This window comes from Tubulanus polymorphus, chromosome 6, assembly GCF_964204645.1.
Source record: "Tubulanus polymorphus chromosome 6, tnTubPoly1.2, whole genome shotgun sequence".
NCBI classification, from domain to species: Eukaryota; Metazoa; Nemertea; class Palaeonemertea; order Tubulaniformes; family Tubulanidae; genus Tubulanus; species Tubulanus polymorphus.
Genome location: NC_134030.1, coordinates 15,139,631 through 15,263,422, shown reverse-complemented (window position 1 = coordinate 15,263,422; position 123,792 = coordinate 15,139,631). Strand labels below are relative to the sequence as shown.

The following is a 123,792-nucleotide window of genomic DNA, read 5'->3' as shown; positions in this document are numbered from 1 at the left end:
TTTATTAATTGATGAGACCTGTTTTTCTGGGATATTTTGCTTACTTTTTGGGGTACATACCTCATTTATGTCTTAACAGAATGCCAAAAATCGCGGACAACAACTGAATATCCGATATATTTCCAGTTCTGTACCAATTAGATGGATTGGCAAAAAGACTCCTTAAGTCCAGTTGAATGAGAGAGAAAATCCTCCATTTTGTCAAATTTCTTGGATTTGAACATTGTTACCATGCCTACGCCACCCTGATTTAGTTGTTGAGACCCCACAAGAAAAATAACTTCATTTCGTAGGCATGGTGACAATGTAAAAATTCAAGAAATTTCACAAAATGGAGGATTTTCTCTCTCATTCAATTGGACTTAAGGAGTCTTTTTGCCAATCCTTTTAATTGGTACAGAATTGGAAATATATCGGATATTCAGTTGTTGTCCGCGATTTTTGGCATTCTGTTAAGACATAAATGAGGTATGTACCCCAAAAAGTAAGCAAAATATCCAAGAAAAACAGGTCTCATCCATTAATAAATAGACATTAGGCCTCGGACCTCCGAGCGATCTCGGGTCGAGAGGCGGCAAGGGCGATTATCCGACTTCGAGAGAAACCCGCGTTGTCAAGACAACGCAGATTACCCGAGTCATGATTCGAGAGAATTCGAGAGAAGCTCAGGCGATGAAAGTCTTCGAGCGAGAAAAGGTAGAGACTAATAATCGAGGCGAGTCAACTCGAAGTCGAATAAACGTAATTCATACGGGATAAAAGGCTATGATGTTCTTCCATTGCAGTGATCCTTGGTCGGATTCTCCTTTGATTTCGGGTTCAGACGAAGTATTCGAGCGGGGCCGGAGCCCTGTCCGAGGGACGTGGTTTGAAATGACTTATCGCATCATTCCGGGGTCAATACAGACCTGAATAAGGCAATGCGTCTGGCGATTTTTAAGAGATCGATTATTCAGCGAGCGATTACAACCTCTACAACCTTCTACATTGATTGGCTAATAGCCAAATTACTGCGCGATAAAAAATCCCGGCGCACGCGGCTTTGGGTAGGCGTACATGACTGGAATTTTCGATGAACTATCTCGAAATCAATCCTCGTTTGGATATTTGCTATTAAAAGAGCAGAAACCCTTCACGGAAAAGACTTGGCAATATCCCAGGTAAAAGGAACTATTCCGTAAAACGGCCGTCTACGATGAGGTGATACGGCACTTCCGGATTTCAGCGATTTTGAATAGTGCGGCTCTGAATTGGCGAGTTTTCCTCAAAAGACGGATATAATGCTATCGCGGACTGGTCATCAAGTCTGAAGGTTGGTTCCATGGTCGATCTCGCCACAACAGGCCTACTTATTTTTGAATAATAACATAAACCCTTTCCGGGGATGCCTGGATCAATAAATGTAGATGTAAATGTGAGAACATTATCGGTAAAAATTAAGAAGCAGTCCATGAAATGAGTTTCATTCACCGATGCAAGACAACCTATAAATAGGCATATAATGCTTGCCGGTTGTAACCGATACGAAACGATACGATGCGAGATATTTCTTTTGTACCTGGTATTCAAACATTGTACCGGTATGGTGGCTGATTCGGGCCATGTAAAAAAATCACAAATGGTGCAATTTTTTTTTCAAAGACGCTAAAAGTCGTTTTATCGCGCAATAAAACGAAATTTACCATGTTAAAAACGAGAAATCACTGCGTTAAAACAAGAAAAAATCGCTTTATGGCGCGACAAAACTAGAAAAAGTCGTTCTATAAAACGACTTCTAAATAGGCGACTGTTAAAAAAAATTCACACCATTTGGGATTTTTGGCTTACCTTTGTCAGCGATGTGATGTTGGCATTGAGCCAATTCTTGTAAAATCGCGGTACGTTTTTTTATGCGAGCATTTGTTTCATTGGTTCTCGGCTAAAACTACGTATAATCGATGCGATTGAAGACATGGCGAACCTCCGTCGATGACATGGTCAACTGAGTTAAAATTCTACGAAAAACTGTTTTTGGCGGGAAAATTCTTAGCTCTTCTTGCGTATAAAATTGCAATGACCTCGATTGGGGGCGTCGTCTATACGAGCGAATGGGATTGGCTGTTTTGGAATATACGGGGAATTCCGGCGCTACTAAAATAATTGTGGGAAAGCCATAGTATGGCCATCCTCGCTTGCCAAGGGTCCAGTATCACTCCCGAACTCGCTTCCACCAGCCCCCTGGCCTCACGAAGCGTGATTTCATTACTGGCGCTGTTGCGCATGACCTCATATATCGATTTGCGAAATACTTCCTTGTTCGGTAAAACGTTCGCTGATTGGTCCATTTAACGGGAAAACCAACAGTGTCGGTTTGTTACAAGTGCTGTGATTGGTACGACCGGATTCTGGTCGGCTAGTAACGACTCCAACGACTCGTGAGGTCAAGGGGTTCGGGGAACAGCTTTAGCGTAGTGGGTTCGAATCCCTTGACGGGTGAAGATGTAGTATGGCGTACGTTTCATTGGACTAGGTGCCGTATACGTGTGAATTTCAAATGCTCATTGCTGGTGAGGATGTAATTATTTCACATCCGCCATAGGTATTGTTTCATTTTAATACACGGTGATTGTATTGATTGAGATTGAAATGTAAGCGAACATTTACTTACACGAGGCCTCCACGTGCGCGCGGAGTGCTACAGCTCGTACAGTACACTACTAAAGGTGATGCTGTAACGCGTGCACGTTTGACATGAAAATAGGCTGAATAATCGTAGCAGAAGATGAGCGCTGTGTTTTCTGTTTGATAGAATTTGTAATAAATTGTAACTGTCACCTGAAAATATTAATTAGCAAACTACAAGTATAGGTCGAGGTCTGAATATTGTAGTCGTAAATTCCAGGATTTAAAACGATCTAATAGCCGATTTCTTCTGTACCGGTATTTTAACTTCCGCGGCCAACATTGGAAGAGGTTTCCAAGACCCAATATTCAGCCACCCTCTGATATGTGACATCATATGAATTTTAGGCCATCCCATATTAATGGTCTGTTTGCCGTAACCCGACTGACCCGATTTTCAAAGGTACCGAGTGATAACTTTGTTTCTGGGATTCAATGAAATGAATTTTATTTTTGATAAAAACGGCTGACCGACCCACTGCCGACGTATGAGCTACGTATGTTTGAATTCAAGTGTGCATCGTGTGAAAACATGCCTTGACATGTGGCCTAATTTATGTTTTCCAGGAAACTGACAGTGTTCCAATAAGCTGCCATGCATTCTCGTAGTGTATTAAAGCTGGTAACATAAAAGCGCGCACATATACAATTAGTCTGGGAGCTGGATGAAAGTTAATCAAACTGTTGAGTCCAAAATGTTTGGAGTGTGGGAATGCTAGGGGGTGCATTGCTGATCTCAAAACTATGGTTCTTAAGTTATACAGGTGGTGCATAAAACAGGGGGGGCTAGGCTAAAAGTCCCTCAAAAACAGGTTCAGTCTAGACTGTTGAGTCCATGCATAATTTTAATTGTAAATTAAAGATTTTAATGCTGTTATTATGAAATAATCACTTAAGAAATGTAAATTTGGAATAAGGCTAGGCCTAATTAAGAAGCTGATCAGTTTTGCTAATTAATAAGTATAATTAGACTTTAGAGTCCATGCCCAAATTAGGTCTTCCAATTTAGCTCAAAGCATCCTGAAATGGAATATGTTGCTTGTCAGTAATAAAACCAGCGAAAAACCAATGAAGAAGAGAAAATTAGAATTTGATGAGAACATTTTGGAGCCATACAGAAAGAAACCAAGAATGTCCGTATTCACATATCCAAAAACTGATCTCATACAGTCATCTTCTATTGACACTAAAGGGGACTTAGTAGATATCGTCTGGTTAGGATGTCACACTATCAACCTTGAAAATATTTCTATGTGGGTTGGCTTCAATTCTAAGTTTTATACAGACAAACTTCCTAAGCAAACTGTACATTACAAGTAATAGGGATAATAGGCTTTCATACCAAAGGTCGAAGGGTCGAGCTCGTAAAAAAAATGAAAATAATAATTTACAGTTGAATTAGTCGCGCACACTCCTAATTCAACTGTAAATTATTATTATTTTCATTTTTTTACTCACTCGCCCCTTCAACCTTTGATACGAAAGCCTATTATCCCTATTACTCTTAAAATATTCACATAAATGAATAACATTTAAATCATTGAACTTCTAAAATCAATTTTAATAAAAAATATAGTATTAAAATGGAAGCAAATAAATACTACTGCCCAACATGTAATATCGATATAGATAAATCCCAAAAAGCAAGACACAATAAAACTATAACACATTTAGAGAATAAATTGAAACTAGAGTATGAAGATGATATATTAGAAACTAAATTAGAAGAATTAAAGAATGAAAAAGAAACATATAAATGTGATACATGTAATCAATCATTCAGTGATAAAAGATATTATAAAGAACATTTAAAATCTATAAGTCATATTAGAAATAAGAATAATGATATTATAGGTGAAGATTATTTTGATAATGATAACGATAAGAAACAGAAGACAATTAAAAGAATAAAAAATAAATTAAACAATAAAAGACCATACATGGAAGATGTAAGAAATTATATTAATTCATTAGATAATAAAAAAGATATAGAGATAACCGAAGCATTTAAAAGTGATATTGGTCCAGCAGCTATCGAGTTTAAATTTCATAAAGGTAAAACATTAGAAGAAAATAAAAAACATTTAGAAAATATGAAAGAAATAATAAAAATAATTACAGATGTTGAATATCCTAAAATTAGTATATCAGTTAAAGTAAAGTTTATAAAATCTGAAGATAAACCAATATATAATATAAATTCTCATTCACAACATATTATATCTAAACAACATATAGATGATAAATTAGAAAAATGTTATAATGAAATAAAAACTAAAATAGAAGAAAAATATTTTGAAGGATCTGGTTTAATATTTGATGAGATAATATTTATAACTTTACATGTTTATAACACAAAATATAATAAGTTAACTAAATCAAAACCAATTGATGAAAATAATTTATCATATTATAAAGATGATAGTATAAATGGAACAAGTTATATTAAACTACCATTTAAAACTAATGCTGTAATAAATATACAAAATGAAGATGATAAATGTTTTCTATGGGCTATAATAAGTTGTTTACATCCAACAGAAGATATTACACATAGTTTTAGATTAACTCATTATAAACCATTTGAAAATAATTATAAGATAGATAAGTATCCTGTTAGAATTAAAAACATCCCCAAAATAGAAAGAGATAATAATCTTAAAATAAATGTATTTGATTTAATTAAATTACCAAATACAAAAGGAAATAATATTAAACATTATACATTAGAACCTTTATACCTATCAAAAGATTATGATTCAAACGATGTTATAGATATACTATATTATGAGAATCATTATATGTGGATTAAACAAATAGATTTATTTTTTAGAACAGAAAGTGATCACCATAATAAAATATATCTATGTAGAAAATGTTTACATAGATTTAGTAATGAAAGTACATTATTAAATCATAAACAACTATGTGATAATCATGATTATTGTAAATTAGTTTTACCAAATGAAAAGGATAAAATATTAGAATTCAAAAAATATGATTACAAAAATAAAGTACCATTTGTAATATATGGAGATTTTGAATCATTAAATAAAGAATTAACAGATAAAGATAGAAAAGATATATATTATAAAAGAAAGAAATTAAATTCTAATGAAAGTGATTATTCAGAAGACCCACCAAAAACAAAAACAATTAAAAAGATTCATCAATCAGCTGCAGCTTTCGGGTTATATATTAAATCTAATTATCCAGAACTAATTGAAAGTGAATATTATAATTATAGAAATGAAAATGTTATCAATCATTTTTGTGACTTATTAATTGAATATGAAATAAGATTTAGTAAATTATTGAATACAAATATAGAAATAATTATGACAGAAGAAGATAAAGAAGAATTTGCGTTTGCAGATAAATGTTATTATTGTGAAAAGATATTTAATTATAATGATAAAAAAGTAAGAGACCATGATCATTTGAACGGAAAGTTTAGAGGCGCTGCACATGAGAATTGTAACTTACAAGCTAAGAAAATTAACTTTGTACCAGTTATATTTCATAATCTATCAGGATATGATGCACATTTATTTATCAAACAGTTATGTTATAAAATAGAAGAAATCAATAATGAAATAGAAATATTAAATTCAAATAGATCAAAAGATAAAATACCAACTTATAAATTTAGAATGTTAGCTAAAACATCTGAGAATTATATATCATTCCAATTTGGTTGCCTAAGATTTATAGATTCATATAGATTTTTAAATAGTTCATTAGATAACTTATCAAAATCATTAGTTGATGATGAATTAAAGATATTAAAAGAATATTACCCAAATTATGATGATTTTCAATTAATGAGATATAAAGGAGCGATTCCATATTCTTTCTATAAAAATCATAATGATTTTAACATAACTGAATTATTAAAAGAACAATTTTATGATGAATTAAAAAATGAATATGTTAAAGATGAAGTTTATAATAGAACATTGAATATTTGGAATCATTTCAAAATAGAAAATCATGGTCAATTAGTAGATTTATATTTAAAATCAGATGTATTATTATTAACCGATATATTCGAAAGGTTTAGAGATGTAAACCTAAAATATTTTAATATTGATCCTTGTCATTGTTATTCATCACCAGGATTAACATGGGATTGTGGATTAAAATTTACAGATATAAAAATGGATTTGTTAACAAATATAGATCAATTACTATTATTTGAAAAATCTATAAGAGGAGGTGTTTCAGGTGTATTGGGTGATAGATATTTCAATGTAAATGATAATCTTGGATATAAATTATTATACATAGATGCAAATAATCTTTATGGTTGGGCAATGATGGAACCACAACCTTATGGGATGTTTGAAATAACTGAAGTTTTACAAATTGATAAATTTGATTGGAAGAAAAGAATTCTAGATATTGCAGATGATTCAGATACTGGTTACTTCTTTGTTGTAGATTTAAAATACCCCGAAAACATTAAATTCAAATCTAGAAATCTAGCATATTGTCCCGAACATAAAACTGTTAAACATGAAGAATTATCAAATTATCAAAAAAGAATTAAACCCGATAATCATATTCATACTGAAAAGTTAATGGTAACTCAAGAAGATAAATATAATTACGTTGTGCATTATAGAATGTTGAAGTTTTATTTGAATCAAGGAATCATCCTAAAAAAAGTATATAGATATATTTCATTTAGTCAATCTAAATGGTTAGAAAAATATATAGATTTTAATACTACACAGAGAACTAAATCTAAAACTGATTTTGAAAAAGATTTCTTCAAACTAATGAATAATGCATTCTATGGTAAGACTTGTGAAAATATTAGAAATAGAAATGATATCGAGTTAGTCAGTAATGGTAAAAGAATTAGGCATTTACAATCATATCCTAAGTTTATAGGTAACAGAATATTTGATGAAAATTTAGCAGCAGTTAAGATGAGAAGAACTTCAATGAAGTTCAATAAACCTATTTATGTTGGTGCATCAGTTCTAGAAATTTCAAAGTTATTAATGTATCAATTTTATCATAACATATTACAACCCCATTTTGGAGAAAAACATATAGAAATCTTATATTTTGATACAGATTCTTACATATTAAAGATAAAAACTGATAACATAACAGATGATTTAAAAACATTAAAACATCATTTTGATTTTAGTAATTATCCAAAAAATCATGAATTGTTTAGCAATGATAATAAAAAAGTTCCAGGGAAGTTTAAGGATGAATTAGGTGGTGAAGAAATGATAGAGTTCATTGGTATTACATCTAAAATGTATTCATATAAAACTAAAGAACATGAAGCTAAAAAGTTAAAAGGAATTACCAAAAGCGTTGTTGAAAAGAATATTCATTTCAAAGATTACATCAATTGTATATTTAATGAAGAAGTTAGAAAACATAAAATGAAATGTTTAAGATCTGAAGATCATGAAATGTATATTGAAGAGATAGAGAAGATAAGTCTAAACCCATTTGATGATAAAAGATATATTTTAGATGATGGAATCCACACAGTCGCCTATGGTTGCAATTTAGATGAATATATAAAATTCAAAAGAGAAGAAACAAAAGAAAATGAGATTATGAAAAGGATTCTAGCGTGTTAATCAATTTCAATAAAAATTTGTATAATAAATGGAGAGTAAACAAGTACACAATGAATTCTTAGATAGAATTAAAGATACCACAAATGTAAAATCTGTAGATTATAAATTTAAAAAACTAACTGAGTTAACAATTCACAAGAAATATTCAATTACTAACATTGAAACAATTACTAATAAATATGGAGATAAATTAGTTATACACTTAGAATATGAAGGATTAAAAGGAAATACATATAAATTCAGAACTTATTTACCAGATAGATTTCATAGATTATCAAGTGAAGATTTAGAAGAATTATGTTCTGGTGATTTCTATTTCGTATACAAAGGTAAGAATGAAAAAGGGCACCATGAAATAGATTTCGAATAAGAAAATATGTAAAATAAATGGTAGAATTAAAAGAATACAGAATATTTGTTGATTCTAGAAGACTTACAAATTATAAATCACATAATTTATTAGTACAATTAGATAGAGAATTTAAGAATTGTGTAGATTTAAAATTAGTTAATATAAGTTTATGTAATTCTTTTTACAATGTATCGGATAAAACTTTTGAACATAGAGGGTTTATGATTTATATGAGAAATAAAGATAAATGGTTTCATATATTTTTAAAACCAGGATTATATAATTTAGAATCATTAGCGCAGGAAATTAATAGAAGAGCTCGGTTGAAAATCGGGGGCACTTCTGTATTTGAAATTAAATTTAATAAAATTGATAGTACTAATAAAATTAGAATAAAGATATCTAATGAACAACATAAATTTATGGTAAACAAACCACTGGCTAAAATGTTAGGAATTAAACCACTTACAGTTACTGGAAACGCAGAAGGTAGCTCAAATATAATACCTTTTACACACTTTTATATTTATTGCAATTTAATCGAGCCTACAAAAACTTTCGAAGCAACTAAAGAAACAATTTGTAGTTCTAGTATACTAAATATTTTACCGCTAAAAAATGTTAAACAATTTGGAACTCAAATAAATTATAATTTAACAGAATGTGATTTTAAACCATGCATTCCTAAATTTAATAATTTTAAATTAGAAATAAGAAATCATAATGGATACTTAATTGATTTAAATAACTTTCCTGTAATTTATGAATTAGTTATAAGATGTAAAGAGTAATTTTTTTGATATATAAATGAATATAACTGTTGGACCGAGTATATGTTTTGGATTTGATTTTAAACGTGAGAAAGAAATGAAATTTAACATTAATGATGTAATAACACATATCAAAAATATTACATTTTCTAATGAAACAACATTTGAGTATGAAACAACGATAGATAAAGAAACTTTAAATGTAGAAAAGATTACTAATTTAATTAGAGAATCTTTAAGATTTTATGAATTAGATGAAGATTTTATCATTGAAGATATCAAAAACATATTAACCAAAATATATGATAATCATAAAAGTAGTAATAAAATAAATGTTGAATTGATCATAAATAAGTTAACTAAATATTTTGAAGATAGTAATTTTTTTGATTAATAAATGAGTGATAATAAGTGGATAATAACTGGATTATATAATGGTGCCTTACTATCAGTTGGAACTGTTGGTTATTCAATGGTATTAAAAAAAGTATTCAAAATGGGAAGTGTTAATGTTGATAGATTTGATATAAATGATATTTTAAAGTTAACATTAGCAGTTACTTTATCTAATTTAACTATTGATTATTTGGAAAAACAAAAATATATTCCTCCCATATAAATACATAATTTTTTTGTTAAATAAATGGCTTCTGCAATTATAACTATTATAGGATCAGCAATTGTTAACGCTTTAGCATTTACTGGTGGTGGTTATTTATTTAAACATATTGATAAAAATGGATCATTAACAGAACAAAAAAGACATAACTTAGCATTAGAGAAATACAATAAAGATGCAGAAGAATATAGAGAAAAGAGACAAAACTATATGGATTACATCAATAAAGAATTATATGATCAGAAGATTTCACACAGAGATTTTCAATCAGTTGATGATGCAATGAGTTTATATAACGCAGTAACAAATAAAGAAAAATTACATCTATACAAACCTAAATTATCAGATTATTATACCCCAAGTAAAGAACAACAGAAATATGAAATAATATGGATTTTAGGTGGAACAGTTATTGTTATATTTGTTGCTTATAAGTTTACTAATTAGTAATTTTTATTCTAAATAAATGGAAGATAAAGTTGATAGTATTGATATTATTCCTCATGATATAAATAAAACTAAATTAAAAACATATTTAGAAAAACAAATATTAGAATTTGAAAGTGACTTAAAGATAAAAAAGAAAAAATATCTAAAAAGTAAAATTATATATTATTTGATTATAAGTGGTTCGGTTACAATTAGTTCTGTAATAACATTTCTAGCAATATTCAGTCCATTAACACCTTTAGCTATATCAATTGGTGTGTTAGGATTAAGTTCAAGTGTTTTAACTGGTATAAGTTCAAAATTAAATATAAAAAGTAATAAAGAAAAAATTAAAACTAATATAAAAGAAATTAATAAATTAAAGAACACACTAGATTATATAATAAGTTTAAATGGTCATATAACAGTTGAAGAACAAGATAAATTATTAAAAGAATTAGTTAATTATTAATTTTTTAGTTATATAAATGGGGTTTCCAAAAGCTTTCCAATATAATAAATCAATTAAATATAATATTCCAGCAATAGATTTTAAGAAAAATATTACATATAAAAATATAGTTTTAAATTCATTAACTAATTTAGAAATTTATGTTAATGAATCACAGTTTTTTATTTCTAAAATGGAAAATATATTTAATACATATGAAGTTACTTTTACTCGAGATGAATATCATAAATATAAAGTAAAATCTAATATGAAGTATTGGCAGAACCAATTAGATTTTGCTGTTTATTGTGCAACAACAGGATGTGGAATAAGTTGGAATGATCATTTAAATAACTTAGATAAAAATTTGAAGTATTCTGATTTAAAATTAATTCACACAATATTTAGATTTCACTCATATTTTCAAATCAGAATAATATTAAATGAATTAGAATGTCCTTTACCCGGGTCTAAATATTTTAAAGAATTAGATAATAATATTAATATATCCAAGTTTTATAAAATATGTAATGAATTTAATATAAATATTAATTCCGATTTTAGAGCGCATGGTAAATTGCAAGGTGTTGGTGAACAGTATGAAATAAAAAGAATTGATTATATGCATAGAATTGGAGCTTATCATAATTATAAAATTGATAATAATAATGGTTGGGTTAATTTCATTTTAGAAAATAGTGAAGGTTTTACTAAAGCTGGAATACAAAGAATAAATCAATCTATTAGAACTTATTTGATATGTATTCTAGGTGCGCAAGTTGAAACAAGATCCCCAATAATTGGAAATGATAACACTTCATTCGATGCGCAGAAACAGTTTAAAGTTTTATTTGAAGATTCCATACATGATGATAAAAATAGATCGATTCCAGAAAACATTATAAGATATCAAAATTATTTAGATAAATCTCATGTAAGACTAAATTATTGTATAGGCCCTAATCTATTAATTATTTCTAATGATTTAGTATTAAAGATGGGAAATATAATTGGTTATAATAATCTAATTAAAACTGCAACAATAAATAATTCATTTGGATTAAATGATATAAATAAAAAGATTATTACTGCTCCAAAATTAATGGAAGGTGAAAAAAATAAAAAACATATTCAATCAACAGAAACTAAAACTAAGAATATTAAATTAAATAATGATTCTAAAATAAAAGATTACAATACATCAGAAAATAATAGAACTGATAAAATTCAACATGATATAATTAAACTAAATGATGATAATAAATCCCATGAAAATACTAAATTAGCTATAACTTGTATAGGAATTGTAATCGGAGGAATATTATATTTTTAATTTTAATTTTTTTATTATGTAAATGGCAGAAGGTGTAGAAGATATTGGAATGGATACTTTTGATAAACCCAGCATAACTGAAGAACAAAAACCTAATTTAAATGAAACAAGTTTTAATGATGATGGTAATGAATCAGCTTATAATTCTAATTTAGCAGATAGAGGTTATAAAACCCCATCAACAGATGAATTTGATAGAAGAACTAGATCGAGAATAAATCCTGAAAATTTAGACCCAGATTTAGAAAGAGAAAATTTAGAAAAAATTAGATTTTTAGGTAAGATTAAATATGATTTTAAAAAATCTGAATATAATATAAATGACGAAGGCGCCAGACTTTTAGCAGAAGATTTAAAGTTTTTAGATGGTGAATATTATTATCATTTATCCTATGATTATTATATTGATATCACTAATCAAACAACAATACTAACTAAAATATTAGCGAAATCAACTTTGCTTAAGTTAGAACCATATAGAATTAAGAAAATCAATAATGATGTTATAACTGATGTAACACAAGAAGAAATAAATAATTATATAATAGTATTTAAACAAAGAATTAATGACTTATTTAAAATAATCAAAAAGAAATCGGAAATAGAAACAACTTCTAAACAGAATAAAACTTCCAAAACTAGTAAACTTAAATCAAACACTGAAGTTCAAACTGAAAAACTTTTACCGAATGGATTACTTGATGCAACAGATCAAGAAATAGAAGCTTTAAGTATGTTTTCTAAAAAAACAATTAGAGAAATAATAAGTATACGAAATGATGCCGATAAAATTGCTCGCGAAAAACATATTAGATATAATAAAATTAAACCTTTAGAAAATAAATTATTTGACACCAGAAAAGAATTAGAACAATTAAAATTAGATAGAGAATTTAAAGTTATTGAAGAAATTGAATTTAAAAAAAGAAATGCATATTTAGAAAAAGAAATTAATGATTTAGAATATAACATAGAATTTCAGAAAGAAAAAATGAAATTATTATTAAAATCATATGATTATTGTATTAATAGATTAAAAGTTGTTGTTAAAGAGTTAATACTAAAACCAAATTCTGACATATCATTAAAAGATAGAATAAAATTATTATTTAAGTTTGAAGGAATAACAATTCTTTCAATTCTAACAGCTGTAACTATGGTATTTACAACAATAGGTTTAGCTATATCAAATGCTTTAAAATCTACTCCTACTCCCACTCCTAATAAACCAGATAAACCTCCAAGCAATAATTCTATACAAGATAAAGTTAAAGATGGTTTAAAGAAATTAGCAAAATATTTATGGGAACTATCTAAAAAATCTGCTGCAGCATTGCCAGGAGTTATTGCTTCAATTGTTGGTTTTATATTGAAATCTGCAGGAAACATTATTAACTTTGCTGCTGAACATATTATTTTATTTTTAATTACAGTTGTAAGTGCTATTATTTTTGGTTTAGTAAATATGATAAAAAATAAATAATTAATTTTTTTTGTTAAATAAATGAGTGGGAGTTATATAAGTCCCTCTAAGATTTCTAGAATATCTAATGCTATTAAAGCAGAAAGATCACATCATATAATTACTCATAACCCTTCAAATATTAATCCCGATGAAACTTTATATGTTAGAATTCCTAGATTAACACAAAATACTTTTTATGTTCCAAACAGTATTTATTTATCAGCCGATATAAAAGTAATCGGTAATAATAATAATTATGTTGTCGATAATGTTGGAAGATATTTGATTAAAAAGTTAACAATAAAGATTGGTCCGGAAACAGTTTTCTCATTAGATGATTATAATTTATTTATGCATTATAAAGATTTATGGTTAACTAAAGAAAATAGAAATAATATGATATTTCAGGGTATTCAATCAGAAAACCAAAATAAATTAAGATCAGAAGCTAATAGCGCAATATTAACTAATGATGTAGATAAATTGATAAAAAGTATATATGGAAGCAAATATAAAATTCCATTAGACTTTGAATTGATAAATAATAATGCACCTTTATATAAATACGCAATTCAAGAAGATATTATATTTGAGATAACATTTGCACCTGTAAATGAAATTGTATTATCTAGCGTTAATAAAGATATGAGTTATAAATTATCGAATATATGTTTAGAATATGATACAGTAACTGATGAAAATATTTCAAGTATAATTCAAACTCAATACAATCAAGGATTTTCATTATTATATGATTATATTGATAAATTTAAAACTGTAACTATTAATGCAAATGATGAAATTATTAATGAGAATATTAACTTCCCAAGAAGATCTATTAAAGGTATATTAATATTTTTTACCATTGGAACGTATACTAATGGTGCAATAAATGTTGATAATTATTATAATCCTGAAATAACAAAAGTAGAAATAACTATTGAAGGTATAGCAAATAAAATATTTTGTCAAGGAATGAGAATGATAGATCAATGGGTAGAAATTAAAAAACATTTTATGAATGAAAAAATAAAATCATTTGAAAATTGTAACATTAATCAAATTGATTATTATACCGGTAATAAATATGCATTATGGTTAGATTTTAGAACAACAGAGGATAATTCATTACATGGTTCTGGGAAAAAATTACAAAACACTAAAGATGGAATACAATTATTCATGAAAAAGAATAAAGGAATCAAAAATTTTAAAATGCACATTTATATTATATCTGACGCGCAATTAAATATTGTAAATTCACAATTAGATAGTGTTATGTATTAAAATTTTAACTTTAATAAAAATATATATAATAAATGGAAGGTAAAGTATATAAACATATTCCGTACATCGATACACATGAAAATAATGATGGTTTATATTATGTAATACCTTGTAATATAGCTTTGATATTTGATCCTATTTTTAAAAATTATAAAACTAAACTGATAGAAATCGATAATAATAAAAGTGGTGTTGTTGATAATTTAAGTAATGTAATTGATAATAATGAAATACCTTCTACATCAAATAATATAATACCTTCTACATCTGTAATACCTTCTACATCAAATAATATAATACCTTCTACATCAAATAATATAATACCTTCTACACCTGTAATACCTTCTACATTTAATAACGTAATACCTTCTACATCTAATAACGTAATACCTTCTACATCTAATAACGTAATAATATTAGATGTTAGTGAAAATAGAAATTATTGTGGTTATTGTAATGGTGAATTTTCAAACACTCCATCAAATTGGAATAAACATATGAATACAAATTCACATATTACTAATGTTATAGAACGTGTTGGTAAAAAAGAATTTATAGAACACCCATTTAGATATGTTACAAAATTTGTTTCAAATAAAAAAGTAAATGGTGAAAAAATGTATGAAGATTTATTATTAGCAACACCTAATAAAGATGAATTAGATTTAACCGATGCTAATGAAATATTAGGATCAAACACTGTAAATGAAATATTAGGAGCAAACACTAATAAAGATGATAATGAAAATGATGCCATACACCCACATGATGATATAGTTACAGTTAAACATATTGATATTAAAGATTCTATGAAACATAAAGAAGAAACTTTGGATGATATGATAGAAAGGATAAAAAAGGATAAAAAGGCGAAAAAGGTGAAAAAGGTGAAAAAAAATTATAAAGATGTTGATGTAGATTCGGTAGAGCATTTAAATATGTTGTTAGAGCCGTCTGATAGTGAAAGTGATTCAGAAATTGATTATCTAACACTCAAAAATAATAAAGGTTGAAAATTATATAAAATAATAGTAAATAAAAAAAGGGTTTAAATTATTTAAGGTATCTAATAGGGTAACAGGTATTAGGGTATCAGGTATTAGGGTATCGGGTATTAGGGTATCTAATACATAGGTATACAAATAGTTATTTTATAAATTTGTATTCATATGGAAATTGTAATCTCATTAATAATTTTGAACCTTTATTATTCTTTAATTTATTCATATATTCATCATGTAATTCAGTAGGTATAATTTGATTTTCTTCCAATGATTGTTGCATAGATTTTCTATCTTTGTTATAAAATAAAACTAGAAATCTTATATTCTCTCTAAAATCTTTCACAATTGAATTATATTTCTGATTTAAAACCCAAGTTGTTATCCCAAAATGTCTACCAGAGAAAGCTAAATAACATAACTCACTTTCTCTAATTTTAGAATCATGTAAATTTGCGCAATCATCTACAATGAATAATGTATTTGATCCTTTATAAGTATCAATTGCTATTTTTATACAATTATCTAAATTATCTTTCACTGTTTTAGAATTTAATATAATAAACTTTTTATCTTTAAAAACTATATCTCTATTATACGTTTCATTCATTTCATAAGTAGGACAGAATAATATTATATTATCAAAATGATTTTTATAAATAGTTTCTAATAAATATAATATGAAGTGTGTTTTACCACAATTTGTAACTCCAGTAACTAACATATTATGTGGTTCAAATATAAATAAATCTTTATTCATTTATTCTTTTAATTTTACTAGATAAAATCCATTCATTAAATTTATCATCATACCCTTTATATTTCACCAAAGAATACTTTTTTCCTTTAAGAGTTTTTGTTTTCAATACCTTTTCTATTTTGTATTCTATTTCATCTGGATTTGGTACAAGTGATAATTCTTGTTCATAGAAATAACCTAATATTTCTTCATCTTTTAAATCAAACAATTTATAAACAAATGGTTTAGTTAATATTATCTTTTTAATTTTAAATATTTCTTCTGTAAAATTAGGGGTATAACCTTTATAAAATGTTTTTCGATATTTAGATATTCTAACATGTTGTCCTATTTTAAATTTAGGTTCTCCAAAATCGTGTGTAACAAATGCGCCATATAAATTATTCCAAACTATTTCTGAATTATCTTCTTTTCTAGCTTTTATAGGTTTCATATTTATAGAACTATGTTTAGAATTATTATAACCTTTAACTAAATCATCTAACACATCGATATATTTATATGTTTCATTAGCGGTGAAATATTTCCACATTCTAGTTTTCAATGTTTTATTAAATCTTTCTATAACAGATGCTTTTTTATCTGAATGTGTTGAAAAATATTCTACATCGTTATCAGTTAATAGTTTTTTAAAATGTTTGTTATAAAATTCCTTACCTTCATCAAATTGTATTTTATCTGGAATAACTTCTTTAAATATTAATTTGAAAGAATTTGTAACTTCTATTCCAGTTTTATTTTTAATCGGGATACTCCATGCGTATCTACTGAATATATCTATAACATTTAGTATCCAAAAATATCCTTTGTTATATTCTTCTAAGTTTTTCATATCAATTAAATCAGCTTGCCATTGTTGATCGATATATGAAACCATTACTTTTCTTGTTAAATATTTTTTATCCATCTTTTTATGAATTTGATATGTGGGTTGATTTTGTAACCATGATTTTAATTCACTATATTTTATATTGCTATTATCAGATTTAATTTTATTCCATAATTCTGAAACGTTAGAATATGATACTTCACTTTCTGGGTTATAATATAAATCTCTTAAATATTGTTCTTTTTTCATCATATTTTAATCCATTAATAATATTTTAGATTTATTTTCATTTGATTTATAATTTGACTTATTTTCGGGTATGATAGGTTTATTGTCATTGGAATCATCTTTATCATCAGATTTGAATTTTGATTTATATATTACACCGGATAATATAATAATTGTGATTAACCCAATTGTAATATATAATTTATTATTACTTCCAACATTAGAAGAATTAGATGGATTATTATTTGAATCAATACCATCAGATTCATTTATATCAGTTAATTTCTTTTTCTTAGCTTTTTTTAATTCTGATGATCTTTTACCTAATTCTCTTGCCCATTTAACTTGTTTCTCAGATCTAGCCTTTTTCTTAACACCATCACTCATTTATTTTAGTTAATTTTTGTTCTGATTCATTTTCTGTTTCAACGTTTTGTTGTAGTACATCTGTTTCGTTCTTACCTGATTTATATTCCATAGGCTTGATATTCGAAAATGTTATAACTCCAGTAGAAATCAATGTCATAACCGATCCTAATTGAAATGAAGCATAACCAACCCATTTTTGTAATTCAGTCATAACTAAGTAGTCATTTTTCAAATCATTATATAATTTATTTTCATCATCAATTGGTATTAACTGGTTACATAATTTTGAATAACATTTGACAATACCATTAGAAATAGAATCATTTATTCTAGCTAATCTTGACTCTTCATAAATCTTAAAATATTTTATTACTTGATCGGGTTTCATAGCATCTAGTTCTTGAAAAGTAATGATTCTATTTAAAAACTCCTTAGATTTCCCACCAGCAATTAATAATTCAAGATGATGCTTACAATATAAGTAGTATTCATAATCTATATTGTTATTAACTTGAATAGAATTAGAAACAACTGTATCTTTATTATCACTAATACCTAAATCATCTAATGTCTTTTCAATATCAATATTATTCTTACTCGATTTCTTTGACATTTATATTAGAGAAATTTAATAAGAATAGTATTATAAGTATTCTTCAAATGATACTAGCTAGTTAAAGCTAAAGAATTCTAGTATTGACTACTGATACTAGCTATTTGAATTTAAAGAATTTCTATTCGGATCTATTCAAAATATAAAGTATTATCTTTTGAAAAGAAAATATTAAAAATATAATAGAAATAATAGATAGTTGAAGGTATGTAATTTTTATTATATTTTATTTAAAATCTATTATTCTTTAACCACTCATTAAAGACTCAACGTATTGTTTATTATGTGTTGAATTCCATAATTCAATAAATTTTTTTACTTTTTCCAGTTGATTCAAATATAACTGTAAATCTATTTTATTAGATTTGATTTGATTTTCTTTCTTTTCTAAAGGTCTTAAATTTTTCCAATTCCAAATAAGTTTTTTATTGTATTCATCGTTCATGTTAAATTTAGATATTGGTAACACGTGATCAATATGAAAGTATTCACCGTAATTATCTATATTCATTTTATCATCGAATTGAAATATTATCCATGATTTGAGAAATTCATCTGAACAACCCAATAAATTAGATAGTGTTTCTGAATGTGTCTCTTTGTTGAATAATTGTGTTAATCTAGACCGTAAACATTGTTTCAATCTAAAATTAAGATCTGTTTGATATCTTTCTCTCATATATTCTGTCATATAATCATTATAAGATTCTCTATTATCTTCTCGGTATTGTTTGGTATATAGTTTAAAACAAGTTTTACAACAATATTGAAAACCATCTTTGCTAATCTTACGCTTACTAAATTCTGTTAAAGCTAATTTATCTAATTCACATTTAGAACATTTCTTGTAATATATATTTATAACACCAGTGTTATTTGTAATATTGATAGTTTGTGGTTGTTCTGGTTCCATTTATTATACGTATTTTTTACTAAATTGGTTAATATTTTAGAATCCTCTTCCATTTCTCCGACTAACGTCATCCTTTTTCATTCCTCGCTGCTTTTGATAAGTTGTTTCGATTCCTTGATATCTAAATAATACCACTGGGCAAAACCGCGCATTCATGCGCGCTTTTGCTTAATGCGCATGCGTTAATCATAATTATATATTCATTCTGTAAATTCTGTAAAATAGAAACGACCGAACACAGAAAATATCAAAACGTGTTCACATTAGGTAAAACCGCGCATTCGTGCGCGCTTTTGATCAATGCGCATGCGCTAATCATAATTATATATTCATTCTAGAAATAGAAACGACCGAACATAAAAATTCACCAAACAGATTTACACAATACATTATATAAGTTGTTCAGTCGTTGTACATAATTTGATTTATAATTCCAACCAGAACTTTTCAATTTCTGGATCATTGACAAGCATTTTTTCAATTTCTGGCATATATCTGATTACTTCACTAAATGACAAACTTAATAATTTGAATCTTTTATATGTAATTAATCTCCCTACGCTCCTTAATTTTCTTTCATGCCCAGCACTAATACCTATATATTTTTTAACCCAAGAAGTCCAAGAAATCCCCGCAGTTTGTTTATTAAACATTAAAAATCCCCTATTTAAACAATCCCCGAAAATGATATAATCCCATAAATGCTTTGCTTTTTTGAATAACAAGGTTCTATAATTTTTTTTCAATAAAACAGTTATTTCATTAAATGATGTTATAACTTCTATTTCTTTAAAACTTACATCTTTTTCATTTGATAATTTTGATTTTAAAAACTTATTTAACTCATTTCCGCTCATTTTCTTTTTAGTTTTTGTTCCTTTTAGTCTTAACAATATTTCTACATTGGTTGTTGGTCTTTTCGGTAATGATGTTACGCTTGATTGCTGGTTTTCTATAATTTTTTCTAAAATTAATGTCATTTCTTGATGGTAATATAAATGTTTTTTAACTTCTTCTAACGTTTCATCTTCTATATCGAAAGATTCTTTTACTTCAACACCCATTTCGGTTGGTTCATATTCCATTTCGGTTGGTTCATCTTCTATTTCGGTTGGTTCATCTTCTATTTCGGTTGGTTCATCTTCTATTTCGGTTGTCCTCTGAGAATCAATAGTACTTCTCGATACACACGACATTTTATTCAACTAAAAGATATCAGCGGTAGAACAGGAACCGTGATATTATATGATATAAATATTTTCAAGTCTATCGTTTCTAATTATTATAATTTATTATAGTTCAAGTTATTATCTATCTAACGTAAAATAGAATTAACTGTATGAAGTTGCAGTTGTCAAAAGCACTTAAAGGTTTCATATTTAATAACCCCAATAACTACAAAAAACAGTACTTACATTTAGATTTATAATTGTAAACTATAACTCCTAATTTCGTTTCGAAAGATAGAATATCCTGAGCACAATATTACAGCGTATATCCCGTCATCTAGTTCCGGCACGCCTTTCTAGAATGACACGTCGTTGATTATACCACGCCATCTAGTTCCGGTTCTAGAATATTCTACACGTTTCTAATTATGATGCGTCATCTCTATTCAGAGTTCCAGCACAATTTGTAATATTATGAATCATAATATCTCGTCGTTATAGTAACAACTGTAACAGCTGTGAATTTATCGATTTATTCTATAGCTCTGTACATTGAATGTATATAGGCTAAAATAGAATCATGTTCTAGTATAAACATCGTATCCTCAACATATTGTTCATTATTTGGATCAGTGTTCCATAATTCAATAAATTTCTTTCCTTTTGTTAACTGTTCTGAATACTCTAGTTTCAATTTATTCTCTAAATGTGTTATAGTTTTATTGTGTCTTGCTTTTTGGGATTTATCTATATCGATATTACATGTTGGGCAGTAGTATTTATTTGCTTCCATTTTAATACTATATTTTTTATTAAAATTGATTTTAGAAGTTCAATGATTTAAATGTTATTCATTTATGTGAATATTTTAAGAGTAATAGGGATAATAGGCTTTCGTATCAAAGGTTGAAGGGGCGAGTGAGTAAAAAAATGAAAATAATAATAATTTACAGTTGAATTAGGAGTGTGCGCGACTAATTCAACTGTAAATTATTATTTTCATTTTTTTTACGAGCTCGACCCTTCGACCTTTGGTATGAAAGCCTATTATCCCTATTACTATTACATGCCAAACATGAGGCAGCCTACAACAAGTCTCGATGTAATACAGGAAACTCTGAATGTAACAATGAGATGTGCTCAAGAATGCAGGCAGGAATACGGTGTAGTTACATATGAACTGAACGCTGCAAAGCCAGCAATGCAAATACAGGCCACAGAACGCCCAAGGTATGATGACGTATTCATTATGCTAGGTGCATTTCATGTCGAAATGGCTTTTTTTAAAGCTTTAGGTAAGCTAATAGCAGAATCGGGTGGCCCTGCTCTGCTTACTGAAACCTCCGTCATTGCAAGTGGTTCGCTTAACGGTGTTTTACAAGGAAAGCCTTTCAATCGTTGTAAAAGGATACATGGCATACTTTCACTGGCGTTTGAAATTCTACATTTCAAGTCTTTCCTCGAGTCGTACGATGAAGTGGCAGAGTTGTCCGATGATTTGATAAATATAGATTCTGCATATCAGAAGTACACTGACCAAACCAGAAATGGCGCACATGGTGCAACGGCACAATTTTGGTTAATGTATGTAGACTTCTTACATGATTACCACCGACTTGAAAGAGCTATTCGGATAAATGACGTCGTGTAATACAAGTGCTCTGAATCCGATCATTGCACTATTCTTCGAAATCAACCATATAAATTATTCACGGTGGTTGACTAAATTCCGGCTTGACCTACACAATATTGATTCGAGTCATCCTGGACTACGTTCAATCCTTGAGCAGGGAGCATTTACGATTAGAAGAACGGATCATACATTTAGTCGAATCCCTGTTAACCTGACTCTCGAACAGACGAAAACAGAGATGCTGCCTCAAGGTTGACCGGAATCGCTGCGATGACAAATAACTACAATGCTCGATTAAGATGGATGCTCACAAAATCTGCCAGGGCAGCACTTGTAACAAAACTTCAAGAAATAGCTGGACTCGTTATCAAATCGGACGCGATATCAGATATGCATCCATCAAGACTGAAAAGAAACACAAATGACTTAGAGAAGGTAATGGAGTACATCGAACAGACTAGCAACCCATTCCAGGAAAATGCAAAGGATTCTTTATTCAACATTTGTATAGGCAAGGTAGCGTCTGAGGCAGTGAGAAAAAGTCTGCTAGGAATCAGGGACAGGGGCAAAGTACGACACAAGCAATTTGTTGATGAATGCATCGAGAATGCAAATAGATTTGAAGAACCCCTGCATAAAGTCAAATTATTAACATTCAAAAATGAATGCACATCTAATACGCGATCAATGAACAAAAAGGTTGCAGAACTCAAATGTACCCGGGATCTTATGGGCCGCCTTGCTGTTGTTGCATCAAAGAAGATGCTGGACTTGGAGGATGTCTTCACATTTCCACTTACACCAGTACCACTATCCATGTTTTATGGTGATGGAACAATTGCTAAGACTGACAAGAGCTCACTGTTTCGTGAATTGGAGAGTAGAATTGACCAGTCGTCTCCAAAATCAGTCGAAGCTGTCATAGTTGATGGAAATTTCTTGTTACATTTACTGCCACCTGGAAAAGCACCCACGTATGGTGTAAGTAATTGTAATATCAGGGTTTCATACCAGATTACGAGAGTACGACACAGCACTCATTACCACAAGTAATTTTTTTTCTAATAAATGGGAGATAGAAAGGTTTTCTTAGCAACAATAAATAACAGAATAAAACCAACAAAAAAATTTGAAATAAAAAAGTTAGTCGATGTTACAAAAGAAATTGAGCACAAAATATTGAAATTAGAAAAGGTAAAAACTAAATATGGAGATAAAATATCAGCAAATTTAAGTAACTGTAACGTTAGTACAACGCGAGAATTTAAAGTATTTTACCTGATAAATGGGTTTTATTGAGTACAGAGGAATCAAAAGATTTAGAGGGATTTACCATGGGAAAAATGAAGACGGGCATCATGGTTTAGTAATTGTCGATTAGAAAAATAAATTGATAATAAAATTAATTAAATATTGAGAATCCGAAATGACTTATCTGGACAATTTTATTGATCGAGGCACTGACGAGAACGGTCGATTTGCGTTGTGCTGTACAGTGAGTGCGCGTAACAACAGCTGCGCTTGGATAGATCGACGCGGCGAGGCATTGACGAGAACGGTCGATAGTGCGTTGCTATGTGCTCGGATAGATCGATGCAGCGAGGCTTGGACGAGAACGATTACTTACGCGTTCGCTATATACAGGGGGAAGGTGACCGGGCTCAGATGATCCAGGTTCATTTAATGAATTAAATTTTTTCGCTTTTTTTAATCACTCATCACCACAAGTAATTTTTTCCCTAATAAATGCGGTTCCTGAACTTCGCTGAAAAAGCTGAATCGCTGAAACGCTGAAATAAAAACGCTGAAATTTCAGGGAATTTCCGAAAAACGCCGAAATTTCAGGGAATTCTTGAAAAACGCTGAAATCGTGCTAGGTACCAACAATACTAAAACTTCAGTTATTTCAAATACTCCATAAGGTTGTGGTTCCATCATTGCCCAACCATATAGATTATTTGCATCTATATATGATAATTTATATCCAGGATTATCATTTACATTGAAATATCTATCGCCTAATACACCTGAAACTCCTCCTCTTATAGATTTTTCAAATAATAATAATTGATCTATATTTGTTGACAAATCCATTTTTATATCTGTAAATTTTGAACCACAATCCTAAGTTAAACCTGGACTAGAATAACAATGACATGGATCAATATTAAAATATCTTAGATTTACATCTCTAAACCTTTCGAATATATCAGATAATGATAATACATCTGATTTTAGATATAAATCCACTAATTGTCCATGATTTTTCATTCCAAAATGATTCCAAATATTCAATGTTCTATTATAGACTTCATCTTTAACATATTCATTTTTTAATTCATCATAGAATTGTTCTTTTAATAATTCAGTTATATTGAAATCATTATGCGATTTATAATAACTATATGGAATTGCTCCTTTATATCTCATTAATTGAAAATCATCATTATTTGGATAGTGTTCCTTTAATATCTTTAATTCATCATCAACTAATGATTTTGATAAATTATCTAATGAACTACTTAAAAATCTATATGAATCTATAAATCTTAGACACCCAAATTGGAAAGATATATAATTCTCAGATGTTTTAGCTAACATTTTAAATTTATATGTTTGTATTTTATCTTTTGATCTATTTAAATTTACTCTTTCTATTTCATTATTGATTTCTTCTATTTTATGACACAGTTGCTTAATGAATAAATGAGCATCATACCCTGATAAATTATGAAATATAACTGGAACAAAGTTAATTTTTTTAGCTTTTAAGTTACAATTCTCTAAACTTTCCATTCAAATGATCATGGTCTCTAACCTTTTTATAATTAAATGTCTTTTCACAATAATAACATTTTTTAGCAAACTCAAATTCTTCTTTATCTTCTTCTGTCATAATTATTTCTTTATCTTTATTTAACAATTCATTAAATTTGATTTCATATTCAATTAATAACTCACAGAAATGATTGATAACATTTTCATTTCTGTAATTATATTATTCACTTTTAATTAGTTCTGGATAATCAGATTTAATATATAATGCAAAAGCTGCAGCCCTTTGATGAATCTTTTTAATAGTATTTGTTATTAGAGGATCTGAATAATCAATTATACCATTTTCATTAGAATTTAATTTCTTTCTTTTATAATATATTTCTTTTCTATCTTGATCAGTTAATTCTTTATTTAGTGATTCAAAATCTCCATATATTACAAATGGTACTTTATTCTTGTAATTATATTTTTTGAATTCTAATAATTTATCCTTTTCATTTGGTAAAACTATTTTGCAATAATCATGATTTCCACATAATTGTTTATGATTTAATAATGCACTTTCAGTTCTGAATTTAGTTATACATTTTCTACATAGATATATCTTATTATCAAAATCATCTGATTTGAAAAATAAATCAATTCTTTTAATCCACATATAATGTTTCTCATAATATAATATATCTATCACATTATTTGAATCATAATCTTTTGATAGGTATAGAGGTTCTAATGTGAAATATTTAATATTAGGCCCTATTACCTTTTGTTATTGGTAATTTGACTAAATCAAACACATTTATCTTTATATTATTATCTCTTTCTATTTTGGGGATATTTTTAATTCTAACAGGATAATTATCTATCTTATAATTATTTTCAAATGGTTTATAATGTGTTAATCTAAAACTATGAGTAATATCTTCTGTTGGATGTAAGCAACTTATAATTGACCATAGAAAACATTTATCATCTTCATTTTGTACATTTATAACAGTATTAGTTTTAAATGGTAATTTGATATAACTTGATCCATTTATATCATCATCTTTATAATATGATAAATTATTTTCATCAATTGGTTTTGACTTAGTTACCTTATATTTTGTATTGTACACATGTAAAGTCATAAATATTATTTCATCAAATATTAAACCTGATCCTTCCAAAATATTTCTCTTCTATCTTATTTTTTATTTCATTATAACATTTATCTAATCCATCATCTATATGCTGTTTTGAAATAATGTGTTGTGAATGAGAATTTATGTTATAAATTGGTTTATCTTCAGATTTTAAAAATTTAACTTTAACTGATATACTTATCTTAGGGTATTCTACGTCTGTAATTATTCTTATAATATTTTTCATATTTTCTAAATGTTTTTTATTTTCTTCTAATGTTTTGCCTTTATGAAATTTAAATTCAATTTTTTATTATCTAATGATTAAATATAATTTCTAACATTTTCCATAGGCCTATATGATTTCTTATTATTTAGAGTATCTTTTATTCTTTTAATTGTCTTCGGTTTATTATTATCATTATCAAAATAATCTTCACCTAAAATATCATTATTCATATTTCTAATATGACTTTTTGATTTTAAATGTTGTTCATAATATCTTTTTTCACTGAATGATTGATTACATGTATCACATTTATATATTTCTTTTTCATTCTTTAATTCATCTAATTTAGTTTCTAACATATCATCTTTATATTCTAACTTTAATTTATTCTCTAAATGTGTTTTAGTTTTATAATGTCTTGCTTTTTGAGATTTATCTATATCAATTTTACATGTTGAACAGTAGTACTTATTTACTTCCATTTTAATATCAAATTTTTTATTCAAATTGAACATAACACTTACCTCTCAACACTTACCTCTCAACGCGTCCCGCCACGTGTGCGTCCCGCCTATTTATACTACTCAACAGTGGGGGAAAACCCAGCTGCGTGTTGAGACTTGTAAATTATGAGGCTTGTGATTGGCTAGAGTAATAGGGAATACTCAACTGTGATTGGATAGATTAATACTCAACTGTGATTGGATAGAGTAATAGGGAATACTCAACTGTGATTGGCTGGAAATATTCAACTGTGATTGGATAGACTAGGCCAAATACTCAACTGTGATTGGCTAATGTAGTTTTCTAGAACCATCCATCTAGAATCAACATGTATTACGCAATACTCAGCGTGCTGAGGATTGTAAATTATGAGACTTGTGATTATATAGAGTAATAGGGTATTAGTTGTTTTGTATCAAAGGTTGAATGGTCGAAAAATTATTTTTCGACCGTTCGACCTTTGGTATAGAACAACTAATACCCTATTACTCGCACGGTTGATGATTCTAATTTATCGTATAATTCTCTTAACGAATTGTAGTTACGGTTTTTCTAATTCCCACAATGCCCACACGTACGCACTGATAATGATGTGGTTTTGACCATACCTGTCAATTAGTAGTTCCATTGCATGTTCGTAATTACCCTCGGTTAGCGTAAGTCCATTGATCACGTGGGCCGCTTCTACGAGTTGGGCCTTCAAGTATTGGAATTTTTGCACATTGGATAAACTTTGGTCGGATGCCACGGCCGAGTTGAACGTATCGTAAAATTCCAACCAGTCCAAAATGTTTCCATCGAACGTCATAAGAGTTAATATAGCACCCTGAGATTTCCGCCTCGGAAGCCCAGGGTAACTACGTAAAAAATCCTTAAGTCGACGATCAGGAACCAACGACGAGAAAACGTTCTTAAAACTTCAAACCGTAAATTTCACTTTATTTTCTTCGATATATCGGAGAGACGAGGCTGGACATCCAACCCGCTCAAAAGCTACAACTCGAATCTCTGATTTCTACCAACAAATTTTGAACCGGATGCTATTACATAAGACATCAAGGGTGGCAGAGACCAGAAGGCAGTTATCAAAACAATACAAACTGACTGACACTTCAAGTACATTTCTAAAACAAACAAACAGTCCGACACTCCAAAACTGATTGCCATCCTGCCCCCTTAGTAACATCGATGAAAATAAGACAATATTTGTAAAATAAGAAATAGAATTCATAACTAGACCTAAAAATGCTCTGTTAATTTAGACTAAATTTAGTTAAATATCTACGGTGCTATATTAATTTCGGAAGATTCGTAGGCGAAGAAGTCGTTTCCTATCGTCTTCGGACATTTTCTCAGCGAATCCTGGTCACAGCACCAAATGTGGAGATCTTGCAGTTCCACAGGAAAAATCAGTTCGATGCAGAGAAAGAATGAGAGAAGACCCTTTTCGTTTGATATGCAAAATACAACTGTTTATTTTTGACTCCGCGTACAGCACATGCTCATGCTAATATGATTGACATGCAGGGCGGGGATACTAACATGACCTATTTCTACTAACATAAACTATTTACTGGCGTTCGCCACATCAATCCAGACTTTGTAAGTTCAAACCCTATTGCACGTAGTGTGCGGAACAACAGTAACTGTTTTGTGGTAGGCCTACCGAATACAAAAACCCCTGAATATTCGAGAACTCATTCTTTGTGCGGACTACCATTGACTCGAACCATCTCTCCGAGGAAGTGATAAACGCTCCGTCGACTGAAGCTTTCAAAGTGAAACGGCGTCTGTCTATCTAAGTGCAGTTAACCCTCTCCCCCGCTAACGAATAAGCCAGAATTGGTTGCAACCAATTCTGGCTTTTAGTCGTTGATGAGTAACGCCAACGGCAAACTGTTGGCGTTACTCATCAAGATCACTGAAGATGGAAGTCACGGCCGTACGGTACGCGTGCATTCATTTCTTTGAAAATCTATGCGCTTATTCGCTAACGCTGACGCTGCGCCCCGGGTCTTAAACACTAGCGTTGAGTGTCGCTTATTCTCAGACCTTTTATAGAAATCCCTATCTTATTCCGAGTCAGAGATAGACTGGTTGCCGGTCTCTACCTTCAGTTAGAGACCGGTTGATCCCATCCTCCATTTTACATTTTCGATGCATGTCAAACATGTCAGTATCGAGTTACTTCCGGGTTAAAATGGTGTCTCATCGAATAAGCGAAACTAAGAGTAATATCAAAATCGCACTGGAATGATTGATTACAGTAAATCAGCTGATAATCTATGAATCATAAATGTAATCAGCAAACAAACGGAAATTTAAAGACCGAGGAAAGGCATTAATTGCTGTAAGTATCGAATTAATCCGCTGATATTTACTCGGAATTCAAATAGACAACTCAATTGATACTTTTTCATTTTGTAGGCAAGAAAGAGGGCTCAGCTGTGATAGTCATTCTGAAGGAACTTGTCCGAAGGGAGGCATGCTTTCTTTATCAACCGTATCTGGAATATATTCAGTGAATTGTTGTGATTATGATGATGTGAAAATGACTAAAGTCTGAATAAAGTTTACAATAGTTGAACTCCTTGTTAGTGTTTTGTGAGATCAGATATTTGGATCCACTGCAACATCTCTACTAATATTCTCGATACAGACAGTGAGTTGGGACAGACTTGGGTAAGACCAGAGATCATCTGACTGGATATTCGCAATAATTTCCTCTCCTCATGGACCACACATGATTTTTGCTAGAAATTGAGTATAAAATCCATCACGACAAACTCTTTTTACTGCTATTCTATATTTATTGTCCACTTCTAGTACAAAATCTTATTCAATATACAGACAGCCTGACAAGACGGTGACATACGTATTGTATGACATTACATTTTATGACAACAGAATGACACTGATATCTCTAACTTAACTCGAATCACAAAGACTAAGTCTTGACCAGACAGTAGGCCTAAATCCAATCTCAATTCCAATTGCATGCTCGCTCCTATAGTTATTCATAAAATCCAGCACTTTAAACCTTATCACTGTATCAGGATCTAGGAGTTACCGTTATTTGGAATCTCATTTCATGACAATTAGTGCTGCATTCGTTTAATCTCTTTGATTCGTGATTGAAGATACTTTCTGAAATAAAATCATTATAGATATACTAACAATTAAACCTGGATTGACTTTTCAATTCATGTTTCATCGGTTTATCAAACTTACCATGATACAACAATAATTCATTCTGTGCATGTTGAGCTCATTAATTTATTACGCATAACTTCTAATTCTTAAGAAATCCTGAGTTGTATCTCAGAAAATCTTCATCAGAACACACACAATGACCTACAGTAGACAATCAACAGAATATTTGTAAATAAGTATTCTTTTACTGTTCACAAGTTTTAAAAGATATTGAATTGAAGTAAGTGAAGTTACCTGTCGTATTGGCTGATATTTTTACCACACTGAATTGACTGTTAATATCTCGTGTCACATTCAGCATAATCAATCAGTCATCTTAAGTGAACAAACAAATTGCCGGTGTCGTGGCCTCTGTTCACCCAGCACTGGCAGCGGTTGTCTCCACCAGTGATCTCCGTCGCTCTACGATCCTAGTGTAACCAACAACTGTGGTACTTCAGACACTAAGATTCTTGGTGAAGGCCTCTGCTGCATGGCTGATTCAGTTCAGTAAGTCAGTCAGTAGAAATTGGTTTTTCCATCTCAAGTTCGTCGGGATTTTTGTCGATTGACAACCGTTCCTTTGAGCAGGGTAGACTTTGATGGTGCTGTAACGGAGACATACTGCCTTGTATGTCGATATCTTCGAGGCCACACGCAGTACAGGTTCTCGCAGAAGCGTCACCTAATAGTTTTGGTCGAGTTTCTTTCTTCCATTGATGTAAAAATCGACTTTTAAGAGGTCCAGCGAAAACCGTAATGTTTCCAATGTCTCCGTTTTTAACGCATGCGCATTAGTGAGTGTTGGTGAAATTCTCTAAGTCCAGAAATCGGTTGAGTGCGCAGGCGTCACTACATGTCAGAACTTTCAAAACTGGGTCATGTCAGGACGCATATTCACCAAGAACCTTAGTGTCTGTGATGTACCACAGACACTAAGACACGAACGACATTTTCTCAATACTCTTAAATCACTGTGACTTTAAACCACTAGTAATCCAGTTTCATCAAACCGATTGTGAAAAATAAACTCTCGTTACAAACCTCAAACATTCAGTTTTCTTATTATTATATTCATTCGGATGTTCCTTCATCATAGTCCGTGCTTGATATAAATACAGAAATAGCAAAAATGACACAATTTCTTCACTTTGAAACTACTGGCATTGTAACACTGTAGTTCGTTAGCAACAAGACACTTGAACGATGCGTGTCTCATCGCTAAACAGCGGATCATTTTTGTATCTTAAATTACTAAAATCGTACTAAAATCGTACTAAAATCGTACTAAAATCGGTTTTATCCTCAAACAAATATAATGAACAAACACAAAACGTCATAAGGTTAGTGTAGATAGTTAATTTATCAAAATCGGTTGTTTATTTGCTGAGATATCGCAGTTTGAACACAGGCAAAAATGCCGACAGTAGTTCTGTCGGCCAAAGTCACGCGAATTTGTTGAATGAACGTGTCTGGGTGGGTGGTTACACAGGATCGTAGAGCAACGTAGATACACTGTGGAGACAGCCACTGCCAGGACTGGCTGAAGACGCATAATGAATGTGTGTTTTGATGACTCTATGTTTCCGTTTCTATTAGATTCGAATCCCACAATAAATAATTATCTTATTTCATCTTATTTCAATTTCGATTTGAACATTGATGACCCGAGTGTCATTCGTTTATTTTTGCGGCGCTACCAGATTCGAGCCCCGAAAAATACTGAACTTATTTCAATTCAATTTGAACTTTGATGACTCCAGTGTCGCTGATTTATTTTATACGACGCTATCATGTTCGAATCCCGAAAATGCTGATCTCGAAATGCTAACCATTATGAACTTTGGTGCACTTTCTATGGTGATCCCAATGTCACTGTTTATTTATTTGGACAATTCTTTTAATTGTATTAACATATAAAACGCAAGCATATGATACGAGATTATTTAGACATCACGATCCCGCTGCTATGTTCGCGCTGGTTCATTTCAAGCGAATACCGTACTGACATGACCCAGTTTTGAAACATGTAAACACTGTCATGACGCCTGCGCACTGTACTGATTTCTCGACTTTTCCAACACTTACTAAGCCTAATGCGCATGCGTTAAAAATGGAAACATTACGGTTTTTGCAGAGGTCCATATGTCAGAGCTCAGACCACTATTCCAAAATCTTCTATATCCTATAGTAAAAACAAGAAATTCGAGAGTTTAGTTCATATAGTGGTTTTCGCTCCACATACCCAACCTAACTTTTGAAATAATCAAACCTTTAGAAAGGAGGTGTATCCCAGTACAGGTATGCCAGTACATCCGAGCCAAATATCTAAGGGAATCCCCCACCGTGTTTGGTAGTCTTACTCCAAGCAAAAAAGTCCAGAGAATCCCTTATTTCATCATCAATCTGTCTCTCAGGATCAATGGATTTCATACATATAACCGAAATTCGTTACCTATCTCATTTGCAGAAATTATGGCAACATTTATGGGGGACCTCTTCTTCACACTCTACGTACTATTTTTGGGGTCCGACCCTACGCATCTTCGAGCTACTAACCTAGTTGTGGTCTGATGCCTGACTCGTACCCAAACTTAAGAATAGCATTAGTTTTTGAACAGATTTAGAAAGAGTGGAGACACCCTAGTTATACAACGCAATACAATAGCTCTCGGCCAATTACACATGGAAATACATACTAATGCACAAATCGCGCGTATGCGACAAAATCCAAATTTTCTATCAATATCATCTAAGTCAAACATTCATTTCAAAATATGAATAAAACAATTATACAGCATTTTCTGAATACTTGATTGGTTTTTTCACTGATGGATATAAATATATGGCTATGGATAAAAATCAGAAACACAATCTTTAAGCATTTTTTGAAAAAAATACCATTTACATCATCGAATTGGCTGAAACCTTTAGATTTGGCGTTTTCTTGCCCAGAAGGCCTAATTCGAATGCACCCTACTGCGTCCACAGGCCTTTGGCCGGGACGAATTTTATATACCAAGCGTAGTTGTCACCAGTACTAGTTAGGAAAAATATCACAACTGGCCTCTGACAATGTCCTTTCGGTTGCCATGGTTTCAACGAAAATATGCATTTCCTCTACCCCTTAAATTCCTGACAGTATCTGGCAGCAAAAAGTCAGCCAAACTAGATAACTGAATCAAAGAAAGCTGAATTAATGTGATTATTCTGCATGGGCAAGGATGGCCTTTATGAAATAAACTTATGAGCCTAGACCGAGCCTCCTACGAGAAAATATCTTACGATTCATGCCTAAAAATTGACCGAAATCTGCGATTCTAGCCTTCTTCAAGCAAAAATATTACCAAATCCTACCATGAAACTGATTAAAATCAGCAAATTAGGTCTCAATGAATGCCTCAAGACGACTTATATGTGCAAAAGATGTATAACATAAAAATTATTTGTGAAATTTCATCAAAACCTCAAAATTTGTCATTTTGGCTGTATTGGCTGTTTGTTACTTTGTCTTGCCATTTGATACCTAGGATTCTACGCAGACAGCGCATGTGAAACACCTGTAGTTTGCGTTCATGGGCGTAATACGTTGTCCACGATTCACTGCCATACAGGAGGGAGCTTATCACGCAAGCTGAATAGACGTTTATTTTCGTTGCAACCGAGAGGTACTTGTTTGACCACATTCTTTTTGAGAGCATACCAAAGGATGTGGCAGCTTTCCCGATACGCCTGTTTATTTCGACATCAAGTTGCAGGGTATCAGAGATCGTTGATCCTAGATACTGGAAGTGATGAACTATTTCGAGCTCTCTGCCTTCAATCAAGATGCGAGGTGGGGCAACAGTGTGCTGACCCATGACCTGAGTTTTCTTTATGCTAATGGTGAGGCCAAATAGTGCGCACGCACGCCTCGGAGAACCTGTCCATTAATCTCTGGAGGCCTTCTTGGCTAAGAGACGCCAGAGCAGCATCGTCAGCGAACAACAGGTCTCTGATGAGAACCCCCCTGACCTTGGACTTGGCACGTAATCGAGAGAGATTGAAAAGACGACCATCAGATCTTGTATGCAAGTAAACCCCATCATCAGAAGACTTGAAAGCATGGTTGAGGAGGACGGAGAAATAAATCCCAAAAAGGGTTGGGGCAAGTAAAATCCTTGCTTGACTCCACTCTTGACCTCAAATTCTTTTGATGTGTCTCCACCGAATTGGACAGTACTCAACATGCCTTCGTGGAAGGAGCGCACAATTTCAAGGAGCTTTGGTGGACATCCAATGAGTGGAAGAATTTTGAAGAGGCCATCTCTGCTCACCAAATCAAATGCTTTGGTCAGGTCTATAAATACGAGATGGAGCGGTTCGTTTTGCTCTCTGCATTTCTCTTGGAGCTGTCGCAGTGAGAATATCATATCTGTTGTGGACCTGTTTTTTCTAAACCCGCATTGGGACTCTGGATATATTCTGTTTACCAGTTCTTGGAGCCTGGACAGCACAATACGAGCAAATAGTTTTCCAACGATACTCAGAAGTGAGATACCTCTAGTTGTTGCAGTCGCTGCGGTCACCCTTGTTTTTGTACAGGGTGACAATATTAGCATCTTTCATATCCTGAGGCACTGCACCTGTCTCCCAGCATTGGAGGAGGAGTTTATGAAGAGGCAGCAACAAACTGACCTCTTCTTCACTCTACGTACTATTTTTGGGGTCCAGCCCTACGCGCGCATCTTCGAGCTACTAACCTAATTGTGGTCTGATGCCAGAACGTAAATCGAGACACTCTGGAGGCGGCCATGTTACATTGTTCACGTGATGAAATACTGAAATCTGATTGGATCCGTATATTCCGCGGAAGATGGCGGACGGGTTAAACCTCGCGGGTTAAACCTGTCCTATTCTGACTCATCTTCACCCATCAAGGGATTCGAACCTACTACGCTAAAGCTGTTCCCCGAACCCCTTGACCTCACGAGTCGTTGGAGTCGTTATACTAGCCGACCAGAATCCGGTCGTACCAATCACAGCGCTTGTAACAAACCGTCAGTAGACTTCTGTGGGTTTTCCCTTTAAATTGACCAATCAGCGAACGTTTTACCGAACAAGGAAGTATTTCGCAAATCGATATAATTCAAATGACGTCACGCGCAACAGCGCCAGTAATGAAATCACGCTTCGTGAGGCCAGGGGGCTGGTGGAAGCGAGTTCGGGAGCACCTTCACCCGTCAAGGGATTCGAACCCACTACGCTAAAGCTGTTCCCCGAACCCCTTGACCTCACGAGTCGTTGGAGTCGTTACTAGCGGCGACCAGAATCAGGTCGGGCCAATCACATCTATGGAATTTCCCGGTAAATGGACCAATCAGCGAATACGTAGTGAACGCGGAAGTATTGTCGCGTGTCGATATATGACGTCATGCGCAAAAGCGCCAGTAATGAAATCACGCTTTGTGAGGACAGGGGGCTGGTGGAAGCGAGTTCGGGAGCGATACCAGACCCCTGGCAAGCGAGGATGATTCTGACTGCGAATGCAGGTGGCGCAGAATTGGACAGGCGATCAGTCTAAGTCAGAGACAGGTTCTAAAGATCATAGAGTGCATCGCTGGAGGGTTTCCGATCCATATAATTGAATTTGAATTTGTGCGGTGGCGCTCTCAATGCGGAAGTTTTGTCGTCTCGAATTTGTCGTTTGCGTATTCGGATTTAAAAATCAAGATGTTGCATCGTTGCATGAGAACTATGTTTAAAAGTGCATGTTCATTCCGAAAGCTTTCATTCACAAAAAAATTTCGGCTGATTGACATCAGCGTCAACGAAGCTGGTTTGTTTGGGTACAGTCTGGTGTTGAAAAACTTTTACCAAACATTATCTGCTGCTGAACAACAGATAAGACCTAGGCCCAAATATGTGATTGATTTCAATAAGTTTTCAAAAAAAATGACATCTTACTGTACCTCTGGCCAGCAGAGTGCCGGCGAAACAGCAGCACATGGAATCTTACTTGATGACGATATCATTTTCCGACAGGTAAAAATAAAGAAAAAAGGAAGTTGTAACGTAGTCGTAGGGTTTCAAGTGAAAATTTTCCAAACACTATAGAAACAATTTAAAAGGCCTAGGCCTACATGAAAGAAGGGTTTAATATAAGATCTTTGCAATTTACAGAACTTAAATCGGTCAAGCCGTTCAAAAGTTATATAGGAATTTGTCGGCTGAAAATCGCACTTCTCAGCCATAATGAATACTAATAGTCTTCATTAGGAAATGATCTAAAGGTCGAATGGTGACAAAATGATCAATTTCTTAGTTAAGAAACAATTTAAAGTAGAAAAGAAACTTGTAGCCTATATCTTTGGGAATTTTCATCCAATTTCAATCAAATTTTGGGAATTCCCTATTGATTATAGCCTAAAACTAATTATTAATTAAGCGTAATTAGCTTTATTAATTGGCTGGTTGCCAGATCCAGGTATTTATCAGCTAAAAACTGTGGGTGTAGACCACAGCGAAAACCAGATTCTGAGAGAGCAACAACGAACACGTCTTTTCGATAGGCCCTATAGAGATATGAACTGAACTGACTCTGTTCTCATGAAATGGAAGATGAGTAATGGTACTACATCTGGAAGGGGTTACAATATATAAACAACAGTATCAGTGACTTGACTCGAGTACATGTTACCTATGTACTATAACCAATCAGCAGTTGCCGACACTCACGGGACAAATGCAGTTACAAAGAAAATACAGATTAGATTTAATTAAGATAAAGAGTGTCATTCGAATTTTCAAATTATACAATATACGATATTCAGATTTAAAACTATAAGATACTACAGGCTAAAAACTTATCATAAATTCCATAGGCCTAGTTAATTAACGTGAAATTACAAACATTGAGCATAGTCGTGAATCGACAAACAGTTAATGTCTATTTCAACCTGACTTGAGAGCATTCCGGGTGGCCTAGCTCGCTAATTTTTGGTAGTACATACCTGATAAAGGTCTTATTAGGACCAGAAAGGACAGGCAGTCAACCTAAATCATCATTTTTTAATCCATTTGAAACTGTATTGAAAGATATCCAAAAAGTCTTCACTGAAAGGGGTTAAATGAAGAGAAGTGACTCCATGATTTGAAAGTTTAACAATATGTTTCCATGCCTACGTATCAAATTTCAGTTGGTAGGCATGGAGACATATTGTAAAACTTTTAAATCATGGAGTCTCTTTTCTCTCAGGAACCCCTCTCAATGCAGACTTTGGATATCCTTCAATACAGTTTAAAGTGGATTAAAAAACGATATCTTAGGTCAGCTGCCAATGCATTCTGGTCCTTATAAGACTTTTATCAGAGTATGTAGGCCTACTACCAAAACTGACTGAGCTAGGCCACCTGATGTGCTCTCAAGTCAGTTTGAAATAGACATTAGCATTCCGTTGTGTTTAATTTGACTTATGGATATGTGATGTATGAATAACTACTACTAAACGATTATTATGACAAGAATTACGTGAATAAAATGGTTACTTATAACGGGTTATTGCAGTAGGCCTATACAGGTGTATGAACTGTATCAAGTGATACATCGTAAATGACAACTAACTAACAATTTTATATCAATGATTATTAACTCTGCTATCGTCATTGAGTAGGCCTATAGCTGCCCAGTTCTGAATTTTCCTTTACTAGGTAGTCCTGCGTGTAAGAATCAAAGCTGACACTGGAGGACATTGAAATTTTCTGAATGTTTTATACCGAGTGTTTTGATGTCCCAGAACTGTTGCAGAGTGTCGCTTTCTGGACACGCGTTAGAAGTGGTCTGTAGAAATGTATTGATGTGTTTATTTCTCTCACCCGATAGCGGGCCAGACAACAGGTACCCGAGTTTTGACGCGACAGCGGTGGGTCCACAACCCCTGACGGTTTCGTTTTCGACTAAGTCCCAGTAATGGTCTGCGCCTATCAACTGATATCTCGAACATATCACTCTCGACTCTCGATTTACATAATTTTTAATCGGTGTCAAGATGGTTGTTACGACAAATGCGTTTATTTTAACCTTTCCGGCATGAGTTTTTATGTCGAACGTGACCTTATCGAGTTTCCTGCTGCGTGTCGAAGTTTCACCGAATACCGCCAGATTTATGACCTCTGTGGTATCTGGTAGGCCTATCAGATAAAGTTTATCCGACAGGTCACGAGTGATGAAAGTTCGGGTAGACCCTTCGTCGAACAAAACAGCTGTAGAAACATAGTTGTGGTCATTAGTGACTATCGCGGCAGCTGTTTTCAAGAGAACTGGTCCCAAATCAACCTGCATTTCCGTTGCAGTTCTCACGTTCAGTAATATACTAGTGTTACCGGTTTCGGGTTAACGACCTGTACTTATATTTTCGGAGCGTTCGGCGCCCTTACACATCTGCACGCAAATAATGATTTACAGTCACGTAACTTGTGAGAGCCCGACAGGCAGTTAAAATATAGTCCATCACATTTGACGATCTCCTCCCTTTTGGCTCTGTCGGTGATTATTGTGCAGTCCTTTGACGCGTGAGACCGCCGGCAAAAGCACACCTGCCAACCGTTACGTTTTTGCCGTATTCCGTTCCGGTGCTACCCGCGGTAATACGGCGTTACTGGCACAGGCAATGGAATACGCTTTTTTCCGATATCGTCCCGATGTTACGCGAATGAGTAAATAAATACGGCCTCAATAAAAATCTCCTTATATCATGTCAATAAAGGTAATTTTGCAGTACATAATCGGTATTTTAATGGTTTATTAACATTTATTACGGGGAAATTTGGTTTTTATTTGAGTAATTGTCACAAAGTTTCCATACAGCCGGGAACCAGTCTAGCGAATCTTCGGTTACAACGAGTAATACCGGGAACCAGTCTAGTGAATTTTCGGTTACAACGAGTAATTTTCATCGCTCAAATTGTCATGAATGTTGCAAATGGCGGACGAAGTTCATGACGTTTTGTCAAATCTGGAAAATTCGGAGGGTTCTCCGTCTTCTTCGGAGTCGGAATCTGAAACTGATATTGCGGTAACAGGCTGTAGAAAACGTATGATTAAGAAATATCGGAAACAGAAGTATAAAAAATCGTACAGCGCACAATATCCATGTTTCATAGCATCGAAATTAAGTAAATATCATGCAAGATGTACGATATGTCAAATCGATATAGTGATCTCACATGGCAGATTAAATGATATTTCACGTCATTGTGAAAGAAAAGGACATAAGGATAAAGTGAAACTCTCTGAAATTTCACATTTTTTTAGAACTGATAACACAACAAACCCTGGCCTATCTGTTATAAAATCTGAAGATCTGATGTCTCAAAATTGTTTATATTTTATGGAAACTGCAGTTTCAAGTTTAATTTCATAATAAATGCATTTTTAAAAATTAATTTCTTTAGTAGTTTTAATATTCTATATTCTGATTTTAATCCGAAATTTCGTTACTGGCCATATTGAAAATGTTACTGGCAAAGGTCACATCAAGTCTAGTGGGTCACTGGCAAAATCTAAAAAATACTGGCAAATTTGAAAAATGTTACCATCTTGAAAAATTCAATGTTGGCAGGTCTGCAAAAGGCAAATTTTTTGGTGCGAAATTTTGATTTATAACTCACGTAGCCTTTATTGCTACGAGTGAGATGCGTGGCCGTAAGACTGCCTCGGGTGAACGGATCATTCGCAGCGCCTTTGCCCACTACCAGGGCCTCTATCTCCTTCGAAATCGCGACTCGCAAATCGGCCAGGGTCCAATCTCGATCACCATGATCTCGCGCAATTTGGGTTCGCAAAACGTTTGGTAATTTGTTCATTATCACTGGAACCAGAAGGTCGCCGTTAGGTATCCTCTGATTTCCCCAGCGATTCTAATCCGCGCACGTGACTTACTAACCTGTCATAAAAGTCAAGCGAGCCAGTGATGCTCATAGTTAGTTTGACCACTTACAGCTGTCAGTATCAATTAAGATGCCGCGATCATCTCCACTGGGATAGACTTCTGAATATTATAAAGTATGAGTTAAGGTATTGAAAAAAAGAATTTGGTTCAAAGGCAAATGTATTTGACAGGTGATTGTACCTTCAATCATGTCAGTGAATATTTGCTTTTGCGAAAGATATTTTTTTACCATGGAGTGTGGATATTTGGTCACGGATTCTGGTATCTGATACCTAATATCTTTTATTAGGTTTTAGGATATGCCCTTAAACACAGCCCTCTGAATGTAAGAATGAAATTCATTGGCTGTTGTTAAGGAAGATTCAACCATATCTGGGTTAGACTAGTGTTAATTTTCTCTCAAAACCTTTTCTTTCTAGTTATTTGAACACAAGTCATTTACATACACATATCTAATCGGGGACAGAGAAACAGCTGAGTGTGTCCTGATTGACCCCGTCTTAGAAACTGTCGATCGAGATTTGAAAATAATTGAACAGTTAGGATTGAACCTGATTTATGGTGGTAAGTGCCCATTATTGTCTTTCCTCCCTTTACAGTCAACGTCATTTACTGCATATTACTTAAGCCTTGCTTAACATGAACTTGCTTGTAAGGCCATTATTGTATCACCATTTTGGTTTTTAGCCCTCTTGGAAATCTAAATGGCCAACAGGTGGCAATTGTTCTCTGAAATAGCACTTTTTTAGCCTACTTGGGACATTAGTCCCAGGGGACTATTGTCTTCACTTATTGTCCGTCCCTCCATAGGCAGAATCCAGGGAGAAACACACTAGATAATAGGATGGTTATATCGAACCTGTGGGTAGTTGAGTGTTGAATGGGTGTGCATTTGTAGCCAGCACCAGGGATGAGAATTCCCCGCTTTTTTGTGATGAGAAATTTAAAAGAAATATGCTTTCCAAATTATCCAGATCCATCGAAAAATTGAGGGGGGGGGGGGGTTGGAAGGTTCGCTGGCTCTGGCATTATGTTTCAACTCACAAAACTGAGTATTTTTAGCATGCTTGATGGCACTCGGCCCAAAGATTTTGGTAATGTGCTGCCATCTGGTATTGCCAATAGAAACCACTGTGAAAAAATAACCAGTTCGTGCTGCCATCTGGAATTGATACAGACTGTTTTGGAAATCATGCTGGGGAACCTCAACAATGTGCTTCGTGCCTATGTTGCAGTTAAGCTGCAATTTCAGTAATTGAGAAATTTTCATCATAAGTCCCGCTTTTTTCATAATCACTGGTAATTTGATGTAAAAATGAGGGGGGAGTAGCGTGAGCCCTTTCAATTGGCTTTTACAGCATCGTCATTCTTAGCGACGATGGCTACGCAAGGAAGGTACTCGCTGTGCGCGTCGCTACACTAGCGTGCACTATATAGCTTGCACTATAGAAGTATTCCCAGCAGTGAGATGTAGCTAGGTAGCAGTTTTTAATAGCTAATTCACACGCAGTCAAGTACATACAGGCTATTGAAGTAGTCGTACTACTTAGCGTATGGTATGTATCGTGTACGACATTCGGATTGTGCTAAGAAACTTAATAGCCCTGGGAAAGCAATATGTATATGGTGTGACAAGGAACTCGTTTATGGTACCCCAGTACGTGTATCTCTGGAAGATCATGCTTAAACTGATAAACACAAGAAAATGGTAAAAGATCGAAGAACAAATTTCAAACCTCCAGGCGCAGGTATGATTTACCAGTCGATCACATCGGATGGCCATAAAAGCGCCGGGATCGTAAAAGCGTCCATAACGATAAAAAGATGAAGTAACAATTACAACGGACATAAATTTTGTCCCCTGGATGTTTCCTTGTTGGGGTTCAAGTTGTGGAGAATCCCGTGGTACGGTATTGCCATGCGTTAAGAAATTTTTTCTTTTCATATTTCCAGATTCTGATAACCCTCCCATTCCATAGGAATCGCACCTATATTTGCACAAGCTGTTGTCGAGGGTCAATTTCCCGAGCCTAAAACTAAACCAAAAGTACCCGTTAATGACAGGGTCGCTTATCAGGAGGCAATGGTATTAGCTTTTATGGCTGACAAGTCTATCCCATTCTGCAATGCTGGTGATTTGATTGATCTCGTAAAGAACCTGGCAAAGAGACAGGGAGGCCCTATCCAAACTTAGTCTTCAGGTCTTCAGGAGACGGCTGCAAGCTACTAATAAGGCTTGGTGTCGCCGAAACGATGACTGATGAATTGTGTGACAATCTTCGCAATGCATTGTTATCTATGAATATAGATAAGGCAACGTCAAAATTCAACAATAACATTCTCGCTATTCTAGTTAGTTATTATGATGCTAGGTTAGAAAAATTGTAATCAATCATTTGGCCTCAATAAACATTATAACGGTGAATAGTAAAAATATCAATAACGCAGTGGTGGAAAGTTTTAAAACTTATAATCTCCCCTGGAAAAATGTAATGTCCATGTTATCGGATAGTTGTTGCGTTATGAGAGGTTCCAGGACTAGGTTTGAAACATGAGTGAAACAAACTGTTGCCCCTCACCCCTAGATATTCATGGTGATTCTCTGCACCATCTCCATAATGCATCAAAATGTTTCACTGGACGGTTCGAAAATATAATTGAGAAACTTAACCCTTTCTCACTTTCATACATAATAATACGTACCATTTTTATTTTCCGTTCATACTTTCATACATGCAGAGCTGCCAACCCATATGGTTTCACCCACCTTATTTTTATAAGACTGTGGCCTATTGTGTATGGTCGCTCTCTATTTAGTATGGTCTTGAATAGAATTCTGAAAGTTGATCAAATAATTGACTCAATAGTCAATAGTGGGTCTACAATTAGCTGTGGAACACTATCAGCTATTCATCTTATCAACAGTCATTATTCAGTCAGTATTGTTTCATCTTTCAACACCTGTTGGCACCAGCCAGAGCAGCTTTCAATGCTTTTGTAATACTATAGTCTCACACACACACACACACTTCCCTGCTGTAGTAGCAGTGATCAATAGAGAACATATGGCTATCAATACATGCGCTGAGACTTGGCTGTAACACTACTGAGGGAGAGCTCTGGCGCGTCTTATGAATTAATTCAAGGATAATAAATTACGAGTATAATGAGACCGTTATGAATGAGGGGCTATGACTTAATAAAGCAATTAGATTTAGAATTAAAACCGCTATCATTAGAACCAAAAACTCTAGAATCTTTGATGATCATAAAACCATCAGCTTTTTTCGTGTCGCGTTATTCTTGGAAAAATACTGACAACCTCAAGAAAATACTGACAAACTCAAAAAATTGTACTGACAACATCTTTCTGAGGTTGGCAGCTCTGTACATGATATAACATACCTACACAGGGAAGCAAGGTTTTCAGCATAATGTCATATTTACTTCGCGCGATGTTTCAAGGTCGTTGAGTTTATAAGATCGACTTTTGGCGCTCTCTTAAGACGTTACCAGACATAAATAAGAACCATAGAAACCTTTCAGAGCCACTAGGAATGAGATGTTAAACAGTCACACAAAATATCATCGAAACATGTGCACTGTAGTTTACAACCAGCAATTAGAATATTATGAGCATATTTCCGATGACTTAATTTTATTATTGATTAGAATATGTACTTTGATCATTCTAATGTGAAACTTTATACATCTTAAATGAATATTTTGACGACTAAATTTTTGGTTTACCTATTTTATGGCTGTTGGTTGGCACTTTGCCAAGAGTAAATCGCGGCACAAAATCAAGTGGTAATACTTACGCGGTTGTCTTTTATCGTGAAGCGAGTAGAATTGATGCGCGGAGGTCAGGCCGGTAAGCTTTGAACGGATGATGCAATTTTGTTTCGAGAAAAACGCGAAAAACATCGAAAATTCTTCGCTTTCTATAAGTTACTTGTGTTGACCTGTATTTGAGTTTCTGACGTGAATACGAGAAATTCTCGGAATTTCCGGGAATTTCGGCACCTCTGACGTAATTTTGGGAGTCACAAAATGGCGAGCAATTCATTTTATATTTGTGCCGAGCTTAGTTCACTGTTAGTTTGTTCGGTTGTGAGGATTATAATAGAGTCGGCTATCTAATGTAGTATCTCGAACGTAAGTGTGGCAATTTCTATAGTCCTAGACCGGCTTTGTCTTGTCATTGACTTATTTTGACCGACTCGTACAAAATACATTCTTTCTTTGAAAGAGTAAAAGACGATGGCGCCAGTCCTAGAGCTGGCATTTAGGAGAGAGGCAGTCAACAAATGTTTGGCATCATTTTGTTGAAATGAGAGTAAATTGGTTCCACACAGTTGTGTGCGCTTTTTCATTTGCTATTGCCGTAGGCTAATAAGTTTGTTTGCGGATGTTTTTGCGGTATATTGGCATTCTTCGTGTAACAGCGCATACACGTTAAAATCCGCGCACTACGTGAATCAGCTGGTATGTAATCCATATATCTAACGTACGTGCATACACACCGCAGTGCATGGCAAAGTGTATGCATACTCTGTTTTCACGTATAACCGCGCGTTGCACTACTGCGCTCTGCTAGCGCGTATTATAAATACTGTCATACGCTGTCTGTTCCTAATTAAGAAGTTTTTAATTGAAATAAGCTTCATTAGGAACGCTTTATTGTCGTGGATAATCATTTGAACTACTTCTGTGGCAACTATAAATAAGTGTGCTCCTCTTTTAATTTCGTTAGATACTTCGTCGATGGATACTTGCATTAATATTTTAAGGTAACCTTAAAATATTATATAATTCAGTCAAAGTCTGGTAAAATCGCTGTTTTTTGACGTAAAACCATAACAATAATGTATATTTAGGTACTATTCGTTACGGTCTGGGTAAGCAAAGGAGTGGAAGGTGTCCACTTAATTCCATATACTCAAAAAAGGTTTTTAGATCTTCTAGAACGGGAAATTAACCGTTTTAAAAACAGTTAATTGCCAATAAAGTTTTGACATTTTCTGTTTTTAAACTAAATTTTGATCTATTTTCAGAAAATGTTCAGTTCGGAATGTTTGAGCTTGCAATTTTTCAGAGACCTCAAAATTGTAGGAGACACCCGTATGATAAAATATTCAACGTTTATTTGTTCTAGAAATATATTATATGGTAATATCAGAAAGTCAATAAATCATTGTTTGTTACTTTCTGATGAGTATTTGTGCTGTCTTATCATCTAGGCCTCTCTTTATTCAAGGCTGGAATGATTGGATAGAGCATTGAACAAAATCTAAACCTATAGGAAAGTATTGCCACATTCATGAGGAAGAAAATGAGCTGGTAGGCCTAAAATGAGAATCTTGGAACTGTTTTATTGGCTTCATGGATTTTTATGCTAAATACAAAGAATTGCTAAAACACAGCCAATATCAAATTTTGTGTCATGCTTCGCAGAGCACTTATAGTTTTCTGGACATATCTAAACCAAAACTAGCAGCCACGACGCAAGTTGAAATCAAAATGAATACATGTATAATTGTACGTTCTTCTAGATAGTAGAAAGGTAAACCACTTTGCCTGTGGCAAATTATTAGACCTATTCATTAATCCGCAAAAAGTAGTGATCCCCTCCCCCAGGTAAACAGACAAACTATGGTACGTTACATAATTTATACAATTATATGAAATGGCTGCATTTTAAAATGTCAATTGCTCAAATTGAACTATATAAAGGCTGGCTTATGTCGACAAGCAACACGACGCCTACCGACTCCTACCGACGCAACTGAGAGCAACCGCGATCGCAGCCCAGCTTATGTCGACTGCGCTCCGATTCGCAGCAACTGAGGCCGACTAGCGGGATATGAGATCCTCCCAGTTGCTTCCCTGCTTATGTCGGTTGCGATTGCTGGCAACTGCAACGGCTCAAATGGTAACGTGATAAGCATTTTGAGAATAAATTTGAATTATTAGGAAATATACTTCTATAAGAAAAGCTTTTTCTTTAAGACTTTGATCTTTCTGATTCTGTTTTGAATACAACGTGCTCGCGACATCTATAAAGATGACCACTCACACCATAATTCTACCAATTTCGTTTCTAGATCTTCGGTCCACTCCTCTGCCGTGCTGAAGGTTTGGTTTACGTTTTGAACTACTTGAATTTGAAAGTTTATGACTAATTACGAAAAGACGCTAACTAGCGGTGATGATTTGTACTATGTATATGCGGTCTCTCATTGGCTGGAACCCCTGTGCTCAGTAGCTTATGTCGACTGCGATCGAAAGCAACTGCCCACCTACCGTAGGCTGGAGTAGAACATGGGCAACTAGCCGGATACGGCTTGCGACGAGTCGGTAGGCGTCGCGTTGCCGTCGCAAGCCGGCTTATGTCAAACCGATTGAGGAGCAACTGGCAGCCTCTCGTAGGCCGCTAGTTGCCGCTTATCGGCGATAAACCCAGTTGCGTCGGTAGGCTTTGCGTTGCTTGTCGACATAAGCCAGCCTTAAGATAAATAGGCAATGAAGACGATGTAGATTGATTAAAGATTGGTATCAATACAGGGAAATTTTTACCTGGGTCTACACCATTCCGGAAGAAATTTTTCGTTCCGATTTTAGATAATCTCGCACAGCGTGTATTCATGCCGCAATAGTTCCTTGCTGTTCAGCAGTGTACGTGGTGTAGTGAGAGAGCAGGCAAATATACAGTAAGTTTGTATTATTGTTTTAAACATTTAATGTTTAGCCGGTGTACACTTCACGTATAGGCCTACCTAACTAAAATACGCATTTGACGATGAGCACGTGTATATCGTCTTGACGGAGTAGGAGGCGAAAGTCCTGGATCAGGGTGCTCAAAACCGGCCATAGTGCCATTTTTCCCTCTTCAAAAGTTATGGACTTGAATGAAATTTAAAAATTGTCATCCGATTTACTTGAACTAAATTTTCGAGGGATGATAATGAGCATCTTGTACTGTGTTGAAAATTCCATGTTGTTTTATCTTCCTTTATGAAAATACGGCTATAGTATATCATCACATATGTGAATACATTTATGAACTTTCAAAAACGGGAGTACGGGTTTGTTTACTTCTACTGCTCATAATTCGGGTCAGAGTATTGATTAGCACTGAGTTATGGCAGTGGCGTACACGTGTGTCTATCTATTTTTTCACTGCATTGCTGCTGCTGTGTGTGATCAATATAACATACGCTATACACGCAGTCACTCATGACAGCATACCAATGCTCACATTGGCTCGTTAGGGTTGTCTGTTACTTCACAGAAAACCCTATTGAGATTCGCGTGTTTCTTATTATTAATATTTTATGTCACACTATTTTCACTAAAAGAACATAGGCTTTGTTGCCTTGCCACTGTTGCCGATACAATCCATATGATATCCTTCAGCTCACTTCGATCTACAAATACTCCGTGCGTATTTTGATAAATCAACATAACGAAAGGACTGTCGGGCCGTAAACATCGAAAATTGGGTCCTATTCAATGAGGCGACATGTTTTTCTGAGTCGTCATCCCGAAATCCACAGGAGGTTGCTCGTCACAAACAGTCAGTTTAGCAATACCTAATTTTCTTTACCAAATTTACCATGTATTTACTAGGATAAATCATTAGAGTACCGGTGAGTTGTAGGCCTAAACTAAACTTGCCGAAGAGATGTTGCGGAGAAAAGCTGTTGTGTCAACGAGGTATCAAAATAAAAGAAAATATAACTTCATTCGGCCGCGGGCTTCTACCATTTATCAATACTCTATATTACCTACAGTTCATACCGATCATTGTCAAATCTACAAGGTATTTACTAAATACAAGTATATAACATACTCTTATCCGTATGCTGGACTCACGCTTGATATTCGGAGTAGGCGTTCGCCGTGGGGAAAGGAGATCGTTCGCTGTGTCGCATGAAGTGTTTATCGAGTTGTACGACTATCGTGAAGTGAGCCTGTTATTCCAGCCTTGTATTCAGATATAGTGTGTACACACCGAACAGCTGCATGTAGATACTGGTTGATGTGAAATGTATAACTTAACACTTTGACCTGACGGAACGACGATCATTCAATGAAGTCACCGGGGCAGTAGAGTGATCAATAATTAGGGTTTTCTGTTACTTCACAGAAAACCCTATTGAGATTCGCGTGTTTCTTATTAGGGTTTCTGCTGCTTTCGCAGAAACCCTATTGTAATTCTGTTGATTATTATTATTATTATTATTATTATTAGTATTATTATATTCTTTTTCACACTGGGTCGTACTGAAAGGATATAAACAGCAGCAACTTACTTTCACTGTCGGTGAAACCATTCTGTATCACAAGTACTACGCTGAATTGACAAATACTGTACATAATATTAATCAGAATTCCACTGTTTACTCACTGTGAGCCTCTAAACATCGAAATTTAAGCCCGATTCAAACAGTATCCATGTATATGTATTGTGTATGTGTCTTATTCGCACATCGCGGCAGTACGTGTGTTTGTGTGCGTATCCGTATATGCAATGATAGATCCCTGTTCTAGATCTGTAGTATAAACAGTATTTTTTTCATGCAACGAGTCAATTGTTTTGCTATGAATAAAATAGGACATTCTGGAGTGAACGCAACTGAGGAATTTTTATGGCCTTGTTTGTGCCTTATAGTATCATATATAGGCTTTTATACTTCGAATTTGGCTAGTAACAAGAATATTGCTCAACGGATTTACTTGAAACTTACGTCAGAACACAGGTACCTTGAGGTAGGTCTAACGGCTCTTTAATTGGGGACCCCGATCCCTACCAGGGGTGGGTTTTACTTTTGAAAATTCTGACATCCAAAAAGTGCTGCGTGAGAAAATTTTTTTTGAGTTTTCAGCTTAAGGCGAGCATGAAAGTTGTTCATGACAGCCCGGAGCTTAAAAAAGTCAATGGCACGCCCCATCTGCGATTAACCGTTTGGGCTCTAGGGGCTTGTAAATGGGCCCCCAAATTTTTTGAATGCGATTTTTGCTCCTATCTTAACCGTTGCTTAGATTGTGATAAATTTTATATAGGTGAAACTGGTCGCTTCCTCATCATTCGTATTAAAGAGCATAAGAAAGATATTATTAATTGAAAACCCCAAAGTGCTGTGGCTACCCATGTTTGGGATACCAATGGTCATCAATTTGATTTTAATAATTCTCGTATAATTTTTCCGTCTCACAGTATAACCCGACGTCACATAGTTGAGTCGGCCCATTAAAATTCCTGTGTCAATGGTAACCTTGGTTTCTCCCCCAATAATAAACTTTTGTCCCTATACATTTCCTCTCTGGTTAATATTACCTAGTTTTCATGTGCAATAGTGTGTGTCGTTCTTACTGGTATATATACTGTGAAATGTCATAATTTTAGTCACTCTTGAGAATGGATTTTAGGATAAAACCGAAAATTTGAGGTTTTGATAAATTCTTTTTAGTTTTGATGTTTTTAAAATCTGTTTTAAACTTGTGATTGTGGGACTCATATTTCATTCGTCTCATATTTCATTAGGCTATGAGTAAGAGGAAGAACCGATGGACAATCAAACTTCAGTGAAGTAACCAGCAATTGTCCCTGATCAAGGAGACAAAAAATGAGGAAACGCATCTGCTGACGGCTTTACTGTCAGCTGGTTTGCGTGTGTAACTAAAGAAACAATACCACAGATTTTAAAGGTCGGCATTCTCATCCCTGAACAACACAAAGCAGGTTACAGAGGGACCTGCCATTCAAGTATACTCTATTTTATAAATTCTGAGGCCAGATTTAGATATCTCATAGTCATAAAGTCATGTTGTTAAAATCATGTAACCTCATGAAATCAGAATTTTTGTTCTTATGGACTTTTGCTTTAGCGAAGTCAATTTTTTTATCGCATATGAAACTTTCTTCCTTTGGTGCAAAATACCTTCCAAACAAGGCTTAGTTTCTCTGCGGAACTTTTAAAACATTCAATGCAGTAGTAAAAGCTTTAACCCTATTGATTTTCATCGGAATCAGTTGCTTATTCATCAATTTAGTTATTTATTTGTTGCTTGAACTTCATTTCGTTTCGGAAGAACACATGCCCTTTTACGTATATTCATCCTTCACATCCTTCCATGATTATAAGAATATTCTGTTTCTTCACAGAAAACCCTATTGAGATTCGCGTGATTATTATTAGGGTTTCTTTGCCTCGGCAGAAACCCTATTGGATTCCTGCTGATTATTATTTTAACATATTTTCCACTAAGTTTCGTCACATAAAAATAATCTTCTATTAGATTTGACTACTAACAACTTTTAAACGAAATGGTAAACTCTGATAATAATATAACAGTCTCTTGCTGCGTGTAGTTTCTATGGATGTACTGTGCTTCATATTTTAAACTTGAAGATAACACCGGTGGAAATAGCAATCATCAATCATGGCGCGCACACTGGCGCGAATCTGAAAATTTGTGACGTCATTTCATAAATAAATAAAGAAGGAAGGCTCCGAGAATATCCAAATCACTGGTTACTGTGAATAACTGGGTTCGACCATTCACAAGTTAAAAATGTACTTCCTTGTTTGTGAAGTAAGTTTATTCATACTGTTATTAAAAGCAGTTCCTTTTAAACATTCTATAATAGTATAGTTTTGTTCGTGGATATCAATACTTCGAAAAATCAACAGCGATTTATTTATTGTACCGGTACGCGTTTTCTCAATTGAATTGAATTGGTCCGGTCCAAAAGGCGGGTCATATTAGTTAGCGTCAGAAAATGTCAGCGTCGGTGATACCTTGTTATCGTCGATATTAAACGGTCTAAAGTCAGTTTATACATCACATATGTTACAAATTGGAGGTCCCTTGTACATGTGTTGAGGATTTATGTATTATGATTTATGTATTATATGTTCATGTATTATACACAGTTGTAACTGCTTTGCGTAGTTGACTGATTTTCTGTAACATAGTTCAATGAGCATGACTGTACGTACTATAAGTACCCAAACTGCAAAATAAAATCTATATTATATATCAAGTCTATACCAGAGTTCGTGTCTATAGTCTTGTCGAGGACCTAACCTAAGGGAAAACAGCACATTTTGGTCCCTCGAACCGTTCAGAATGGCAGAAATCTTGAAATCTAGCAACTATCAGGCGTTGGTAAGAAAAAGAACTGCACAGAGAGCTCAATCTACTAAGATCATCAACGTAGCCGACGAGATCACGAACAGCCAAACCTGCCAGCCACCAGACATCTAAAAACTTCAACGTAGTTCATGACAGCTACAAGACAAAATCCGAGAACTCGAAATGATTAACGAATCCATGTTGGAGATGATCGACAACGATGAAATGTACATGAAAGTGTCGGAAGAGGCGGAGGATGTAATCTCCAGAAAGACCGTAAGTTGTTTTACGACCAATATGCTAATGCACGTACGTCTCCAAACTGTCCGTCAGATATTAACAGTTCAAACACCCGAATTAAAGTTAATCTCCCGAAATTAGAACTTACCACATTCAACGGGAATGTTATAAAATGGTAACCATTCTGGGACTCTTTCAATGCAGGCATTCATTCAATACATTCGATTCCGAATGTTCAGAAATTTCAGCATTTGAAACCATTATTGTCCGGTCCAGCTCTGGATTGCATTCAAGGGTTGAAACTAACTGACGCAAATTACATAAATGCGATTGATATTTTGACTCGAAGTTTTGGCCAGGAACATAAAATCATCGACAGCCATATGCAAGCATTAATGTCCGAACCAATTCCTTCGTATAACTCTTTCTCGATGAGGAAATTCACGGATAACTTTGAGTGTCACGTACGAGCGTTAGAAAACCTTGGCGATATGTCATACTGAGATATGTTAGTTTCTTTAATCTGGAATAAACTGCCACCAGAATGCAGAAGTAATATTATTCGCTTTCATGGCAATAGAAGATTTTCCCTGAATGAAATACGACAATTTCTGTTCAATGAATTAGATATTTGAGAAGCTGGAGCAGGGAATCGAGAACCATCAGTTTCTACATTGTTCACTCAACAGAAACAACCTGTAAACGTACTCCGAAATCCTAGGAATCAAAATTTTACTGTTAAATCGAAATCTGTGCATATTGTAAGGCTGAAGACCAGTACTCAGAAAACTGTTCGAATTTGAAATCTGTGGATGATAGGGTTGCTCATATAAAATCAAATAAATTATGTTTCAACTGTTTAGGTCCGCATCTCATTATAGCTTGTAAATCTCGATATAATTGTAGATTGTGTAAAAGAAGACACCACACTAGCATTTGTGCATTAATATTTCAAGCTAAATCAAGAAATAATCAAGTACTTGATAATCCAATTGTATCTTCTCATCAATTTCAGGCTTCTCGACAGTTGTTGGCTACTAATACTTCAAATGCTCATTCGAACGTTGACAGAGATCAATCGCCTCACCAACCAACTGCAGACGTATCCTTATCCATTGACACTGAGCGAAAATCAGTGTCTACGTACTTCACAAAAGGTCATAGTACAATACTTTTAAAGACAGCAATAGCGCCCGTACTCAACCCTGAATATCCTCAACTCCGTCCACTCGCTAACATAATTTTCGATGACGGTTCTCAGAGATCTTTCATTTCGCATGACTTGTCGCAACAACTCAATCTTCCATTGAGGCAAGAAGAACTTAACATTTCTGGTTTTGGTTCAACGAACTCTGGTCATCAAATTCTTAGTGTAGTAAATCTTCACATTGTTTGTAAAGATGGCTGCTTGGTACAATTAGAAATATTAGTATTTCCTACGATATCGACTCCAATTGACGTTAGTTCTATAACACAAGTATATGATTACTTTCACCTTCGTGATCTCGAATTAGCACATCCCCCAGGAGATGGTACCTTCACAATCCAAATTTTGATAGGTGCAGATAATTACTACAAAATAGTTGACGGTCATTGTATTGAAGATGTGAATTCTAATTCCCTTACTGCCGTAAAAACAAAACTAGGTTATGTCTTATCTGGTCCAGTAGAATATCCAAATCCTAGTTCTCAATCAATTTCCCTGATTAGCTTAGTAGAGAATCATTCCGAGCAAAACCTGAATGAGTTTTGGAAAATAGAATGTTTAGGGATAGATGATAGAATAGCAATCCCGGAAAATGAAACTGATTTCATGCAACGTTACTCCGAGACCATTATTCAACAAAACAATGGTCGATACATAGCTCCATTTCCTTGGAAAATTGAGCACGAATCACTGCCTTCCAATTATGATATATGCATGACTCGCACTCACAAAACAGCTCGACGTTTAGGCAAAGATCCAGACATGTTACGTTTATATTCCAAAATTATCCACGAACAAGAATCCCTCAAGATCATCGAACGAATTCCTCTTCACGAAACAGTTCGTTATGAGGGAAAATGCCACTATATTCCTCATCACCCCGTGTTAAAAGACTCGCCTACAACGCCGATTCGCATCGTGTATGACTGCAGTTGTCATGAAAATTCTGACTCTCCTAGTTTGAACGACTGTCTTGAGCCCGGCCCTGCCTTACAGAATGACATTTCATTCATTCTTTTACACTTCAGGTTATTCGAGTATGCCGCCATTTGTGATTTAGAAAAGGCTTTCTTACAGATTTCTTTAGGTAACGACAAGGACTTCACTAGATTTCTGTGGTTGTCTGGTCCAAGCGATCCTGAAAGTCCATTCGTTGAGTATCGGTTCTGTGTTGTTTTGTTTGGTGCAACTTACTCTCCGTTTATACTAAATGCAACGATTATCAAACATCTACTGCAATACGATTCTACCGTTTCCAGATCCATGCTTTCTAATGTTTATGTTGATAATTTCGGTGTATCTGTTCCGTCATCCGATGAATTGGACAACTATTATCGTGAAAGTCGCGACTTAATGAATGATGCAAAATTCAATCTTAGATCTTGGGCTTCTAATTGCGAATCTACACATGAACTTGCTGTTTCCGATGGGGTCTCTGACAATTCTACAACTGTCAAATTTCTAGGTTTAAAGTGGAACGTTCATTCCGATAAACTCAGTTTTATATCGAAGCCCTCTTTGACTGCACCTGATGAGCTCCTAACCAAACGTGAAATCTTGAGTGCAGCCAGCAAGATATATGATCCACTTGGTCTGCTTACCCCTGTAACTATTCGCGCGAAAATATTCATGCAAAAACTCTGGTCAATGGGCGTAGAATGGGACGAGCCACTGAATGATTCAATTGTTGCTGAATGGTCGAAACTATCCATGTGCTTACATACTATAAGTTCTACCTTTTCTATTCCCAGATGCCCGGATCCAATTTCTCGTACTGATGTATTGAATTTACATGTCTTTGCCGACGCATCAGCAAAAGCGTTTGGGGCATGTGCCTATCTTTGTTGCAATAAATGCTCGATTTCAAATTTGATCATCGCCAAAAGTCGAGTAACACCGGTAAAGACAGTCTCTATTCCGAGACTAGAATTGTGTGCAGCTGTTGTTGCTTCGAAGCTAGCGAAACACATCATTGAGAGTTTAAACTCTGAGATCAATCCACATGTTCATCTTTGGACGGATAGTCTGGTTACTTTAGGGTGGATCCTTTCATCCAAAAATCTAACTCTATTCATAAAAAACTGAGTCAAAGTCATCAAAGAATTGGTCGGTACAAATCCATGGAAATACGTTCCATCTCAAGATAACCCGGCTGACATTCTCAGTAGGGGCTTCAACGGTCAATCTTTGAATGAAAGCCAACTATGGTTAAAAGGGCCCAGCTGGCTTACCATTATTGATAAATGGCCCTCAAATCCTGGAGTAAAGGAAACCGTTTCTGATGATATGGAGTTATCTTTGTTGAGCAGAGATACATTCGTCTACCTCAAGCCTATTATTGATATTTCTCATTTTTCTTCACTTCACATATTATTACGCACGACTGCGTATGTTTTTCGTTATATCAATTGTCTGAAGTCAAAGATTAGAAACACAGACGAATTAACAATAATTAACTCTTGTAATTCTGTTGATTATTATTATTATTTACATATTTTCCACTTTTTTTCCGCACATAAAATTCATCTTCTATCAGATTCGACAACTAACAGCTTCTAATCGAAATGTACAATTCTGATAGTAATATAACACTCATTCTCTCCGCGTTGATTCTATCTATGCACTCTCCATCCTATTTTAAACTTAAAATTACTTACTGTAAGATAACACCGGATGAAAGTAGCAATGGCCACTCGCCATGTCGCGTACTCCCACTAACGGTAAAAGAGGCGTTCTGTCCTGTGGCAGGGTGGATAAGGTGTTTGACTCACAACTGAGAGGTTGAGGGTTCGAATCCTAGTGAAACCATGCATTCAGGCAGGACACATATCACAGTACAGCGCCGGCGCGCAACAATTGTTTTATTAATGAAACAACATGGTGGATGGTTGAAATCATTTTCGGCTTAAATTAATCGCGAGTTTTAGGACTTTAATGAATTTCACGAAACCATGATTTCTAACATGAGTCAATTGATTAATTCTATTCGTAAATCAATTTACGTTGGCTACATTTCCTGAAGATTTCGGGCTCAAATCAACGTGATATGAAAGGCTGAATCCAAGAACATGTCTATCGCACTTTTGAGCCCAAACGTCTACTTTTACTTAGTAGTTACTTGAGAACAATAAGCAATTAACGATATCAGCTACTTTTCCAGTAGTATACATTTCAAAGCGGTCGCTCTGTAGTAGTATTCCTTTCAATTCGGTTGGTTTTCTATAGTGGCTGTTTCGAAGAGTCTACTATTGAAAAGTGACCATTTTAAAACATCTGGTTTCGATAGTGCACACTAGCAGTAGAGGTGACTGTAAAACCACCCGTCTGTCAACAGTGACTTTGTGATAGTAACTCTTACTATAACAGCTACTCTCAAAACACATCGTTTCTAAAAGTCAACTATTGAAAAGTGACCATTTTGAGATGGCATTGTAATTTCCTGTTCAAAATAGCAGCATCTGTTAAAGATTTGCAGTGATACGTGACAGGTTCAAAGGTACTGTTAAACCCTTTCTGCTTTGTATACAGAACTCTGTATGCTTTGAATACAGTTCTGCGAATAGAAAATCAAAGTTTTTGAGTTGCTGAGAATCCCCTAAATTATATCATCATGGATTAAATCCATTAATACGAAAATATAGTGCCAGTCCTAGAATTTTTAGAATTTTAAGATTTGCGATTATAAAACATTCTGGTGCGTTCATAAATCTTTGATTTTGTAGAAAAGAATGACAAAAAATAAATTTGTCTTCTAGGCTTAATTTGTTTTTAAGGGTATATGAGAGAGGAATATACAAATAAAATCTAGTGTGCACTATCGAAACCAGATTTTTCAAAATGGTCACTTTTCAATCGTAGACTCTTCGAAACAGCCACTATAGAAAACCAACCGAATTGAAAGGAATACTATTTCAGAGTGACTGTTTTGAAATGTATACTACTGGAAAAGTAGCTGATATCGTTAATTGCTTATTGTTCTCAAGTGGCTACTAAGTAAAAGTAGACGTTTGGGGCTCAGAAGTGCGATAGACATGTTCTTGGATTCAGCCTTTCATATGGACAGAAATTGTAGGAATTTTCACACGGAATTTTACTTCCGCGTTCAGTTGAGGACTCCGATCGATGACAACGACAGCGGAGTTTATGTATTTTAAGGTGAGAATCCGTTAACCAGGGAATGTATTAAATGATTCCTTTAATAATATGAGTGTGGTAGCAAATGAGTAGGCCTACTCGGTGAAGCAATGATCATTGTTGGCTACTTGCTTAATGCCTAGCTTTTTTGGGGGATGCGCCTAGAATAGATTTAGCCCCTAAATATAATGGGTAGAGCCAGTCAGTGGAATGCCTTAATAACAGCTATTTATGGCCTGGTTTACACTGAATGTGCATGACAATTTATTTTGATTACTTTCTTTCCAGCTATTATTCGTGGAATGAACTGGTCACTACGGTCTTCAATTCCTTTGCGGATTCTTGCAGGAATATTAAACCACAGTGCGCAAATGTATGTTTCAAATTAGGCTTTTTCGACATTGACAGCCAAAGACGTAATTTAACACTCTAACTGAAGCGCAACTGTCTCAGATGCTGTAAGTACTTGACGTTTTGCGTAATTGTTTTTTTGTAATGCAATATTTGGATTACTAATCAGTCGTGCTAATGTACATGCAGAATTGGATTCATTGTAATTATTGGATGATAATGCATGGGCGTCACGAGTCCTGTGACATACCCGTGATATGAAGCTTTTTTAATGTTAATCATTGACTTGTTTTGGAGTAAACTGAATAGCCCTTAAAATTCCAATGCCACGTGGCTTGGTGTCTATGCTCTACGAGACTGTAGTAATACATTTTCACAACAAACTCATGATTTCAAATAGTATCCTAAGATATCTATATATTATTTCGCTCCTTACCTAAGTAATTCTTACATTTGATTGCTTAATTACAGATGGAAAGAGGTCTGATGGCATGAAAATCGACTGTGGCTGACTAATTGGCGCGAGTAACCAAAATGCTTCGATCATCAGGGGTAGACAAATTAGCCGAAGATGAATGAAAACTTCACCTTGATGATCATCAGTTGATTTTGCTATAATTATTTGCTTGGATATATACTTCATTTCAAAATCTGTCTTCAGTAGAATTTCTTTCAATAAAATATTTTGAAGATTGAATTTGAATTGATCTTAAAACCAGAGAAAGCATTCAGAAATTTAGAAAATCCTTGACTCATAATCAAATTCTGTGAAGTCAGTTAACGTCTTTTTGGTCGAATCAAGCCGAGGGCTCAGGTGACTAAAACTCAATTCCTCACTGTCTTATAATGCCGAGTACGACGGAGTTTACACACTGAAACACGTTGGGCTGTGTAAGTGTAATTTGGATAAGTCCACAATATAATGACCGCCCTGCCCCGCTGCATCTGAGACGTCAACAAGTTAGACTGTATTGCTTCGATGACAAACTGACTCCTACGCAACATGACCATCCAATTCAAATGTAAATTAAGAAAGAAAACAACAAAACTAGTTGCGTTGATCAACAAAAATAAATCAATAGTTTATTACAATACTTCAATTTCAAAATAAGGATAGGAAAAAAGTGAACAATAAGTGTGTTTGCCATGCGTCTTTAAATATTTCCCAAGAATATGTCTTTTTCTGGCCACCAACTGCCTCGACGTCAGACTTTTTCGAGATTTTCGCTAAAAATACGCAACAAGACAAAATTGATGGATGGGAATCATACATGCTACAATTCACTTTACTGCGAACATTAGAATGAGCTAAAGCAATTTTCTAGGAGGAAAAATTGAGTCAAATGATATTTCAAAATCTGGACGGGAAAAGTTTTACTGAATTGTATGGCTAATGGCAAATACATGTTTATATTGATAAGGTAAATATCTGTATAAAAGGTTGTATAGCAACTTGAATTGAAGGATTAAAGCAATAGGTCTCTTATTCTAAAAGACGAGGGAGCCATACTTACTAGATTGGTCATGTGAATCAACATCAAATTTAGAACTATCATCCATTTCTAGTTTTCAATCAAAGACCAACCTATGAAATAAAGTACATATTTTTCTGATAACAACCTGGAATGAATTAAAATTAATCTGAGCAATTCACCAAATTTCTGTATCGAACCCCTAATAGGGCCTTTATAACCTATAGATTGATACTTTCATACGACAAATTGACGAAGAAACTTCATTTGACAGTATACAAACTCGCGGACAAACTCCCAAAATGAATCATGTCCTATTCACCTAGAATCAAACAAAATACAACTAAAAAATTCACAATACAGATTTCGGTTTCGAATCCTTCAAACAGCTGTTTACTTACATGAAACGAATTATCAAACTACTTCTGCCGACAGCATACCAACTCGCTGACAAACCCCCAAAATGAAACGTGTCATGATAAACATCTGGAATTAAACGTAATAAAGCTACAAAATTTACAAAATGTCGGTTTCAAATCCCTCAAATAGCCTTTCACTTACAAATGATGGATTATCAAACAACTATGAACTCCCACAACGCCACATGTCTTTTATAATCTACAGTGAAAACCTGGAATTAAATGAAATAAATCTTAAAATTCCGATTTGAACCCAACGTAGGCCCTCTCTCTACTTGTTGGCCTAAGATCTTGAAATAGGATAAATAATGTTATGATGAAAGAGGCATAATGGTTCGGAAAAAATTGAATTCAATATGGCTCTTGGTCCGGCAAAGTTTGCTTTTGAAATATCCTTTTGATTAGGCCTAGTTACACATTTTAAAAGCAAATGACATTTTGCATCAAACTAAAAGCGGCTTTGTTGAGGAAAAGATTCGTTTGAGTCGTAAAATTTATAGCCTAGACCAATTTCTTCGTCAAAGCGTGATGCACAATTTTGACTGGGTCTTTTTACCACGTGGTAGTGGACAGAAAATTTGAATAGGCCTAAATAATAGAATAATCTTTCTTAGGTTTCATGATAAAGATGCAGCATTAACTTAGATTAATGCTTATCTTTTACATTTAGGCTTATGTTTCAAAGGAAAACGCCCACAGTTGGTCGAACAGGGGTTAGGCATTGATGGTAGGTAGAGGGGCTGTGTGTGTGCTGAAACAGAGATAAAAATGCACGGGAACGAGTTTGTCGAGTGGAGCTTATTATTCCATTAGAGATAGTGTCATGCTATGGTCATGTTATATATCAAAATGTTCCTAAAAACAAATTGAGATAGGTTTCCCTGTGTTTTTTTACATATTACATCACTTACAACGATAAGCGTCCGTCGCCGACTGAAAAATTCGGAATGACAAAAACTTCCGCATTGAGAGCGCCACCGCACCAATTCAAATCAATTATATGGATCGGAAACCCTCCAGCGATGCACTCTATGATCTTTAGAACCTGTCTCTGCTGACTGGGAATAAGATATTTCTCAGCGCGAAGGGGGCGGGGCGCAGCGTCACCAGGTCCCGCTCCACGAGGAAGCTAGATTTTCAAAGAAATGAGTGCACGCGTCGACCGTGACCACTTGTTAGTGACGTCATCAAGAAGGATGGCTCCGAGAATCGCCACATCACAGGTTACTGTGAATAAATGGGATTCGACCATTCAAAAGTTCAAAATGTACTTTCTTGTTTTGAAAAACAAGTTTATTCATGTCGTTATATAAAGCATTTTGTTTGAAACATTCTTTAATAATGTTTGTTGAGTTTAAAGCCAATTGTCGTTGTGTAATTCCATACTGGTCACTGACATCAACGTTTTAGTTTCTGTTCACATGTTTCGACTTATATCCAACTTGTATGTTCTATCTTTTAATACAGGCCATGTGATTAATTGCGTATCACTCCATTAGTTTAAAAAGAGAGCACATATTTCGATATTGTTAAATAATTAACTACATTTTTTTTCTGTCACGTTGATTTTTACCCATCACTTATAAAATTCAAATGTACGTGATGTATTCTGTAAGCTATGTAAGCTTGTTCTTAAAAATACACTGAATTTTCAATTTGTACTGACCATAATAGTTTATTATTCGTAAATAAAATTTATATTTTAATCAAATAACTTCAAAATCTTTTCTATGCCCTCTGCAACAGATAGTTACTAAGGACTATAACATATTCAGATGTACGTTGATAATTGATTTCAATCGTCCCTTCAAATAATTATATGAACATTATTTCGGAAAATGCAGGTGGCGCACAATCATAATACATACAACTCATCAAGCTGACGAGTCGTTTCCGTAACCAATGTTACAGACGGGTAACCAATCTACTCAACTCCACAGACAACTAAACAATCCGAGTAACCCCCAATTTGACTATAACTATAAATTATGTTATGTTAAACCGCATTGGTGTGACTTGACACATCAAATGCGTATCCCGTATTGATATATTTCTATTATCCACTTTTCAAATTATGAATAGCACGCCTGCTCAGAAAACTCATCGCTGCTTTGCAGCTATATTTATTATTATTTTCTTCCACACTATTTTTACTAAAAGAACAAAGTTTTTGTTACCTTGCCGCTGTTGTCGATACAATCCGTCTGATATCATTCAGCTCACTTCGATCTACAAATACTCTGTGCGTATTTTGAAGAATCATCGTTACAAAAGCACTGTCGGGCCGTAAACAATCGAAAATTGAGCCCCATTCAAAGAGCCGACATGTTTTTCTAAGTCCTCTTTCCGAAATCTACTGCACGTTTCTTGTCACATCAATTATCAATTCAAGCATAAATTAACAAATTTATTACCCAAAGATTGCACATTCTGTCGCGGTTTTTAAAAACTAATTTTAACAATAGCCCATTTTCCTCATCAAATCATATTACCGATATACAGGAAATTTACTACTTTAGATTTTAAACGCACTGTCGAGCCGTAAACATCGACGAATCGACGTGTGTCACTACATCATCGTTCGGGGAACAGCTGCGAGTTTCACCTCATCATGAGAATCAAATCGAGTACAAATCAATTCATTACTACCAGTGATTTGGCTGCAGGCGTCAAGCAGTTAGTTTAGCAATACCTATTTTTCTTTATCAAATTAACCGTGTATTTACTAAGATAAATCATAAGTGTACCGGGGAGTCGTAGGCCTAAACGAAACACGCCGAAGTGATATAGCGGAGAAAAGCTGTTATGTCGACGAGGTATCAAAATAAAAGAATATATTACTTTATTCGGCCGCGAGCTTCAACCTCTATATCAATACCATCAATACTCTTTATTTCCTACAGTACATACCGATCATTGTCAAATGCACAAGGTATTTACTAAATACAAGTATATAACACAATCCTTTCTGTATGCTGGACTAACACTTGACATTCGGAGTAGGAGATCGTTCGCTGTGTCGCTTGAAGTGTTTATCGAGTTTATCGCGACCTTAAGGCTTTAGTATGGTGGCTGATAAGGGCCATGCGTAAAAAAACCACGAATATGCAAATGAGGGCGACATTATGACAAAACGACAAAACTAAAATAACGCGACAAAACAATAATTTTGGTTTTGTCGCGCACGACAATTCATTATTTTGGTTTTATCGCCCTCGACAATTCATTATTTTGGTTTTGTCGCCCGCGACAATTCTTCTTTTTGGTTTTGTCGCCCGCGACAATTCATTATTTTAGTTTTGTCGCCCGCGACAATTCATTATTTTAGTTTTGTCGCCCGCGACAATTCACCATTTTGGTTTTTTCGCCCACGACAATTCGCCATTTTGGTTTTTCATTATTTTGGTTTTGTCGCCTGCGACAATTCATTATTTTGGTTTTATCGCCCGCAACAATTCATTAGTTTGGTTTTGTCGCCACGACAATTCATTAGTTTGGTTTTGTCGCCCGCGACAATTCAATATTTTGGTTTTGTCGCCTGCGACAATTCATTACTTTGGTTTTATCTCCAGCTGCGACAATTCATTATTTTGGTTTTGTCGCCCGCGGCAATTCTTCTTGGTTTTGTCGCCCGCGACAATTCATTATTTTGGTTTTATATTTTGTTTTAGTCGCCCGCGACAATTTTTTTTTTGGTTTTGTCGCCCACGATAATTCACTACTTTGGTTTTATCGCCAGCGACAATTCATTATTTTGGTTTTGTCGCCCGCGACAATTCTTCTTTTTGGTTTTGTCGCCCGCGACAATTCAATATTTTGGTTTTGTCGCCCGCGACAATTCAATATTTCGGTTTTGTCGCCTGCGACAATTCATTACTTTGGTTTTATCTCCAGCAGCGACAATTCATTATTTTGGTTTTGTCGCCCGCGACAATTCTTCTTCTTGGTTTTGTCGCCCGCGACAATTCATTATTTTGGTTTTATATTTTGTTTTAGTCGCCCGCGACAATTTTTTTTTTGGTTTTGTCGCCCGCGACGAATTCAATATTTTGGTTTTGTCGCCCGCGACAATTCATTATTTTGGTTTTGTCGCCCGAGACAATTCATTATTTTGGTTTAATCGCCCGCGACAATTCAATATTTTGGTTTAATCGCCCGCGATAATTCATTATTTTTGTTTTATCGCCCGCGACAATTCATTAGTTTGGTTTTGTCGCCCGCGAAAATTCAATATTTTGGTTTTGTCGCCCGCGACAATTCAATATTTCGGTTTTGTCGCCTGCGACAATTCATTACTTTGGTTTTATCTCCAGCAGCGATAATTCATTATTTTGGTTTTGTCGCCCGCGACAATTCTTCTTAGTTTTGTCGCCCGCGACAATTCATTATTTTGGTTTTGTCGCCCGCGACAAATCATTATTTTGGTTTAATCGCCCGCGACAATTCAATATTTTGGTTTTATCGCCCGCGATAATTCATTATTTTTGTTTTATCGCCTGCGACAATTCATTATTTTGGTTTTGTCGCCCGAGACAATTAATCATTTTGGTTTTGTCGCCTGGACAATTCACAATTTTGGTTTTGTCGCCCGCGACAATTCATTATTTTGGTTTTGTTGCCCCCACAATACTTTTTTGGTTTTGTCGCCCGCGACAATTCATTGGTTTGGTTTTGTCGCCCGCGACAATTCAATATTTTGGTTTTATCGCCCACGACAATTCATTACTTTGGTTTTATCTCCAGCGACAATTCATTATTTTGGTTTTGTCGCCCGCGACAATTCTTCTTTTGGTTTTGACGCCCGCGACAATTCATTATTTTGGTTTTATATTTTGTTTTTTTCGCCCGCGACAATTTTTTTTGGGTTTTGTCGCCCGCGACAATTCAATATTTTGGTTTTGTCGCCCGCGACAATTCATTATTTTGGTTTAATCGCCCGCGACAATTCAATCTTTTGGTTTTATCGCCCGCGATAATTCATTATTTTTGTTTTATCGCCTGCGACAATTCATTATTTTGGTTTTGTCGCCCGAGACAATTCATCATTTTGGTTTTGTCGCCTGGACAATTCACAATTTTGGTTTTGTCGCCCGCGACAATTCATTATTTTGGTTTTGTTGCCCCCACAATACTTTTTTGGTTTTGTCGCCCGCGACAATTCATTGGTTTGGTTTTGTCGCCCGCGACAATTCAATATTTTTGTTTTATCGTCCACGACAATTCATTACTTTGGTTTTATCTCCAGCGACAATTCATTATTTTGGTTTTGTCGCCCGCGACAATTCTTTTGGTTTTGACGCCCGCGACAATTCATTATTTTGGTTTTATATTTTGTTTTTGTCGCCCGCGACAATTTTTTTTTTTTGCTTTGTCGCCCGCGACAATTCATTATTTTGGTTTTATCGCCCGCGACAATTCAATATTTTGGTTTTATCGCCCGCGATAATTCATTATTTTGGTTTTATCGCCCGCGACAATTCATTAGTTTGGTTTTGTCGCCCGCGACAATTCAATATTTTGGTTTTGTCGCCCGCGACAATTCATTACTTTGGTTTTATCTCCAGCAGCGACAATTCATAATTTTGGTTTTGTCGCCCGCGACAATTCTTCCTGGTTTTGTCGCCCGCGACAATTCATTATTTTGGTTTTATATTTTGTTTTAGTAGCCCGCGACAATTTTTTTTTTCCTTTTTCGCCCACGACAATTCACTACTTTGGTTTTATCGCCAGCGACAATTCATTATTTTGGTTTTTCATTATTTTCGTTTTGTCGCCCGCGACAATTCATTATTTTGGTTTTATCGCCCGTGACAATTCATTATTTTGGTTTTGTCGCCTACGACAATTCACCATTTTGGTTTTTCGTTTTGTCGCCCGCGACAATTCATTATTTTGGTTTTATCGCCCGCGACAATTCATTATTTTGTTTTGCTGCCGCGACAATTCATTAGTTAGGTTTCGTCTCCCGTGAAAATTCAATATTTTGGTTTTATCGCCCGCGACAATTCACTACTTTGGTTTTATCGCCAGCGACAATTCATTATTTTGGTTTTGTCGCTCGCGACAATTCATTATTAGGCCAGCCGTAGGCTGAGCCTATTACTATACAAATGGAGCGAATTTAAATGACATGGTTTCCACACAAAAGGCTCTTTTGCTTGCCAAGTGAGGGCATATTCGAACAAATCACGTATTTAAGCGTAAGCCATTCTCGGAATCGTAGCGAGCAGAATTTTGAAATAGGGTCTCATAAAAATGTTTTCTGCATTTTTCACGAAAGTTAAATCGGGAAAATTTCAATTTTTATCAGCCAATCAGGAAGTTGTGTCTTCCCTGTGATTGGTTTATCTGAAAATATCAGCAGCTGTTCACGTGAATTATCGCGATTTCATTACTGGCGCTTTTGCGCATGACTTTATGTATCAACACGCGACAATACTTCCGCGTTCGCTACGTGTTCGCTGATTGGCCCATTTACTGGGAAATTCCACAGAAGCCTAATGTGGTTTGTTACAAGCGCTGTGATTAGCCCGACCCGATTCTGGCATGGCTTTAGCTTAGTGGGTTCGAATCCCTTGACGGGTGAAGATGATGGATCCTATCAATATCTATTGAAACTAATAAGTTTCCCGGTTGGGCAGCCGCGGATATCTACCGGAAGTATTCCGGTTCGATATTTCGAGGTTTCTTTGAATTTTGGAGTGATATTAAAATCCGGTAAATACCAGCGGTAGATTGTGAAAACCCATTGCATGATATTTTTATTACTTAATCAACGAAAAGCGTCGGGGGCCGCGCCAGGAGTTTTCGTGATTCAAGTAGCGCAATAGCCTACTTCTTCGTGTTCGTCCACCTCAATTTTCACTCCGCCGATCTCTGACATGGCGCTGTCCCCGTCGGCGCTGTGATTGCACTTTCGTACCACCAAAATTTTTTATTTCTATATCAGGGAGGTCTGATGAATAAAAAAGTCAAAATTTGGATATCACATAGGCCTGATTTCATCGAATAAGTCGACCATGGTCGTTACGTTTCCGTAGCCTACTTATTACCACCTAAAACCGTCTGAACAATTTTGTCACAACCAACATTTCGTTTACAGAAATCAGGTGTTCACGCGAACCCGCGGTATCGTCTACTGTTTTACTTCCGGGTTTTATTTTAAGATTTAAAATTGTATTTCAAGATCGATTTCTATGAAATCTTTAGTTGATTTGGTGTTTGGGAGGAATTTTTATTTGCTCTACAGAAAATTCATCCTTGACAATTGCGCAAGGTTCGCGAAAAAAAAGGTTTTACCAAATCGGGTGTATGACCTTGATATGCTAATTAGCCATGTGCCCGAATTGCAAATTCAATCAAATTTTATTCTGCCAAAAAAATGTTAAATACAATTCGCTTTCCGAGAGTTAATGGTATGCTGCATGGAACAAAGTTGTTTTGAGATGGCTCTTGAAGCTATTTAGGTCGAGAGATAACCATCTAGATAGTTCGTGAGAGTTCCAAAGTTTTGAAGACGCTTCAAGGTAATGTCTTGATATTTGGTTTATACGTGTATCTACCCTAGACACATCTTCAGGCCAAAAACTGGCCCTGTCAGATTCAAGATGGCCGACTGGCAGCCATTGTTGTTCGCCAAAATCAGCACTTTTTACACATTTTTGAAGTTTTCGAGGGAAATTTTGAAGACACTTTTATCAATAACCTTGATCATTCGTATATATTTGTATCCCCCAAGGGCCCATCGGCATGAGAAAAATTGGGTCGATCGGACTCAAGATGGCCGTACTGTAACCTTTTTTGTTCCCAAAAATGTCAATTTTGGCCTGAATTCTGAGTACTGTAGCTTTCTAATGGTGTGCCATGTTTCATTGCAATTTGTAATGGGTATTCTTTGGAAAGGGATCTTTTATATCCGAGAGGGTATTTTTGACCAGGCAATTATGACGCACTTGGCTGCCATCTTGGGGTCATCAGTACTCATTCGTAGGTGGAAAAAAAGTTTTTCCACATCGTAAGTGATACTTAAGCATATTTTGCTACTATAATCAATTGGAAAGTTGTAACTCATGACATGTTCTATGATCGAGATGAGTTTCAAGCTCATTGTTTTTTGTTTATGGCCACCAGGGGGCGTTGAACAATACAATAACTTAGTATTTCTATATTACATTCATACCTATGCATATTTTGATAACTCAATCAATTGGAAAGTTGTAGCTCATGACATGGTCTATGATCTTGGTGAGTTTCAAGCTCATTGGTTTTTGTATATGGCCACCAGGGGCGTTGAACAATACAATAACTTAGTATTTCTATATTACATTCGTTCCTGCTGTCTGTGTTAACACACAATTTTACTATGTAAATGATATTGAGCAGGGAGTGTATATTGATAAATATAACCCACAGATTACATCATTTATAAAAAGCAAATCTGACAGGCTGGCCATTGTGCCCCTTGGGGCTCTTGTTTTGGTTTTGTCGCCCGCGACAATTCACCATGTTGGTTTTTCATTATTTTGGTTTTGTCGCCCGCGATAATTCATTATTTTGGTTTTATCGCCCACGACAATTCATTATTTTGGTTTTATCGCCCGCAACAATTCATTAGTTTGGTTTTGTCGCCGCGACAATTCATTAGTTTGGTTTTGTCGCCCGCGACAATTCAATATTTTGGTTTTGTCGCCTGCGACAATTCAATATTTTGGTTTTGTCGCCTGCGACAATTCATTACTTTGGTTTTATCTCCAGCTGCGACAATTCATTATTTTGGTTTTGTCGCCCGCGACAATTCTTCTTCTTGGTTTTGTCGCCCGCGACAATTCATTATTTTGGTTTTATATTTTGTTTTAGTCGCCCGCGACAATTTTTTTTTGGTTTTGTCGCCCACGACAATTCACTACTTTGGTTTTATCGCCAGCGACAATTCATTATTTTGGTTTTGTCGCCCGTGACAATTCTTCTTTTTGGTTTTGTCACCCGCGACAATTCATTATTTTGGTTATGTCGCCCACGACAATTCACCATTTTGGTTTTTCATTATTTTGGTTTTGTCGCCCGCGACAATTCATTATTTTGGTTTTATCGCCCGCGACAATTCATTAGTTTGGTTTTGTCGCCCGCGACAATTCAATATTTTGGTTTTGTCGCCCGCGACAATTCAATATTTTGGTTTTGTCGCCCGCGACAATTCAATATTTCGGTTTTGTCGCCTGCGACAATTCATTACTTTGGTTTTATCTCCAGCAGCGACAATTCATTATTTTGGTTTTGTCGCCCGCGACAATTCTTCTTCTTGGTTTTGTCGCCCGCGACAATTCATTATTTTGGTTTTATATTTTGTTTTAGTCGCCCGCGACAATTTTTTTTTTGGTTTTGTCGCCCGCGACAATTCATTATTTTGGTTTTGTCGCCCGAGACAATTGATTATTTTGGTTTAATCGCCCGCGACAATTCAATATTTTGGTTTAATCGCCCGCGATAATTCATTATTTTTGTTTTATCGCCCGCGATAATTCATTATTTTTGTTTTATCGCCTGCGACAATTCATTATTTTGGTTTTGTCGCCCGAGACAATTCATTATTTTGGTTTAATCGCCCGCGACAATTCAATATTTTGGTTTAATCGCCCGCGATAATTCATTATTTTTGTTTTATCGCCCGCGACAATTCATTATTTTGGTTTTGTCGCCCGAGACAATTCATCATTTTTGTTTTGTCGCCTGGACAATTCACAATTTTGGTTTTGTCGCCCGCGACAATTCAATATTTTGGTTTTATCGCCCACGACAATTCATTACTTTGGTTTTATCTCCAGCGACAATTCATTATGTCGCCCGCGACAATTCAATATTTTGGTTTTATCGCCCATGACAATTCATTACTTTGGTTTTATCTCCAGCGACAATTCATTATTTCTGTTTTGTCGCCCGCGACAATTCTTCTTTTGGTTTTGACGCCCGCGACAATTCATTATTTTGGTTTTTAAGGACATTAGTTATTCCATATAGTCACCAGGGGGCGTTGAATAGTAGAAAAGCTTAGTTTTTCCTTATTAGATTGGTACCACGGCATAGTTTGTTACCATGATCCATTGTATTGTTGTAGTTCATGACATCGTCTATGATTGTGGTGAGTTTTTAAGGACATTAGTTATTCCATATAGTCACCAGGGGGCATTGAATAGTAGAATGGCTAAGTATTTCCTTATTACATTGGTACCTAGGCATATTTTGTTACTATGATCAATTGCAAAGTTGTATTTCATGACATGTACTACGATTGTGGTGAGTTTTAAGGTCATCGGGTTTTGCATATGGTCACCAGGGGGCGTTGAATAGTAGAATAACTTAGTATTTCCAGATTAAATTGGTAACGAGGCATATTTTGTTATCACAATCAATTACAAATCATAGCTGCTCACATGTTCTATGATTGTGGTGGGTTTCAAGGTCATTGGTTTTTGTATATGGTCACTAGAGGGCGTTATGTATTGAAATTATTAGATTGTTGAGCATTTGAAACCACTTCCCAAGTGAGCATGGTGTCCCTGGACCCCTAGTTTGGTTTTGTCGCCCGCGACATTTCATTATTTTGGTTTTGTCGCACGCAACAATTCAATATTTAGTTTTTGTTGTCCGCGACAATTCAATATTTTGGTTTTAACGCCCGCGACAATTCATTATTATGGTTTTATCGCCCGCGACAATTCATTATTTTGGTTTTATCGCCCGTGACAATTCATTATCTTTGTTTTGTCGCCCGTGACAATTCAATATTTTGGTTTTGTCACCTGCGACAATTCATAATTTTGGTTTTGTCGCCCGTGGTTTTGTCGGAACATTAAGTTTTTTGGTCGAACAGTGTGTTAAGGTCGTTTTGGAAATTTACTCGGTCTGGTATATTTTGGATTACTGTGTATGTCATTTGTCAGGACAATAAACAGAAGACAACTTAGGATACTACCTTGCGTGACTCCACTGATAGACCGTCTCATTCCAAGATGAGGCGTTCCGTTGATTTCGGTTACAAGTTTCCGTTCAGAGATAACTGCTGAGCCATTTGGGCGACCTATCATTGATACTGTTTCCTAATAGCCTGTTTAGTAATGGCTGATGTTGAGCCTTATCAAATGCTTTGTTGAAATCCACCATTGAACAGGATTCTAAGACAGTGCAGAAAACCCGTTATCGCTGCTTTGCAGCTATATTTATTATCATTATTATTATTTTTTTCCACACTTTTTTTATCAAAAGTACATAGGCTTATTTACATTACCGCTGTTGCCGATACAATCCGTCTGTTATCATTCAGCTCACTTCGATCTACAAATACTCCGTGCGTATTTTGAAGAATCATCGTTACAAAAGCACTGTCGGGCCGTAAACATCGAAAATTGAGCCCCATTCAAAGAGCCGACATGTTTTTCTAAGTCGTCTTTCCGAAATCTACCGCACCTTTCTTGTCACGTCGATTATCAATTCAAGCATAAATTAACAAATTTATTACCCAAAGATTGCACATTGCACATTGAAGATTGCACAAGATTGCACATTGTCGTGGTTTTTAAAAACTAATTTTAACAATAGCCCATTTTCCTCATCAAATCATATTACCGATATACAGGAAATTTACTACTTTAGATTTTAGAAGCACTGTCGAGCCGTAAACATGGACGAATCGACGTGTGTTACTACATCGTCATTCCGGGGATCAGCTGCGAGTTTCTCCTCATCATGAGAATCGAATCGTGTACAAATTAATTTATTACTACCAGTTACACAGGGACTTGTCACAATTGATAGTGAATGAATAAAACCAATATCAATGACCAGGTCCACTATCCCTGTATAATATAAAAAACAAGGGTGGTAACAAATTGTCAATCTGACAATGACTTCTCCACTTCAATCCACTGTAATTCCAAAAATTCTCAACCGATTCACATGAAATAAGCTTTCATACAACCTAGAAGACTTTCTGCTTCCAATGAGCCTTTAACCACCACTCTAGGACAATTATCTCACAACGAAATCACCGTTTTTTGACGAGAGATAGCTCAAATTGGAGGTGTACCGATTCTATGGTGGACAGCAAAATGGTCGTATTTTTCACTTCAAACGATGATTTCTATGTGAAATCTTAGAGATAACCCCAACAAACTATACATTTTTTAAAACTACGCGGTCATACCTGTACGCTTATCTCATTTATTTGTATAATCCACGCGATGGGTGAGCTCTCGTCAAAAAAAGGTGATTTCGTTGTGAGATAATTGTCGGAGAGTGGTGGTTGTAGGCTCGGTCGAAGCAGAAAGTCTTCTAGGTTGTATTAAAGCTTATTTCATGTGAATCGGTTGAGAATTTTTGGAATTACAGTCGATTGAAGTGGAGAATACATTGTCAGATTGAAAATTTGTTGCCACCCTTGTTATTTTATTATACAGTTGCAGGGATACTGGTACCCCCATCATTGGTCTCATCCATTATCAGTCGTGACAAGTCCCTGTGACCAGTTATTTGGTTGCGGGCTTCAAGCAGTTAGTATAACAATACCTATTTTTCTTTACCAAATTATCCGTGTATTTACTAAGATAATCATAAGTGTACAGGGGAGTCGTAGGCCTAAACGAAACACGCCGAAGAGATATAGCGGAGAAAAGCTGTTATGTCGACGAGGTATCAAAATAAAAGAATATATTACTTTATTCGGCCGCGGGCTTCAACCTCTATATCAATACCATCAATACTCGATATTTCCTACAGTACATACCGATCATTGTCAAATGCACAAGGTATTTACTAAATACAAGTATATAACACACTCCTTTCCGTATGCTGGACTCACATTTGACATTCGGAGCAAGCGTTCGCTGTGGGGGAAAGGAGATCGTTCGCCGCGTTATTTATTAGGCCTAACTCGATAAACACTTCAAGCGACACAGCGAACGATCTCCTTTCCCCCGCAGCGAACGTTTACTCCAAATGTCAAGTGTGAATCCAGTGTGTTATATACTTGTATTTAGTAAATACCTTGTGCATTTGACAATGATCGGTATGTACTGCAGGAAATATAGAGTATTGATGATATTGATATAAAGGCCGAATAAGGTAATATATTCTTTTATTTTGATACCTCGTCGACACAACAGCTTTTCTCTGCTTTATCTCTTCGGCGTGTTTAGTTTAGGCCTTCGACTCCCCAGTATACTAAAGATTTATCTTAGTAAAAATACGGTTAATTTGGAAAAGAAAAATAGGTATTGTTAAACTAACTGCTTGAAACCTGCAGCGAAATCACTGGTAGTAATAAATTCATTTGTACTCGATTTGATTCTCATGATGAGGAGAAACTCGCAGCTGATCGCCGGAACGACGATGTAGTGACACACATCGATTCGTCGATGTTTACGGTTCGACAGTGCTTTTCAAATCTACAGTAGTAAATTTCCTATGGGTAATATGATTTGATGAGGAAAATGGGCTATTGTTAAAAGTACTGTTTGAGGACCGCAGCTGAATGTGAAGTCTGCAGCAATAAATTAGTTCATTTATACTTGAATTGATAATCGAAGTCACACTCGGCCTGTGGGTTGATTTCGGGATGACGACTCGAAAAACATGTCGCCCCATTGAATGGGGTTAAATTTTCGATGTTTACGGCTCGACAGTGCTTTTGTAACGATAATTTGTGAAAAAACACACGGAGTATTTGTAGATCTTAGTGAGCTGAACGATATCATACCACCTGTATCGACAACAGCGGCAAGGTAACAAAGCCTTTGTTCCTTTAGTGGAAATAGTGTGACATAAAATAATAATTATAAATATAGCTGCAAAGCAGCGATAACGGGTTTTCTGCACAGTCTTAGAATCCTGTTCAACGGTGGATTTTGACAAAGCATTTGATAAGGCTCAACATCAGCCATAACTAAGCAGGCTTTTAGGAAACAGTATCAATGATAGGTCGCCCAAATGGCTCAGCAGTTATCTCTGAACGAAAACTTGTAGCCGAAATCAACGGAACGCCTCATCTTGGAATAAGTCGGTCAAACTAGTGGAGTCAAGCAAGGTAGTATCCTAAGTTATCTTCTGTTTAATGTCCTGACAAATGACATACACAGTAATCCAACATATACCAGACCGAGTAAATTTCCAAATCGACCTTAACACGCTGTTCGACCAAAAAACTTAATGTTCCAACAAGAAAATCTTGTTCGAATGAAAAAAATTCTGTTTGATCGAACAGTACGCTTTTTACTTGAACCAAAAATTTTCTTCATTCTGACAAAAAATGTGTTCGAATAAAAAGCTTTGTTATTGTTGAAATGAAAGATTTTTAGTCCCGGCAAAAAAATTTGTTTGAGCGAAAACAATTTTTTCGAACGAATGTTTGAATGAAAACAATTCTGTTTGATTGAACGAAATACTTAATACTTTCGGTTCAGAGAAAAAACTTTTTTCAATATACTTGTTCGAACGAAAAACCTTATGTTCTGACAAGAAAATTCTGTTCAAATTAAAACGATTCTGTTCGATGGAACGATTGTTCGAACGAAAAAACTTTTTTTTGGACAAAAAAAAGTTTGTTCAACTTTGTTCTAACGATTTTTTCAAATTGGTTCAATCGAATAGAATATTATTGGTTCGAACGAAATAAATTTTGTTCCGACGAAAGAATTTTCAAGCGAAAGGTCTTTTGAAGGAAAAAAAAGATATTTCTGGTGCTCCGCAGTAACTTAAAGCCGGACGTAGGTTGGTCTTGTGACACGATGCGATCCGCGCGTTGCATCGCAAGTTTCGGTGCAAGTCGGTTGCGATACGTTTGTGTGCAACTAGTTTCCGACAGTCGCAAGAGCGCGTCGGTTGGTTGTGACAGTCGTGTCGCGTCGCAGAAAGTGTAACACGTGCGATTCCTTGTGACTGGCGTTGCTGAAAGTCGCAACCCGTCGCAAGGGAGCGTAGGTCGATGAGTCGTTGCGACACAATCGTCGCTGGCGGTCGCAGTGATTGGCGTCACTGGCGGTCGCAGTGATTGGCGTCGCAGTGAGTCACAAGCTGTTGCAAGGCCGACCTACGCCCTGCTTATCGTGTCGCATCGCAAGTTGCGGTTCAAGTCGGTTGCGATACGATTGTGTGCGACTAGTTTCTGCCAGTCGCAAGAGCGCGTCCGTTGGTTGTGACAGTCGTGTCGCATCGCTGAAAGTAGAACACATGCGACTCTTGTGACTGGCGTTGCTCAAAATTAGGCCTTTTAATTTGTTGCGTTTATTAACGGACTCATTGGATTGAACTTCAAAACAAAATTTACGATATTTAGGAGGGTTGTTATTCAATAGGCCTACGACCAATCTGTCCGGATGTTAGGCCTACGCATATACATAGGCCTTCATAGGCTAGTAGCCTCTACTAGGTTAATGCTAAGTTCACTTAAGTAAAGGAGGAAACAGATTTATTAAAATGCATGTTAATTAGTGATTAACTGGTTCTGACTTGCAACGATCAATCACAATTATCAATTTTATTGCCAAAAATGATGATTTTTTTGAAAATTTCGTCTGAGCAGACAGCTTTATAAGCCAGACTTTTCATTTGAGTTTTTTTCATCATAAATAAAACTGGTATTTCATTAATTCCTAATGACTTAAGCCGGGCGTTGTTCGGCTTTGCGATAGCTTGTGATTCACTGCGACTGCCAGCGACGATTATGTCGCAACGACTCATGACCTACGCTCCCTTGCGACTGTCAGCAACGCCAGTCACAAGGAGTCGCACGTGTTCCACTTTCTGCGATGCTACAGGACTGTCACAACCGACCTTCGGGCTCTTGCGACTGGCAAAAAAATCGCACACAGTCGCTGACAATCGTATCGCAACTGACTTGCACCGAAACTTGCGATGCATCGCGAGGATCGCATCGTGTCACAAGGCCGACCTACGTTCGGCTTTAAGTTACTGCAGAGCCCCAGAAATATCATTTTTTTTTCGTTCAAAAGACCTTTCGCTTGAAAATTCTTTCGTTGGAACAAAATTTATCTCGTTCGAACCAATAATATTCTGTTCGATTGAACCAATTTGAAAAAATCGTTAGAACAGAGTTGAAAAAACTTTATTTTGTCCAAGCGAAAGGTTTTTCGTTCGAACAATTGTTCGATCGAACAGAATCATTTTAATTTGAACAGAATTTTCTTGTCAGAACATTAAGTTTTTCGTTCGAACAAGTATATTTTACAAAGTATTTTCTCTGAAACCAAAAGTATTAAGTATTTCGTTCAATTGAACAGAATTGTTTTCATTTAAACATTCATTAGAAAAAAATTGTTTTCGCTCAACCAAACTTTTTTGCCGGGACAAAAAGTTTTTCATTGCAACAATAACAAAAAGCGTATTGTTCGATCAAACAGAATTGTTTTCATTCGAACAAGATTTTCTTGTCGGAACGTTAAGTTTTTTGGTCAAACAGCGTGTTGAGGTCGTTTTGGAAATGTTCTCGGTCTCAGTATATTTTGGATTACTGTGTATGTTATTTGTCAGGACATTAAAGAGAAGACGACTTAGGATACTACCTTGCGTGACTCCACTAGTTAGACCGACTTATTCCAAGATGAGACGTTCCGTTGATTTCGGCTACAAGTTTTCGTTAAGAGATAACTGCTGGGCCATTTGAGCTACATATCATTGATACTGTTTCCTAATAGCCTGTTAAGTAATGGCTGATGTTGTGCCTGATCAAATGCTTTGTCGAAATCCACCATTGAACAGGATTCTAAGACTGTGCAGAAAGCCGTTATCGCTGCTTTGCAGCTATATTTTTTTCTTGATATTTTCCGTCCGTATTTTCGATCTAATTGTCTGTAAAAAGTCAGTCTTATCCCATCATTTGAATTCAATCGAATTGTTTTCACTATTTTTCATTTGCTCTGCTTATAATCTAGACTACCAATGTTTAATTTTGATGGTAATTAAACATGCACTCATGTAATTTAGGAAAGTCCATATTAAGAATTTTGTTTCTTTTTCTTAATGGCGGCTGTTTTTATCTTTTTAGTCAATACACACTGTCACGCTGATCATATAACTGGGACTGGACACATTAAATCCAAACGACCGAATGTTAAATCTATCATCAGCAAGTATAGTGGAGCAAAAGCTGATATTCTTTTCAATGACAATGATTTCATCGAGTTTGGCAGACATAAGATCCAATGTATTTCAACACCTGGTCATACTGATGGTAGGTAAATCTGAATTTCGTAATGGTGAGGTTCCAGCTTTCATATTCTATATAATGAACTGAGCTTTGTTTCAAACACAATTTTCACCCCTTGAAGTTAACTGTTATGAGGCTTTATTTATATGATTAATTAATATCAATCCCATATTTTGCTATTGCTATAGATTCATAACTTGTTAGGATAAAAGCAATAAATGATGATAGATGATTCGTATAATTTTGAAACTGGCCTTATTGATTATTTTCTAGCCCACGAAGGGCTAACATTACCCTTCTCCCCACGAAAAGGAGAGAAATGATCAAATAACTTTGGCCTCGTATATCGCTTTGGTACAAATAATTATTATAAAAAACCACAATCAATCACTTAGTTAAACCCCATGAAATGTTCTATGATTGTGGAGAGTTTCATGGTCGTTTCCTTCTACACATGTTGACCATGGGGCTTTATAGTTAAAGTCTATCCCAGTGGAAATGATTGCGGTGTATCCAAGAGTTGTTATCACTACACATCTGGATCCCTGCAGTTTCTACCACTCAACTCTATGTGTAACTGAGGTCAGGCGACTACTGAATTCATGAGTGCCTAATATCCCATCAACTGCATGGTCATTCATGAAGGGATAAAGCCGTACTCATGCGAGTCCATATTAAAACAAACCAATATTATATTTTTTGCTAAACATCCATTGTTGAATTTTTAGTGTCATTTTAAGAATAATCATGTGTCAAACATAGATTAGGTGGAAATATTTTTCAAATGACTTAGTGGATTTATTTATCGTCTGGAATGATCTCATGAGTCATGTGCCATCATTTGGCTTGAAAATATGTCTAAATATCATGTTTCAACTTGGAAATTAGTTCAGACACTTTGTAATGTAAATATTGACTTCGTTGTCCTTTGAAAATATTCACTCTTCAATGCAACAAGACTTCAAAACTGATTTTCATAGCTTAATTCTTCATTTTCTTGGGGTAAGTTTGGAAAAGTTTTGCTCTTTATTCACTCTTCACGAAGGTACAGAGCCGTAACTCTCAGCGACCTTGACACCAAACACGTGAACTATCTAGGTGCACGAATGTTGTTATGATGTCATAATACTAAAAAAAAACAACACCGCGCGGTCTCACAATACGCGCGTGGAAGGATCTAAAATCTATTCTGCGATGTATTTTCAATAATGTTTATAAAAGAAAACATTAAAAAACTGTAATTAACATATAAAACATAAAATTGATTTCTCCTTATTCCTCGCATATCTATTGGTACATTGTTTTGCTTAAATTGTGTATTTATATGTTAACTCTGTAACAATTCTTTTATGCAAATAAATCGTCATCATCATATTATTTCGGTGAAAATTGCACCAGAGCTAGAGCGCCTTTTCTAAAATATAATCTGCCCTAAAGAATTCCTCATGACCCATGATCCGACCCAGCACATAAATATCCCTAATCTTACCGTTCATTTATAGTGTCTGCACATCGCTGAAAGATTAGTTTTAAAGATTTGATTAGTGTCAATCATCAATTTCCGCTAGTCAAAATGGCGGCGTCATGATAAACAAGACAGAGAATTTTCTTCAACTGGATCTGGTATAGAATGTAGTTTTTAGCCTATTTGGACTTTAGTCCCTTTGGGCTATTGCGTTCACTTTTCGGCCGTCCGTTCGTCCGTCCGTCAGTAGACGGAATCCAGTTATTTTGGAAAGTTTTGAAGACGCTTGAAGGTAATGTCTTGATATTTGGTTAATACATGTATCTACCCTAGACAGATCTTCAGCCCTGTCAGATTCAAGGTGGCCGACTGGCAGCCATTATTTTTTGCTAAAAATTTATCAGCACTTTTTACACATTTTCGAAATTTTTGAGGGAAATTTTGAAGACACTTTTATCAATTACCTTGATCGTTTGTATATATTTCTATCCCCAAAAGCCCATCAGCATGAGAAAAATTGGGTCAATCGGTCTCAAGATGGCTGTCCTGTGACCTTTTTTGTCCCCAAAAATGTCAATTTTGGCCTGTATTCTGAGTCCTGTAGCTTCCTAATGGTTTGCCATTTTTCATTGCAATTTGTGTTGGGTATTCTTTGGAAAGGGATCTCTCATACCCGAGACAGATAGATTTGATCATGGTTACGAAACTCAACAGATATCTCTTGCAATTGAGGTTCTAACAATCTTAAGCGTTTCTCAGGTCACTCTGTGCTGGCAGCTCAACGAACAAGATTTGGCCCTCTAACATTCAAATTACCAGCAACAACTTCTTGAAAATGAACAAAGATCATTTTGATTCACATTGAAAAATTGCTGAAGAAAATGGATGTTAGCACCTTTTTACAGCCATAAACTGACGTTGGTGTCAACACTTAGTGGTTAGTGTTATTTGCAATGTAAAATCCATTGGGTGATTTTAAAGTAGGTATTAACACTGAGGGTTAATACTAACACTAACACTAACAACCGAGTTAACATCAGAAATAAACTGCCCACTCGGTGTTAGTGTTAACAACGAATGTTAGTGTGATCAACGCTGTTAGTGTTCCAGGTAGTGTTAATGTTACATTAACACTGACCTTAATATCAAGGCAGTGTTATCTTGGTGAAAATGTCAATGGGTTTTCAATTGCAACTAACACTAACCTCTAGGCATTAACACCAACGTCAGTTTATGGCTCTAACAAAGTGTTAGCAGCCATTTTCTTCTGAAATTTTTGCTAAGTGAAACAAAATGATCATTGTTCGATTTTAGAAGTTGTTGCTGGTATTTTAAATGTTAGAGGGCCAAATCTTGTTCGTCGAGCTGCCTTCAGCACAGCGACCAGAGAAACACTTAAGATTGTTAGAATTTCAATTGCAGCAGATATCTGTTGAATTTCATAACCACAGGGTTGCAAATGGATTACAAGGTGCCTCCTTTCTATCTTCACAAAGACGAATGGACTTTTTTTGTCATACCTTACTTCAGGAGGTTATTATAGGCAGCATGCCTACAGTTACGGTGTGGCCACTTGTACTGCTTTCACTTATATCCATGAAGTTGCAGACTTTATTTCAGACATTTCGCCGCAACACATTCGACTACCAGAGCCAGATGAGTTTCAGGACTTGTCATCTCCCCTTCGTCTGACGCAAGGGAATGAAGTCAATGTAATTTTGTACATTGATGTTGTGGTTGTTCGCGTACAACGCCCAAAAGGCACTGGAGATGCTTTTTATTGCGGGAGACCAGGGAAGTTGTGTGATTCCATAAACGTTCAATATATTGTTGATAAGAGGGGCAGGATACGTCATGTCATATCAGGCCTGCCGGGAGCTACCCATGACAAAACCGTCGCTGAATGGTCCGACGAATTTATGGCCTTCTTGGATACGCTGCCCGGAAATGCTGGTCACAGTACTGATGGATCACTGGCATTGTTTTTTTGTTATGGAAAAACATGCCTATATTGGTGAAATAAGATTTTTATTTACCTTCTGCCACTGATGATATTAATCCCTCCTTGATGATAAAATCAGGCTTATCTTGACACTAACAACGGTGTTAACATCAGTGTTAACACCAACACCAGTGTTAGTGATAACATAACACTGGTTGTTAAGGGGTAGATATTAACACTAACACTAACACCAACAACCAACACTAACACCAACACTGACTTTAAAATCACCCATTCGGTCCAGCAGGATGTGTTCCAGTTGTGCAACCACAACATCCTGGCCCCATGTCACTGAACTCTAGGCTCAAATCCTGGTCTGATATGACAATGCCTGAACTGAAACAGCTTCTGCTCACGGGCATCGTCAAGAAGCCCGAAATTTCTGATTACTGGACCACTGACGATCTTCTGCTGACACCTATTTTTACCAAGACAATACTAAAAAAGGAAATATAGCTGCACAGCAGCGATAACGGGTTTCTGCCTAATTGGTTCATATGTCGAACTGGGAAGCGTACGAAGATTTCATCGAAATAATTCTAGCCCATAACATATGACTATTGCCAAGAAGTGCAACCTGGGTCAACATTATGCTGGATATGTGGATATTAGGAGTTCATTTGTCAAAGCATCGAAGCAATACAGTCCAACTTGTTTGTGATCTCAGATGGAGCGGGGCAGGGCCGTCTTTATATTGCTGAATTATGCAAATTACACTTACACAGCGCAACGTCTTTCAGTGTGTAAACTCCATCGTACTCGGCATTATAGGACAGTGAGGAATTGAATTTTAGTCACCCGAGCACTTGGCTTCATTCGAGCAAAAGACCTTAAATGACTTCACAGAATTTGATTATGATTCTAGGACTTTCTAAATTTTTGAAGAATGCTTTCTCTGGTTTTGAGATCAATTAAAATTCACTCCTGAATACATTAGTAAAAAATTATTCAAATAGATTCTTATTTTATTGAAAGAAATTCTTCTGAACACAGATTTTGAAATGAATTATGTGTCGATTGATCCAGACGAAATAATTACAGCTAAATCAACTGACGATCAACAAGGTGGAGTTTTCATTTATCTTCGGATAATTTGTCTACCCCTGATGATACAAGCATTTTAGCGACATCTTTCACGACGGTACGAGTAAAGGCAAATGCGACCATGTCGAACGTTATGACGTAGTGGTTAAATTGATTGTTGCGCTAAAAATAGCTTCGCGGCTGAGCGCGCGTGTAGAATGAATACGGAACAGCACCCGGACTAATGTCATGTTTAAGGTATAAAGTATTTGGGATTCGAACCGAAACATATCTAAAATGAAAATTTACGTGTTTTAGCGTTTACCTATGTTCCAGTTTTCTCAACTTTCACCATATTAATTTCCCAGGGCCGCGCTGAAAACCAGGAAGTAATTTTGTCATTTTGCCGGTTTTGGGCCTCTGAAATCTCAAGGTTTTGTAAGAATTTAAGTTAGAATAGACAGTTCAGTCATCGAAATACCCAATAGTATTAAAACCCATCTAAAAACGAATCGAATGATACCTTGTATGTTTATATGGCATTGGAAATAAGTGAGATATTCCCAGTTTCTCATACTACTTCAAAACTAATTTTATGAGCTAGCGTTCTTACCTTATTTATTTTGATGACTTTTACTCGAATATAATTGGGTTTATTCGAAATCTGAAAACATACGTAATTAGATCTGTCAAGTTGATAAATAGAATGTGTACTCCCTATTACGAGTTGACTTACAATTTGCGTCATCAAGATAGGCCTTATCATAAACGGCGGACCAAAATTGAAAATTATTCTATTTGGACTAGTGCCACAGTCTATAAAAACACACTGAGTCTTATTGAATCCAGAAATGAAGGGCTTTTATTAATCATTTGGCATAAGGAAATATTGAATTGGTTGCGTATTATGCCTAAACTAGGATTTTCCACGAGAAAGGCGTAAGCGCAGGCATTACCTCAATTTTGGCTCTGACACAGAAATTTATCTGCAGGTCTTCGGGTGGTGGGGCCATTTTTATTGGGGATTTCCCTGAAAATTCTGACTAATTACTGTGCAGACGCAGTAGAAAATTGATTAATACAAACTTGAAAATGTGTGTCCGTCCTGTCCAACAGTGCCGCACCATTGTTGTGGAAACAGCTAAAGGGAAATAAATTTGATTGATCTGTTTCTGGTGGAAAACCAGCCTTTGGTTCATTTTCATGCGTCTCACATCTAATGTCGAATTCAATTTTGCTTGAAAGGACATCAGGTTGTCTGGCTCAGTTAGTATTTAGCGTACTAGGGACCTTTGTATATTGTATTGGAAGATTGCCAAAAGTCTTTGAATTGTTAATTTTATTTTGAAGATAACATATTTTTTGTTTTATCGGATTCGTCAGTTATTTGTCTGACATAGCAGATATTTTAAAGCCGATTTTCCCATTCAAATGTAAGTTGTATCAAGCAGAAATTTGTATTTTTTTCATATTTATTTGTTTATAACATAATATTGACATTAGTTTATTTCAGGTTGATGGCAAGTAGCGCGCATTTGGTTCTGATGGTACCCATGGAATTCAGCAGTTGGCCTTCCATATCATATCAATACATTTTACAAATTAATAACCGCAATTGCTCAAATAGCTTGTAGCATACAGACCTTCTTTGTCTCGTTGTTATAGGTTCGAAATAAAAGATTCATGTACTTTCAATTTGCTTCTTTTTCTGACTAAGATATTCATTACCACATCTACAGCTCATTGAACCCGGGTTTCAAAGTACGCAGGTTCATCTAAACCCAGCGTTTGCTGGGCTGCATCTACACTTAATTTAGCTCCAGTAACTGAATCCACATCTGTAGTTTTTATCATCTCCAATCCTATAAACCTGGCTTATCTAGTCACAAGTTGATCTCTTAATTTCCATTGTTTGGGTTCCTGTAACAGGCCGAACTCTCTGAAAAAGAAATATTGCCTTTGAAATAAAAAAATTGCATGTGGAAATTTATTTCAAGACTTCATAGTTATGTTAATAAATGACATGAATAGCCTACCTACTTACGACTTAAAGAGGCCTAGGCCTACTTTTCGGGTCCATGGAAAAAAAATTTACTAGTAGATAGGTGGTCTGTCAAAAATGTTGCCAAAAAATAAGATAAGTATCCTAAGTAGCAGTGAGTACACTACCTACACGTACACTCAACCCCAAGAAGATTGTTTGATGAGAACCTAGTCTATAAAGTATGGCGTGTCCATGTTTTGTAGACTACATAAAAGTGTGGATGGAGTAGACACTGGAAGATAATTAGACACTGTAGAATTGACTGCAGGACACTAACATTTGTTTCGTTTATTCTTCTCGTTAGGACCTTGGCTTCTTCGGGAATAGGTTCCGATTCGATGCAACAGAGTAGGACTACCACCATGACCGAGTACTGACAGCTGATATTTTATCGGTCATAGTGCGCTATTTTATCATGATCCATAGCCATATTCCAACCTTGGTGCCTTGAGTGCGCTACTGTTATTCTTTTAAACGGATTTGGGCCATTTGTGATGTGAAATACTATATTTTATACCACATCCAGTCAGTTAAAGAAAATTATCCGTCTTGTTTATCACGACGGCCGCCATTTTGACTAGCGGTAATTGATGATTGACACCAATCAAATTTTTAAAACTAATCTTCCAGCGATGTTTCTTTCAATTAATTTTATGTTTTGTATGTTAATTACAGTCTTTAAATGGATTCTTTTATAAACATTATTTAAAATACATCGGAGAATAGATTTAAGATCCTTCCACGCGTGTATCGCGAGATTCGCGGAGTTGTTTATTTAGAGTATTATGACATCATCACAACATTCGTGCACCTAGATAGTTCGCGTGTTTGGTGTCAAGGTCGCTGAAAGTTGTGGCTCTGTACCTTCATGCTTTTGAAACCTCAACGCTTTATCTGCGCGCGTCAATTAGTGAGCCACAGTCGATTTTCATGCCATCTGACCTCTTTCCACCTGTAATTAAGCAATCTAATGTAAGAATTACTCAGTTATGTAAAATAATAGAGCAGCAGTGAAAGAAAGTATAATAAATATTTAAATTGTGCGTTTGTTGTGAAACATCTATTACTACTGTCTCGCAGAGCATAGACACCGACCGTTAAGCCATGTGGAATTGGTATTTTAAGGGCTATTCAGTTTACTCCAAAACAAGTCGCTGATAAACTTTTAAAAGCTTCATTTCAAGAGTATATCGAAGGACTCATGATGCTCGTGAATTATCATCCCATAATAACAATGAATCCAATTCTGCATGTACACTAGCACGACTGATTACTGATCCAAATATTTTAAACATGACATTAGAAAAAAACAATTACACAAAAAATCTAGTACTTACAGCATCTGAGACGCTTAATTTGATACGTACACTTGCACACCGTGGTTTAAATATATTCCCACCAGCTGCAAAAATCGGCAAAGGAATTGAAGACCGTAGTGACCAGTTCATTCCACGATTAATAGCTGGAAAGAAAGTAATTGAAATAAATAGTCGTATACATAAGTGTAAACAAGTCCCTTACTAACTACTAAGGCTTTCCAATGGCTCTACACACTACATTAAGGGCCTAAATCTATTCTAGGCGTATCTCCCAAAAAGGTAGGCATTAGGCAAGTAGGTAGCCAACAATGATCATTGCTTTGCCGAGTACTCATTTGCTATCATATGCATCATAGCACCACCCAGTGGAAAGGTAACCTTAACTGCAGTTAGACCAAGAAATCATGTCTTCCCTGGTTAGTGGATTCTCACCTTAAATTGCATAAAGTCTGAATTCGCGATTAACGGTTGAGTTTGACGCTCGAGGTCGTCCGGTAATTTGTTGGCTTTTCGGGATGTACTTTTATCAATGGATGACAATGCTTTGCGTTATTCTTGTCATTGTTTAGACCCGGTAATTACACGGGATTAATTCATAATAGATTACTATACGCAAATTCGAAATGGTCGGGCGCTGAGTTATATTTCTGACAGAATTTAAAATTACGTTTATAAGCTGTTGGTAGTCGAATCTGAGAGGAGTTACATTTTATGAAAAAATTTTGGCTGGAAAGTGGACCATTTATAATAATAATAATAATCAACAGAATTACAAGAGGGTTTCTGCGAAAGCAGCAGAAACCCTAATAAAAAAAGAACACTACAACTCGCATAAACATATATCCATAGATGAAGGTATGTTGAAATGGAAAGGGTGATTGGTTTTCAGGGTATATTAACCAATGAAGCCCACTAAATATGGGATCAAAAGCTACATCCTTGCCGACTCCTAGTCATCATACTGTTGGAATATAATCACCTATGATGGGTGGGCACGAACACATGAAGAGATTGTCTTCAGTCTGGTAATCAGATTAGTCAGTAATTTCTATTCATTGTACAATGATTACGATTACAATTCTGTTGTCTTGAACGTGGCACTGTTCAGAGCTAATACCTATGTAGTTGGAACACTGAGAAAAAACAGGGGTGAACCACCAGAAATTTGTGATTGTGGTACATGTGGGCATGTCCTTCAAAGAGCTCAAATCCTTTCTCGAGACACTGGAACATGTGTAGTTATATCTTGGCAGGACAAAAAGTGTGTGAAGGTAATCAGTACAAAGCATGCGATTCAATGAATCATGTCCAAATTAGGCAGAGGGGTGGGGGTCACGAGAGGCTAGAAAAGCCTGACCTGGTGATTGATTACAATGCTCATATGAATGGGGTGGACCGCTTGGGCCAAATGCTGGCTTACTATCCGACTGTTAGAAAGACAATCAAATGGACCAAAAAGTTTTTCTTGTATTTGCTTGGGCTTTCTCTTCACAATGCTCATGTGATTTACAATGATAAGCATCAGAATGAGAAGATCCCGTTGCTTGAAGTCAATAATTTCGCAATTTGGCCTAAGAAGCTCCATCCAGCTCAGGTATCAGATTCCGATGATCAAAATGTTGAATTCCAGGACTTCAGGGCTCCTAGATTTGATCCAGTCAACAGATTAGTTGGTGGATTTGCCACCCACCCATTAGGGATGCTTCCTGCAAGCAACACAAAGAATAGAGAACAGAGGGCCTGCAGGGTTTGCAAGAAACGTGGATATCGCAAAGATAGAACATATTTTTGCAAACCTGCAAAATGCCCCTCTGCAGTGGTGATTGTTACTGACTGTATCATTCTAAAAAGAAATACTTCTAATCTGAATTGTAACAAGTAAGAACGAATGAACAAAATAAAACCATTTTGATGAAAATACACCTTCTAGTTTATATGTTATGAATTTTTGAAAAACGTGGAAATCCTGGCAAAGAAATAAGTCTGGCAGGCAAAGAGTTAAAGGGCAATTGCTGTCAAAATTGTACTTTCTGCGATTTCTTAACGAGAAGAAATTTAAGTATATTTAAATAACTAATAAATACGTTATGACACTCGGCGCTAATGATCTAATATCATTCAATATTTTACCGCGAATCTGTCTGAATTCATGTTCAAATAAAATTGATCTGTTGGAAAGTTTGACACTATTTATAAAATCAGACTTGTAAATTTTTATATATGTCAATAGGCCCTATAGATTGTAATATGAATATAATGCACAGAATAACTGTCAATTTTGCGCATCACTTTTTCCTTGATAAAATTCGATTCGACCTTTGAACGGACGTTACTTCGCTCGACAACTTCTGTGATTTCTGTTCAGATTTTTACGATGGTTTTTCGCTTGACGACTCATGTAATTTCGGTGACAATTTTGTGACAATTTTTCACTCAATGACTCCTGTGATTTCCGTTTGGTTTTTGCATTGTGTTCTATTGTATACACTTTTCGTCCGTCTGTCCGAATGTCTGTCCGCAGTGGTTTCCATGCCCTAGCACCTAAACCCTTTGACAGATTTTCTTCAGATTTCCATTTTGGGTAATTTGATTGTGGGTCCTGTAGGTCTTAGCTCAAGGTCACATGAAGCCATTTTGTAAATTTGATTTCCGGGCTCTTAAGATAATTTACTGAAATTCTATGGATGGGTTATCCTAGTGTGATCGAGTCAATACATATAAGACAGTTCTCAGGGGTTATTTCGCTCTGTTTCTACTTTTTATGAGTTTGCCCCAGTAAACTCGTAGCATCTGATGTAGTTAGTCACGTGTATGATTTAGTGGAAGGAAGCCAATGGTTTTCTAACAATAGCTACATCCCCCTCTAGGCGTAATTTTGTTTATTTTGTTATCTCTGAAACTTTCTACGTCATCATGTCGTGTCATTTCTTAGGGAGCAGACTTGTGGGACTGTGTTCCCCTCCCAAATTTTTACTTTTCCTACGTTTTATGGAGGAAACCGATTGTTGTAGTAGCTCATTGGTGGTGCATTTGCAAATTATATCTGTATTGAAATTTTGCGGCACAGAATTATTGTCTACGAAGGATCGAATAAAAGTGAAATTTTGTGATATTGGATTATAAGAACGTTTTCTTAGTCAGTTGGGTATCCAGCGATCCGAACCGACCACTCTGGTCCCAGTCACACTAGGAACCGTGGGTAACTAATTAGATTTCAGGTGCTGTTGGTCCAAGGTCAACGTCGCAGGAAGCCATTTTGTGAATTTCATTTCCGGGCTAACTCATAAACGGTTTAAAGGCCGAGTTAAATGGAGGTCCAAAAACTTACCGGTTGGTACTTGAGATTTGTAGTGCAGGCCGCATCCCACTGGCAACTCGCAAGGGGTAGTTTGTTAATAATGTTTACTGGAACACATCTGGCTCACACTAGTATCACCACAGGGTTCATAGCGGGCCTTGAAATCCTTGAATAGCCTTGAATTGTCTAAAAATTCAAGGCCTTGAAAAGCCTTGAATTTAGCACTTTGGTCATGAAAATTGATTTTATTGCGAAAATTGCGAAATGCGAAAATTGCGAAAATGTTGCAAATCTGTAGATTTATGACTGTTTTTTGTAACGATGGAAATTTTGGTAACAGCATGACGATGTCTACTGCATGGTTTATAAATCGTATTGATTTCTTTTTATCCTTAGAGGCCTATGTTGCCCAGTAGGTGTCTATTTGAGTCATTGGGGAAAACCCACTACTTTGTGTATTCATGATGAATCGTCATTCAGTTGTGTGTTATTACTGCATGTATAGTGCTTTTCATGGAGATGGTGTCAATTGACTTGGATGCCCTCTGAAATCCCGCCAAAAACATTTGATTGGTGTTTACATCAGATTTGATTTAAAAAAAGATTTTTTCTTGATATTTCCATCTTAATTATTTGCAAAAAGTAAGTTTTCTCCCATTATTTGAATTCAACCCAATACAGTTTTCACACTTATTTTTTTCCGTTATATTTCCAAGAAAATCTGTACTTCAACCAATTAAAGGCCATTAGTGTAGGCATTCGGCTCAAAATTATCAAATTTCTTAAAGTTGCTGTAGTTGGCTGTGTCAGTGAATATCAGTGAATTCGGGTCAGCAGTGGCACAATGAACCCTGTTAAAGCTGTTTTGATTGTTTTTGAATGGATGAAGCGAAGAAATATTGCCGTAAAAATTTTTTTCATGGGGTAAAAAGCCTTGAATGTGCATCTCAAATGGCCTTAAATGGCCATGAATTTTGGTTGGTCCTGAGGCTACAAACCCTGAAGTATCACAGTGACATAAAAAAACTTCTTTTGTCTCTGTTTGATATCATTTTGGTCATAGTAATCTTTGTTTTTTTTATAAGAATTCCTCCAGTAATGATGGATTTGAAAATAAAATCTGTATTTTCAATTTGTTCAATTTTGTTTGATTTTGATGAAATGACTCCTCCGAGCTTGTCATTCAAAGATTTGAAAATTTGAAGAATGCACTTAGTAAATTGCTAATTTATGCATGAAGGAGGGTCTAACCTAAATTTTAAGCCATAGATATGGCTATATTGCATGTTTACACATATCCCTGACAAAAAGGAGGGTCCAAATCGGTTAACTGACAGTGATATTAGGGAAATACCAGTTTCAACCGCCAGAGCTCTTGACTGCTCCATGGGTTCCGAGATACTGCCATGTCTGACAGATGATGGGCCCTTTATACTTGAAGTCGACCTTTAAGATAACTTAATGAAATTCTATGGATGAATTATCTTAGACATCATGAGTAACTGATTAGATGTCAGGTCCTGTTGGTCAAAGGTCAAGGTTATTAGAAGCTGTAAGGCCTATGTATTTTTCATTTCCGGGCTCATAGACGGTTAAAGATAATTTGGTGACATTTTTTTGGATGGGTCATCCTAGAGACTGTAACTAATTACATTTCGCTACCTGTTGGTCAAAGGTCAAGGTCACCAGGAGCTGTTTTTGTATTTTTAATTTCCGGGCTCTTAAATTCATAAACAGTATAAGATAACTGTGAAATATTCGAGATGGGTTACCCTAGAGACTGTGAGTGACTGATTAGATTTCTAGTCCTGTAGGTCAAGATCAAGGTTATCGAAAGGTCATCGAAAGCCGTTTTGTATCATTCATTTCCTGCCTTCATAAATAGGTTGACATACCGTGGGGATGTATTTTACATTCAGGCATTTCACTTGATGGGGGGCATCATGCAATGCAAAAAGATTTTTGAGGAAAAGTCGTTTATATAAGGAGAGTCGAATTTCTGTAACGCCTGAATGAAAAGGTACTGATATGAAGCGGTTCAAACTATAAACTAGAAATAATAGTGTCAAACTGAATGGCGTCACCGACATCTTCCCCCGCCGGAAAGCGCAGTCGTAGTGTCTTTTTATAAAGTCTGCACATGTTATTTGTAGTTAAACAGGTGAAGTCCCAGATGTAAACTTAAACACTTTCGAATGCAAATTATTAACTAAGTCTAATTCGAATCATGATCACTATCGGTCGCCATTTGAGCAATTTTGGCTCGAGCTTGGTGTGCTGCTTCACGATGGGGTCTTTTTTTACTTTTGATTCATTTTGTTTCATAATCATATCTACACTTAGTTCAAGTGGATATAATTTAGACACTCAGGTTTTCGTCGCGGGCAGTAAAAGCCGTAAAAAGCAGTAAAAATTGAAAAATAAAAATACAGCCATAAAAATCAGAAATTTTCAACTTAAAGCAGTAAAAATGTATCAGGGGCAGTTTTTTCTGAAAAGGCAACATTTTCCCGGAGTGTTGTTTTGATAATAGTGAAAACAACACAATTTACATGTTTGAATAAAATCAGCAACGATATTTTAGCGATCCGACCGGTGAAGCGTTTCTTCTATCGTTGTCACACTTGTTCAGTGACCTGTAATGTGGCGCCGCCTACTGTCTTAAGTTTTTATTTTACTGTCGGCTTTTCGGATCTGGGTTTTCGTTTTCACTGTGTCTTCGTTGAAATTGCAAGTGGCGGTGGTTTGCGAATTTCTTATGATATGGGGAAATGGTCATTCAAAGATAGCTGGCTTTATAACCCAGACTACAGAACTTGGATCGAGCGGGTGCCAAACAACATATACAAGTTTCAATGTAAAATCTGCATGAAGAATTTGGACATTACGGCGAATGGAGCAGGCGCATTGAAAATCCACATGACTACGAAACAACATTGATCAGTCTAGTTTTGCCTTAGTCGATAAATCCCTAAACATACCCATACCGTATGTGATACAGTATCGCTTAACCCTTCTTAAGGGCATATCTATCAGTATCAGCTGGTGCTGCCATCTGCATAAAATCCAAGATGGCAAGAGCCAGGAAAAATAATTTGGCTGGATGAAACGGTTCAGCAGCTCGTATATGATGCTGACAGTGATGCTGGTGACTTGGAATTTGGTAGTGAACAAATTGAGAGTGACAACGAATATGACAGCACCAGTTCAGATGATGAAACTTAGTCAGAAAATAGGTTTATAGTGCCGGTAATGATTTTGATGATGAAAATGAAATCAGTGACAATCTTTTTAGACCCTGTTGATATGGTTGTCATGGCAACGGACACCAATAACAATAATGAAGAACCAGAAACTGTCCATCTTCAAGGTCACATATATCCAAATTATTTGTCTTATTTGTAAGCCCAAAGGTTATAAATACCCTGGTATACAATGTATCAGTGTCAAATACATAGGTAACAATTTTCTGAGGCCTAAAATTATACCCCAATGAAACCCCTTACATCCGGCCTTCCGACATATCGGTGGAAAAGTGGGTAGATCAGTGGAAAATAAATCTTTTAGTTGTGCTATTGCTTTGAAATTTTTACTACATAAAGTAAGGATATATGGCATACAATTTCAGTTGGAATTGAATAGATCAGTGCATTTTGCTGGGAGACAGAGCATTTTAAATGCTCATTGCTGGTGAGGATGTAATTATTTCACACATCCGCCATAGGTATTGTTTCATGTTAATACCTGGTGATTGTTTTGATTGACATTGTAGCGTAAGCGAACATTCACTTACACAAGGCCTCCACCTGTTCGTGCAGAGTGCTACACGACACACACACAAGCTCTTACAGTATACTACTCAAGATGATGCTGTAACGCGTGCGCGTTTGACATGAAAATAGGCTGAATAATCGTAGCAGAAGATGAGCGCTGTGTTTTCTGTTTGATAGAATTTGTAATAAATTGTAATTTCTTATGACCTGAAAATATTAAGCAGCAAACTAAAAGTATAGGTCGAGGTCTGAATATTGTAGTCGTAAATGCCAGGATTTAAAACGATCTAATAACCGATTTCTTCTGTACCGGTATTTTAACTTCCGCGGCCAACATTGGAAGAGGTTTCCATGACCTGATATTCAGCCATCCTCTGATATGTGACATCATATGAATTTTAGGCCATCCCATATTAATGGTCTGTTTGCCGTAACCCGACCGACCCAACTTCAAAGGTTCCGAGTGAAAACTTTTTTTCTGGGATTCATTGAAATAGATTTTATTTTTGATAAAAACGGCCGACCGACCCACTGCCTACGTATGAGCTACGTATTATATATGTTTGAATTCAAGTGTGCATCGTGTGAAAACATGCCTTGTCAATGTGGCCTAATTTAAGTTTTCCTGGAAACTGGCAGTGTTCCAATAAGCTGCCATTCATTCTCATAGTGACTATATCAAAGCTGGTAATGTAAAACCGCGCACATATTCAATGTACTGTTTCATTTTTAACACAAGAGATGACGCTCTGGACGAAGTTATAATTTTAGAATAATTCTCGAAATCTACGCTATTAGACAAATTTCCCGTGCACAACGTAGATTATTTTGGGATGGCCTTAGGCCTATTTGAATATTTTCATATTGTGAAACATATTTTTTTCGAAAATATAAAATAATTTCCCTGCCACGCCTACCTGTACCCTACAAACTTTTGGACGTGGACCGTAACCAAATGTATATCTTTGGTCTTATTTGACTACAAAATTATTCTTTAAGAAAGATAAAATACAATATAAACTTGTGGAACTTTGAAGTCACGAATTAAAAAGATTTTTCAAGCAATGCCCTTACTACAAACAACCTCTAGCTTTCAAGGTAAACCACACTTTGCCCATGGGCAATTTATTTGAACTATAGTGCTGCTATTTTCCCGATCAAATTGCTAGATTTTGTTTGTTTCTCATGAGTCAACACTTGTAATTCAAGTGTGATTTTGATGTGCGTAGAGATACATTATGACTAGCCTAATGAATGGCGGCGCCATGTTTAAGCAGCGGGTCGATCGTTGAATAGTGGAATTATAGGGTGGAATCATCTTGATTGTATCCATACGAAGTTAATTAAAGGTTAGTGTCAACAAATGGTCCATAATAGTCCCTTAACTATAACTTATGTGGAGAGACGCTCTTAACCGGGAAAACTGTGATCTGTTTCGTGTTATCGTTGGCCTAAGTGACTGACCTTGCTTGAGCGTTCGCTGCCGGCACGCCACTTTAAAGTTATGATTAAAGTATTATATAACTGATTGTTAATGACATACCACAAATAAACCTTTAAAGAAAGGTACCTATAAGTGTCTGACATTCTACCGAATAAAATTTCGGATTGATTCACCGCATAGTTTTTTCATAGTGAGCATTTTAGTATATGAATCAATTAAGATTATTGACAGACGCGGATGCGGTTGTACCAGCTGTTGAAGACGTAAACAATGATTTAAACCACGTGCGTGATGAAAACAGGAACATCGAACTAAGAAGCACTGAATTTTTGAATTACAAAAATTACAAAGATTTGAATAGGCATCTATGCTGGTTTTTCAAAAGGTCGTATCTTAATGTGGCTGCCATTGGGGTGGCCATGTTAGTATATGAATCAATTTAGATTATTGACAGACGCGGGTGCGGTTGTATCAGCTGTTGAAGACGTTAACAATGTAAACAATGATATAAACCACGTGCGCGATGAAAACAGGAACATCGAACTAAGAAGCACTGAATTTTTGAATTACAAAAATTACAAAGATTTGAATAGGCATCTATGCTGGTTTTTCAAAAGGTCGAATCTTAATGTGGCTGCCATTGGGGTGGCCATCTTGAATTTCTTGTTTGCGCGATGCAGTCCGCAATTCTAGATGGATTTCACACAATCAATTGCACAACAATCAACCACAATCAATTGCAAAGTTGTTGCCCATGACATTTTCTATGATTGGTAAGTTTCAAAGCCATTGGTTATTCTATTGGTTATTATTGGTCACCAGGTAGTGTTTACTTAGTAATGCCTGATTTTATATGTACCTAGGCATATTTTGTTAACACAATCAATTGCAAAATTCTAGCTTGTGATATGTTCTTTGATGGTGGTGAGTTTCAAGGTCATTGGTTTTATGCATGTTTCAAAGTCATTGGTTTTTGTATGGTCACCATGGGGCGTTGAATATTGAAATTCTTAGATTATTGAGCATTTGAAACTTCCTTTTAGTTGGCATGGTGTCTGTGGACCCCTAGTTTTTTGTCTCACGGTCCATACACAGCTTGTATAACCATAAATACGATAGCTGACTATCAAGCTCCGTTTTCATGCACTACTTATTGATTACTTTGTACTCCAGGATCTTTAGATTTATCTGCCGAATTCAAGACAAATTAAGTTAATCCACTTTTCAGATATTTGAGAATGAGATGATTCTTTTCCATTGTTGTAAACAAGCAACATTGATAACAAGATTAGTGATAACAAGATTAGTCCTCTATGTTTCTCCTAACACAATCATAACTGTTATGTTTGATATTTTATAATTATGAACTTACAATATCAGATAATTGCTTTGAATTTTAGGTTGCACTACATTTGTTTGGAAGGAAAAATGTGTAGCGTTTACAGGTGATACACTATTAATAAAAGGCTGTGGACGAACTGATTTTCAGGCTGGTGAGTTCTAATTGTATTATCAAATGATTTCTGCGGAGCAAATACTGGGTCCGAGCCACTTTTTAAAACTTTTTTGTGGTGCATGGCGTTAGGTTGGGACATACTCATTACTCCAAGTCCCAATACTCTGAACTCTCAATACTCCAAAGTATTTCTCACAAGTGGTTGCTGGCTGTGCTATCTTACTACACTTTATATACTCTGCTGTGTTCATATACTACTGTACACACACATGCATACACATGTCTCTGTAAACTGCAGTAGGCATTCGCTTGTGTGTGCCGGCAGTCAGTGAATGTCTTGTTCATTTCTGAGATTAATTTACAGAATAAAATTATGTTGATTTCTACATTATTAATGATTTATCCCGCTAATATCTTTCATGAATTTCCGAGTCATCTCGAGTATTGTCTAATTACTAGACTGATTGCTCTGGCGAGCAAATAACATAATCATAAGTAAGGCCCATCAGAAGCAAAATTACATTGGTAGGGCCCACCCCCCATATTTGCCCTTAAATGCCCTGAATTATAATATTCAGGATTTTCACATTTTTCCCCAAAAAAACCATTGGCATCAAACTCTTGGAAATAACAAGACTTTTAAACATTACCGGCTGATGAACATAATCACCAATATCGGGCGTTTTCAATTTAATACCGAGGAATTTTGGTAGCGACATTTTTTCTTGTGTTTTCTGTGCTGTTTTCTTTTAGCTACTGATGTATTATAGTCATATGTCAGATATTTCCTTATTAGTCACGTGTGTACCGGCTGACTGATGGCATGATTCATAACCAATTTAAATCCCTTACAAAAAAATCACGTGTGTGATTTTTTTTTAAACATGTGTGATTCACATGTGTAAAAATGGGACATCATCACATGTGTGATTTTGTCCCATTTTTACACATGTGAATCAGACATATGATTCACATTCAAGCTGTATCGCACGAGTAATTTTCTAAATCACACATGTGATTTTGTACCATTTTTACACATGTGAATCACATGTGTGATACAGCCCTGAATGTGAATCACACATGTCATATAACACAGTCATGTGTGATTTATAACGCATGTGATCTGCATTCGTCATCATTGTTCCAGCTCCACACGACTGTATTCGAGAAGAAGTATAAATACACATTCATAATGGTCAAAATTTGACCACTTCTTTCATTGGACATAATGTTTCATCCATACTTCCTAAAAACTCAATGCCTGAAGGGAGATTTACATAGTGGCAAAACAAAATGTAGTTTCAAAATTACCAACCAAATGTAATAACTCACTTGTGTACATGTTAATCGGAATTTTATTTTCAAATATTTAAAGATTTACTTCATCGATTTATACTGTTTCAGCATTTGTCCAATCTTCTTTCTAATTTGGGCCGAGGTAACCCCTGATATACAATTCAGAACATCATCTGGAATGAGACAAAATGAGACAATGAGAATGAGACAAATTTATAAAACATTTAAATACTACACACAATTCCAAACCATAAATCAATATCCCTAATATCAATCATCTGATGAAAAAAGTTACATTTATATGATAAGTGAAACCAGACGAAAATAAACGGGGCTATTGTAACACTAGCTTATAACTTTTTTCAATCAACACTTACCAAAACAGGACTCAAAACCTCTTTTTCAGTAATTTGTTCCGGCTGAAAGTATACGTTTCATTTTCCATGTAGATAAATTACTACTCGAGGAAATGTACTGACTCCCTAGATTAATAATGGAAAATTCCATTTTAATTTATAAATGATTCATTCAAAAATGTAGAAAGAATTGGCAAATACGGTTCAATACCGGCTGATCATTCAGTTTAGGAATTATACAGTATAGTATTCAAACGAGTGTCTTTTTCCTGGACAGATCGTGATTTAAAAATAGTTCATGGTGTAATCTAGGCCTACTTGTTATTTAACCTTTGAAAAAGCTAGGCATGGAGATGTTGTACTTTGCCATGCATCAATCATGAAATATTTGTAATGCATCAATCACGTCCATGAAATAAAGTTTCGATGAATTTGATTTAATTGATTGATTGGTACACGCCACTGATTTTACCGATTACAGTACATTCAATTAACATCGTCGACTATGAATATTTGATGAAACACAATAATACTTGCTTTTGAGCTTGGATTCAAACACCAAACTTTTCGAACTAAGAAATTAACCATGTAAAATTGATTAAAAACAGCAACGACTATCCTCAAAATAATTGCAAATGGCGCCGTGCGTGCCTGCATGCTCATTCCGAGGCCTTTGCTAGCCGTCATCAACGGTTTGAATCCCGTAAATACCTGCTAATTTTTCGAAGTCCTTTTTGAATATTTATATTTTTTTAGAACTCAACAGCGAATGTAAAAACATATAATAACCTTATTTTATTTATTTAGCCGAATGAAAATACAAACTCAATAGTCCGTGGACATTCGTACTTGGTTTTTGCACAGTAGGGGCGCCAGTGTTAGATAAAATCTAACCATGTGTTGAAAATGTTGAAATAATGAGTACAGTTATGGAAATATTCTTATTCCAACATGGATTCTATGACAAAAATGCAGATGTTCAGAATTTGGAACCAACATGGGTCATATCCGAAATATTCACACTGTGTTGCAGATTGGAATAACTGATGTTAATCACATGTGTTATTCTAATGACATGTGTGATCCTAGCGGTTACACATGTGATCTGTGTTGTTGATCCAATCACATGTGTGAATTACATGTGTATTTCTCAATCACACATGTATTTCAGAATCACACATGTGATCATGTGTTATTCACACATGTGATATGCTCCACAACACAGATCACATGTGTGATAGCTGGAATCACATGTGTTTTCTGTGTCTTTCACACATGTAATGTGTGTCATTCACACACATAACATGTGTGAATTTTTTGTAAGGGATTGTTAACAACATAGCTGAATCTAGTATGAAAACCGCTTAATTTACCTAAAATTCCCGCGCAGATGGGCTTAATCGCAAATCACACCCTGTACAGTATGTACGGCTATTGTTACATGATGGCCATACAATGCGATAATGGGCAAAATGAGAAAAGGACCCTAAAAAGGGTTGGTGAAAAAAAATTGGGTGTTTGGACCCGGGCCCCCACTCTGTCGGCCCTGTAACTCATTGACGATCTTCACCTGATGGTTCCTTGTAATTTAAAATAATTTCTGGGAAAAGGTACTCAAAACAGTTTGAAGGGGTACATGAAAAAGCAGTGAATTCTTTTTCCAAAATCCTAGGTCGACATTTACTTGAGTATGTACTAAGGATTCAATTGTTTTAGCGGATCAAATTGAATTATCTAAATTTTGTCAAAGTATTGGTATCTTATTAACCCCAGTTGCTAGCGACCGATATGAATAGAGCAGTTATACAGTTATTTTGAATAGAATAGTCAAGTATTGATTTCAGCAAAGTATTTTTACCCATTTTCCTGTGAGGAGATGGTGACACCAGATGGCCTACAATGTCTAACAAAGCAGGAAAGTAATATATTATACAATTGGCATGTAGTAGACGGTAAAGAAATCACGTGTCACGTGGGTCAAATTTCTTATGTTGAGAAGATCGTCAGCAGTAATGTCCAATGCACAAAAGACGTGCTCTTGTGAGTTTGGCTGATATGAATCTGATGACAGTTTTGAATATGGTTGGCCCAACAATCTGGATGACCTTTGGGATCTCAGACCTGGGGGTCAGGACCTGAAGGTAACCCCGAAAGTTTGCAAACTTGGTATCATTCGAAAGCTTGTGACAAGAGCTTTCATAAAATACATACTATTATGGGGTTATTATGATTTCCACTTGCATGGTCCAAAATCACTCACAGGCCGAGAAATACTTGCCGCTTAAAGGGTTAAGAGATGATTGGTAATACAAAGTTGATTTGTGATGTGTTGTTAGAGGGAAATTTCGAGATCTAGCATTATAACGATATTTATTCGAACGAAGATTAATGAGCTTAAATAGTGCTTTCAGTACTGGCAAAAATTCATAAAGACTAATAATCTACATCTTTTTGGCTAACTTTTGAGGTAACTTCCAAAGTCTTTAGCCCAATAAGTATTTGGGTTATATTCATCGTGAATGTGCCAATACAAGCTGAAGAATGTGCTTTATCTTAGAGTTAAAAATGTTATAGCCAGGAATAGCCAGAACAGTGCAATTAGAATTAATAATAATATAATGATCATTTATTTTCTTATATAGCGCTTAACTAAAAATCATAATCTAAGCACTTTACATTATAAAACATATGCAGCATATTTAAAACAATTGTACAATTATAGATAAGAACAATAAGATTTTTTTAAAAAGGTATGTTTTAAGGCAAGCTTTAAAAGAGTCAACCGAGGGACTTTCACGGTTGTTGGTCGAAGAACGATTTGAGACAGGAACAATAAGACGGGTTCTGTCTTGACTAGAACGAAGTGCTGTACAGGCTTATAAACACTGACAAGTGATTCAAGATAAGCAGGAGCAAGACCATGCAAACACTAATAGACAAGGAGAAGAATTTTAAAATCAACACGGGCACAAATTGGAAGCCAATGAAGCTTAACCAAAGCTGGAGTAATATGGTAAAACTTTTTAGTTCTTGTAATGAGACGAGCTGCAAGCGATGAATTAGGGTTGTATTTGTTCCAATGAGAAGAGAATTTGCATAGATCAATCTGATGACAGTGCTTGATTATGGATGGCCCTAAAATCTGGATGACCTTGGGATCTGTGACCTTGGGGCCAGACCCTGAAGGTCACCACCAAAGTTCGCAACCATTTGATTGGTACCATTCGATACCATTGGTACCATTCGAAAGCTTATGAAAAGAGCTTTTATAAAATACATGCAATATGGGGTTATCCCTCATATCTACTGAGTTATTCAGTTTTCCCCTTGTAAGGTCCAAAATCACTCACAGGCCGAAAAATACTTGCCGGTTAAAGGGTTAAATTCAGGTCTGGATATTCCTGTGCAGAATACATATTCACTAGACATCCGACCAAGCATATCGTCGATTACATTTCAATCTATTCCCGTGTCCGATAGATGTGATGTTTCTAATAATAATTCGTCCCATAAATAATGTTTCAAATTACCAGATTTGAATTTTAATATCTTTGACACGGTTGTTGGTCCTCCTGTAGTGAATTCCACATCACATTTTCTTTCATATTTCAGTGAAATGGTACTGAAAAAAATTCTACTTGTTACTGATAGCACTTTTCAGAGGTTGGCAGCCCTGTGTGAAAGTACTTACTGCCGCTGTGACTAACTGCGATTAGGTTGAAGTAATGTTAAATGTGCACTACCGGCTATGGTTCAGTTGGCCATTTTAAACCCCCCCTCAACGAAGTGTAGGGGGTTATTAAAATGGAGTCTTTCTATGGAAAAAATCTTGTCTAGAGGTCTCCTCCTAAACTTCTAGCTCTCCCTTCTTGTAACTTGGCACGTATGATTGTCTGGGTATGTTATTGTGCATGTGCATTTTATTTTGTAAGATGGCTGATCTTGAATTTCTTGTTAGTACGACACAGCCTGGAATATCTGATACTTATCTATGAAACTTGATATGAGAGTGACAGGTTTAAGGTATATTTATGTTCAACATAAGCATCTTTTAAAGTGGGGGAGAGTGTATGGCAGGGGGTATTTTAGGCTGCCAGGCATAATTGTAGATGTCTAAATTAAAGTATCTTTTAACCATTAAGATCCCAAAGCCAATAGGTCAGATTAGAGCAAACTCAACGTTTTGGATGGCATCAGAAGCCGCTTTGATGCAGTCAAATCATATATTTATTCTAATCTCACAAATGGTGATAATTATACGTTAAGCTCCCTGAACCCTCATTGGTAATTGTGACTAGAATACTACTTAAGTAATCAATACCTACATAAATTGCCTAAGGTGCTCTGAAACACCGATTACACAAGTTTAAAGGTGTAGATGAGAAGGAACATAACTTCTAATGGCCAATGTTTTTTTCTTTCATTTCTAGGGGATCCTGGTTTATTACATGATTCTGTGCATGGAAAAATATTTAGTTTACCAGATCATTTCATACTATTCCCTGCTCACGATTACACAGGTAGGAAGACAGATAACTTTTTGCATATTTGATTATTTCTAGTGTTCAATATGGATCTGGTTAAAGAGCTTCATATAGTGTTACGAGATATGATGAGTTTTATAACCACTAGCCCAATCAACTTGACTACTTCAAATAAAAGGCTGAATAATATCTGATAACCTAATATGTTTTCAAATAATTTGATGTAAATACCAATATTTCCATGAATTCCAAACTCTTAGTCGATAATTCAATGCTGAAGGCACAATATTTCAGCCCTATATTTCCATTACATCCTTTCAAATGACAATGATATTCACTGAAAAATCGAAACATTGTATCCTCCTTTTTTGCCCCCGGCCTTTGGATGAGGGCTATTGTCGTCCCCCATATCCGTCCATACGTCCAAGCTGGGAGACATGTGGAAGTTAACCCATTAAACGCTGGAACTTCGTATATATGTTCCAGAATAACAAATGCTTAAATATAGCTGGAAAGCAGCGATAACAGGTTTTCTGCACAGTCTTAGAATACTGTTCATCGGTCAACATGGTTTTTGTAAAAGGAATGTGAACAAACAGTCAAGTAGACCTACTTTTAGCCATGGACAACTGGACCAGATGGTCTTTTTTGACTCTGGAAAATCGACTGTTTGGCCTTAATTAGTACTTATGGATTTCGACATGCATTTGATAAGGTACAACATCAGTCATTGTTGAACAAGCTATTGGGAAACAGTATCAATGATGGGTCGCTCAAATGGCATAGCAGTTATCTCCAAACGAAAACAGGTTGCCGAAATCAACAGAACGCCTCATCATGGAATGAGTCGTTCTAGCTAGTGGAGTCACGCAAGGTTGTATCCTAAGTCCTTTTCTCTTCACTGTACTGATAAATGATAAACACAGTTATCCAAAATGTACTGGACCAAGTAAATTTCCAAAACGACCTAAACAAGCTGTGTTACGTACATGGTCAGAAACATGGAAGATGGGCTTCAACCTAAAAGGCATGATATGGATATTGGATACAAAGAAAACCCGGGTTCAGATTATACCTTAGTGTTCGAGTGCGAAGATTATTTTGTTCGAATAAAGATTACTCATTATAATGAAAAGACCATTTCGTTCCATCAAAATTTTGTTCTTTGGAACGAAAAATGCTTTGATCGAACAATATACTTGTTCAAACAAATAACTTAATGTTCAGACAAGAAAATTTTGTATGAATTGAAACAATTCTGTTCGATCGAACAATTTACTTTTCATTCGAACAAAAACTTTTCTGTCAAAAAACTTTCTGTCGCGACAAAAAAATTTGTTGATCGAAAACAATCTTATTCGAATGGATGTTTGAATGAAAACGATCCTGTTCGATCGAACAATTTGTTTGAACGAAAGACCTTGTGTTAAAAAAAAGTTTGTTCAAACAGAAACAACTATTTTCGACAAAATTTTCAATAAACTTCATTTTTGCCAATAAAATATCGTTGATAATTGTGATTGATCATTGGAAGTCAGAACCAGTTTATAACTAATACATGCATTCTAATAAATCTTGTTTCCTCCTTTTCAGGGAACTTAGCTTTAACCTAGTAGAGGCTACTGGCCTATGTAGGCCAACGTATATGCGTAGGCCTAGCATCCTGACAGATTGGTCTTAGGCCTATTGAATTTCAACCCTCCTAAACATCATACTCCTACACCTTATTCAACAAGGATAGGTCTCTGGGGTATTCAATTGGTAAAATCGATTTCATTTGCGGATAATGAAGAAAGAAATCATTTGTACGTCGTAGCAATGTTGCCGGATTTTTATTTCAAATTTTGTTATGAAGTTCAATCCATCAGTCCGTTAATTATCACAACAATTATACTGTGTTTGTTTGAGACAGTAAAGCTCAGTATCAATAAACACTTCTAGCGACCTAGAAAGGATCTCCTATCCCCATGGCGAATACTTACTCCGAATATCAAGCATGAGTCCAGCTTACGGATAAGTGTGTCATATACCTGCATTAAGTAAATATCTTGTGGATTTGATAAAGATCGATATGTACTGTAAAAAATTAAATATTGATAAATGTTTGAAGCCTGCGGCCAAATCAAGTAATAAATTCTTTTATTTTGAAACCTCGTCGACACAACAGCTTTTCTCCGCTGCATCTGTTTGGAGTGTTCAGTTTAGGCCTATGACTCACTGGTACTCTAATGATTTATCCTATTTTAGTAAATATACGATAAGTTTGGTAAAGAAAAAGTTGATATTGTTTAACTAATTTTTTTAAGCCTGTAGCCAAATCATCTGTTGTTATAAATTTATTTGTACTTGATTACATTTTCATGATGAGGAGAAACTCGCAAAAACCCATGGATCGGTAATATTTACTGATGAAGAAAATTGATTATTGTTAAAATTACTGTTCAAAGACTGTGGCTGATTGTGCAATCATTGGGGTAATAAATTTATTAATTTTTGTTGAATTGAAATCGACGTGACAAGAAACCTGCGGTAGATTTCGGAATGACGAATTAGAAATACATATCTTTGAATGGGGCCCAATTTCCGATGTTTACGGCCCGACAGTGCTTTTTTTTTACGTTGATTCTTCAAAATTTCGCATTGAGTATTTGTAGATCAAAGTGAGCTGTATGATTTCAGACGGATTGTATCGGCAACAGCGGTAAGGTTAGAAAGCCTATGTACTTTTGACAAAAAAAGTGTGGAAAAATTAATAACAATTAATATAGCTGCAAAGCAGCGATAACGGGTTTTCTGCATAGTCTTAGAATCAAGTTCAACGGAGGATTACGACAAAGCATTTGATAAGGCACTACATCAGCCATTACTAAACAGGCTATTAGGAAACAGTATCAATTATAGGTCTTCCAAATGGCTCAGCAGTTATCTCTGAATGTCAAGTGTGAGTCCAGCATACGGATAGGAGTGTGTTATATACTTGTATTTAGTAAATATGGTCTGCGTACTATACATATGTACATGTAGTCATATTAGTACTCACTTTTTTTTATTTCTATAATAAAATGACTGAATTACACATGGAAAATGGATGCTAGAATCATTATTCAAAATTTACCTCCCGTAGTGGTTAGAAAAGAAACTAATTATATGAGGGGTTCGTTGTGTTTCATATCCAGGTACATGTATGTCAATTCTCATAGAAATCTCTTTATTCGCTTAGTAGATGAAAATGCCTTTCAGCAACTTGCAACTACTTCGAACCTCAGGACTTTGAAGTCCTCTTGTTAAAAAGTCAAATCTTAATTGATTTGTGTGCATAGGCCTAAGCCAAGCCATCAGGTGTGTGTGGAATTGAATCAAATTCGACACAGCAATTTGCTGAAATTCGCGACAGATCTTTTTGAAAATTAGCATGACGATTGGGTCTGGTGAGATGTCTGCCCCATGATATGTCTTGAAAAAAAAGGTCGTTGTGATCAAATATGGTTGCCAGTAGGGTGGCCATCTAGAAACCCTGTGGGCCTCTTGTTAGAATTTCTAGTTGAAGTTTTGGAGGGAAATTTTGAATGAGTCTTCGATCAATTATTTTATCTTTTACATGTATTTGTTTTCCCCAAGGACCCATCAGCATGAGAAAAATTTGGTCGGCCAGACTCAAGGTGGCTGTCCTCTGACCTTATTTGTGCCAAAAATGTCAATGATGGCTTGAATTCTGAGACCTGCTGCTTCCCAATGGTTTGCCATTTTTCTTTGGAATTTGTGATTTGCATTGTATGAAAAGAGCTCTTAAATACATCAGGCAGGAATTTTTCGATCAACCAATTAGCACGCAATTGGTGGCCATCTTAGTGTCATCAGTATTCATGCGTAGGTGGAAGACGGGTTTTTAGGAAAATATCAACAGGTTTCAACTTATAGTCTTGATATCTGACTTTTATTAGAACTGGCATAGGATATATCTCCTCACTTGGAATTGGAATCATATTTATACAATGAAACTTTTATTCTTTTAGATTTCTATTTGATTTTTAGCATCGGTTAATGTCTATGACGTCTACAAACAAAACAAACTACGCATTTTTATGAATAGAGTTTATTTTGTCTAAAAAGAATTATCATTTAAACATAACGTAACTGTCACTGAGTGTCTTTGATCAAAGGTTTCTTACCCGACCACAGAGAAAGATTCTTTCTAAATGCCAATATTTTCTAAATTTGGATTGATCGCCAATGGTTTTTTGGTTTACCTTTGTCAGCGATATGATGTTGGCATTGAGCCAATTCATGTAAAATAGCGGTACGTTTTTTTTATGTGAGCATTTTTTTCATTGGTTCTCGGGTTAAACGACGTATAATCGATGCGATTGAAGACATGGCAAACCTCTGTCGATGACATGGTCAACTGAGTTAAAAATTCTACGAAAAACTGTTTTTGGCGGGAGAATTCTTAGCTCTCGCGTATAAAATTGCAATGACCTCGATTGGTGGGCGTCATCTCTATGAGCGAATGGGATTGGCTGTTTTTGGGATATACGGGGAATTCAGGCGCTACTAAAATAATTATGGGAAAGCCATAGTATGGTGTACGTTTCATTGGACAAGGTGCAGTTTATGTGCGAATTTCAAATGCTCATTGCTGGTGAGGATGTAATTATTTCACACATCCGCCATAGGTATTGTTTCATTTCAATACCCGGTGATTGTTTTGATTGACATTGAAGAGTAAGCAAACATTCACTTACACGAGGCCTCCACGTGCGCGCGGAGTGCTACACGACACACACAAGCTTGTACAGTACACAACTATAGGTGATGCTGTAACGCGTGCACGTTTGACATGAAAATAGGCTGAACAATTGTAGCAGAAGATGAGCGCTGTGTTTTCTGTTTGATAGAATTTGTAATAAATTGTAATTTCTTGTGACCTGAAAATATTAAGCAGCAAACTACAAGTATAGGTCGAGGTCTGAATATTGTAGTTGTAAATTCCAAGTCAACATCAAGACAGAATAACCACTCAGTACTAATCATCCCAACCTTCAAATTCAGATTCTTCATCTTCAGAGGCACTTAGGAAATTATCGAACCACCAGGTCCTGCGATCCTCTGCTTCAGCTCTCATCACTTCTTCATCATCAGATGAGTCTGAAGATGAAGAGTCATCTTCTTCAGTATCCTGCAGAGCCTCACTCTTTTCGACATCATAATACTTCCTCCTTCTCTTCCTTTGTTTGTACTTCCTTCCAGCTCTCTGATTTGGCCTCCTCACTTTTCTTTCCTTCCAGAGAGCAACTACAGGGGACACATCAAACTTGCCAACTGGAGGGCCCTCCTCCAATATGCGCAACAAATTAGTTAGCCTGACTTCGCCAGGAGAACACCGTGCAGTAGTTTTGATGCGCTTGAGTTTTGAGAAGAGACGCTCCAGTTTGGCATTACTGACTGGAATGCAAAACTAAAGTTCAATCAATGCAATGATGTTTTGCCACCTTATCTTGGCATGAGAAGAATGGAAAATTAATTTCCACACATCTTTGTAGTTGCTCTTTGATGGATTCAGAAAATCAAGTGTGTAACTTACCAGGTCGTGCCACTCCTCAGTCACTGTTACTGTTGGGCAGGAAAGCCCAATGCTGGCTTGAAAGTGCTGATACACTTCGGTTATTTCCGCATCAGCAAATTCTTCACCCACAACACTATCATCAGTTGAATCAGGCTCACTGAGCATTTTTGATTTTGGTAACCAAAGCTCGGTGTTCAAAACAATTTCAACCTTTTCAACAACAGAATTCTCAAGGCGAGCAGAAATACACGTGTTTACAGCATCAATGATAGGGTCTTTGCGTGCTCTACAATATTCTAAGCTGGAGTCAAATGATCGTGAAGAGAACCTGACACCCTGATACGAGCATTGGTCTCCTTCACGCTTGATTTGACTCATGAGATGTTTTGTGACGGTCATATTTTCAAGATTTTTGTTTGCCAGTTTCTGCATTTTTTCATTCACAATTCTGACAGCTGCCACACTACTGACAATATCGATGCCTTCACTCTGAACTGACTTTGACAAAACTGATGGGGGTGTCAGAACATCGATGAAAAATGCAATGTGAATGAGCATCTTACTAGTTTTCCATTTTTTCAAGTAACCTTGAACATCATGGCTGTTTCGTTCAGTGGACAGATTCTCTAGGTGCATGATATATAAACCGTACTTGTCTAACACCAAGCGTAAGGCATTAAGTTTGAAAGATATCCGTCTAGTACCACATGCCTTTTTGGGCTTCAGGGAACCCTCAGTACATTCAAATGTGTTGTTTACTAGCGATGCACGATTTTTTAATTCTGCAAGTTTCTTTGGAGACTTGTGGTATAGATAGAATAGGCGCATTAACATGTGGTCAACATCTTTGAAAAAGGTCTGGTCAAGTGCATCTTTTAAGGCTAACTCAAGTTTATGAGCAATGGACCACTGAAAAATGAGCCAGGGACATTCATCCTTGAGTAATTTTGAAACACCACTCTTTTGGCCACTGTTTACTGATGCTCCGTCGGCACCAAAGCCGATCAGTTTGGAATAGAGCTCAGTTTTATCAATGTCTATCCTTTCAAAACTTTGTTCGATTGCCTGTTTAATACCAGCCGCATTGGCTTTGTACAAATCTTTCAAATACAAGAAAACCAGTTTTGGTTCTGGGTTTTCACATTTTGTATCAAAGTACATAACATAAGAGCATTCTTTTTCAATCACACTATGATCTGTGGATCCATCAGATAGCACACTAAAATATCTAGAGTTTTTCAACTCGTTCTTCAACTGATCAGAAAGATATTTTCCGTGAATGTCTACAAACTCGCCACATTGTACCCTGTTTACGTACGCTTCACCAATATCTACTCCGTGATGTTTTTCTAGCTTCACAATTTCCTCGTAAACTGTGAATGGAAGTTCGTTCTTTGCAACAAAGTATGCAATTTAAAATTTCCGCTGAAGCTGATTCTCTGACTGTCAACTTTGGTGAAACTAGCTAAGATCGGAGGCTGGGTTGGGTCAGTTTTTTGAAGGCCAACCTGAAAGATATAATTTAGAAAATCTTTCCATGTTAACTTAATAAATCTCAAACCCTGAGATTTTGCTAACTTTATTTTGAAAAAAAATTATTTCCTAAAATATCCACTTCTAAGTCTTCTCTATGGTCTAATATGCTTCCCTAGGCTAAAATAGCATGTTTCAGGAGGTTTGCGGTTGGTTTTGAAAATCAGGGGTCGGTAGGACCCCCCTAAAAAAAAAATTCAAACATTTTTTTTACCCTTTTTCGGGCCCGTGTGGGGCCCCGGAAGTTTTATTTCGTCGATCTAGCTCCGTTATATGCGCAGTGTATTGTGTGAGTGCCTGGAGCTATTGTATGTCGAGTACAAAGTGCGTAAGCCACCGTCGAGTGTTGCCCGACCACACACATCGACTGGAGACTGTTACGTCCGGTCACACCCCGCATGGAAAGAGTGGCATGGGGATCAATATTTTATAAGAAAAAACTTTTTTTTAATATGGTGCAAGGTCAATTAATGTTTAAAAAGAGGCACAATGATGCATTGACTTAAATTTTTCTAAATGAATAAATTAATTTGAATTTGAATTTAATTTCATGGAAAATGGGAGACCAACCTGAAATCCTGTGTCTCTCTTGAGAAGCTCAGCTGCTCTTATGTGGCATCTTGTACTGGCGTGATCCTTTGCATTTGACAGTTTCAAGTTTTTTGAACCAACGATCCAGGCATTTGAAAAATCTTTCATCACTCGTATGGTCTTCTGATACCGTGTACACCACTTGCATTTTAAGTCTGTCACCACTCCGTCGGCATCCTCTGTATAATCCAACCACACGTCTGCATTTTGCGTAGCCAAGTCATCCGTAATCCATTTCTTAACAGTATTTACTTTTAACAGACGTTTTTTCGACATCGTGAACGCTTTCCAAAATATCGCGAACCCGGTAATAAAAGTATATTTTACTTCCGCGTTTGCCTGCGCAAGCTTGACACTTGAACTTGAACTTGAACTGTGACAACACGTGGTGCGGTGGAGCTAGCAGATGGCTACACTGACTGAACAGAACTACCGTATTTTCCGGCCAATTAGCCGATTTTCTGGCCTCAGATTTTTACCCAAAATATTGTGATCGGCTTATTGGGCGGATACGATCTGACATAAAAAATCACTTCCTGATCTATGCCACTCTAATGCTCTCAATGATCGTCAAAATCAAGAAAAGTGGTCGATATTTATTTGAGGTCATTATTTACTACCAATTATAATCTATTTTGAACTATTTTATTTTTACTTTGATTGTTCCATCACCGCACAGCGGCAATGGTATACATTTATATAACGCGCGAGTTCATCGTACTACCACGTATCAGTTCATACATTAGTATATATGCAAATCAGCAGTGAGCCGCGTACTGCGTGTATGGCTGTGTGTATAGTAATCAGTTGAGTGAGTCTATATAAAGCACAGTCACTCGGCGATGGATAGTATACACAGCACTCTCACACATCGGCGGGCGCTACTGTCAGCCTCTTAAATCGTCAATTAAGACGAACTAATTGACAAATCAGTGAATTAAAATCTCTGATGAAGGGCCTCGGCTTATTGGGCGAAGTTTTATGAAATCCATGTATTTTAGGCTAAAAAACTGCCCTCGGCTTATTGGCCGGAAAATACGGTAGCGCGATTTCACCGCAATAAGCAACGGAATTGATCAGAAGACAACTGGCACGATTTATCGCAATAAACATCGGAATTAATTGATCGGTGATAGGAAACGGCGCTATTTATTTTCATATCGGTTCAAAAAAGCTAAAACTATTAGATCCATGAAAATTTTCGTGCCGGTCAGCGTGACAGGCAGGAGCGATTTTGCAACGGACATTGTAGCGTTTTGAGCCGGCCAATGTCCGTGACCGGCCGCTTATTTACAGCCTTGAGATCAGTCAGTTGCAACATAGTTCTGGTAGCACCATGTTGGTTGGCTCAGAAATGGTTCCTACCACTTCTCAACCTACTGTGCGACAACCCCAGGATTCTTCCGAATTTCCCGTCGCTTCTTTCTCAGGGGAACTTTCGGCATCATCCGAAGAGCCAGTGGTTAAATCTGCTGGCCGGGCCATTGTCCAGCGATCCTTGTCATCTTCAGGCTTTTCAGAACAGGCTGCCTTCTTTATCGCAGCATCTAAGCCACCATCGACAAGTACCATTTATGACGCCAAATGCGGTCATTTTGCAGATTGGTGTGCTACAGGATAAATTGATCCATGCTCACCCTCTGTAGCTCAATTGGCAGATTTTTTACTAGACTGCTTCTGGATGGCCAAACGTAACAGCTGATCATCGGATATCCCTGCTTGTTGCTGGGTTTTCTGTTTCCCGGCCTCGGGTACCGAGAATAGTTCCACCATGGGATATGTCAGTAATTTTGTAGAAGTTTATGGAGGCTACATTTGAACCTCTTTCTGCAGCGTCATTTGCGAATTCGTCAAAAAAGACTGTATTCTTGCTGTTCTTGGCTTGCTCTGCCCGTCGTTCTGAAACTCATGCACTTTCATTTCGACAAGGTCAAATTGTCTTCGGGCCAGCGAAGGAATTTGTTTCGCTGCGGCCTGCTTTAGAGTTTTTGGCAAAGAACCAATGGCTCGGTCGGTCAACAATGGCAAATTGAAGCCCTAAAACATCAGGTTGAACCTGGTCTTCCGGACAGGACATAATGGCCTGTACGGGCATTGTGTTTCTATTTAGATCGCTCTGCTCCACAAAGGGGTTCGAGGGAGCGGTTATTTATTCCGCTACTGGATCACCTGAAGGGTGATATTTCTCGAGATACAGTGGCCCGACGGGTCTCTTCACTGATCAAAGACATTTTATTGAAGGAGAATCTTTCCTCGGAGGGAGTTGTTTCTCATCAAGTTAGGTCTATGGCTACCTCCTCATGGTTCGGTTATTACTGGAGATTTATTCATAATAAATCACTATATGCAAATTCGAAACCATCGGATGGAAAGTTATACTTCTGTCAGAATGGAAAATTACATTTATAAGCTGTTAGTTGTCGAATCTGAGAGGAGTTATATTTTATGAAAAAATTTTGGCTGGAAAGTGGAAAAGATGATAATTATCAAGGAAATTACAAGACGGTTTTAGAAACCCTAATAAGCGGTTTCATCCCTTCCCATGCAATGTTTCAACCAAAACCTATGTTGACCTATGATAAAAGATTTTTTTAGATTTCATAGTAATACTAAGCATTTAGTATATTTAATTATTTTCAGGTCAGACCATGACAACCGTGTCCGAGGAGAAAAAATTTAATCCGAGATTAACTCTGGCTCGAGAAGACTTTATTGGTGTAATGAATGGATTGAATTTACCATATCCTAAGCAAATAGGTGTGTACGATACTACAAACTATAAACAGCAACAAAAAATGTCACACATAGTATTCAACATAACATACAGCTCTTTTAATATAAGATATATTTTGCGAGCAATTGGTATCTCATGTTTCCGTGATGTTCGACTGATTTGCAAGCTTTATGGATAGGCTTTCATTGTTCATGTAACTAAGTGTTTACAGACCCTCACATGTATAAAAACTGCAGTATGATTGTATTTATTCAAAGCCTCTTGGAAAAAGCTAAACAAATTATTCACAATAAATTGGGCAATTTGCGGTGATGCATATCGAAAAAATACATAAAGAGTATGTATTTTTGATAGCGTGAATAGTCAGATTTTTTATGCCTGTATGGTTTTCCCTTTAACGGACTATTTTTAATTATGATTGTTCTTTCGATTATTAAACAAATAATGCCGGGACACCTGAATACATTCATCTAGCTGCTTATGTTTTTGTCAAGAGCTTTCTTGAATCTTTATTAGGCATATTGCCACTATTCTACCTTCACACTGTACCCCCTGAATAATTTTCATTTCCCGAGGGGAGTTCAGTGTTTTCTGGAACACTGTCTTGCTATGTCTGTTGCCTTATTAAAAAATCTGAGATTTTTAGTACCACAGTGGAACTTCATTATCCTATCACTTGGAAACAACTTATGTTGTTCAGCTTTTATGCCTCTGAAACCCAGCGGAAGCAAGTATTAGTTGAGTAGGCCCAACCGCGAATAGTTCAGGTGAAGTGGTCAAGGTTACATTTGTAAGGGAGCATCTCAAAATTTTTATAGTTTCTTCAATTAGAAAAACTCGCGTTGAATATGATTATTATAAATGGTCCACTTTCCAGCCAAAAACTTTTCATAAAATGTAATTCCTCTCAGATTCGACTACCAACAGCTTATAAACGTAATTCTAAATTCTGTCAGAAATATAACTCAGCGCCTGACCATTTCGAATTTGCGTATAGTAATCTATTATGAATTAATCCCGCATAATTACCGGGTCTAAACAGGCGTCATCGCGAATTCAGACTTGCAATTAGTTCGGATCCGTCATAGACCGGTTGCCTGTCCATTCTAGTTGAAGATAGAGACCGGTAACCAGTCTAGGATCCATCATTTACTGCGGACAATATGCAGCTATGTTCACCACAGGAGGCATTGAATATTGAAAAATTGTTGAGCATTTCAAATCAGTTTTTTTCATTATCTCTCGTTATCAACTTGATGCCTTAGTGGTATTTTTCCATGTAAATTAACAGAGTTTGAAAAATTTAGACAATTATTACATCTCTCCATTCTGTCACCTACTGGCAAAAATCAAGTTTATAACTTTATATACAATATTATGACTGCCCTATTGATATATTTCTTTGTTGTTTTGTAGATGCAGCATTACCAGCCAACCTAGTGTGTGGAATCCAAAAATCACCTGGTCAACTGGTTTGATTTTTTACGTATTTAACGAGAGCGGGGGAAAAGGAAAATGATATTGTACCAGTGAAATCTCCTGCTGACATGGTAGATTAACCATTTGCATGAGTAAACATTGAAGATCCGGAAATTATATTACATTATTGAGAGTATAGAGGTTATATCCCACATAAATTGTTTTTACTTACTGAATGGGAGAAACACTCAAAACACTTGATTTATGCGGTTTCTGATATATTTGAGTAACTGTTTTTGTATAACATGCCATGTAATCCTTTATCCCCCTTCCATTGCAATAATTTACCCTTCACATAAGAATAGAGCTGTTATTGTGAGCAATATTTTGTATCAGCAAGTTTTTGGGTACTTAAAACTGGAATTGTATGCTCCAACTCTGTATGTACTGTGAAACAACTAGGCAGTACCAAGACAATATAAGATTTTTCGGGATCAGAAATCACAGCCCATTTCAAAACAACCTGATACTTTCTCCCCAGGGCTTTACCGTTTTCCGCCGAAAAAATTGGAACAAGTATTAGAATCTATTCATTCAGTTAATTTAAATAGTGTTCAATTGGTAAACTTTAATAGTTTGTTATTATCCAAGATTAGTATGTGTATATATACGGGCATTAACAGTGCTATTACCCAAAACGAAGCAAAACACTTCGAAACCACCCTAAATGACCGAAGACCACCATTAAAAACCGAAAATGTTGACGTAAATTAATTTCAAAGTCAAATTCCAATCGACTTTGTTGTGATGATTCCAACTAACACTTGAAAAGCTAAGCTTACCGAAATTAAATTGCGAATAACCACCTAAAAAGGCGAAACAGAACTTCACCCTTAAGACTAGGCCCAAAAATGGTACAGATAATGAATTTCAATTTCACATTCAAATTGACTTTATTGTGTGCATTCTTTTAATGAGAGGTGTCTGATAAACTCTAAAAACCATGCACCTTTTCATGAATGAACTATTGACCTCGGTGTCATTTCATAAATGTGCACAAGGATATTGAATAAACAAGAAAGAAAAATTTCCCAAGTCGAATTCGGCTTGACTTTACTATACCTAGCACACATGTGTAGGTGCACCGTTTGAAGTGATTCGGTTCATATCAATACACACCGTTTACAGTGATTCGCTTCACGTCGAATATACAGCATGTTGTGCATTGAGTCCTACTACGATATCGCTGTGATTCGTACGGCATATGATAATAAGGTCGAATCCCATATAGTGATCAGGTTATACAAAAATGTGTCTAGGGTTTTATATTGCTTTATATCGTTACAAACAACTTGATTTATGTATTCAACTTGAATAATGTAAATTATTATCCCCAAAGTAAATTCAATCCATGTATTAATGATTTTTTGTTTATGTCCAATATCTTCGTTTATGTATATGTTTCGGACACTCGTTTGTATTTCTCTAAACAGATCTGACGGGGGTATTTGTATGTGTTACCATCACTTTCTACTGATACGTTAAGTGTCTATCATTTCTCACAGAAACTAAAAATGAATACCATTTTATGGAACTATCGTCATGTGTACTCTTTATTTGAACCATAACACACTACAATTCGTTAATATTTGCATTATAAATCAGATCAGATATATGGCCGCCGTGTCAGTCAGGTTGGTCATGTAAGAGCTCCTGGTTTATTAGGCTTTTTCAACCTGTTATACTTGGATTTGACATCGAAGCATAGGATCAATAGATATATACAAATATTGTGACTTGAAGCTGTGAAGATCTCAGGGCGAATTATGCTTGCGAAGCTGATATTTTGATGGATTTATTTTCGAATTTACGAAGATTCTGTTATAATTTGCGATCATAACACTGTTCACAACACTGTTCACTGCTCAAATTGTCACTTCGACACCTGACAGTTGAGTTTGACAGCTATTCACGCAATCAGTGCATTGTATACTGTGTGTCAACTGTACTCGTGTTTGAGAGGTCAAAGTTTGAACTCTCAGCAAATAGTAATTCGTATCTATGTTGAACCATTCTCTTAATACATGAGTAATCTACTGAAGTTAAAATGGCATCACAGGCTAGCATTACAGATATGTTCAAACCGAAATCCTCAGAAAAAATTGTACCGGAAACCAATAATGAGAATAATGAAAATAACGCGAATCAGATTACTGCAGCACCAAACGAACAAATTCCTGCCCATGATAACAGGGTCGACATAGAAATCGAACGACCACCAGCTGATGAGGTGCATGACAATGTTGAGGTTTTTATGGATGCGAGTAACAACGAAAGCAGCGGGAAAAAAAGGACCACCAACGAAAAAACGCAGAGAGAAGCTCAACTGTAGAATCCGCAGCCTCATCTGAAGACAATAATCTACAAAGTCTATTTAAAGCAATTGCCGATATGTCTCACAAAATCGAAAACTGCCGAAAATTGCGTACAATTAACTCTTTGAATGCCGGCCTCCAACTAAGTGATTATGAAAAAAATTTGTTCGGAGAATATCGAAGTAGCTCATCGCGTTAAAAACAGATCCAAACCTACCGACGATACAAATACTAAACCGAACAGTATTCTTATACGCTTTCATGGCCGCGAGATTAGAGACAATATCATTTCGAAACGTGCACGTTTAAAAGACTCCGGATTATCAATTCGTGAAGATCTGTGCCCGGAGATAGGAAAACTTGTTAATAGAGCAATTAACTCGGGGATCTACGACAAAGTCTGGACCATGAATGGTAAGGTATTTGGTAGTAGTCGACAAGATGGTAAGACAAAACGTATCGATCTCTACGAACCACTGCCCAATTAAACAATGAACTCAAATTCACTGACAGTTATAACTATGCCTGATATATAAATTGAACTATTGTGTACTACTCCATAGCGAACTTCAATATAATCAGACGGTCAACTGGACTCATATTTAGGAAAAAAAAATTATGTAACATTTTTGCAGTATATCCATCATTCTGACTCAAACCTTTCAAAACCTTATGTACCGTATATCAATTTTACAGTATATATCCACAGGTTACTCAGCAGTCTTCAACTGTCCATTATAAAACATAGAATATTTAACCAACTTTAAACTGTACATTATTAACTAGTATATTTGAGTGTATATAATGCTGAGTGTCAATAAGGATTTGAATTTTCTTAGATGTATCGCATATAAACAAATGTTTAATTACAGCAACGTGTGTGAAATTCTAAATTGTTGACGCCGGTCTAACCGGACCATCACATGACATTATTGATAATATATCACTATGAAAGTTTTTCTCTGTATTTACATACAGGTTTATCGAATATTTTCTATGTATCATATCTACGTTTTTACAATACTTTTCGTTTCAACTCATCTCATCACTCACTTATATCCGCTGGTTGAACTAATATTAAAGTTCATCATTTTCAGATATGTGTTTAGGAAACTTTGAACCAAAAGCACGCAATACACAAAATTATGACAGTCTCCATTTGAATGACCTAACAGATGAGCAGTTATTTCTAAATAATGATTCTCCATACAGTGAAATACAAAATGTGAAGCAAGTTGATAACAATAGTTTGAATATCCTACAATACAATATAAATAGCGTTCCAAGCAAACTTAATGAGCTAAAAACTTTGATACATAAATTTAAAATGGCTAATATTGATGTACATTTACTTCTTCTCTGTGAAACCTTCATTAAAAAAGAGAATCTACCCCTATGTCATTTACCAGGATATGAACTTATAGAAAAACACAGAGACACTCGTAGTCGAGGAGGTGTTGCAATTTATCTAAATAAAAAACTCTCATTCAAACCTAGAGATGACCTATGTATTTTTAAAGAGGGTAAACTTGAAACCTGTTTTGTCGAAATCTTATCGAAATCAGGTAAAGTCAGTGAAAATCTTATAGTCGGTGAGTTATACCGTGTCCCTGGTACAAACGAACTAGACTTTTTCCAGGATTATGAAACTATTTTGAATAAAGTGAAACTAGAAAGAAAGAATGTCATATTAGGTATGGACCAGAACTTAGATTATTTAAAACTAAATATTCATAAAAATATAGCTAACTTCCTTGATATCAATATTTCTAATGATTTACTGCCAACAATATTTCGACCTACTAGAATCACCCATAAAACAGCAACTCTCATTGATAACATCTACTTAAGCTCTAAATTACATAATAATTATAAATCTAATATAATCACTACATATTTATCAGATCACCTTCCTTGTTTTGTTTCCATCGTTAATCAAAATTCAAATACCAAAAATGTACCCAAATTGTCAAGAAATCTAAATAAAGCTAATATTGAATTAATTAAACAGGAACTATCCAATGTGGATTGGACCACAACATCAAATATGACGTGTGATGACAGTTATGACTTTATAGTTAAAAAAATTCGAGCATCATTGAATCACTATGCTCCGCTTAAAAATGTGAAAAAACGACAATCTACACCTGTGGAACCCTGGATGTCATCTGGTTTACTAAAGTGTTTTTAATTACATTATGAGAAAAGCAAAACAGAATTTGTATGCAAATAAGATACTTAACTTCAAAAACGATAGTAGAAAATTGTGGAGTTTCATGAAACATTCTATTGGTAAGTTGAATAATAAATCTTCCTTCGTTGAATGTATCTCAAGGCAATAATATATCAGATCCGAAATCAGTCAGTGACACTGTTTCAACATTTTTCAGTAAAATTGGACAAGAATATGCTAACAAAATACCAAATTCAAATAAACCCTTCACCGATTACATAAAGACTCATAATGATAACAATATATTTCTGTATCCAACTGACCCAAATGAAATACAAACTCTGGTCAAATCCCTACCAAATAAAAACAGTTCAGGACACGACGATATAAATAATACCCTGTTAAAAAATATTATTACTGCCATCAACCAACCATTAGCAAGCATTTTCAATAAATCATTAAGTGAGGGAGTGGTGCCTGTAAATATGAAATTAGCTGAAGTTATTCCAATTTATAAGTCTAAGGATAAATGTCTAACAACCAACTACAGACCAATTTCCCTCCTCCCTGTACTTTCTAAAATCCTAGAAAAGATTGTTTATAATAGATTATACAAATTTCTTTCAAAACATAAACTACTATATAAAAGTCAATACGGATTCAGATCTAACCACTCATCAAGTCAAGCAATTATGGAATTATCAGGAAATATTTTAAAGGGATTTGTAAGGGGAAATTGTACTATGGGTCTATTTTTAGATCTTTCAAAAGCATTCGATTCTATAGATGTGAACAAACTTTTAGTTAAACTGGAAAAATATGGTGTAAGGGGGGCCCACTTAATTGGTTCAGCAGTTATCTGACAAATAGACGATTGTACGTAAAAACTAATGAAACAAAATCAAAAATAGATCATGTAGCGTATGGAATCCCTCAAGGTTCAATATTAGGCCCTCTGTTATTTCTTGTATATACAAATGACCTTTACCAATCCCTTAAATATTGTAAATTTATTCTCTTTGCTGATGATACAACTATTTTTATTACAGGCAAAAAATTATTAGATATTCAGGAAAAGTTAAAAAATGATGTTGTAATGCTTGTAGATTGGTTTAGAGCGAACAATTTGACTCTGAATTTAAATAAATCAAATTTCATCATTTTCCATCCGAGAAATTTTACATTGAATACTCGTAATTTTGAACTTAAAGTTAATGATCAAATTATCAAAACAACCAATTTCTGTAAATTTCTTGGTCTCTATATCGATGAAATACTTTCTTGGGATCAACATGCCAAGCATGTACGGGCAAAAATTAATAGTAATTTATATCTTTTAAGAAATCTGAAAAAGTTTCTGCCCTCATGGAGCAAGAAGCTACTCTATTTTAGTTTCATTCATCCCTATTTGACCTATGGAATTACATTATGGGGCCCATTACTCTCAAAGAAACAGTCAAAATCAATTTTCAAATTACAGAAAAACGCCATGCGTTACATCGATAATGCGTCTTACAATTCTCCATCTACACCTATTTTCAAAAAATATGAAATTCCAAAATTTGATGATATTATCCAAATTGAACTAGCAAAACTTGGTAACAGCTTCTCAAAACAGCTCCTGCTGGAACCCATTATGAATTTTTTTACAACTCACTCCTCAAATCACAGGTATAATACAAGATCTCGCAATTTCCCTAAAACGATCCATCATAAAAGTACAATTTTTAACAGCTCATTCTTAAACAAGATTCCTACCATTTGGCAAAATTTAAATACTAATATCAGGAATTCAAGAACTATCAGCTCTTTCACTCGAGGTTTTAAACAACAACTACTGAAAAAAATACTAGAACAATCACGCTTCAACCAGCATAATGCTATACATGTATATCTAATTCATCCAATTAATTTCCATATCACTCCATCCATTCACCCATCATCATTATGATATCATCTTATCATAAAGGTATGGCCCTCGCATTTGCGATACAGCCTTGAGGCTTTGGGTCAGTCCATCATAGAACCATCTCCTACTTAATATATTAAATTAGTATTTTCATCATGTATTTAATAATTCTTGTCTCTGTATTATTGTATATGTTCTATGTAAATAAAATATCAATAAAAAAAATAAATTGTTTTCACGTCATTCAAGAATGAGAGGAATGGATCCGAAGTTCCTACTCAGCATCGCCACAAGTATTGGCCAAGATAAGAGTCAAAATGTTCTTTCACTGTTCCATATTTCGGAAAGTTTTTTTTTGCATGAAGCCACTAATTCTCGATCAAATTTGTACATGCATTAGTTTCTGGATCAACAAAAGTGACACTATGATTAACCGTCAAGTGATTATATCCGCGCTCTCCCAAACTAGAATATGCTTTCCAGCAATCGCTGATTATCGTGGTTCCCGGTAAAATCCACTTCTCGATTATCGGTACCAACGTTTCCGCATCCCGTTTTTCGACTGCAACCATGAACACGTTTGCATTATTTCCACGTTCGATTCCACCGAACACCCACTGACCATCCACCTGTCTTCCGCGGTTGTATTTTCTTTTGCTGAATTTCGATTCGTCTATTTCAACAACCTTTCCTGGGCCACCGATTGCTTTACATTCACGGAAAACAGTTTGATCGCACACTTCTCGGAAAAACAAAAACGCGATAACCAATAGGTAATCTCCAAAATTTCGGCTATCGTCAGATTGGATCTCGCGAACCAACTTCCACATCTAACCGACAAGTGATGGCGATGTAATTTACCTTTTATTCGCTTGCAGCAACTCCAACGCCAGCCCTCACTTCCAGCTTTTTTCTTGTGTCCAACGTTAAGCGCATCGTTCCTTTACAATGTCCGCACTCTCTTGAACTAGCTATCAGATTGCGGTTCATTAACCATTGCAAAGTACCTTTCCGACGATTCAATATCGTTGTAATCAGTTCTTTATAAGTTATGATTTTCTGTTTATTGTCTCTATCGTAACTGCAACGCCAACTGTCATCGCTCTCGATTTTAATCCTTTTTGCATCGGGTGAATTCATCGTAGGCCCTATAAGTTTTAAATGCTACACGTTCGACGTGTTATGTATTCTACAACCTCAGCAGTTGGTGGGCGTGGATTCCTATATATGACATTTCCTTTTAGAAATCTTGCTATTGTGACTAATCAATAGGCCGGGCGGATGCAGGGTCCTCACGCGTTCTCTGAGGCACTCGAAAATGTTATACTCCCCTTTTCTAAACTGGTCAATGTTCAAGGATAGTCACTGGATTCAAAAATATCGTGGCTTCAACCCTGTTCCTTAAATATGACCTATAATCTTTATTACAGTATGGGATTTTTGCAGCCAGATTTGAGCCAATATTTGTAAAGAAATCATTAAACTTATTAGCAATCGTGAGTGGATCAGTAATAATTTGGTCTCCGTATTTAAACTTATGAGGGAATTCTGATTTTTTATGTTTATTGAGTAAAGTATTTATTAATCCCCAGGTTTGTTTGGGGTCAATATTTTCAAACTGCTGTGCATAGTAACGCTTTTTAGATGCTCGTATACAATTATGCAGGTGGTTTCTATAGTTTTGAAAAGTTATTTTAGAGTCTGTCGTCCTTTTTTGCAGATACTCTTTATAAAGTTTCTCTTTACGTTTTAATGAAGTTAATAAGCCTTTTGTCATCCAAGGGTTTTTCTTATCTTTAAATCGATCCCACTTCCTGTTAATAATTGCAAAGGAATTATTGTAATGTTTATGGAATAAATGGAGAAAATTATTGTATACTAAATTTACATCTTGGTATTTGTACACATCTTCCCAATCTTCCGTCATCAGTAACCTTTTAAATGTTAGCATGTTATAATCGTTTTTCTTTCTATAAGTGACATACCGAGGAGTTTTTTTCCTATTCGAGCATTTTAGATCTATAATAGAAAATATGGGCAAATGATCCGAGAGATCAGACATTAAGATACCTGATTCAATATTGTATTTTTCATAACAGTTTGTAACGATTAGATCCAGTAGGGTCGCAGAATTATCCGTAATTCTTGTTGGTTTGTTAATAAGACCTAAATAATAATTACAGCACAATGTATCAGTGAATTTAGCTGTTTGAGTGTCGCGATCTTTATTCAATATGTTAATATTAAAGTCCCCCATTAGGAAAACCCTTTGATGACAAGATATTTTGTCAAATAACTTTTGTAAATCGTCAATGAAATTGTTTATCTTTAGTTGAGGTGGTCTATAGAATAAACCAATGAGGTATCCTTAGACTTTATAGTAATTTCAATGAAAGTATATTCAACTGAAACAATGGTCGTTAAGATAAGATCGGCACGAGTTTCATAATATAGCGTGTCCTTAATATATAAAGCTATACCGCCGCCAAGTGAGCTTTCTCTACATTTAAATATAGAGTTATATCCTGGAATAGGATATAATAGTGAATTGTTATTTGAGGTTTTTGCCCAGGTTTCAGTAATACCGATGATATCAAATTTACAATTTATTGAATCTAGCGTCAGAACTAAGTTGTCAAAGTTTTTATTCATGCTTCTTAAATTTGCATGAAATAGACTTAAACTCTGGTTTGAGGGGTCTTGAGCTATCTCAGAACTGCCATAATACAAGCAGTCGTATTGTAGGTTGTCAGATTGCATGGTCGCTTGCAAAATAAATATAATACATATCGTCCCAATAGTAATAATAATAGTACAGAGTGATACATAGGATAATTCCATAATCGTTTCGGCACCGTAAACAGCGCGCATCAAACCAAGGAAATGTATAACAAAACATACTAGATAATTTAAGGTTATGAGTCATGTAGCCGGCAATGCGTGGTGATCGCAAAATAAACATTGAGCAAAGAAAAAAAAACAAATTTAAAGACAGCTGTTTTCACAACTGTTCATAATTAATATTTAAGTAGTATAAGCGTTATTCGAGTTGAAAATAGTTAAGTTAATACGTATATATATTAGACTAATTTATAAGTTTTAGATTTCATAGAGTTTGATTGGGATTTTTTTCCCATCCTTGTCAAGAGCAAAGATTTTTCCATTTATGGTCCACATCGTTTGGTAACCTACTTGTTTTTTTACTCTATTCATATAGCTAACAATGTCCGGTGAAAGATCTTCTTGTACAAAAAATGTTTTACCTATAAGACGTTTTTTATTAAATAGTATTTTGTTGCGGATCTGGTGGTCTTTAAATCTTACAATTATCGGGTTAGGGTATAAGTTTCCATCGCATCTTGTTTTTGCTTCTTAGGTTTAATTCTATGGCAAACATCGATGTCGTTGACTGATAGATCTTCCAGAATTTTATCCGGCATGTTTGATTTCAGTGTGTTAACGACGACTGTAGCACAATTCTCTTCGGGCGTTTCACTGATCCCAAACAGGCGTATATTATTTCGACGAGAGTATTGTTCATTTTCGATAGTCTTCCGTTTAATAGACAAAAGTTCCTTTTTTGTAGAAAATCAAGATTCCGTTTTTTTTTCGTCATCCTTCAATTTGAGATTTTCAATTTCCTTTTTCAAATCTTCATTTTCGCGTTCTAAGTCGTACAGACGACATTCAAATCGTTCAAGTGTTTTTTCCACTCGTTGGTAGTGCGCATCAAGTTTTCTATCCATGACATCCTCTAGTGAGAGTTTGAATTTTTCGAGGCTTTCATTTGTAACCATAGTCTTTTGCATAATCAAAAGAGTTTCTAGAATAGTTGGCGCATCCGATATATTAACTGAGGTATTTTTTGGCGGTTTATCAATGATAGATACCGTTTTTGGATCGATTACAGCATCTGACGCGTTTTTTGGCTGTTCATCAGAGGATGATAGAGGGGCCTCTTTACGTTTTTTTGAGGCCTATTTGGGCCTAACTGATTTATTATCATCCACGGGATAATTTTTAACATAAGTTACGTCGTCCACGTCAGTGGACTTTGAGTCCATAAACACCTCACTTTCAGCGGTTTGGTTTGCTAGATCATTTCTATGGTCGGTCATGGTTGAAGGTAATACGTCAGATATTTCAATATACAACTTTACGCCGAGTAACTTTAATCCCTTAAAATCGCAGGTTCACATAGAGTTCATATGTACGTTGAATTTTCAGGACTATCGTACATACGAATATACGATGACCTTGAACGTTTGGATATTTGATAATCCACTTGTCACTTCCAGAGAACTTAAACGATTTATAGTCTAAGCAAAGAAAACTACGAGTTTTGTAGTTTTTGTAGTTACTGGAGAGATAAAGCCACGGATACAACAATAACTTTCAACCGGAGTCTGTGGTTTACAGTTTATAGTCTATAGTTTAAAATTGTGTTGCCACAATTTACGCTTAACTACTTGCTGGTCATGTTGTCAGAGTTTCAAGCTAAATTTCAAGCATACCAATAATTAGTTGCGAATATTCCTTTTAAAATCCTGATGTATTGATGATAATCCTATCACAGGCACAGATCTGACACATTTCTAGTCATAAAAACAGCAAGAAACATTAATTAATTACGGAGCGCATTTTCGTGCAAACCACCCGTCGGCCATCTTGCCAATACTACTATATATATGTTGATATTTTTGTTGATATCTTTTAATTTTCTGATTTATTTACCACGCATTGTACATATCTCAATCTTTTTCCATTTAATGAAACTTGATTACTTTTTCTAAACAATGTTTTACATTTTAAAAAATTAACGTACGAAATACGGGTAATACAATAAATAAAATATTGCTTTGCATAGGATTCGTCAAAAATTTCGGTTGATTCACTTATGGTTTTAAATTCAGTGATGTTCAGCAACGTTCATCGAAGCTACAACTGGCTACCCGAACGACGGCGATATCGACAGAAGACACGCGGAGACCGCTCTTACAGCGCCGCCTACTAAAAAGCGAACGACGGCGATATCGGCAATGTTAAAGACACGCAGAGACCGCCCTTACAGCGTCGCCTACTAAAAAGCGAACGACGGCGAT

The 123,792-nt window shown here is 35.5% G+C and overlaps 2 protein-coding genes, 2 long non-coding RNA genes and 2 pseudogenes across 6 annotated transcripts; 2 read left to right on the top strand and 4 right to left on the bottom strand.

Moving 5' to 3' along the window:
* Positions 1–29,990: 29,990 nt before the first annotated feature.
* LOC141907518 (uncharacterized) lies at positions 29,991–35,637 on the bottom strand. Of its 3 annotated transcripts, XR_012619502.1 has the most exons (6): positions 35,363–35,637; positions 35,067–35,283; positions 32,451–32,509; positions 30,580–31,030; positions 30,364–30,486; positions 29,991–30,279 (listed from the first exon to the last, which is right to left on the bottom strand). It is a non-coding gene; the product is annotated as an uncharacterized LOC141907518 (long non-coding RNA). The 3 variants fall into 3 exon arrangements; XR_012619501.1 differs by having other exon boundaries at positions 30,580–31,034; positions 35,067–35,372; XR_012619500.1 differs by having other exon boundaries at positions 35,067–35,372.
* Positions 35,638–35,763: 126 nt separating this feature from the next.
* On the top strand, positions 35,764–114,142 carry LOC141907867 (persulfide dioxygenase ETHE1, mitochondrial-like). The gene is made up of 7 exons (XM_074797616.1): positions 35,764–36,348; positions 40,673–40,817; positions 76,272–76,457; positions 94,202–94,294; positions 100,340–100,429; positions 110,721–110,837; positions 112,231–114,142. The coding sequence occupies exons 1-7, from the start codon at positions 36,037–36,039 to the stop codon at positions 112,290–112,292; spliced, it is 1,005 nt and encodes a 334-aa protein (XP_074653717.1). The 5' UTR covers positions 35,764–36,036; the 3' UTR covers positions 112,293–114,142.
* LOC141907868 (uncharacterized) lies at positions 59,064–59,397 on the bottom strand. The gene is made up of 3 exons (XR_012619547.1): positions 59,364–59,397; positions 59,204–59,288; positions 59,064–59,124 (listed from the first exon to the last, which is right to left on the bottom strand). It is a non-coding gene; the product is annotated as an uncharacterized LOC141907868 (long non-coding RNA).
* LOC141907092 (uncharacterized) lies at positions 79,234–79,916 on the top strand (annotated as a pseudogene).
* LOC141907091 (zinc finger protein 862-like) lies at positions 105,417–108,356 on the bottom strand. Its single transcript, XM_074796661.1, is given in 3 exon segments — positions 105,417–107,329; positions 107,401–107,464; positions 108,060–108,356. Coding segments are annotated over 3 exon segments (2,274 nt in total).
* A 4,826-nt stretch (positions 114,143–118,968) lies between the features above and the next one.
* The window catches only part of LOC141907769 (uncharacterized), a 7,927-nt pseudogene continuing 3,103 nt past the window's right edge, over positions 118,969–123,792 (bottom strand).

Coding starts and splice junctions, on each gene's coding strand:
- LOC141907867 (XM_074797616.1), top strand. CDS start 36,037: ATGTTGCATCGTTGCATGAGAACTATGTTTAAAAGTGCATGTTCATTC. Junction 40,818..76,271: donor ATTGAACCTGATTTATGGTG/GTAAGTGCCCAT, acceptor TTATCTTTTTAG/TCAATACACACTGTCACGCT. Junction 94,295..100,339: donor ACGAACTGATTTTCAGGCTG/GTGAGTTCTAAT, acceptor TTTCATTTCTAG/GGGATCCTGGTTTATTACAT.